This window comes from Pinus tabuliformis, chromosome X (genome assembly GCF_031772625.1).
Source record: "Pinus tabuliformis cultivar Carrire ecotype Pingquan chromosome X, CPIR1, whole genome shotgun sequence".
In the NCBI taxonomy this organism is placed as follows: Eukaryota; Viridiplantae; Streptophyta; class Pinopsida; order Pinales; family Pinaceae; genus Pinus; species Pinus tabuliformis.
The window spans coordinates 169,379,048-169,523,226 of record NC_142308.1 but is presented as its reverse complement, the minus strand read 5'-3'; the positions used below and the strand labels follow the sequence as shown (position 1 = coordinate 169,523,226).

Genomic DNA, 144,179 nt, shown 5'->3' with positions numbered 1-144,179 from the left:
ATTAAGCTTTCTGATGAAGTGCATGTGTAGTTCAATGTGTTTATTGCATTGATGTTGGACTGGATCTTTGCATAGTTGAATGGAACTTTGATTATCACACCAAAGTGTAGTCAGATGTTGCTGCTGAAAGCCAAACTCTGACAGGATCTGACGAAGCCACGGGGCCTCATTACTAGCTTCTACGGTACCACAATACTCTGCTTCTACTGAAGAAAGAGAAATGGCACTTTGTTTCTTGCAAGCCAGTGTAATAGGTCCTTAACCAAGAGTGAACACATAACCTGCAGTAGACTTTCGATCATCAGGGTCACCAGTCCAATCGGAATCAGTGAAACCAACCAATAGAGGAGATGCTTCTGCACTGTAATGAATCCCAAATTGAACTGTACCTCGAACATAACAAAGTATTCTTTTAGTTGCTTTCCAATGACTTTCATGTGGGTTTTGTATAAACCAAGCAATAAGGCCAATAGCAAAGGAAAGGTCAGGACGAGTATGGGTCAAATACAAAAGTTTTCCTACAAGTTGATGGTATAAGGTAGCATCAACTTCAGGGGAAGTACAAGTGACTGAAAGTTTGGCTCCAGACTGGAAGGGAGAAGGGGCTGGCTTACAGTATTCCATGTGAAAATGGCGTAGAAGATCACAGGCATACTTGGACTGAGAAAGGGAAATACCTTCCTTGGATTGCAAGACTTGAAGACCAAGAAAATAATGCAAGTGTCCTAAGTCTATCATTTCAAACTTTCTTTTAAGGTTGGACTTCACATGGTTTATAAGGTTGGGATCACTACCAGTAAGGATAAGATCATCAACATAAAGAACAAGAATGATAATAGACTTGCCCACTTTCTTGGTGTAGATAGTATTGTCAAAATGACACCTAGAAAAGCAAGTTTCTAAAAGAAAGTTATCCATTTTGGCATACCAAGCTCGAGGGGCTTGCTTGAGACCATAAAGGGATTTCTTAAGCCAACATACAAGGTTGGAGTCTATTTGTATAAAGCCAGTAGGTTGTTCCATATAGATTTCTTCATGCAAGTCTCCATGCAAGAAGGCGGATTTAACATCCATCTGATGGACTTCCCATTTGAAAGAGGCAGCAAGGGAAAGAACAAGGCAGATAGAGTTCATTTTGGCAACAGGGGGGAAGGTTTCAGTATAGTCAATGCATTCAACTTGTGAAAAACCCTTAGCAACAAGACGATCTTTATGTTTATCAACTTTTCCATCTGGGTCATACTTGGTTCTGTAAACACATTTTCATCTAACAAGTTTTCGTCCCTTTGGAAGAGGAACAAGGTCCCATGTATCATTTGCCAATAATGAACGATATTCTTCATTCATAGTTGCGTCCCAATCTGGATGGCCTGAAGCTTCTGCAAAGGTGTCAGGATCATAATTCGCTGAAGCTTGAGCCAGAAAAGAAGAGGCTCTATCGAACTGAGAATGTGTACGGCGTTGATCTGTAGGATCACCGGCAAGAGCACCTGCTGCATCCCGAGTAGCACGGATCAATTTTGGAAGCTGAGGAGCTGAAGGAGGATCCTGAGAAGGTGGGGGAGGATTGTCATCCTCGTTGTCATCTTCTGAAGAAGAAATATTTTCAAAAGTAGAAGGGATAGAGAGAGGTGGCACATTCGCCGCACTAGGCTCGTAGGCCGATATATTTTCAGCAAACTTTACATATCTTCTAATGATAACATTTTTGGACTTAAGTGGAATAAGTCTATATCCTTTGACATCTTCAGAATATCCAACAAAAATACATTTTTCACTCTTAGGTTCTAACACTTTATGTTTCTCATCTGGAATATGGGCCCATGCTTCACTTCCAAAAACACGAAAGTAACTTACATCTGGTTTAATTGAGCTCCATGCTTCTTCTGGAGTGATGTTCTTTAAAACCTTAGTAGGAGTGTGATTTACTATGTAATTTTCACAGTTAATTTCTTCTGCCCAAAAACTAAGACGAAGTCCTTTAGATTGAAGCATACAATTAGCTATTTCCTTTAAGGTGTGATTCTTCCTTTCAGCTACACCATTTTGTTGTGGAGTATATGGAACAGTATGTTGCATTTGCATTCCATTCTCAGTGCAAAAGTTGATGAATTTGTTGTTAACATATTCTCCGCCATTATCAGATCTTAGCTTAAGAATTTGATGTCTAGATTGTGTTTCAACAAAGGCCTTAAAGGCCAAGAACATGTTAAATACTTCACTCTTGAGTTTTAAGAAGTATACCCAAGTGCGTATGGAGAAATCATCAATGAAAGTTAAGAAATACTTGTAGCCAGAGAATGAAACAACTGGAAGTGGACCACATAAATCACTATGCACAAGCTGTAAAGGGGTTGAGGAATGCTAAGAGGCACTTTTTTCAAAACTATCCTGATGATGTTTTCCGAGTACACATCCGGAACAAACACCATCTCTACAAGATACCATTGAAAGCCCTGTCACCATATTTTCTTTACATAGATTCTGAAGGGAGCGATAGTTTAAGTGACCAAAACGCTCATGCCAAAATTTGCTCACTTCATCATTATGAGAAACAAATACCGAGGGAAGATTTGATAACCCAAAGTTGTTAAACTCATACAACCTTGTAGAATCATCAGCAATGCCAGTAGTTAAAATCTGTCTAGGATCTCTTAGGTCCTTAATTACAACATTGTGAGGTGAATGAGTTATCTTCAACGATTTTACCTTCACCTGAATGAGTTATCTGATATACAGATAGAAGGTTGCAGGATAAGGTTGGAACACATAATACATTATTAAATTGACCATTGTTTATATGAACAGTTCCAGTCCCTACAACACTAAGAGATCTACCATCACCAACATATATATTTTTGGTGTTACAATCATTTAAAGAAGAAAACATGGCTTTGTTTTTGGCCATGTGATAAGAAGCTCCAGAATCAATGAGCCACTCATAAGAATGAGAAGAAGAAGATACATTTAGTGCATAGCCAGACTGAGATGCTTGACAACCACATGCAGAAAGTGTTATTCATGAAGATGAAGTTGAAGTTTAAGAGTGCTCCAAATGGATGTTATGCTTCTTCATTGTTGCTTCCAAGGCTTCCATCTTCTTAAAGCATTTGGATTCTAAGTGGCCATCTCGATTACAAGAGTGGAAATGTCTATCAGTCTTCTTCCCTTTGTTTTTATTTGCCTTATCATTTTGTTGAAATGATTTTCATTTTGAAACTGAAATTGCTTAGGACCCTTGTTTGGTTTAGGACCATTCTTTTTAGGATGCATCTTCTTAGGATTCTTTGAATTTGGTTGTTGCTGAGTGGCTAAGGCTTTCTTAAAAGAGTTTCCAAGGTTAAGAAGACCAAGATGTAAGAGTTTTTCTTGTTCTCTTATTAAAGAATCACAAAAGGCATCAAAGGAAGGGGACTTGTAGTCTTGTCCTTGAGAAATGAAGGCTTCTCTTGTAGAATGGAAGGTGGAAACAAACACAGAGTAGGTTGGTCCCAACTTAGTAAGAATGGAATAGATAAGGCTACCATCTTCTTTCTCACCATTAACACCTTCCAAGAGAAGTCTACCATCTTATTTCTCAACCTTAATACCTTCCAAGAGAAGTCTAAGGGTCTTGAACTTGGACAAAAAATATTCAATGGAAGAAAAATTATTGGGGTCCAATGTAAGCAACTCATTTTCAAGTTGATAGGTTCTAATTTCATTTTTATTCCAAAAAAATTAGTGAGTTGTTTCATTGCTTCATTATGAGTATCAAGTTCTGCGATATGGAATCTAAGGTCTGGAGAAATAGACATTCCTATCAACCCACGTGCTTGATCTTGCCTATTTTCCCATTTGGTTGCCTTATCTTCATCTTGAGGTTTGGTTTCTTGGCCTGAGGCTATTCTGTAAAGACCTTTACTTGTAAGTAAATCCACAACGTAGGACCACCATTGGAAGTAGTTGGTGCTGTCAAGAATAACTTGGCATGGACTTTCCATTTTAACAGAAACTGAAGCTGTAGATGCTGAAACTAATTGTTCAAATGGAAAGATCTCGAAAAATTAAGCTGATTAAAAAAAACGGCTCTGAAAACGACTTCCGGATGAAGAAGTTATGACTTTTTGAAGAAAAGTTGTTGAAGATGCCAACGAAGTGCGTGAATGTGTGGAAATGAATGATAATGTTATATTTAAAAAAAAATCCCCTCTCCTTTCCAAACATAAATATAATCAGCTCACTTATAAAACAAATTATGTGACTCACTTTTATAAATAAGTGAAAGTCACTTTTACAATGGTACTTTATGAGCTACCCACTAAATTGTAACTTAAATAAAAGATAAAGAGTCTTTAGAATTATAAGTGACTCACTTTTTATAATGGGTGAGAACACTTTTACATAAAGTAACTTTAACACATAAGCTACATGTGCTTTTTGAAAAAGTAACTCAACAAAAGGAAAGACTTGAACCCAAGACCTCTATTTTCATAAAGTAACTTTGGACCAAGTGAGCTAGTTTAAAAGGTTAGTAATTTTTGGAAAAGAGAAAGGCTCTTTTTTTTTGTCACTAGAGCTTTGGGGTGCGTGTTTACTTGAGAAAACTCTCTTTTTTTCCTGCAAAACAAAAACCACAAAACCCAACACAAACATACAAAAAAAACAAACCTTATGGTTTGAAGTTAGCTTTGCCCGGAAACTAAGAATTTTCCTCAATGTTTTTGATTTTCCGAGATCACACTAAGGCGTGGCGGAAAAGAGCATACACATGAGAAAAATCCTTCATTTTTGTTTCCGATTTGCCCAGATCGCACAGAGTTGCAGGGCAAAGAGCATACGCAAAAATGAAAGCTATAGATCCAGTAATAAAAAAACAAAGAGATAAATAAACAAAAATAAGCAGAGAGGAAATAACTAAAAACTGCAAATAAACATCGTACACCTCCAGATCTTAAAAATGACATAGTTAGGGCTACCGGAAACCTTTTCATGTGAAATGAAAGGGGTTCCTCACTGGAACAGATGCTCCTAACACAATAGAGCAGTCTTCTCGGCCCAAAAGCAGTCAGAAACAATAGATCTAGGAAACGAAAGTCGGATGCAGTTCTACCGGCTTCAGATTTGGATCGCCAATAGATGCGGCCCTCAAATAGCTCTGATACCATGTAGGAATTTATAGGGTAAGTTCCTCAGACAGAACACCAAAGGACACCGCTCACAAATAGATCACAGATCAATACACCAGTATTCTTGACGTAGTTAAATCCTCAAAGAGGGAAACAGTCCACAGCCTGAGCCAACGCGGCCACTTCAAGCAATTTATTAAAAAAGAATGAAAATTTACATAAGCTTCTCTCATGAATGGTTACACTACAAATGACCCTCCATGCTCTTTAAATAGAGATCATGGACCAATCGGGTGTTAAGCCACGGATCAAGTGTCGGTAATACCGAGGAAATAATGAACCGTCAGATCACTACATATTGTGACCGTCGGATTTGTAAGTTACAAAAGTACATAGTAAAGAAACACACTTTACCTAACTCTACACTAGACCAAGTTATACTTAACTATTTCCTATGTGTCGGAATATCCTAACAATTTGAACGTGAGTGGAGATGATAACAACATATTTTAACCACCAAAGACCTAATGACAACTTTTCCATAAATTTAACAAATTATTATGCATGGATTCAAATTGCTTCTTTAAGAGCTTTTGGTGATAATGGGTTGCACTTTAGTGGTATTGGTTGTAGTCTTGTATAATCCATATTTCAATAAACTACAACGAAAAACACCACATGCAAAACTATTAATTCAATATATTTTTGGATCAAAACAGAAAATCATGAGAGAAATGATGCAAACTGAGATGATTTGAAACTTTGACAAAAATTTAGCATTTTAATACATGATTAAATAATGAAAAATAAATAACAAACACCTATGTGACAATATAACACATGGAATTTAGCACTTACAAACTTCAACTTTCGAATACTTAAAAACAACACCTTCAAGATCCTTCTAGTAGTTGTAATGAAAAACAATATGTTATTTTGTACTTAATTTAAAAAAACAAGGGGGACATGTGGGGGGAGGGGGGAAAGAAAATAACACCAATACAAACCTAGCTATGTTAATGGAGAGGCCTTAGGTCATTGGTTAAACCATGATAGAGTTCCTTCTAGCCAACTAGCCATTATTGTGGATGGCGATTAATCTACCCTCCATCCATATATTTTGAGGAAGAGGGGAGGAGCCCATGAGGTTGTTGTCCAAGAAAACACTGGCTAAGAAACCCAAAAGATGTTTCCCCACTTTTGTGGATGACATCCTTAATAAACTTGTGAACATAGATTGGTGCGCCTAACTTGAGTCAAACTAGGCATCAATCAACACAAAATTAACCAAATGTCCAACAACTTTAGTAACAACTGATGGAGCTAGCCCTTTAAGCCAAAAGTAGAGAGATATATACAATCGTGAATCATATCCCCTTAAGATGCTTCAACTTATCCTGATTTTGTTTCTAATCACTTTGTTTTTAGATTAGAGATTGGTGACATCTCGACTACTTACTTTGAGTTTTGTAACAAAATCCAAGATGACTCCAAGTTCAAAGGTATGTCAAGTCCCATTTGATACTTACTCATGCAAATTTGTTGTAAAGTGACTATTGTAATGATGGAATTGATGAAGATGGACCTAGAGTTGCATTTGGTGATTTGAATTATTTAGCTACCGACCTAGATCCATCTTAACTCTGGATCTATCAAGTGTCAAGCAGAATCAAATCTCTCAAGGTGCAAACCTCTTCTTTGAGTGCAAAACTTGAGGAAATGTTTGCACCTCGAAAGATTTGATCACTCTCAGTGCTTGATAGATCCAAATTTAAGATGGATCTAAGATGTGTATATATATATATATATATATAGTCAAAATGTTTACATAACATTACAACATCTCTTTTATATGGGGTTGGACGGCGCCTCTTGGCATAATCACACCAGGATATAAATTTGATGGCCACTCCTACTCATCAATTAATTTTTTATGAAATGTATCTTTTTAAAATTGTCTTTCATATGATGTTTGATTTTTATTTTTACCCATCATTTACATGTCATGTATTATGTGTTTTTGTTATTTTTTTTGTTATGAAAGTTAAAACATTTTTTCATTAATATAAGTTTTGCGTTAGTAAATTTTCTAAATCTGGCTTGACCATAAAATAAGCTTCAACCAAGTAATATCATAGATGTATATGTTTTAAATTACTTTAAAAATCTTAATCATATTCAATTATGCTCATTCCTAATGTCAAACTAGATATATATCTTTTATATTGCTTTAAAAAGATCAAACATATTCAACCATGATCATTGCGTCAAGAGGTGCTCTACAACCTAGTATGGAGGAGATGTGTAAGTGTAATGTAAGAAAGTATGCATGTCAATATTTTTAAATGTCGCTCCAAGGGGTGTGGCTTGTTGGATAGCAAATGCACTGCTAAGGCGTTCATGTTGTTGTGCAGGTCAAGTTCAAACCTAGACTTACCCGTGTGTCGTGCTTGGGGGTGTTGCGGTTGCACTTGGAGGTTATAGTGGCAAATGTTGAAGATCAACCCCGTGTCACACAAGTACAAGAGCCGGTGCATTACCGATTCCGCCAGTGATTTAAAAAAAAAACATTTTTAAATGTCGAAAAAAAAATCAGTTTATATGTTCAAATTAAAACACACAAATATAAAATATATTGTAAAATGTAAAGTGTGAAATATAATGTAAAATGTAAGGTACAAAGCTACCAATTTGATCGGAAGAAATTGGTCTGTCTATAATGTAAAACTAACATACAAATGTTTTTTTAACATGTTATTTATTTATATATTATTATTAGTATATACTGATAATATTGATTATTATTACTCCAATATATTATAATAATAGTCATCTCCATTATAAGTATTATTATATTAGATCTTACATATATTATTGATTACATAATGTGACATTTCTTGATCATATAGATGGAGGGGGGAGAGGGAAAAAGAGAGACAAAGAGGGGGATAGGTAGAGAGAGAGTGAGAGACAGAGATGGAGGGGGGAGAGAGAGGAGGAGAGAGAAGAAGAGAGGGAGGGAAATATTAACAAAGCTGGAGAGCAGAGAGAGAAAGAGAGAGAGAGGGAGAGAGCGAAAGGAAGAGAGAGAGGATGGGAGAGAGAGGAGAGAGGGAGGGAAGAACAAAGACAGACAGATAAATGTGGAGAGAGAGGGAGTGAAAAGGGAGAGATTGAGAGGGAATGAAGGAGAGAGGAGAGGAAGGAAGAGAGAGAGAGAGAGACATAGAGATGGAGGGGGAGAGAGGAGACAGAGATGGGGGGAAAGAGAAGGAGAGAGGGAGGGAGATTGTGACAAAGTTGGATATGAAGGGAGATATAGAGAGAGTGATGAGGGGAGGGATAGAGGGAGGTGGGAGAGGAAGGGAGAGGGAGAGGGAGGGAAGAGAAAGATATAGAAAGAGGGAGTGAAAAGGGAGATATAGAGAGAGAAACAAAGAGAGCGAGGGGGTGGTGGGGCCAAGAGAGGGAGTTAGAGAGAAGAGGGAGGGAGAGAGTGTACATTTGAGAGAGAGAGAGTATGTGTTTAGGGGAGTGAGATAGAGAGACAAAGAAGTAGATATGGGTGGAGATATAGATATAGATGGTAGGGGGAGAGAGAGGGAATAAGAGAGAGATAGAGAGAGGAGGGAGAAGCATAGAGAGAGAGAAAGAGAGAGAGAGAGAGATGGGGGAGAGAGATAGACACATAGATGGAGGTGGGAGAGAGAGGGAACAAGAAAGAGATGCACAATGACAAATATTGATATTATACAGTATTAAAAAATATTGAACATTATTAACCATAGAGGAAGAGTAAGTAATGCTTTTACAAAAGGTAAAGGAAGTTGGATTTAGAAAGCCATGAATATTTTGGTTTTTCACAAATAGATGCATTGATTTCAGTGTAGATTTTGATTCCTAATCCTAATTGAATGATTGCATTGGATGCATTGATTTTAGTGTAACTATTGATTTCTAACCTTATTTGATTATTTGCACTAAATGCACTAATTTCAGTGTAGATGTTGATTTATAATCCTATTTGTTTGCTTACACTAGATGCATTGATTTCAGTGTAGATGTTGATTTCTAATTCTATTTTATTGCTTGCACTAGAAGCATTGGTTTCAGTGTAGATGTTGATTTATAATCATATTTGATTGCTTGCATTATAAGCATTGATTTCAGTGTAGGTGTTGATTTATAATCCTATTTTATTGCTTGCACTAGATACATCGATTTCGGTGTAGATGTTGATTTCAGATTTGATGTAACTATATGTATGATGTAAATTAATTTCAAAGTAATTAGATAAATAGTGTAGGAATTTACAGGATAAGTTCCTTAGATAGAACACCAAAGGACACCGCTCACAAACAGATCACATATCAGTGCACCAGTATTCTTGACGTGGTTAAAACCCTCAAAGAGGGAAACAGTTCACAACCTGAACCAATGCGGCCACTTCGAACAATTTATTAATGCAAAAGAAAGAAAATTTGCATAAGCTTCTCTAATGAACGGTCACCAGACAAATGACCCTCCATGTTCTTTAAGTATAGATCATGGACCAATCTGGTGGTAAGCCACGAATCAAGTGTCAGTAATACCGAAGAGAGAATGAATTGTTAGATCACTTCATGTCTAGAACATATCGTGACCGTCAGATTGTAAGTTACAAAAAGTACATTCTAAAGAAACACACTTTACCTAACTATACACTAGACCAACTATTTCCTATGTGTCGAAATATCCTAACATCCCCCCTTAAGAACAACTTGGGATAGGATTGAAGGATGTACAAAGATGACACAATAGGAGAAGGAAGGAGGCATTAGATCCTATCCCCCCTTAGTGACAACTTCCTGAACTCCAACCATAAATCAAAGTTTAGTAAACTTTTCCTCTGTTAGAGCCTTTGTAAAGATGTTTGCAACTTGATAATTGGTTGAACAATATTGCACTTCAAGAACATGGTCAAGAATGAGCTTTCTAATAAAGTGCATGTGTAGTTCAATGTGTATGTTGCGCTGATGTTGGACTAGAACTTTGCATAGTTGAATGGAAATTTGATTATCACACCAAACTATAGTCAGATGTTGTTGCTGAAAACCAAACTCTGACAGGATATGACGAAGCCACAAGGCTTCCTTACTAGCTTCAATGGCGCCACGATACTTTGTTTCTACTGAAGAAAGAGAAATGGTGCTTTGTTTCTTGCTAGCCCATGTAACAGGTCTAGAACCAAGAGTGAAGACATAACCTGCAGTAGACTTCCGATCATCAAGGTCACCAGCCCAATCAGAATCAATGAAACCAACCAATAGAGGAGATGCTTATGCACTGTAATGAATCCCAAACTGAATTGTACCTCAAACATAACGAAGTATTCTTTTCGCTGCTTTCCAATGGCTTTCATGTGGTTTTTGCATAAACCGAACAACAAGGCCAACAACAAAGGAAAGGTCAGGATGGGTATGGGTCAAATACAAAAGTTGTCCAACAAGTTGACAGTATAAGGTAGCATCAACTTCAGGGGAAGTACAAGTGACTGAGAGTTTGACTCCAGACTGAAAGGGAGAAGGGGTTGACTTACAGTCTTCCATGTGAAAGTGGTGTAGAAGATCACACGCATACTTGGACTGGGAAATGGAAATACCTTCTTTGGATTGCAAGACTTGAAGACCAAGAAAATAATGCAAGTGTCCTAAGTATGTCATTTCAAACTGCTTTTTAAGGCTAGACTTCACATGGTTTATAAGGTTGGGATGACTATCAGTAAGGATAAGATAATCAACATAAAGAACAAGAATGATAAGAGACTTACCCACTTTCTTGGTGTAGACAACATTGTCAGAATGACACCTAGAAAAACCAGTATCTAAAAGAAAGTTATCCATTTTAGCATACCAAGCCCAAGGGGCTTACTTAAGACCATAAAGGGATTTCTTAAGCCGACATACAAGGCTAGAGTCTTTTTGTATATATCCAGGAGGTTGTTCCATATAGATTTCTTCATGCAAGTCCCCATGTAAGAAGACGAATTTAACATCCATCTGATGGACTTCCCATTTGAAAGAGGTAGCAAGAGAAATAACAAGGCTAATAGAGTTCATTTTGGCAACAAGGGAGAAAGTTTCAGTATCGTCAATGCCTTCAACTTGTGAAATGTTAGAAAATTATATATTACGGAGCAATGGAACACATAAAATATTGCAGAAATATAAACACAGAAAATGCATAAAACAAGAGAGACACAGATATAAGTGGTTCACCCAGTTTGGGCTACGTCCACCTCAAACAGCGAGTCCTTCCTTTCTATTATCCAGCAAAATGAAGAGACACGACCTACAGCGGATCCGCTGTAATATCCTCTGTTTTCTCTCACAGCCTCACCTCTCTATTTCTCGCTCACAGAATACACACCTATTACACAGCCTCAAATACAATGCCCTCATACAAAGAGAGGGGTTGCCTTCTAGGGCAAAAAACCCTATACTAAACATACGTTCTACCGTCAGATCATCTGCCTAATGAACAGCCCAGATTGACTAGAAATTACTATACTTTTACAAGGAAATTTTACATCTGTTTTTAGCTTCGGGGGCGCTGCCCCCGAGCCTTCGCCGGGGGACCGCTGGCCCCCGCATCCCCCCGCGTGGAGGGGTGTACAAACTTCCTGGGGTATACATCTGGCTGAAACAAAGACCTCTGAACAATCATGATCCACACACAACAATCTCCCACTTGGAGAATGATTGTAGCAACTCCATCGCTGCTTCATTTGCTGGACAATGACTCCTCTTTGGACCTGGTTATTTCTCATCTTCATCGTCATCCTTGAATACCAATTGAAACTGAGCATATTCTCAGTTTCTCCCTGGTTACAACTTTTGTTAGCATATCTGCAGGATTCTGGCTAGTGCGTATCTTTTCCAGCTTCAACTCTCCATCTTCCAACACTGATCGTATGAAATGGTACTTGAGCTATATGTGTTTAGTCTTGGAATCAAATGCTGAGTTCTTTGCAAGATGAATGGCACTTTGGCTATCACTGTATAACGTTCCCATATCATGCTCCTTACCCAATTCACCCATAAACCTTTGTAACCAAATCATTTCTTTACTAGCCTCTATAGCAGCAACATACTCTGCTTCTGTTGTTGAAAGTGCAACAACACTTTGGATTTTTGAAACCCAACTGACAGCTATTCCACCAACAGTAAATACATATCCTATAGTGCTCCTCTTGTTATCTCTGTCACCTGCCATATCTGCATCAACATATCCGTGTAGAGAAATGTTTGAACCACCAAAGCATAATGTTTGATTTGTGGTACCTTTCAAATATATGAGAATCCATTTCACTGCCATCCAATGTTCCTTCCCTGGATTGTTCATGTACCTGCTTACAACTCCCACTGCATGTGTAATATCAGGCCTTGTACAGACCATTGCATACATTAAGCTTCCAACTGCCGATGCATATGGAACTTTAGACATATAATCCATGTCTTCTTGGGTCTTTATGCACATTTCCTTACTAAGTTTGAAATGGCTAGCAAAAGGTGTACTAATTGGTTTTGCATTGTGCATATTAAATCTTTTCAACACCTTTTGTATGTACTCATTCTGAGACAATGTTAATTTGCGATTTTTCCTGTTTCTAGTTATTCTCATACCAAGGATTTGTTTTGCAGCTCCCAAATCCTTCATTGCAAATGAATTTGCCAATTTTCTTTTGAGCACATTTATTTCCTGCATGTTAGACCCTGCAACAAGCATGTCATCTACATACAATAACAATATAATATAGCTGCCATCATTTTTCTTTTTCAGATAAACACAATGATCAGAGTGACATCTAGTATAACCTTGTTCAAACATAAACTTGTCAAACTTTAGATACCACTGCCTTGGAGCCTGTTTTAAGCCATACAAGCTCTTCTTCAACCTGCACACCAGTTTCTCCTTCCCTTTTACCTCATATCCTTGTGGCTGCTACATATATATCTATTCCTCCAAACCCCCATGGAGAAAGGTTGTCTTTACATCTAACTGCTCAAGATGTGAATCTTCAGCTGCTACTAGACTTAAAATAGTTCTGATTGAATTCATTTTAACAACAAGAGAAAATATTTCATCAAAATCAATACCTTTCTTCTGTGCAAACCCCTTCACCACAAGTCTAGCTTTGTACCTTTGTTTTCCTCCACCTTCTTCCTTCAGCATGTAAACCCATTTATTCTGCAATGTAGTTTTACCTGCAGGCAACCTGACTAAGTCCCAAGTCTGGTTATGCATTAAGGAGTCCATCTCCTCTTCCATGGCTACCTCCCACTTCTTCCTGCTTTCAACCTGCATTGTTTCTTCATAACATTCGGGTTCACCAGAATCAGTCAACAATAAATAATATAATGAAGGAGAGTATCGTTCAGGGGGTCTACTTATCCTGGTAGATCTTCTAACACCACTTTCAGGTGTTTGGGGTGCCTGTTGCTATTGTGATGGTTGTTGTTGTTGTGGTTGTTGATTATTATTATTTTCAGGCACCTTTACTTTTTCAGTGATTTCATCAAGAACTGCATATTCCTTGTTTTCTTTTTCCTGTTTCTCTTCCTGCAACTAATTCTTATACAAGACCTTTTCATTGAATATTACATTTCTGCTCCTAATGATTTTGTGATTTTCGTAATCATATAAGCGATAACCAAAATCATTGACACCATATCCAATAAAGGTACATTTCTTTGACTTTGCCTCAAGCTTTGTTCTATTTTCTTTATCAATATGGACAAAAGCCTCACAACCAAAAGGCTTTAAAAAAGAGTAGTTTACCTTTTTACCTGTCCATGCTTCCTCCGGAACACCACCATCCAAGGAACTTGAAGGCCCTCTGTTTATTAGATAAACAGCAGTATCTACAGCATCTACCCAAAACTGTAAAGGCAATCCTGCATGCAATCTCATGCACCTTGCACGCTCCATGATTGTTCTGTTCATCCTTTCTAACACACCATTTCCTTGTGGTGTTCTTGGAACTGTCTTCTCTCTGCGAATTCCATGCTCTGAACAGTACCTATCAAACTCTTTGCTGCAATATTCACCTCCATTGTCTGATCTAAGACACTTCAATTTCTTTCCTGTCTCAATCTCAACCAAAGCTTTCCATTTCTTGAAAGTATCAAATACATCAAATTTATCCTTAATACAATAAATCCAAGTTTTTCTAGTTGCATCATCAATAAAAGTAACATAATAACGAGAGCCACCGAGAGATGATACCTGAGCAGGTCCCCATACATCTGTATGCACAAGCTCTAGTTTTTCATTCTTCTTTTCTTTTCCAACTCAGAGAAATATGACTCTCTTCTGTTTTCCATAAATGCAATTTTCACAGAAGTCTAAATCAACATTCTTCAAACCCGGCAACAAATTCCTTGAGTGAAGAACCTTCATCCCCTTTTCACTCATGTGTCCGAGGTTATGATGCCATAATGCTACATCTGCTCCTTTTGAAGTTAAAGCATTAACAGAGTTAGAAATACCATTGCATAAATACAATGTACCAACATTTTTGCCTTTTGCTATTACCAGGGCTCCTTTGGTGACCTTCCAAGCTTTATCTGTGAAAGTTGTCACACAACCTTCACCGCCTAACTGCCCTGTTGAAATCAGATTTTTCTTTAGATATGGAACATGACTTACCTCCTTTAGTAGCCATTGGTTTCCATTCTGCTGTTTTACAAGAATCTTACCCATTCCAACAATTTTACAGGGTTTATCATCACCCAAATGAACTTGTCCAAAATCTCCTTGAACATAGTCATGAAAGTATTTCTTATCAGGTGTGGCATGGAATGAGGCCCCTGAATCTACCACCCAGGAATCAGTAATATTTTCGAAAGAAAGAATCAAAGCATCTTGTAACACCTCACCTGTCACATTTGCTTCATGATTGTTTTCTTGCTGTGAATCTCCTTCTTTTCCCTTCCGAGATCTACAGTCTTTCTTTAGGTGTCCTTTCTTTTCGCATTTCCAGCACACTATCCCCGATCTAGACTTGGATCTGCCTTTCCTTGATTTATTGCGATATCCTGAGCTCTTTCCTCTTTCCATTTTTCTTCCCCTAGACTCTGCACTCAAAGAATTACCCGATGTCTCACCGAAGCTTTTCCGTCGCATTTCCTTGCTAAGGATAGTACCGACAACATCATCAAACTTTAAAGTACTAGATCCAGACACAGAGTTACTAATGGCCATTACTAAACCATTCCAACTTTCTGGTAATGAACACAAGAATAACAGGGCTCTAACTTCATCATCAAATTTTACCCCTACAGAACATAACTGACTTGTAACAGTATTAAAATCATTTAAATGGTCTGCAACAGATCCACCTTCCGACATCTCCATATTAAATAACCGTTTCATAAGAAATACCTTGTTTGAGGCCGAGGGTTTTTCATATAGTTTCTCCAACACCTTAATCAAACCCTCTGTGGTTGTTTCCTTCGAAATGTTGAAGGTGACCGACGTTGCGAGGCACAACCGTATTGTTCCGAGTGTCTTTCTATCGAGAAGGTTCCATTCTTCATCTGTCATAGCCGTCAGCTTCATTGTTTTTCCGCTCAATGGTAGGTATAGATCTTTCTGATACAGATAATCTTCCATCTGCATCTTCCATAGCGAGAAGTTTTGGCCGTTAAATTTCTCAACCCTAAACTTACCATCTTCTGCCATTGCTTCCACTCGAATGAGGAACCCTTCTTTCCTGCGAGTTTATCAGCCAAATAGACCTTCGGCTCTGATACCAGTTGTTAGAAAATTATATATTACGGAGCAATGGAACACATAAAATATTTCAGAAATATAAACACAGAAAACGCATAAAACAAGAGAGACATAGATATACGTGGTTCACCCAGTTTGGGCTACGTCAGTAATTATTTATGTTATGCAGTAAATTTCTTAAAATGAAAAACGTTAGCAACAAGACGAGCTTTATGTTTATCAACTTTTCCATCTGGTCCAAACTTAGTTCTGTAAACCCATTTGCATCTAACAAGTTTTTGTTCCTTTGGAAGAGGAACAAGGTCCCATGTATCATTTTCCAATAATGAACGATATTCTTCATTCATAGCTGCGTCCCACTCTGAATGGCCTGAAGCTTCTGCAAAGGTGTTAGGATCATAATTCGTTGAAACTTGAGCCAGTAAAGAAGAGGCTCTATCAAACTGAGAACATGTACAACGCTGATCTGTAGGATCACTTGCAAGAGCACCTGCTGCATCTCGAGTAGCGCGGACCCATTTTAGAAGCTGAGGAGCTGAAGGAAGATCCCGAGAAGGTGGGGGAGGATTGTCATCATCTAAAGAAGTAATATTTTCAAAAGTAGAAGGGATAGAGAGAGGTGGCACAGCCGCTGAACTAGGCTCGTAGGCCGATATATTTTCTGCGAATTTTACATCTCTTTTAATGATAACATTTTTGTATTTAGGTTGAAGAAGTCTATATCCTTTGACATCTTCAGAATATCCAACAAAAATACTTTTTCACTCTTAGGTTCTAAGGCTTTAGGTTTCTCATCTAGAATATGGGCCCATGCTTCACTTCCAAAAACATGAAAGTGACTTACATCTGGTTTAATTGAGCTCCATGCTTCTTTTGGAGTGATATTCTTTAAAACCTTAGTAAGAGTGCAATTTACTATGTAATTTGCACAGTTAATTGTTTTTACCCAAAAATTAGGACTAAGTCCTTTAGATTAAAGCATACAATTAGTTATTTCCTTTAAGGTGTGATTCTTCCTTTCAGCGACACCATTTTGATGTGGAGTATATGGAACAGTATGTTGCAATTGAATTCCATGCTCAGTGGAAAAGTTGATGAATTTGTTGTTAACATATTCTCCGTCATTATTAGATCTTAGCTTAAGAATTTGATGTGCAGATCGTTTCTCAACAAAGGCCTTAAAGGCCAAGAACATGTTAAAGACTTCGCTCTTAAGTTTTAAGAAGTATATACCGAAGTGCGTCTGGAGAAATCATCAATGAAAGTTAAGAAATACTTGTAGCCAGAGAATGAAACCACTGGAAGTGGACCACATAAATCACTATGCACAAGTTGTAAAGGGGTTGAGGCGTGCCAAGAGGCACATTTTTCAAAACTATCCCGATAATGTTTTCTAAGTACACATCTAGAACAAACACCATCTCTGCAAGATACCATAGGAAGACATGTCACCATATTTTCTTTACATAGATTTTGAAGGGAGCGATAGTTTAAGTGACCAAATCACTCATGCCAAAGTTTGTTCACTTCATCATTATGAGCAACAAATATCGAGAGAAGAGTTGATGACCCAAACTTGTTAAACTTATACAACCTTGTAGAATCGTCAGCAATGCCAGTAGCTAAGATCTGTCTAGTATTTCTTAGGTCCTTAATTACAACATCATGAGGTGAAAAATCAACAGTTTTACCTTCACCTAAATGAGTTATCTGATATAAAAATAGAAGGTTGCAGGATAAGGTAGAAACACGTAATACATCATTAAATTGACCATTGTCTAGATGAATAATTCCAGTGCCTACAACACTAAGAGGTCTATCATCACCAACATATATATTTTTGGTGTTACAATCATTTAAAGAATGAAACATGGCTTTGTTTTTTGCCATGTGATAAGAAATTCCAGAGTCAATGAGCCACTCATGAGAATGAGTAGAAGAAGATACATTTAGTGCATAACTAGACCGAGATGTTTGACAACCACATCCAGAAAGTGATATTCCTAAAGATGAAGTTGAAGTTGAAGAGTGCTCCAAATGGATGTTATGTTTCTTCATGGTTGCTTCCAAGGCTTCCATCTTTTTAAAGCATTTGTATTCTAAGTGGTCATCACGATTACAAACGTTGCAATGTCTATCAGTCTTCTTCCCTTTGTTTTTATTTGCCTTATCATTTTGTTGAGTTGATTTTTCATTTTGAGACTGAAATTGCTTAGGACCCTTGTTTGGTTTAGGACCATTCTTTTAGGATGTTGCTTCTCAGGATTCTTTGAACTTGGTTGTCGTTGGGCTGCTAAGGATTTCTTAGAAGAGTTTCCAATACTAAGAAGACCAAGATGTAAGAGTTTCTCTTGTTCTCTTATTAAAGAATCACAAAATGCATCAAAAGAGGGGGACTTGTAGGTTTGTCCTTGAGAAATAAAGGCTTCTCTAGTATAATGGAAGGTGGAAACAAACACAGAGTAGGGTGATCATAACTTAGAAAGAATGTAATAGATAAAGCTACCATATTCTTTCTTAACCTTAACACCTTCCAAGAGAAGTCTAAGGGTCTTGAACTTGGGCAAAAAATCTTCAATGGAAGAAAAATTATTAGGGTCCAACGTAAGCAACTCATTTTCGAATTAATGGGCTCTAATTTCATTTTTAATTCCAAAAACATTATTGAGCTTTTTCATTGCTTCATCGAGGATATTGATTTCTACGATATGGAATCTATGGTCTGGAGAAATAGACATCCCTATCAACCCACGTGCTTGATCTTGCTTATTTTCTCATTTGGCTTGCTTATCTTCATCTTGAGGTTTAGACTCTTTGCCTGAGGCTATTCTATAAAAACCTTTACTTCTAAGTAAATCCACCATGTAAGATAGTGATTGGAAGTAGTTGGTGTTGTCAAGAATAACTAAGCATGGACTTTCCATTTTAAAAGAAACTGAAGTTTTATATGCTAAAATTAAGTGTTCAAATGGAAAGATATCGAAAAATTAGGCCGATTAAAAAAAACGGCTCTGAAAAAAGCTTCCAGATGAAGAAGTTACGGTTTTTTTAAGAAAAGTTGTTGAAAATGCCAACGAGCGACCTGAATGTTTGGAAGTTGATGATAATGTTATATTTCAAAAAAAAAAAAAAACTCCCCCTTTCCAAACGTAATCTAATTAGCTCAATTTCAAAAAAATAAGAAATAAAAATAAAAAAATTATGTGATCCACTTTTATAAATAAGTGAAAGTCACTTTTACAATGGTACTTTATGAACTATCCACTAAATTATAACTTAAATAAAAGATAAAGTGACTTTAGAATTATAAGCGAATCACTTTTTATAATGGGTGTGAACACTTTTACATAAAGTAACTTTAAAACATGAGATACATGTGCTTATTGAAAAAGTAATTCAACAAAAAATAAGACTTGAACCCAAGACATCTATTCTCATAAAGTAACTTTAGACCAAGTGAGCTAGTTTAAAAGGATAGTAATTGTTGGAAATGAGGAAACTTTTTTTTTTCACTGGGGCTTTGGGGTGCATGTTTACTCGTAAAACTCCCTTTTTCCTACAAAACAAAAAAAACAACCACACAAACCAAACGAGCAAACAAAAGTTTCCGAGCCTTACGGCTTAAAATTAAATTTGGTCGGAAACTATATATTTTCCTCAATGTTTCTGTTTTTCCGATATCACACTAATGCACAACGGAAAAGAGCATACGCATTAGAAAAATCATTTTTTGTTGTTTCTGATTTGCTTAGATCGCACAAAGTCGTGGAAGAAAAAACATACGCAGAAATGAAAGGTATAGATCCAGTGATAAAAAAATATATATCACTATAAACCAAAATAGACAGAGAGATAAATAATTATAACTGCAAATATAGACTATATACCTCCAGATCTTAAAAATGACGTAGCTAGGGGTACTAAAAACCTTTTCGCGTGAAATGAAGAGGTTCATCACTGGAATAGATGATCCTAACACAATAGAGCAGTGCTCTTTGTCCGAAAGCGGTCAGAAACAGTGGATCTAGGAAACGACAGTCGGATGTAGTTGTACCGACTTCAGATTTGGATCACCAACAGATGCAGCCCTCAAATGGCTCTGCTACCATGTAGGAATTTACAGGGTAAGTTCCTTAGATAGAACACCAAAGGACACCGCTCACAAACAGATCATAGATCAATACACCAGTATTCTTAACGTGGTTAAAACCCTCAAAGAGAGAAACAGTGCATGCCCTGAGCCAACGCAACCACTTCAGGGAATTTATTAATGTAAAAGAAAGAAAATTTACATAAGGTTCTCTCATGAATGGTCACTAGAAAAATGACCCTCCATGCTCTTTAAATAGAGATCATGGACCAATCAGGTGTTAAGCCACGGATCAAGTGTATGTAATACCGAAGAAAGAATGAACCGTCAGATCACTTCATGTCTAGAACATATCGTGACCGTCGGATTGTAAGTTACAAAAAATACATACTAAACAAACACATTTTACCTAACTATGCGCTAGACCAAGTTATACTTAATTATTTCCTATGTGTCGTAATATCCTAACAAATAGTGCAGTGATTTCAGTGTAAGCACAAAAAAAATATTGACAATGTGCATTGATTTCTGTGTTATAATAATTCAACTATAAATACAATACTTGAATTTTAATCTTAAATAAAATGTTCACTTACCTGAAATGTTTGCTTGAAACTATAAACTATTTGTAATTCAGTAAATTCTTATTATTCCCAGTGTCCATCATTCAACATTGGTAGTCACTTTGCATTCAAACAAGGTAATAGAAAACAACTACCATTAAAACTTAAGATTTAACACACCATAAGTTATAATGATTGACTTTGGAGAAAACTACTATTAATACTGGAGAGCAAGAGAGACAATGTACGGCATTTACTACAATAGCACAACTTAAAGATGTGAATGGTTTACGATTTCAACCGCCCTTTGCATATGATCGATATGAAAAGATGGAAAAACTAACAAGTGTGACAATAAGAACAATAGAAGAAAATATTTTGAAATTGATCAATATAAAAATATTTGTAATTGACTATATTCTTTTTATTCACATTTTCTATCATTCAACACTATTACATTGTCACCTTGTATTCAAAATTTTCATTTCATCATTCAAGTTATTAACAGTCTCTATCATCTCAACAAACTATGTTAACTATGCAAATTTAAAATTAGAATGACCAGATTAATCTTAGACATATTTAGCATATTTAAAATGATCAAAATAATTAGATGTTCAACCAATTTTGTGTGACCACACATGGTTAAAACCAACCTAAATCTATCTTACCCATGGATCTATCAAGCGCTGAGAGGGATCAAATATCACAAGGTGCAAACCTTTCATTAAGTTTCACACTCTCTCTTAACGCTTGATAGTTCCAAGGTTAAGATGGATCTAGGTTGGTTCCTAACATGAAACTAACCAATTATTTGATGCAATTATATAGTCACTATTTACGTTATTTGAAAGATTTTACAAATTATGTTAAACAATTCTTGGAAGTTTTCAAATAGATTGGTCAAACCCATTAACTATAATGTATTTTGAAGATGAAAAATCAATCGTAGTTTTCAATTTCATGGGTTGGACTTAAGGAAGACGGTATAACTAATAAAACAAGTTTGAAGCCACTTTTAATTAAGAATTTTAGAGCATTCTAATATTTAAAGCAATAATAATATGTCTGCATGGATTTTCAAGAAATTCATAATCCTCTGACAAGGAAGAAGAATATGGCTTTCTGATAGACAAGCTTACACTTAAAAGGTACAAACCCAATTGTGTTTAGATTTAAGTGTGAATGTATTGAAATCATCATGGCCTTGGTAACCACGGATTTGATATTTCCATATCCAACCACAAAATAGATTTGTTTTCTAATCAAACTAATGTATAGACCCATTTTATAGAAAATGAGATGTATCAAGAATGTACCAACACTAAAGAAACTACATAAAACTCTCAAATTCAAAAAAGAAACAATTATTTCATCCACATAAACAAAAAAAACCAATTAGTGTTTTATATAGAATACCAATTGGCCATGGATATGGATATGTCATGTGAGTCTCAACTTTTAAACTTCAGGCTTCAATGTTCATGCTTTGTGTTTAAGTGTGTACAATGTAGAATCACATGGTGTGATTGAAGACATAAATGAGTTTTTTGTAATAAGTCCAAAGATCCACTATGGATGAGATCATGCTTATCTTGAAGTCTCATCTTAAAGTATTGGTATTGTGTGTGTTGCATAGTGTGATATTATCTTGGAATCTCAGCCAATAGAATCACTAACTTCTTTTGTTTTTTATAATTTTATTTGAAATTGCTTATATATATGTGGATATAGGTAAATTTTTAAGTCACCCATCAGATTCATAGTTTGAAAAATTATGTAACCATAATCAGTGACATGCAGATTTTGGTATGGTATATATCTGATGGTTAAATAAGAAAAATACAAGTAAATACTTGCCAAATTTAACCCTGAATCACACCATGTGTTCATATTTAAATAAACTAATTAACACCCTAAACCCTGATCCACATGCAACTATTTCAATTTGCACTCCCCAATAGGTTCAGCTCAAAGTGCTATTAACTTTTATTCGTATCCATGCCACCATTCATGAATGATTCATTGTGCCGGATTAGTCTAAGAGCAATTACAATTAGACCAACTCTATATCTAAGCAAATACTATATGTTAAGTTTACAAAGCAAGCGGGCTAAAATTTTCTTACAAATCATTACCTTCGTCTATAAGAAAATATAAGTGAGCACTACTGATGTTCATTCTGGGATTGTAGCACCAATGAATTCTGGTAGCACCGACTTACAAATGAATAAAATATACTCCGCCATTTACTTGTAAGTTATTTTTCTGCACTGATGGAAAATTATGTTTTCTCGGAACCAAAAATGAGAAAGTGATGGGGCTTTTTCATGGCTGTTTATTGGTATGCCATAATTGATAATTATATTCATAATTTCTCACTCTCTTTTTTTTAGATAAAGAATAGGAATACTCTTTGCTTCCATAGCATTTCCAATATGTATATGCTCCGGAGAAAATTTATCTAGAGAAACTTTGTACAAAGGGAGTTGTTAACTGATAGATTTGACTACAACAAATTTGTTACGTCTGTGCATACGAATGACTGATATACACTTGAAAATTACAAGCCTTATTGGCTAATGACTAAGATTTACAAAATAATCACAATTATCAAATGGATAAATAGTAGCAGAACAGATGATAGATTTTCAGTTCTTTGAACACTTCGCCTTCCTGCAACAATCCTCCAAACCAAGATGAACTCTCAAGGGAGCTCATCCCCACTCGCTGGTGCCAGAGATATTCGGAAAGTAGATGGCACTAACTTTCTGTCTCCTTCTAGAAGCTTGGCTGAAGTTGGGAATTTTACACCACCACATGGTCATGCCTCCACTCACACATAGTAATGTAAAAAACTCATAACACAGTTCATGTTAGGAGAAGCCAAGATCAGTGCCAATTACACGTCTAGTGCTGTTATCGTTCAATACCCCTGCATAAGGGGCTGCGCTTCCCTTTTAACACTTGAGCACCTTACTGAATCGAAGAAGCAGGACTCTAATACAATTTCCAATATTCTTTAGATTATGTCCACAAAATCATGTTATAAGATAAATATCCATCAATGAAAAATGACCCTTGTCAAAACTTAGTGTTGTTGACAATCAGTTTTCTTTTATTTTATGAAATAGGTCAAAAATAATACTATTAAAGTTGGGCGATTTTCAGATATAATCGCTCCATGGGTAAAATATGAACCTGTCCACACACATTATTGAAGATGAGCAGCTTTTAGATGTTTAAACTTTTGGAGGTGAAATGCCATATTTCTTGCTTGTCGTTGGGAAGATAAACTTGTATGTGAATATTGTATGAATGAAGATAGAGGTTGTCTATGGGTATAGTGTAGGGTCAGTAAGCAACAAAAGAATCTGTGAACACAAGATTTTCTTCATTAAACTACGTATCTTACACTGGGCTTCTGTTTAAAGATCACCATGCTCATTACATGAATTATAAAAAATGACAACTGAAACCTAATGTGAGTAGATCTAATTCCAAAAATATGGGAAGCTACAAGGTTTCTGGAAAAATGCGCATAGGTATTTCTATGCTTGGACACCGGGCATACTACTGTTAGAACTGTGCTCTTTCCAATGAGTGGAGCACAACAGATAGTATGATCTCTTCCTCTCCTTTCATGGCTTCAAGAATGTGTAAAATCCGTTACAATGATAGGAATAGAAATTATACAATACAAAGAGACTACCTGATTGATTTTACACAAGGACATTTTGCACAAGGAACAAGCCTTAGGAAAAGCTTTGATCTCCTCGTTCGAGTCCTGTAACGTGTTCCCTGTCAAAAAACCAACCATCTTCAGATAAGGCAGTGAAAGAACACTTCATAAGAAAAGCCCATATTAAGAACTTAGTGAACCATGAGGCAATGTTAAGATCTTGGTACTTTAACTAGTTAACATTTATTAGCAATAGAGTTGCTCCATTCCATATATATGTACAAAACAACTAAACAAAAGGGATTTTGTCTGCTGTTTTGTGTATCAAGCAAGCTTTTGGCATTGTAAGAAAATGGTTCTCAATGCCTCTTCAGGATCATGAACTCCAAAGGAAATCAAACATTCAAGGCACACCTTGTACTCAAAGAGGTGCAGCTGAATTAAAATAAATTTTAAGTTGTCTTGAAAAGCTGTAGTATGAGTACATAAAAGGGGTTCTTTTTTTCCCAACTTTACTAGAACACTGTTAAAAAGGCAGAGCCATAGTAGGGCAAGGTAAGTACTAAGAAGTGCTAGTAATCTTCTCTTGTTAAAAGCATATTTTATTAATTCACTATATCTTCATCCTGAATATTACCCTGGGTGAAACCAAACAAAATTCATGCTAGATTTTAGCACTGTCACTGCCATATATAATTAGTTGCCTGCCTTCCCTTCAGCAAGGTAAGGTCCTGAAAAGTCATATTGAAGGACGATAAGATTTTGAAAGGTCTCAAGCTAGAAGGTAAGCCGATGTCCTGAAAATACTAAAGGAAGATAAGGTTTTGAACTTTTGAAAGGTCTCAAAATAAAGGTAAGCCAAGGTCCTGAAAGGTCTTACCTATCCGAAGCATTATTCCAACCTGAAAAGTTGAAAACACTTCTTTCAAATTTTGAGTGCCTTTCAAGACAAATATTCACTACACTCAAGTAATGTAAATTATAACCAATCCTTATAACTCAGGTAAGTACCTTACCTGAGCTGCAAGATTGGTTCTCACTTGGCTCAATCAGGTAAGGCATAACCCTGACCTTTATGGTATTTCTACAATTAATATATTGGAAGCACAGAAAATCTTGATCTCAAAAGTATCTTGTGTCCTGTCCAATCAACATTTATATTAGAAATATCTTGGGCTTTGTTAGCCCTCAAAATGTATGATCATTTTTTAAGGATTCTTCTCAGCATGCTAGTATCATTTCAGATCTCTGGCAGTTTTTCTGTTGAATGAGGCAGTTTTATGATCATGGATGGAAATGTGAATTGTTAAATTTCCATGAAACTCTGCAACTACTTGGATGAATATCTGAAAACTGAAATCTAGTTTACTTTCACCATGATACAAAGTCTATTAACAATTCAGAAGCAGCGGAATTAAAAAAACACAGATAAAAACACATGCACAAATTGACACTTATATTTCTCAGGAAACCCAACACGGAAAACCTGCTTCCTTGATGTGGCTATTATATTGATTGTTCTTGAGCACTTGGATCTATTACAAAGCAATCTGTCTCTTTGAAAAAGCATTATGTTTCTCTCACAATTCTCAGCTGATACAATTGATCTTGTCTGGCCTTGATCCTGCTTGATCTTGGCCCTCTAGCACACAATTACTCCTCTGCTGCCTCCTTGACTTGCTCTGCAAAACCTGCTCTCTTCTTCTTGATCTCTGCGCACTAGGTCCCTATTTCCTAGCACACATCAACCCCTATTCTCTAGCATGGATCAGATCCTACTTTATAAGGAAAATCCCTATTTCCTTGCGCACTTCCTGCCTCCTATTTCTTAGGACCCAACTCTTCTTTGCGCACAACTAGCTCCTAAATCCTAGCACACTTGTGCCTCCTATTTCTTAGGTAACAATTCTTGGGCTCTCCACAATCAAGGTTCTCTCGCAAACTCATGAGCTTTGTCTTGTCACAAACATTCATGCACAAAACAACTGATTTCCTTGTGCTTCCGTCCTCCTCTTTATAGGCCCAATTCGAACATGCAAGGAGACCCAACTCAAATTTAGAACTCAAGGTCTTGATTGTTGAGTTAATTGAGAGTGATACTCTTTCTCTCTCCAATCAACACTGGAGTTCTTAACTTCTCCTTCCTTCAATCAAAACTAAAGGCTAACTTGCTCTAATTGAATTGCTAATTGCCACCTCGTTCTGTAGTCAGATTGATGAAGACTCCTAAATCACTGAAGCTTCAACTCTATGCATGTTAACTTGATGATTATTCCAGTAAATAGGAAATAACTCATCCTAATTGAGGTCTAACTAATGAGGTAATGAGGACAATTTGAGGTTTTCGCTAGCCTACGCCCAAGCTAGAAGACCTTGCTCATTACATTTTCAACACTCCCTCTTAGCGAGGAAGGTACTTCTGGAAGAACCTCTTCCACCTAGCTCTGTCTTCAACACCACCACGTTATTTGTTGTTGCAGTTGCTCCTTTTGAACTAGAAGGCTTTCATGCTTCCTATTGTAGAATCTAATCCGAAGACCTGATCCTTCAAACCATGCTCCTATGATCCGAGTCTATCACCTCAGTCATAAGTGCCATGTACCCCGTGTATCTTTGTGGTTGTTTACTCTACCTGAATGTGGTACTAGGAGATCCAACTCTCTCCTGATCCGCCCTAAACAACTCATCTGCCCACCTGCCTCGAACTCTCCCTATACTGGAGTCTCTGACTAAGTGGATGCCTCCACTCGCCCTAGTCTCTTCTCCTCATCATCCTATTGGTCGGCCCAACTGCTCTGATACCATGTTAAATTTCCATGAAACTTTGCAACTACTTAGATGAATATCTAAAAACTGAAATCTAGTTTACTTTCACCAAGATACAAAGTCTCTTAACAATTCATAAGTAGTGGAATAAAAACACAAAGATAAAAACACATGCACAAATTGACACACTTATTTTTCTCAGGAAACCCAACAGGGAAAACCTGCTTGCTTGATGTGGCTATTTTATTGATTGTTCTTGAGCACTTGGATCTATTACAAAGCAATTTGTCTCTTTGAGAAAGCGTTCTGCTTCTCACACAATTCTCAATCGATACAATTGATCTTGGCTGGCCTTGATCCTGCTTGATCTCGACCCTTTAGCACACAATTGTTCCTTCATTGCCTCCTTGACTTGCTCTGCAAAACCTTCTCCCTCCTGCTTGATTTCTGCGCACTAGAAGCTCCTTAATCCTTGCGCACTAGATCCCTATTTCCTAGTGTATGTCAACCCCTATTCTCTAGCGCAAATCAACTCCTATTTTATAGGGAAAATCCCTATATCCTTGCGCACTTCCTACCTCCTATTTCTTAGGACCCAACTCTTCTTTTGTGTGCACAACCAACTCCTAAATCCTAGCGCACTTGTGCCTCCTATTTCTTAGGACACAATTCCTGCGCTCTCCACAATCAAGGCCCTTTCACAAACTCATGAGCTCTGTCTTGTCACAAACCTTTGTGCACAAAACCACTGAATTCTCTGTGCCTTTGTCCTCTTTATAGGCCCAATTCGAACATGCAAGAAGACCCAGTTCAAATTTAGAACTCGAATTCTTGATTGATGAGTTAACTAAGAGTGATACTCTTGCTCTCTCAAATCAACACTAGAGTTCTTAACTCTTCCTTCTGTTAATTGGGCAGCTCTAGGACAATTTCCCTCCTTTGGGAAGCCTTCATCATTCAGAGATGACCCTACTGGTCTTTGGAAGAATTTAATTTGGACATGGAAAAATATTATTTTTAATATGGAACCACATCTTCACAAAAAGTATAGGTCGACCTAAAGGACAAATTGGGTCTCCTCCACCACATATAAATAGACCACATGTCACATCACTTTGGAGCATCATCACACATCACATTCTTCTCTTGGATGGTTTGTATAGCTCAAAAATTGCAGGTCTAAGGCCACACATGCGAATGAGAGAGGGAGAATTTGTTGACCAAGTTCGACTTTTGTTTGGGACTATTTTGACTAGCGTTGACTGTGGAGATTTTGACTTTGTTTGACTGAATTTTTGATATATTTGGGAGGCTAAGTTGACTATTGATTTGACCAAGATTTTCTGAGCATTTTGACCAATGGTGACTTCAAATTCTGGGCTAGGGTTACTGTAGGTCAACGAGTTGACTTTGATCGATTTCCATGGGAGTTTTGTTGATTGTTTTGACTTGGTTTGACTGATCTTGGAAGGCTGCATTTGCTGCTGCTTTGACTGAACTGTTTGGAGGACTATTGACCCTTGACCGTTGACTGATTAGGGTTGTTGCTGCTATTGACATTGACTAGATTTGGAAACTTTGACTTTGGATCATATTTGACTTGTTGGCTCATCTTTGACTAGATATTGATTGGTTGGTTTGGATAGTCAAAGTTGTTGACCTTTGACTCTTTGTTGATGAACTTGAATATTGTATCTCTCTACTGAACATTTGATGACAATCTAATAGAAGAAGAATTTGGAAAGGGTTTTCCCCCTTGTGGGGTTTTTCCCTAGTCTTTGACCAAATCTTGTGTCTCTCTTGTTCATGTTCTTGGTTGTCTTCTATTGTGCATTTGGATTATTGTTCTATCTACAATTGCTTACTATCATTGGAAGATTGAATATATTGGATAAAGTGATTGCTAATTGAAGAAGAAATTGTTGTAAGTGATTGTTAAAGAATCAAACACTAGAAAATTAACACGGTATTAGAGTTGAGGTGAAGATAATCCCAAGGAGAAAAGAGAAAGAGCAATCACTCATTTGGAAGATATCTCATCCGCTGCTAAAGATCATTTGACTTTGCCAAGATGTCTACATCATACTTCAAAATTGAAGAGATGTTGTATGGAGGACTACGTTGGATGTGACTTTGGATCATAATGATGTTTTAGAATATGTTGAAGGGAAAGTACCTAAGCCTCTGGAGAATGCTTCCACTACTGTCAAAGCCATTTAATTCCTTATGTTGAAAAACTGAAGAAGTCAAATGAAATGTATGATACGCTGGTAGGGATGTATAAGGTCGACAACTTGAATCACATTCTTTTTTTGAAAAATCAACTCAAGAATATTAAGATGAACAAGGGAGGGACTATGCATTCATATTTCATGAGGATATCCCAACTCAAGGATCAACTAGCATCTACTGGAGAAATTACATCTAATAGAGAGCTTGTACTAATTGCACTTCAAGGTCTTCCTCCAATTTGGGAGACATTCATCACAACTATTAGCAACAATGAAAGGTTCCCTTCATTTGATGAGCTCATTGGCAAGTGCACTCAAGAAGAGACCAGGATGATTTCTAGAGGAAGGATTCAAAAGCATGAAGAAGGGGAGTCCTCTGCATTTGCTGCTCAAGACAAGAAGAGGAAAGGGAAAGGAAGACAATCTAACTTAAGAAATTCTGCACCAGCATCTAGGGACTCTAATAGAAGATCAAGAAAGGGGCAAGGAATTGTTACATATTCAATGCTTCAATTGTCATAAGAGAGGTCACTATGCCCAAGATTGCCTTGAGAAGAATGTGTTAGTTTTTGTAGCATTGGAGATGTTCTAGCCACGAAATTTGGTGGAGAGACTAGAATACATGAGATCTCCAAAACCCAGAAATCGTTTCTAGAAATTCCACCTAGAAATGACTTAATTAGATTATTAACCAATTTTTAAATATTTCCCGAGTCTAAACTTAAGAAATATGGTTAATTAATCAGAATTAATTAAGTCAAGGTGAGAATCATCTAGAAACTCACACGGATCGACTCCAAGATGATCCTAACCATTGATTAAGTTTTAATCTTGGCCATTGGTGCTCCAACAGTGGATTATAAGAGGAAGTCCATGGGCACTTGGAGAAGATACTTCTGTAGTTCGATTTTCTTGGCAGATCAATTTGCAAAGAGCGGCAGCAGTTGCCGGAGAGCCAGAGATCGAAGCAGGGTTAGTGAGGGGCAGAGACAGTGATCCAGAGGAAGTTTTCCAGATTCGGAGAGACAGCAACAAGGGACTGAGTTATTCCCAGTGGGGCAGCGCAGAGAACTGCGCAATTGCTTCAGAAGCAATTCAATTTTGCTGGAGAAAAATTTGTTTTCAGTTCCAAAGGTTGGGCACAGGGTCCAAAGTGTCGGAGAAATGATTTCCTTAGCAGAGACAGGCAGAACGACTTCATCAGAGGTAGTTCAGAGGCTAGATGTCATATGGTATGCGCAAAGGCTGACACAAAGGTTCCAAGAGGACGACTTTTCAAAAGAGGAGTTATATCGGGAATAGGGATTGCTTGTGCAAGAAGGGTAATTCCCTCAAATAATTTTGCCCAAATTTTCTTGTTGTTTGGATTGTCAGTTGGGCATCCATAAATTGTACTCAGATTTCATTGTTGCATAATAAAATAAAACCCTCATCTACTACACCAATTTTCCTGCATTGGGTTTTTCCAGGGACTTTTGTCCAAAAACAACGGTGTTAATTTTTATGTGTGTGTTGTTGCACTCAAATTGTCAAAGTTCCAAGGAAGCGAAAGTGCCAACTTTTTTCAACAAGGATCGGATCACATATCAGCAGTCCATATGTCATGGTCATCCCATTCTACAAGTTATATATTGTAAATGATCTTAGTAAACCTAGAGTCTATGTAACAATCTAGGTAAGCCTATAATTTGATGACGAATTCCATCCTAGGAGGTTTTTTAACCTCACTAATTATCTGTGTTTTTTGACACAGCTAATCAGAGGAGTTTTTTCCCTCCAGCTTAAACCCCAAATCTATGGTGAAATTTATTGTCGAATTATTAGGTGAGTCAGTGTATTTAGTCGAGTCTGATGTAAAAGTGGTTTGGGAATCATTTAAGCTAATTGGCTAAACTAAAATTATTACAAATCACTTGGTTTAGTATATCATATTGTATTGCAGATGGGTTATGTGTCTTGAGGGTCTAAGACGAATGTGTATTCCCTCTTTGAGTCTTGTAAATCAAAATCTTACGTATTCGAGGGTTGAAAAAATAATTAAATCCCCTCCTGTAAATTAACTAATTTTTCTAGAAAATTATAATTATATCCTAAGCCAAAATATTAATTAGTTAGAGTCAAATTAAATTGTCTTAGGAAAATAAATTACCCAAATGGAAAAATTCGTGGGTCTTAAAAGAGTCAATTTGTAAAGGTCCTCCACTAAGGGAATATTGTATTTTTCAAGAAAATTTGAACCCTTGGACCTTGGTGATCAAGTCAAAGTCAAAATTTTGAGGAAATTAGCTCAAAATAATTAATTTTTAGCTAATTAAAATGGAATTAAATAATAAATTCGAAAATTCCTCAAAAATAAAAAAATCAAGGGCCATGATTAAAAGATCTTGAAGTGTTTATTAACGACCCAGATTATTTTAACAATGATCAAAGAAACTAACCGTTATTTTTCCATTTGGAGGATTTATCTATAAATTAGAGAGTCAGTTGAGTCTCTAGTCATCTTGATCTCTAGCTAGTATTGTTGCTGAAGTATTTTGTAAACTATTGTCCCGTTGGGAACTATTTTTTCTATTATAATAAAAGACCTTGGAGTGCAACTCGATGTATTCTTGTTGTTGATCTGTGGTATGTATTGACTATGGGCTGCCTATGTGGTGCTTTATATTATTATTTTGAGATAATACATAGTGTGTGAAGGTACTCAATCCTTGGTCTCCAAATTCACAGACTGTGGGAAAGGGTTACATTGCTTGGATCTCTAGTTTTTATATGGTGGATTGAGACTTCGCTTGGGCCATAGATTATTTTTTCTAAAGCGTTTTAGCCATTCTTTCAAGGAAAAAATATCATAAAAATTATTTTCTCAAAATCTATTTTAAAAACCCATGTATATTTTGTAAATTAAATTTGTAATTTAAATTGTAAATTATTTTTCTAACTTGGGTTGGGGTTTTTAGATTCATTTTGTATATATTTGGGGTTTGGGTGTTGTAAATTTTATTTTTGCAGGTTAGATCAAGGAGTCAAGTGGAAGAAGAGCTAGATCTAGGCCCTTGAGGGTAAGATCTAGTCTCTTGGAATATGAGGATGTCAAGATGCAACTCTTTGTTCTCTCATTAGATGATGATGGGTTGAATTGGTTTTGGAAGTTCCCTGATGAAACTTTTGACTCCTTCCAATCAATTTTTAATGCCTTTGAAGATAAATATGGAGAACAAAGGGGCCCACCTTGTGTTTTGACTCCTTCCAATCAATTTTTAATGCCTTTGAAGATAAATATGGAGAACAAAGGGGCCCACCTTGTGCCTTTGGTATTGGGCAGAAAGTTGAAAGTGGTCATCAAGACACTGTGCCATATTGCAAACCTTGCAAGAAATTTCATAATGAATCTGCTTGTGTCATTGCAAGACGAATCCTCGACAGTGGAAAGGCAGGGACAAGTTTTCGAGTTGGTAGCAACAATGAAAAGGAAAAAGATAAGCAACTTATCAATGAGTTAATTCAAATAATAAAAACCATGGAATTTAATCAATGGAAATTGATGGCAGATCATTCCAGGGATATAAAAACCTTACTCATCTAATTAGAAATACGTGATGAGGAGCTAGAAAGCATGAAGGTCAATCACTTTGATCTAGTGGTTGCCATGCAAAACCATTTGATCACTATGGGAGCAAATCATAAAGAAGAAATGAGTTCCATTCAAGTAAATTATGATGAAGTAACAAAAGACATGAAAATCAATTTTCAGAACAGGTTGTCAGCTATAGAGAAGAGGCATGATGAGGAGGTAAAGATCATGAAAACTAATCACTCTAATCAAATGGCTACCATAGAGGAAAAGCGCATTCGAGAGATGGAGGCTATGAAGTTTAGTATGCGGAATCATTTGATTGCCATAAAAACAGATCACGACAAAGTAATAAAAAATATGGAAGTTGGTCAAATGTGTCCCCAAAATAAGTTTTTGCCCATGGAGGAAATCCATGCGAAAGAAATCAGGGTTATGAAGTTTGAACACTCAGATCAAATGGGTGCCATGAGAATTGAAAAGATCACTCTTCAAAATAAACTACAAATAATGGAAAAGATACATGTACAGGAACTTCAGCATGGATCAAATAATGAAAGAAACAAAGAGCTTATAGCAGATCACAAGCCTCCCAGTCCGCTAGAGCAGTTCTCATCTCATTCTCAGGATGTTACTTGCCCCACTCAGTATAGGTCAGTTAGAAGTACCAAAATTGAAAAAGAAGCTAAGAATGGTCAGGCTTATGTGTCACCTTTGACCAACTACATACAAAATAAGGTTGGGCATACTTCAGATTCTTCAGATCCTTCATCTAAGAATTCTCAGAATTAGGACAAGAAATCTACAGTGGTCTCATTATTGACATCACAGCCCACCGGGAAGAAAAGTAAAAGGCAGAAGAAAAGAAAAAGGAAGAAGTTTGATGCATCTGATGGCCGAGAGCAGCTCGATATTCAGATGAGTCACAATCCTAGCATTTTCAGAATTCAGCATGGCACATCCGAGAAGCAACCCACAGACTTGTCGGAGAGTTGGCAGATGCTCAGTATGCACCATGTTGATGACATTTGATGCCATAGGGCATCATTTTGTATAGTATCTCTAACCCTATTCCCTTTTATTTCATGTCAGTTAGATAGTTTTACTTTCAACATTTATATTATGTCATTTACATTTTAGTTTATTAGAGTAGAATTTTCTGTCCCAACAATATATTTCTATATATGCATATGATTTCGATGTTGAATGGATATCTATTTGATGGACTTTTTATTTTTTCTTGGATACAGGATTCTGGGGTTCTCACGTTATTTCATGGAAGCAACGTGTCCCGATATGGAGCCAGATGTTGCACTCAAATTGTCAACTCTCCAAGGAAGTGGAAGTGCCAACTTTTTTCAACAAGGATCATATCACATATTAGCAACCCATGTGTCATGGTCATCCCATTCTACAAGTTATATATTGTAAATGATTGTAGTAAATCGCGAGTCTTTGTAACAACCTAGGTAAGCCTATAATTTGATGACGAATTCCATCCTAGGAGGTTTTCTAACCTCACCGATTACCTGTGTTTTTTGACACAGCTAATTAGAGGAGTTTTTTTTCCCTCCAGCTTAAACCCCAAAGCTAAGGTGAAATTTATTGTCGAATTATTAGGTGAGTCATAGTGTTTTTAGTCAAGTGTGATGTAAAAGTGGTTTAGGAATAATTTAAGCTAATTGGCTAAATTATTTTATTACAAATCACTTGGTTTAGTAGATTATATTGTGTCGCAGATGGGTTTTGTGTCTTAAGGGTCTAAGAGGAATGTGTATTCCCACTTTGAGTCTTGTAAATGAAAATCTTATGTATTAGAGGGTTGGAAAAACAATTAAATCCCCTCATGTGTAAATTAATTAATTTTTCTGGCAAAATAAAATTAAATCTCAAGCCAGAAAATTAATAATTAGAGGCAAATTAAATTATCTTAGGAAAATAAATTCTCCAAATGGAAAAATTCGTGGGTCTTAAAAGAGTCAATTTTTAAAGGTCCTCCACCAAGCGAATATTGTATTTTTCAAGAAAATTTGGACCTTTGGACCTTGGTGATCAAGTCAAAGTCAATTTTTTTAGGAAATTAGCTCAAAATAATTAATTTTGAGCTAATTAAAATGGAATGAAATGATAAATTCGAAAATTCCTCAAAAATAAAAATTCAAGGGCCAAGATTAAAAGATCTTGAAGTGTTTATCAACGGCCAAGATTATTTTGACAAAGATCAAAGAAACTACCCGTTATTTTTCCATATGGAGGATTTATCTATAAATTAGAGAGTCAGTGAAATCTCTAGTCAGCTTGATCTCTAGCTAGAATTGTTGTTGAAGCATTTTGTAAACTATTGTCCCGCTGGGAACTATTTTTTCTACTATAATAGAAGACTTTGGGGGTGCAACTCGAGGTGTTTTTGTCGCTAATCTATAGTATGTATTGACTACAGGTTTCCTATGTGGTGCTTTATATTATTATTTTAAGATAATACATAGTGTGTGCACGTACTCAATCCTTGGTCTCCAAGTTCATAGACTGTGGGCAAGGGTTACTTTGCTTGGATCTCTAGTTTTTACATGGTGGATTAAATCTTCGCTTGGGATATAGTGAGCATTAATTTTTATAATGCGTTTTAGCCATTCTTTCAAGGAAAAAATATTATAAAAAATATTTTCTCAAAATCCATTTTAAAAACCCATGTATATTTTGTAAATAAATTTTGTAATTTAAATTGTAAATTATTTTTCTAACATGAGTTGGGGTTTTTAGATTCATTTTGTATATATTTGGGGTTTGGGTGTTGTAAATATTATTTTTGCAGGTTAGATCAAGGAGTCAAGAGGAAGAAGAACTAGATCTAGGCCCTTCAGGGTAAGATCTAGTCTCTTGGAATTTTTTGCAAGATTTCCACTGAAGAATTTTTCAGAAAATGAGAGAGCTTAAGTATAAAAAAATTTGGAGCAAGGGATTCAAACTTTTCAGGGCTTCTAGCCCTGGTCCAGCTTTCCAAGGCCTCAACATCAGCGTTTCTCCCTCCAACGTCTTGGTTTCTAGCCCTCCCAACGCTAGTCGTGACCCTTAGGGGTTGCATCTTCCCTTCTTTACCCTAGCCACAGGCCCAAAAAGCCTTGCGGACTTCTCTTTTCCTCTCGGCCTCCCCTTTCTCAACCTCCTTCCCTCTCGACCCTCCTCCCTCGGCCTTCCTCCCTCCTTCATCCTCCCTCGACCTCCCTCCTCGGCCCTCTTCTCCCTCTCTCCCTAGGTCGCAGGCCTCTAATGGCTTGCAACCTTAAGGCTCTTCCTAAGCCTCTAAACCCTCTTTATCCCCCACGCTAGCCTCATCGGGCATAGTGTTGCCTCTTTGAGGCCTTATTCTTCACCCTTGGGCCCCGATCTATCATATTAGCCCTTTTATCGCCGCAAATTCAGCTCCCTTAGCCTTGTCTTGTTTTTTCTTGGCTTCTTTTGCCCTAAATTGACCTAAAACCCTAATCTGAAGTTTTAAGTCTAAATACTTCGCAGTTTTGCAGGCTTAAGGTCTCAAATTTCATATTTTTCAAGTGGCAAGATAATCGCAAAATTTCAACCATGGGATCTTCAAGGCCTTGGGCCTAGGGTTTCACCTTTAAGCCCTTGTTTTGCTTCAGTTTTATTACAACAGTCAAATCATTAATATCTAAGCCCTAAAATCACATTTTAAATAGTCGAAATCAATTAGAATTGCAAAAACTAAATTTTCACAAGTTTTGGCTACTTGGGCATCTCTAATTTGACCTAGATCTAACTTTTTAGCGTGCTGGAATTTACTGCATAAATGTAAAATTCAGATCTAAAATATTTCTCAAACATATATTTAATAAGGATAAAAAATTCTGAATTTTCAGTTTCCGACAAGTTTTTACTATTTTTAGGCATTTTGGGCATCATCTCTAGTATTTTTAGCTCGCTGATCTGTCACTAATTTACTGATATAATAGATTTATCAGTTCTGGAATTTTTGAATAACACTTCCTAAAAGCCCTAAAAATTGAAATTTTTGAGTTCTAGCGCATTTTTACTATTTTTGGGCATATTGACCATCTATTTTTGGCATCTTTAGCTTGTTGATCTGTGGTTGTCTACTGCTGTAAACTAACAATCAGATCTGAAATATCACTGAATACATCATCACAAAGTGGGCTAAATAAGTTAATTTACATTTGTTGGTCATTGAGAATTTTTATGTTTTATGTCTAAAGCAAATTTCATGATTTGAAGTGGTTTCCTCACTGTTGTTATAATGTTGATAAAGTCTAAATTTTCTGAATTTTGACTACTGATATAAATTGTCATAGATTTGAAATTTGTTTATCTTATCTTTGCACTCAGAATCTAACATTGATCTTGTTGATTGGCATAATATCTTGTGTTAATAATCATTGGTGGATAAGTTGGTTACTTGAAATTTACACTTGTATCTCTTAGCACTCATCTTGTTTAAGATTGTATCACAACATTGTTAAGTATTCTTGCATTATGATAAATTTCACATAAGTATTTAAATAATTTAAGCAATCTTAACTCAAGATAATCTCACCCATAATCTCTTGCATAAGCATACTAGATTTAGATTGCATTAATAATTTACCTCCTAACATAAGCTAGGTTGATAGAGATATAGGGCAACCCTTCCCACTTAACTTGAGGGCATTGACAACTCTTCGGTGGTTAGGGCCACAGTCTTTGCAGCGCTGGAGGCATCGGGCGATAGGAGCACAACAGAAGGTATTGTTAATTAAACCCTAGCCTGCTTCTTATTGACCTCCTTCCCACAACCTACCTTGGAGCTCAGCTTCAAAATAGTTAAAGAAAGGTTACATCTAGATTAGGCATTTAATTAAAAATAACCAAGATCTCTGCATCACACAGAGATCATAGATTTGCATATCATTCAATTTATTCAATTATCTTAAACAGCGGGTGTCCATCCAGTGATTTGGTTCCATTTTATTATAAGCAAGACTTTGTGACTTCGTCAAGGCACTGGTCTCATATTTTAAAATCTAATTTAATTAATAATCTTGCTCGAATTTAACCAATTGGCTAGCCAAAGTGCCTATATGTTAAAATTGGCAACTAGGGCCAAAGTCCACATGGGTCATCTTATTTATGACAGTTGATATTTTTCTTAGATTCCTCTCTCCTACAGCTGAGAGGTGTAGGATTGATCTAAAGATCCTCCGATTCTGACATGTACAAATGAAGTTATGAATTTATTTTGATTATGGTCAAATTGTCAAGGTCAGCTAGCAAACTTATGTAGACTCAAAAGCCCAACAGTTACATCGATTCATCCTCAACGTTGCATATAAATAGAAGGTGACTTAGCCTCATTTGGACACACTCATCTTCACACTTCTCTCTGTCTCTCCTCATTAATTGGGTACAAATTTCTGGGCCTCTCTCTCTCCACACATCTGAAATTTCAAGAGAGCGAAATTTCAGGAGGCCGAAATTTCAAGAGAGCGAAATTTCAGGAGGCCGAAATTTCAAGAGAGCGAAATTTCAGGAGGCCGAAATTTCAAAAGAGTGAAATTTCAGGAGGCCGAAATTTTAAGAGACCAAATTTCTGGACAGTTTGACCAAGCATTGACAGCATGCATTGACCTCCTTTCACTGTGTTTTTGTGAGGGCTATCTCTATTTGAGAAGGTCGTATTTCTGGGCACAGAAATCGAGGCTAAACATTGACTATTGACCAGTGTTGACTGCAACTAGAGTCGCAAGTGGGTTGTTTGACCAGACTTTGACTGGGCCGAATTTGAATATTTTGAGGGTTGTTTTATCTTGTTGTTTGGAGGCCGAAGTTGACTGAAGTTAACCGATTTGCTGAGTGTCAAATTTGCCCTGTTGACCAGCGTTAACTTTTCTAGTTAGGGCTCTTTTGCTACTGTTATAAATTATCAAATTTGTAAATTGTACTATCTCTCTTTGCTGAACTATTGAAGACTAAAAGAAGAATTGATCAAGGGTTTCCCCACATTGGGGTTTGTCCCTGGTTGGTGCCACATCTTGTGTCTTGGCTTGTCTTCCACTGTTTATGTTTATGTTCTATTTGCATTTTACTATCATGTTGATGTGATTGTTAATCTGAATATTGATATTGGGCTAATAAAGAAATTGAAGTAAAATTTCTCTAAAGCATAGAACATACCATTGTTGCCTAAAATTAACACTATACAATCCGGCAACAACATTTTTTGGCGTCGTTGCGGGGACGAGTTTGCTTGTCGCCGGGGTTTACGATATTCTATCATCTTATGATATTTCATCCTTCATTCATTGTCCTACCAACGCCACAACATTTTTGGCATCGTTGTCGAGAACCAATTTATTGGACTTTGGTGTTGACGACACTCTCATTAGTCTTCCTAATCTTCTAATCTTCCATCATTCTTCATCTTCTCATCACCTTATCATTTTTCCTTTCACTAATCCTATCATCTTGTTCATTCACACTCTTAGCACCTAGACGTTTAGGTTGGTTTCCTGTTTTGGGTGGCGACTCCACTTATTCATTCATTTTTCTCAGGCAGGAAGCTCTACTTGATATCCATCTGCTTGATCCTTGACTAACTTTTCGGTTTTTACCTTTTGGATCTTGGAGCTAGATTCATGTTCAAGTGGCGACTCCACTTCTTTCATTTTTTACAGGAATTTCTGCTAGAAGCTCGCTTCTTGTGGATCTCTTATTTTCTTGAACAGGGATCTCTCTCTCTCTGACATCCATCAGCTTCCCTTTCCCCTTAAGCAAGTCATCATGGGTGACTTGTTCGCCCCTTGTCGCTTTACTAACATTCTTCATGATCTTCCGGGAGATGCCATTGATAATTTGCCTTCCTTCACAGGTAATAATGTAGTCACTGCTAGTGAGCACCTTACAAAGTTCGTTTTTCGTATGGAAAAGTTCGGTGGCTATGCATATGATGAATATGAGGATGTCAAGATGTGACTCTTTGTTCTCTCATTAGAGGATGATGCGTTGAATTGGTTTTGGAAGTTCCCTGATGAAACTTTTGACTCCTTACAATCAATTTTTGAGGCCTTTGAAGATAAATATGGAAATCAAAGGGGCCCACCTTGTGCCTCTGGTACTAGGCAGAAAGCTGAAAGTGGTCATCAAGAGACTGTGTCGTATTGCAAACCTTGCGAGAAATTTCATAATGAATCCACTTGTGTCATTGCAAGACGAATCCTCGACAGTGGAAAGGCAGGGACAAGTTGTCGAGTTGGTAGCAACAATGAAAAGGAAAAAGATAAGCAACTTATCAATGAGTTAACTCAAATAATAAAAACCATGGAACTTAATCAAGAGAAATTGATGGCAAATCATTCCAGGGATATAAAAGCCTTGTTCACCAAATTAGAAAAACGTGATGAGGAGCTAGAAAGCATGAAGGTCAATCACTTCGATCAAGTGGCCACCATGCAAAACCATTTGATCACTATGGAAGCAAATCATAAAGAAGAAATGAGTTCCATTCAAGTAAATTATGATAAAGTAATAAAAGACATGAAAATCAGTTTTCAGAACAGGTTGTCAGCTATAGAGAAGAGGCATGATGAGGAGGTAAAGATCATGAAAACTAATCACTCTAATCAAATGGCTACCATAGAGGAAAAGTGTGCTCGAGAGATGGAGGCTATGAAGTCTAGTATGCAGAATCATTTGATTGCCATAAAAACAAATCATGACAAAGTAATAAAAAATATGGAAGTTGGTCAAATGTGTCTCCAGAATAAGTTGTTGACCATGGAGGAAAGCCATGCCAAAGAAATCAGTGCTATGAAGCTTGAACACTCAGATCAGATGGGTGCCATGAGAATTGAAAAGATCACTCTTCAAAATAAACTACAAATAATGGAAAAGATACAGGTACAGGAACTTCAGCATGGATCAAATAATGAAAGAAACAAAGAGCCTGTGACAGATCACAAGCCTCCTGGTCTGCCAAAGTAGTTCTCATCTCATTGCCAGGAGGTTACTTGCCCCACTCAATACAGGTCAACTGGAAGTACCAAAATTGAAAAAGAAGCTAAGAATGGTCAGACTTATGTGTCACCTTTGACCGAGTACATATAGAATAAGATTTGACAACTTCAGATTCTTCAAATCCTTCATCCAGGCATTCTCAAAATCAAGACAAGAAATCTATAGTGGTCTCATTATTGACATCAAAGCCCACCGGGAAGAAAAGAAAAAGGAAGAATTTTGATGCATCTGATGGCTGAGAGCATCTCGATATTCAGATGAGTCACAGTGCTAGCATTTTCAGAATTCAACATGGCACATCCGGGAAGCAGCCCATAGACTTGTCGGAGAGTCGACAAATGCTTAGTATGCCCCATGTTGATGACATCTGATGCCATAGGGCATCGTTTTTTATAGTATCTCTAACCCTATTCCCTTTCATTTCATGTCAGTTAAATTGTTTTACTTTTAGCATTTATATTATGTCGTTTACATTTCTGAATTTTTACTGCTGATATAAATTGTCATAGATTTGAAATTGGTTTATCTTTGCACTCAGAAACTGACATTGATCTTGTTGATTGGCATAATATCTTGTGTTAATAATCATTGGTGGATAAGTTGGTTACTTGAAATTTACACTTGTATCTCTTAGTACTCATCTTGTTTAAGATTGTATCCTAAGTCACCGGATTTGTCCTAAACCCCCTACGAATCCCGAATCCAACGAATCCGACACGATTCGGTCCGGATTCGTGTCCAAATCATATGACACGTCGTGTCCATTTCTGACACATCGAATCCGAGGTCGTGTCACGATTTTCAAAAGCGTGTCGCGATTTTGGGACACGTGTCTTGTTTCCAGGACTCGCTAAGCTCAGCGCGGGAATGAAAAGGGCATGTTTGCTCATTAATATTTTCATTTGGCAAGTGATTTGTGCTATTGGCAAGTGATTTGTGTTGTTGCAGCAAGGAGTAGAGCATTCAGCAAGGAGAATCAACCACCGGTCCACCAGGTAAGTTCTAATCTCACTGTTCAGTGTTTACAGTTTACGTTGAGCAGCTCCATGCCACAGACTTTTCTGACCTCAGATTACCAGTCAAGCCCTTTGACAATCCTCGGTCTCCCTCTACAAGGGCCTCAACTTACTTGGATAACGAAACCACTCCAATCACACTATTATTCAACCACTCCAATCGCAGCAAAGAAGGGTTATAACTTATAACAAAACTTCCTTGGATTCTTTCCTTTAGATATCAACTTGGAGACTATCACCAAGAAGGAATAATACAACCTTTCCTAAATAGAAACTTTGTACAATAAATTTAAGACATTTTCGTATTCAGAACAGAGTTTTCTGATCTTAAGATAGTGGGAAAATCTTATTTATTGGCATAGCCGCATATCACAATTGCTTTTCTAACACTGAGGCATTGTTGTTTGCCATTTGGTATATCCTCTGTGGTATGATTGCTATTGGATTGATGGAAACCTTGGCATTGTAAACATTTTGATCACAGAGAATCGATGTTACAAATCTTGAATGTTGTGACACTTAAAATTGATTAATGCACAATCACACTCATTGAATTATATTGATCAAATAGTAAAGTTGGAGTCCATATCTCGGTCTTAAAAGGCCTTCTCACCTGGGTTGTGTATTGAGGTAACTCGGGCTTCTATTCTGCCAGCAACCAAGCTTTACGGCCTCCTTTTCATGGTGAACAGAGGCTTGGCCCTCCTCCACAGAATTGTGGCCATTCTCTCATAGATCAGAGAATATAATGCCTATTCTCGGCCTCTCCTTCCACAGGATCAAACTGCAATCTTGGAGAAAACTTGGCTGCCCAAATACACTGAAATCCTATACGAGCTTGGCAAGATCAAAACCCTTCTTTGCTGTGAGTCATGAAATAACTTTATATCTGGACAGTGGAATCTATTTAATAATTAATTATAATTTATGTGTATTGTAACCTTGAATTTCTCAGAATACTCTGGCAAGTTGCAACCTTGAATTTCCAAAAGACATGCTAAAACTGTCTCTGTTCTAAGACTGGCATTTCACCTCCATTTTTTTGCATTTTTTACAGCAGTTTGTATATGATTTTCATTTTTTATTTACAAATTTGTGCATGCTTTGTAAGTTTGTTCATTTTTTTTACAGGTAACAGTGTTCATGGCTCAATCAAAGGCAGCAGTTAGGGGGCAAAGGAAGGGCAAGAATGTCATGGGTAGAGATGCCCTTCCTCCCCAATATCATCAGAGTCTGTTGCAAGTAATGTTGAGGGAAGAGAACTTAAAGACAATGATAAATATCCATTGTGGAAATATGTCACAAGAGAGGATGGGCCAGACAACAAGGGAAAGGGAGGAGGCAATGTGCAATGGAAATGCAATTTTTGTAACATTTCTTTCAAAAGCACATATTACTGTGTGAAATCACATTTGTTGGCTTTACCTGGTTGTGGGATTGGATCTTGTAGAGCTATTACTTCACAAAAGAGAAAAGAATTGGAAAAGGAGGCCAATGTTGGTATGGAACATGTGGCACTGGCTTCAAAATCAAAAAAACCCAAGAATGAAGACCCCCTTCCATTTTTGAGGAAAGCCAACACCAAATTTCCATTTGAGAGTTCTACTTCTACTGGGGGACAAGCATCAAAAAGAAGAGCACTTGGTCCAATGGACAAGATTTTCCAAAAAGAGAGACGGGAAGAGCTTGATCTCACCATTGCCTTCTTCTTCTATCAAAACTTCATATCATTTAATGTTGCACGTTCACCTTTATTTGTTGAGATGTGTCGAGCTCTAACTCAAGGGGCTCCAGCAGAGTATGGGCCTCCTAGGTCAGAGAAGCTGAGAACCACATTGTTGACGAAGGCAAAAAAAGAGGTGCAAAAAATGCTTGAGCCTATTGTGGCAACATGGCCAACATCTGGGGTTAGCATTGTTTCTGATGGATGGACAGATCCAGCACGACACCCAATCATCAACTTCATGGTGTCTTCCTTGAATGGTCCAGTTTTCATGAAAGCAGTGGATACACTTGGTGAATACAAGGATGCACAATTTATGGGTGAGTTATTTATTAAAGTTGTTGAAGATGTAGGTGTTGATTCTTGTGTGCAAATCATTACAGATAATGCACCTGTTTGCAAGGCTGCTGGCATGATTGTGGAAGCTAAATATCCACAAGTGTTTTGGACACCTTGCATTGTCCATTCATTGAACTTAGCACTGAAATCCATTGCTTCTGATGTGCTTTGGATTGGAAGCATTATTGAGGATGCAAGACATATCCGTAACTTTGTGCAAAATCATATAAATGCCCTCACTAACTACAAGGAGTACAACAATCTATCATTGTTGAAGATTGCTGATACACGGTTTGCATCTTCATTCATGATGTTGAAGAGGTTGAGGGGGGTCAAGACCACTCTTGGGCCCATGGTTATTTCTGAGTTTTGGTCTTTTTGGAGAAAGACAGATCAGGCAGCCTCTAGAAGAGTGAAGGACACAGTGCTAGATGATGCTTGGTGGGAGAGGGTAGATCTAATTATTCGGATCATGGACCCTATCATTTCTTTGCTTCGAGTTGTAGATACAGACAAACCCATCCTAGGAGAGGTTTATGAGGGATGGGATTCCATGATTGAGTCTGTGAGGAGCATTATTCTACAGAGTGAGTGCCCCGAGTATGAAACATCACCGGAGGCCTTTTGTGATACTATACAGAATATTCTTGTTAGCAGATGGGACAAGAATTGTACACCTTTACATTGTTTGGCTCACTCATTGAACCCCAAATACTACAGCCATGAGTGGCTGAATGGTGGACCTTCCCGCAGATTCCCTCCTCACATGGATGGTGAAATCTCACAGGGGAGGAAAGAGGCATTCAGGCGGATTTATCAGGATAGTGCATTGCTTGATGAGGTGGAGGATGCCTTTGCAGAGTTTTCCACTGGCAGTGGTCGATTTGGAGGTTATGATGTGATTAGAGACAAGGGGGCTAAGAAGCCCTATTCTTGGTGGGAAAATCATGGCACAACAAGCCCTCCTCTTCAGCAGTTAGCCATGAGGCTCCTCTCTCAGGTGACTTCATCCTCTTATTACGAGAGGAATTGGAGCACATATGGGAATTTGTGTAGTGTGAAGAAGAGCAGGCTTGAGCAGTCCAGGGCAGAGACAATGGTGTATGTGCACACCAACCTTCGTCTTATTTACAGGCAGAGGGAAGAGTGGTTGAGGGGAAAGACAAAGATGTGGGATGTCTTTCCTGATGATATGGGTCTGGACACCACCGTTGAGTTGGCATTGGCCAACATGGATCTCAATGATCCAGTGCTAGAGCCTATTAGATTTGATGACTTAGAGGGGTCAACCTCCATACCAGCAGATGCAGAGGCGACTATGGATACAGGGGAGGAGGAGGATGCAGAGGAGAGCAGTGGGGACCATGATGATGGGGACAGTGATGCTGATTCTGATGCTGATTGATGCCTTGAGGTTTGTATACCTATAGTTGTTTTATATTTTCTATTTCTATTTGCCATTGACATTGCACCAACACTACCTATGTAACACATTTTGATTTGATGACTTAACGAGAAAACTACAGTTGTCAGTGTGTTTATCTTACTATCTTGTAGTTCTAAGTTTCTTTCAGTTATGAATTATGAATCATGATTTAAATTTTTAATAGATTTATCATTTATGTGACCAGTACCACTGACATTTATTTGAATTTTGTATGTACTATGCATGCTAATAGCTATAGATGAAGATCTATGTTTGAAATCAATAAATTTGTATCATTATTTAAAATTTGTGTAAGAAATATGATAATATCTAATTTTTAATATATATATATATATATATATATATATATATATATATATATATATATTTAATAAAATAATATATAACGTGTCCTGTTCCGGGGGGTCAGCGTGTCCGAATCCGACACCACGAATCTCGAATCCTACGTGTCCCGAATCCCCGTGTCAGGTGACTTAGATTGTATCACAACATTGTTAAGTACTCTTGCATTAAGTAAAATTTCACATAAGTACTTAAAAACACAAGCAATCTTAACTCAAAATAATCTCACCCATAATCTCTTGCACAAGCATACTAGATTTAGATTTCATTAATAATTTACTTCCTAGCATAACCTAGGTTGATAGAGATATAGGGCAACCCTTACCACTTAGCTTGAGGGGCCTCAGCAACTCTTCAGTGGTTAACACGGTGACCTTGCAGTCGTCAGAGCCACAGTCTCTGCAGCGCCGAAGGCATCAAGTGATAGGAGCACAACAAAAGGTATTGTTAATCAAGCCCTAGCCTACTTCCTGTTGGCGTCCTTCCCACAACCTACCTTGTAACCCAGCTTCAAAATAGTTAAAAGAAGGTTACATCTAGATTAGGCATTTAATTAAAAATAACCAAGATCTTTGCATCACACATAGGTCATAGGTTTTCATATCATTCAAATTATTCAATCATCTTAACTAGCGGGTGTACATCCAGTCATTTGGTTCCATTTTATTATAAGCAAGACTTTGTGACTCCATCAAGGCACTGGTCTCATATTTTAAAATCTAATCTAATCAATAATCTTGCTCGAATTTAACCAATTTGCTAGGCCACTCATCCCTGTCTCCAAAACAAGTTGGTTTCCAACTTGTTTTCCTTCATCTCATTCCATAGGGACTACCCCCCATAGCCTCCTGTTGGGAGACAGCTAGAACGGAGTGGGTGGGGATCAGATTGACAGCCCCCGTCAAGTGTTGTCGCAGTGCCTATACAATCCGGGAGACAACATGTGTGCTAGCATTTCTCAAATCCAGCGCTATTTTATTTCCACAATTTTTATGTGTGAAGATTGCACTGTGTTTATTTCGATGTTGTTGTAGCAAAAGACTAAATAATTAATTCATCAGTTAGAAGAAATAATACCAATTGCTGCAAAGGATTTCAGTTTTGGAATTTTCACATGGTATCAAAGCGTGAGTGATCAACCAGGAAGCTCAAAAGCGAAGGAAAGAATTTCGTTGTTCAGAGGGACCAGTAGGCTGAAATTCTTAGAGGCAGCACAGTGCTCAGACAGGCAGGCCGAATTGTTGGGGCAGGAATTCAATTTTCATTTGCAGGGTTGCAGAAAAGTTGAGTTGTCTGGGTTAGTTATTCCAAAATTCAAAGGGACTCAGACTTTCGCTAAGAAAATTTTTGGATGGACGCAGAGGGTTTTTGCAGCAACAAAACCAACGTCAGGTGGAAGAGAAAAGCACACATAGCAGAGGGAAAATTTCTCTCAGGGAACTTCGAGTCTCAAAAGTTTGATTTTTCCTTGCAAATTAGCAGTAGTTGTGAGCAAATCTTCTCACTCCAGAAGGCAGTACGAGTAGCAGAACAGCAGCCAAGCAGAAGGAAAGAGGGGATTTTCGACAATTTTCGAGATGGCCACTGCAGAGCTTAAAGATCAAGATAAGTTGGATGGATCAATCAACTACGTCATCTAGAAGGCCAGGATGTCTTTCCTTCTAGATGAATATGGCCTGAAAGCCTACATTGATAATGTAGTGGCAGTTCCTTAGGATGCAAACCAGCTTAAGGAATATAGGAAGGAGATGGCACGGGCGAAGCATTTGATCCTGGATGGAGTCCGGGACCATATAGTCTCACATTTAGCAGCCAAGGGAATGGCCAAAGAAATGTGGGATGCTCTATGCACGCTATACTAGGGTACTTCCGAGCAGCAGAGGATGTCCCTGGAGGAGAAGTTGAGATGCATCAGGATGCAGAAGGGGGAAGGCATAGATCCCTTCCTCACCAAGATTCGAGAGGTCCGAGACTAGCTTTCAGTGGTTGGGGCAGTGCCTCAACCTTCAAAGCTAGTATTATTGGCACTCAACAATGTCTCAAAGGATTGGCAGGTCTTCGTCCAAAGTATACTGGGTAGAGACACGCTACCAGGATCAGACAAAATGTGGGTCAATTTGCAACAGGAGGAATTGAGACGAGTTTTATTGAAGAGCTCCAATAGTGGCAGCAGACAGAAGGTGGTGAAGGAGGAGGAGAATGTGGCCCTAGCATCTAAGGGTCCTAGTCAGGGGCAAGGGGAGTAGAAAAAGAAGAAGAAGGCCCTGTCAAAGGTCAAGTGCTTCAAGTGTGGTGAGCTCAATCACTACAGCACGCAATGTCCTCTTAGGAAGAAGGGCAAGTCTAAGAAGCATGGCCAGCAAGTAGCGTCAATTGAGATCGACAAGTTGTCTTCCAAGTTGGAGGAAGACTTCGCGATGTTGGCAGCCATACCTCCAAGAGTGAGGTGGGGTGACTTGGAGTTGTAGCCCCAGAGAGCTACAGAGATTGGGTAGGGTCCTTGAGGAGTCCACCTCATGGATCATTACCTGGCTACGGGGGCCCACAGTATTCAATAGCAGGATGGATCAATGGCAATTGATGCAGTCAATACTAGAGTGACAATTGCAGACAAGTAGCAGTCAGATGCTGAGGAGCATAGTACAGTGTTGACAGCATAGCAAAGTGGCACAATGCAGAGTCAGCAACAACGCGGAAACCTTGGTGGATAGTGCAGTCGCTAGTAGTAGTCAAATACTCGGGAGACAGATGCATCATACTAAACACAGATGATTCAGTGTTTTGGATGCTTTTCAGTTGCAGTAATTGCAATTGCAACAACAGCAGATGAGAGGGAGTTGCAGTGCAAATGCAGTGTTGGCAGCAGTGTGGCAGTGTCAGCAGCAGCATAAATGCAGCATCATAGTTGCGCAGTAGTTGGTGGGCAGCAATAGCCAGACATCAACAGTGTGACAGAGGTGATACTGAGACTGGGTGTTGTGGCAGGATGTGTAGCACTATAGAGAGAATACGCTAAGAGGGAGTGTCAGTTTCAGTAGCATCGAATGCGTTCTAGCCACGAAATTTGGTGGAGAGGCTAGAATACATGAGATCTCCAAAACCTAGAAACTGTTTCTGGAAATTCCACCTAGAAATGGCTTAATTAGATTATTAACCAGTTTTTAAATATTTCCTAAGTCTAAACTTAGGGAATATAATTAATTAATCAGAATTAACTAAGTCAAGGTGAAAATCATCTAGAAACTCACACGGATCGACTCCAAGATTACCCTAGCCATTGATTAAGTTTTAATCTTGGTCGTGGCGCTCCAACAGTGGATTATAAGAGGAAGTCAATGGGTACTTGGAGAAGATACTTCTGTAGTTCGATTTTTTGCAGTCAAGATAGAGTTTAATAATATATTACATTTCCTTCCCCTTTAGAAATGTTTCATCCTCAAAGATTGTTTACATGAAGACTTATCCATTGTTTTGGTTTCGATTGCAATCTCACAGTTCTTCGTTCTTGTAGCTATAATGGTTGATGATACAAGATGGTATGTTCTTCTAAGCACTGAGCATAATTGTTGAATTGTAAGAGGATTTGACCATCCTAACTCAATCCTTCATGGAACATTGTGCATACATGATTTCCAAGATGAATGGTTATTATGAGACTCAATTGCATTGACGTCAATATTCTTTGAAAGATAGGTCAATTGTTTTCATACATTGATTGGCTTATGTACTTGCTTTTGTGATTAGGATGTCGATAAGGTATGTTTGTGGCATGACTTTCCATTGTTACACTTGCAGTGTTTTCTCAAGTTACTTTTAGTATTATACCTTCTTCATGCACTGGCGTTTCTATTGATTTCTAAACTTCTATTAGTAATTACACTTGGAATTTCCATTGTTTGTACTTCAACATCCGAAGATGTCTTTCAATTGGATTTGCACCTTCCTGAGTTGTGATGTTGATTGGATTTGTATCTGTTCCTTACTCCATAACTTGGATATTTTACATCTGAAGACTTCGATGCTTCCTTTTGGATCAATTATTCCAACTTATTTTCTAGTGACTTCTTGTTATTCTTAAGCTCCCCAATTTGTGTAAGTAGGTTTTGGTTATGAAACCTTAGAGGTGAAAGTTCATTTCCTGGGTGGTCAATTTAATATTTAATATCATGATTCTCAAGTTTCTCAACTTTTAACCTTCAAGTTTCATCTTTTAACCTTCTAATTTGTTCCAACAACGTTTGATTAAGGGTTCCTTGAGCAAGAATTTTCATTTCTTTATGAAAGGTTCTTCTTGAATTTCTTCTCAAAATCTTCCTTGCTCTCATTTTTTATTACACTACTTCATAACATGTCTTCTTGATTTTTCCATTTAATTTTCATAACATGTCTTCTTGATTTTTCCATTTAATTTTCATAACATGTCTTCTTGATTTTTCCATTTAATTTTTTATTGTGGTTTGTAAATGAGAAATTTCTGTCATTTTGTAGTAATTCCTTGTAAAAAAAATCATCGAGATAGTTATATTTCTATTATGATACTTACTTGTTTTGTTTAAGGTTGTCTAGTTTGTCCTCTAAATTTTATATTTGTGAATTACCTTGATCTTCTTGCTATAAGTTTTGGTACAATAGATTGTGGCATCTTGTAGGGTTTGTGTTTGGTGCTTGACTTGCTAGTCAGATTTAATTTTCTTTGATTCTCAAGCTACATATTCCTTCTTAACATTATTACCTTTTTGTGTGAAGTGAACATCCTTATCCCTATAGTTTTTAGATTTTTTTCAAGGTTCATTTAAATTTGATCTATTTGTTCACAACTTCACATATCTTCATATCTATTTCTATTGGTGCTTCTATGACCACTGAAACCTTTGAAATAATAGTTTTACTTTTCTTGACCCAAACTTGCTCAATATGTATAATTAGTAAATGCGAGGTCCCACTAAAAAACCTTGAATTGAAATTCTTCTCTTCACTCTTATTTGTTGTAATGTCCCTATTTTTCAATTTTCCTTATGATGCAATTAGGATGGATTTCCAAGGTTTATGACAGCGAGGTCACATGAGCGAGATTATGCCATCAGGGGGCTCGAAAGGGTTTTTGGAGGAGGCTTTATGAGGCCGATGGAATTCGCTCATTGTATTTCATCATCAGGGTCAGCTATGCACGGTTCATTCTTGGTTCCGAGGCATTCTGAAGATTCTCGTAAAATGGGATTATTATTAGCATGTTTTAATTAGAAAACACTAAAGGTGTCATTTGGAGCAAATAATCTAGAAAAAAAACTTAGTGAACTGGAATGAAGAAGTCTACAAGATGGGATTGTGAGAAGTGGTTTCCAGTGACCGGAGAAAGTATTGTGACCAAATAATCATTTCCCAAGATTAAAAGTGATTTTAATTAGTCACTTATTAATCAAAAAGGGTAAAAGTGCTTAACTGAGAAAAAGACCAAAAAGGGAAAAGGAGATAAATAATAAAGAAAATGAGAGAAGCTTCTAGAGTGGGGATAAAATAATAGAATAAAGTGCTTCTAGCAGGATGGAGAGAGATCTATCAAATGTTTAAAAAGAGACGGAGCAAATCATTTGGGACATCTTTGATTGGTTATATTTTCTATTGGTGAGGTTTGGAGACCCAGGTTCTCAGCGTTAGTCAGTCCCAGGACAAAAACCCTTGGGTGTTCTGGTGAGTTGGACGAAACCGCAATCCACTGTTGAGGAGATTTCATTCAGAAATCTCATGGAGCTTCATCATTATCAATTGGTGAACAAATCTAGAGCAAATTTGTACATTGGAGTGAGGGTCATCCAAATCCTCAATTTGAGCTATATTTCCAATTGCAGCTTTGGGAGACCGGTATCAGAACTGTAGTAGTATTTTGGAGGTGATCTTAGCTATTCATTATCTCAGTTATTAGCATGTAACCCTACTATTATAATATAATAAAGCTGAGTTTATTATTATTACAGTATTTCTGGTTGTTTTGTTGAAAATTGGCAGCTCAGGGATGAATTTCCTTAAATAAAATCTCATTTCTGACAATTCTAGAGTGACTTTCTAAAAATAGAAAGTCATGTTTAGCATCTCAAGTATGACTTTCCAAAAATAGTAAATCACCTTGTATCAATTGGTAATCAAGTATAGTTGAAGGAAAATCACTTAACTTATCATTAATCAATCTTAATAGTTCAATCTCAACTTAATCATCAATATTATTAATATCTTTATGATACTATGATATTATTATTAAAAGGAATTACAAGTCACCTTACCTTCATCACCTCAATCTCTTCGCACCTCTCTCCTTGATGACTCACATGGCACTATGTAACTCTCTCTCTCTTAATGATACGTTACACTCTCTCTTACGCACTCATTAAAGACATGGCATATTCCTCTTACACTCATTAAAGGCATGTCATAAAAGATTCCTCTTACACTCTCTTTAATGCATATGTTTCAATATCATTAACTAAAGCATGTGTACCCCCCTTAATGGCTTAAGTTACTAAGGCATGCGTTCCTCTCTTAATGGCATAAGTTACTAAGGCATGTGTTTCTCTCCCTAATGGCATGAGTTACACTCCCCTAAATGGCATATGTTACTCTTCCTTATGGCATGTGTATTGCTCCTCCTTTATGACATGAACTCATTGCACCTCCTATAAAATGTGTCTCATATCATCTCACCTTACTACTACTTGTGCATTGTGAAAGAAGAATTCAAACTTGAGAGAGAGAGAGAGTTGGAGAGACTTGAAGAAGATTGTGAGAAAAAGAGACTTGAAGAGTAAGCGCAGAACTTGGTGAGCCAAGGTTGATCAGTGTTTCAGTGTTGATTTAGTTGAAGGGAAGGTTGATTCAGTGTTTGCATCTGTTGCTGCTACCAGTGATCTTCATGCTACAACTTGTTCAGATTTGGGTGAACTTACTCATTCTCTTGATCTCTCATTATACTCTGTATTTTTACTGAACAATTAATATCTAATAGAAGAAGAATCTAGTTGGGTTTTCCCCTTTGTGGGTTTTGCCCTGGTCATTGGAACTAAATTCTCTGTGTCTCATTTTGTTCTTGGTTGTCTTCTATTGTGCATTTGGTTTATGTTCTATCTACAATTGCTTAACTAATATTGCAATAGAAAGAAATTTTTTAAATAAGTAATTGTTTCAGCATAGAACATCAGAATTTCAACATGTTTCTCGTGTTTTTGTGTTTTATGAAATTTCCATAGTGGTAGCATTAATTAATTTTCTAGGTTTTATATGCTGCCAATTTCTCTGGTGTAAAATTGATGAATTTTCATGATATTTTGGATAAAATGTACAACATGATGTTCTGAAGAAAATTTACCGATAATTTAATGAAAATATTAAAACGAGATACTACAGTGGTATCAGAGCTAGTTTTCTTGCCAGCCTGAGCTTTTTTTATTACAGATTGATTTTGAACTAAGATTCATGGGTTATTCTTGAAAGGCCAAAATCGTAGGTGATTTTTCAATTAATTATCAAAGTGTCGAAAAGAAACATACTAGCTAGAGTAATATTTGTTTGCATTTGTGGAGTTGTTGGAGAAAAAATTATTCCCCAAAAGGCCGAATTATATCAAGAAGGTGATCAAATTGCTTCAGGGTGAATTGATTGCTTATTCTCTTAGGCCGAGTTTTAGAAATTGCTTGGAGGTCGAGAGCCATCCATCTTAAGGTTGAATTGTACCAGGAGTTCGATCTATTGTGGGAACTAAGTTTCTTCTATTCTTGAATGGTCGTACTCAAAGAACCAAGAATAAATTGCACTGCTACCTAGTGATCAAACCCAATTTTAGCGCAGGTTGAGTTTATAAAGCCAAATTCATTTTTGTAGATTGCCAATTCACAGAGAGTGGATCTCATTAAAAAAAAACCGCTAGCTCCAATTTTGGTGACCAGTCATTGCTTGGCCAGATCAATGAGTGTGGAGGCCAATGTGCAAAGAAACACTTTGTGGGAGTGGAATTCCTCACTACCGAATTTCTTTTTTTGATTACAGAGGAATCGGCAACTGGAGCAACCTCGCAACTCGCATAACACGGGGTCGATTCTGACCGCTACCACTATAACCCCTGGGAACTACGCTGCCCCTCTCCACAGCTCCGGGCTAGTCCGAGGGATTTGAACTCGTGACCTTCAGTACGGAGACCGCCTTTCTAACGAACTTCACCGCATTGTGATTACCAACTCGCCTACCCCCGTGGGGCTCACTACCGAATTTCATATTTAAGGCATAAATCATTTAATCCAGGCAACTGATATGTCAAGCCGTGAATTGAAAGAGGGTGAATAAGATGCAAGGTACATGAGTTTAAAATACGATAGAACTCCCACTATGTACTTATGTGTAGTACACATGCATTTTGAGCGATATAAGTCGAACATATATGCCATGCATTGTATCAAAAAAGGGGGGTTCAATTTCCTGTGGTGTTGTGCGCATATGGAGTGTTGAAGAGTGCACATCCTTCTAACATGTGCGTGGTAAATTAATCAATGACCATGGATCAAAAAGTTAGATCGTTGTGGTGTATGTTGTGATGTGTCCCTGCCTGGATATAAGTGTGCAAATGTTAATGATGGTGTGTACAACATAGCATGTCACAAAGGAAAATAGCATGAAACACGTGTTATGGACGTCTTGGTTAGTGGCTTGATTAAGTCAATCACAAGACAATCAAATTAAAGATGCAATGCATTGATTTGGTCACCAAGGAATCGTTTTGATGTTGTGCAATTTGGTGGTTGAAAGATCGGATGCTTAAATATTGATGCTAGATATCGATTAAGAGGTTAGAATGTGTAATTGTTGTCCTGTAGTTGTGGTTCATTACAGAATTTGAAGGGGGGCGAGCCTGTGCACACATATAGTGACAAAGATCTTGATACAGATTTGTACACATTGCCGGTGTGATCCAGCCAGTAGCCATAGACAAAGGTCGATAAATACACTAGTGAGCATTAAACAAAAGCATACACCTGTAGCAAGGGCATTTTTTCTGGTGATTGAAAGTGTGATTGCTTGAGAAAGGCATGGATTGAGTGGATTACAACATATTGATTTGATCTTGTTGCATATTTACAATGTTGTGCATAAGGTCAAAATGATAGAGTTGAGTGATTAAGATGCGTGACAAAGTTCTTGTGTAACTGCTATGCATATGGAGAATTTGTTGGTGCATTTTGGTAGGATGTAGAATGAACCATGTGCGTCTTAATGCATGGAATTCAGAAGAAGATTGCAGGAGCTATTATGATAATTATTTGCATTATCTTACTGTAGATATTTGGTTGGGTTTTTTATGAGTGTTGCTTGATCAGAGGCCAAGTTGTCTACATTTTAGGGGTCGAGTTAGCAATCCCTCTGATGGAGCAAATCTACAGGTTCATCAAATATCTGCCTTGTACTCGTATTTGGTCTTCCCTTCAATTGCTTCGATTGTAGTGTTTGATGAAACTTAAGTGCACCAATGTTTGATGAAACTCTGCAAAGATTTTTTTTTGAATGGAATTAGCAAATCTATGAATGAAGTACCTTGTTCGTGGAAGTTAACACAACAGGGGCTGTTAAATTTGGACAACTAGGTCCAAACTCCATGTTCTGATGCTCAGATTAAGAGGCTAGTATTTTTGTTGGATTCCTCTTTCTGAGAGGTGTAAAATCCATATAAAAATAGTCTTAATCAGATGAGCAGAACTTATATTGTGAATTTATTATTCTTAATAAATTATATGTGCAAGGTCAGCCAGTTTTGTAATGTAGGCTCACATGCCCAACAGATGTGTCACACACCCTCATTGATGGATATATATACAGGTAAAGTTGGAGAGAATTTGAGGATAACATAACTCACATGCTAGGGTTTCTGCTGCTAGGGTTTCGCAGAAGTTTGACCAGCGTTGTGGGTTGTTGTGACACATGCTGGTTAGAGGATTGTTGTGACACATGCTGGGCTGGCTGACCAAAGGAGACTTTGCTGGTTGAAGCATCCTGCTGACCGCCGAAACGAACACATACATTTTTCTTGTTTCTGATTTGTCTTCTATAAGATCTGCTTATATGTTCTATCTGCATTTTGCTTATCTACTTGTATGATTGCTGTGAGAAAAGTGAAATTGCTCTTAGCATAGAACATCTACAAAACTTAACATGGTATCAGAGCTGAGGTGAAGACAAACTCTATAGCAATCGAACAAGGTCTCGGAGCTCGTTGATCCAAGAGGATAACTGCGCAGTTCTAATGCGTACTGTTCCTGCGTATTGCTGAGGATGTGAAGGGGTTATACTTGGAATCGATGACTGTTTGATAGCTGTTCCTCATACGCTCGAAAAGCAAGGGTTTGCGTAGGTCGAGGTTGCAGGAACGGGCTGAAGATGGAATTCGAACAGCGGCTTGGACATAAATAACTGCGCAGGTTTATAGAGTACTGGGTGACCCGCGTGGGTTCTTATTCTCAGATAAACACGCAGGAAAATTATACTGTGACAGCTGGTTGCTGGATTGGTAGATGGCTTAAGGCGTTGACCGAATGACAGTTTCGTAAGAAGTGGTATGTGGTAGAGCGCAGTTCGGTTTTGCGCAGTCTTACCGGGGTATCATCTTATGAGCAGTGATACATGGTACGACGCGGATTCAGACAAACGTAAGAACAGTTTCATGGTCTCGGGCAGAAGACTGTTTTACGGACTCGGCGAAGGACTGTCACGTAAGCAAGAAAATTACGTGGCAGGGAGATACGGTGGTCTTGCGCAGGACTGCCAGGATTCGACGCGTGGACAGTAAAGTATATACGCAGGTATATATATGTATATACGCCGGTGCGTTGGACAAACAGTGCGAAGGTTTATGTAGCAGACTGTCGGGCTTCACCGGAGGACTGATACGTGGCAGAAAGATACGGTAGTCGTGTGCAGGCTCACCGAGGACCAACACGTGGACAGAGGCTCACGATATAGCTACGCAGATTTGTATAAGTGCTGGAGCACTTAGCCAATAGCGCAGAAGGTGTGTACGGACCGGATTATGGGCTAAGGGATTCGGACAGCAGGGCGGATATACAATAATGTGCAGGTTTATAACAAGCGGTGGGCACGCTTTGGAACAGCGCAGAAGTTTATATCCGGACAACGAACTGTCGTGGTCGTTGGGAAACTGTTCATAAGTGTCGGCTTACGGTATAAGCGCAGGGGTTGCGCAGACTATCCGTGACATAACCTTGTGAACAGAGGTGGATTAATACGACGTAGGGACACGCGGCGATAAGAACAGTTTATTGTTGCGGGTAAGACTGTTTTATAGTCTCGGATGCGGGCAAATTACAGCTGCGGTTGTGGCGGTTATAACTTCGGTTAAAGACAGGAGTTTGCATGCATGAACGCGCAGAGGTATATGTGAACGGTGGGTCGTCGAAGCAAGAGATCGGTGAACTGCTGTGGAGCCGTCACGTGGACAGGCCGGAGGGCTGCTACGTAGACCAAGATATATAATTTACACAGGTTTACGGGTGCTGGTGTGTTCGGACAACCACACGGGATTTTATAAGTCCACGGGTTATTGGTTGACAGATCTACAGTTGAATGGTTGCCGGTAGACACGTGGACAAGAACAGAATCGTTGACACACGCGTGGACAGCAGGTTTACATATATATATACGTTGGTACGTTGGAGCAAACAGCAACACGTGGACAGTTATATATATACGTAGGTTTATATATATACGCTGAGACGTTTGGAGCAAACAGCGAAGGAGATAACGCGGGTTTGCTGAGATAACACGTGGTCAGATTATAGCCTTGGTTGTAGACTGGTTTATGACAGTCTTATACACAGTTTGGTGCAGGTTTATGTAAGCGTCTCGGTGGGTGCCCGCTTACATAGAAAGCTGCAGTTTTGATGTATTATTATTAAGGCCTCTCGTGCCTTGTTGTATTGGTTATGAGTATGGCCGTGTGTTAGCCGGCATACTCATGTACATGTATTATTGAAAAGAAGTTTGAAGGCTGTATAGTAGGGCTGTCGTAGCAGCCACAGAAAGCCCTAACCAGGGCCGAAATTTCAGGGTCCTGTGCATTGGTCGAAATGTATTTGTGGACAGAAATATGACGTCTATCACAGGTATGTGCTTGTCTTTTATAATGATGAATTTGCCAGATATTATGGTCCAGATTAGACAGTTTGCAATTCTGGTATAATGGGCTGTAAGAAGATGCTTGGTAAAGCTCCAAGTATAGTCCCTTGAGAAGGACAACAAGGGCTGTTAGAAGGCAGATACTTTGGAGTCTTAAAATGGATATATGGAAGAGCTTAAGGGTAGTCAAGTGGGCTTATTATCAGACCCCATCTTCTGTACGTATGACAGTGAAATATGACAATATGACAGAGTTTTTGACAGTGATCTTCTGCACTCATTGTAGTGTCACTTACTCTTATGACAGTTATGCATAGCAGTGATATTGTTCTCTTGACAAGTGATGAGTGGAGGTGATATATGGAAGAGATATTTGTTCCTATGACAATAATGTTTGGGCAGCGACTTTAGTGATATTTGGACAATGTTTCTTGATGTATGGAAGTGATTCTTGTATGACAGTGATTTATATGGCTGTGATGTGACAATGATATATAGGACAGCATGATGATGATGCATAGGCATCATTATAAGATCATGAACATGAAGGGCTGCCTGATTTTGGAAATAATCATAAAGGTGTATGTAAGGGCTGTGCTGAAGGAAAACATACAAGGGGACCTTTCCCCTCAAGTGTCACAAAGACATCTGAGATATTGCAACTGGTCCATTCTGATCTTTCTGGTATGTTGCCTGTAACATCCCTGGGGGGATGTTCTTACTATATGATATTTACTGATGACTTCTCTCGCAAAACTTGGATATACTTCTTGAAAAAGAAGGATGAGACTATGCCTGATGTTGAAGGGCCAATGGACCCTATTGATCCTTCCCCTTCTCTAGGAAAGAGGCCATCATGGCTCAGGGACACCCTCGAAGATGCTGAGGGTCATGCTGCCCCATGGGGAACATTCCGAGAAAGCAAGAAGCCGTGTAGATACCAAGGGTATCTAGCTGCCATGAGTACTATTATACAATCTGAACCTGGATCTTTTGAGGAAGCCATCAAGCATCAAGTCTGGAAGGATGCTATGCATGAAGAATATGAGGCTATTATGAAGAATGATGTCTGGGATGTGGTCCCGAGACCGAAGGACAAATCTGTTGTCACCGCTAAATGTCTCTACCAGATTAAACATGGATCTGATGGGAGTGCTGAAAAGTTTAAGGCAAGATTTGTTGCCCGTGGCTTCTCTCAAAAGGAAGGAATTGACTATGACGATATATTTGCACCTGTGGCTCGATATACCACCATCCGATCCATCATAGCCCTTGCTGCTACGCAAGGATGGAGTCTTCATCAGATGGATGTCAAGACCGCTTTTCTGCATGGTGCAATAAAGGAAGAGGTGTATGTAGAACAACCTCTGGGATTTGAAGTTCAAAATCAAGACACTTATGTCTGCAGGTTGAAGAAAGCCCTCTATGGGTTAAAGCAAGCACCCAAAGCTTGGTATGAGAGGATGGATAGTTACTTGATGAAGCTGGGCTTCACTCGAAGCAATGCTGATCCAAACCTTTACTTTAAGGTTGTGGAAGGAAAGCCTCTCATTCTAGTGCTGTATGTGGACGACCTCTTCCTGACAGGTGATGACCCTCTCATTCATCAATGTAAGAGGGAGCTTGCTGCTGAGTTCGAGATGAAAGACCTAGGACTGATGCACTATTTCCTAGGCTTGGAGGTCTGGCAGAGACCTGGAGAGATTTTCCTTTCTCAAGGAAAGTATATTGTAAAGCTTCTGGAAAGATTTGGGATGGTGGACTGTAAGTCCGTGTCAACACCAATGGAACTCAACTTTAAGAAGTTGAGTGGCAGCGCTGCAGGGCCTATCTTGGCAAATCCTACTGAGTATCGTCAACTCATAGGAGCTTTGATGTTCTTAGTGAACACCCGTCCGGACATATGTTTTGCAGTGAATACTTTGAGTCAACAGATGGTTGAGCCTCATCATTTTCACTGGGTTGGTGCCAAGAATCTTTTGAGATATCTTCGGGGCACGATAAACCATGGGCTGAGATACACTGCCGGGAGTGTGATACTCCGGGGATATACTGATGCCGATTGGGCTGGCAGTGTGGTGGATCGTAAGAGCACATCTGGATGCTGTTTCAATCTTGGTTCTACTTCGATCTCATGGATGAGCAGGAAGCAGAAGTCGGTGGCTTTGAGCACCGCGGAGGCCGAATACATTGCTGCTAGTATGGCCTGTTGTGAAGCAGTTTGGTTGAGGAAGCTCTTCAGTGAGCTGTTCCAACATGTGCTAGATACCACTGTAATACTCTGTGATAATCAGAGTGGGATTCGTATGACTGAGAATCCTGTGTTCCACGACCGATCCAAGCATATTGATATCAGGTACCACTTTATCCGGGATATGGTACAGCGAGGCGCCGTAAGGCTCGATCATATAGGAACTGATGAGCAGGTCGCAGATATTCTCACTAAGCCCCTGGGGAAGGTCAAGTTCCTAACCTTCCGTGAGAGTCTTGGTGTCGTGGAAAGACCCTATGATGTGGGTCCTGTTGGACGATGAGCTCTGGGAGCTCTGGGGGGCTTTAGGGATAGCTTCTCGGAGCTATAAGCACTCATAATGCTTCTACCCCACCCTTGTGATTATTGAGCTGGTTCGCCACTCATTTAATCTGTGCCCCGTATGCATCCTACCCATTGAGTTCAGGGCTCATGGGAAGTACCTCTCATTTGGCCAATGAGGTGTGGAAAAGCTAGAGACTATTAGCAAAGACTGATGGACGCATCAGAGATTGCCGTACTCTCTATCTAGGATGGCATGGTCCAACCACTTGATCTGGGATCAAGATTTGTGAGGTCTGGGACCTCTGGACTGACTATGTCAGTCGGGGAATGATGTCTTTGTGACTAACCCACTTCTGTTCTGAAATAAAGAAGCCAGCAAAGCAAGTTTCGGCGGGATGACTCACGATGTTGATTGCACTAATAAATGGAGTTCTCCCTAGTTGAGAGGGAGTGTTAAATTTGGACAACTAGGTCCAAACTCCATGTTCTGATGCTCAGATTAAGAGGCTAGTATTTTTGTTGGATTCCTCTTTCTGAGAGGTGTAAAATCCATATAAAAATAGTCTTAATCAGATGAGCAGAACTTATATTGTGAATTTATTATTCTTAATAAATTATATGTGCAAGGTCAGCCAGTTTTGTAATGTAGGCTCACATGCCCAACAGATGTGTCACACACCCTCATTGATGGATATATATACAGGTAAAGTTGGAGAGAATTTGAGGATAACATAACTCACATGCTAGGGTTTCTGCTGCTAGGGTTTCGCAGAAGTTTGACCAGCGTTGTGGGTTGTTGTGACACATGCTGGTTAGAGGATTGTTGTGACACATGCTGGGCTGGCTGACCAAAGGAGACTTTGCTGGTTGAAGCATCCTGCTGACCGCCGAAACGAACACATACATTTTTCTTGTTTCTGATTTGTCTTCTATAAGATCTGCTTATATGTTCTATCTGCATTTTGCTTATCTACTTGTATGATTGCTGTGAGAAAAGTGAAATTGCTCTTAGCATAGAACATCTACAAAACTTAACAGGGGCTCAAATATTAGTGATGGAGACTAAGTTGAATGCTTGGGTCTGAGTCTTGAGTTGTCGGGGTTTTATGTATAGTTGAGTCCTATTATGTACGACTGTTAAGAGTAGGTTGTAGCATTGGCGTTTTTGTGAACCAATATAATGATGTATATCGTTGTTGGAGTGAGAGGGTTTTTTGGGCTGAGTATGTCTTGATATGAGAGGCCTATGTTTTGAATCAACTAGCCATGTAATAAAAATTTTATTACCATGTTCTTATTGTACATTGTTGGTTGAGTTAAGTGTGAAGATGTCTATGGGTTAGAGTTCAGCTAGGGTTGAGAGTCAGATTTTGTATAGCAAGCTTTGTATATGTTGTTGAATATTTGGCTATTTAATGTATAATGAGAACGCTGGCAGAGTTGGTCAGTCAGAATTATGTAAGAGTCAACTTGATGCATTTGTGGAATATTGTCATTGTTGGACTAAAATATGGATGGTTGGGAGAAGGCTTTAGTAAATACCAGTGATGTGAAAATCACGATAAAATCATAAAATCGCGATTTCCAGATTTCAACAATAAAATCGCGCGATTATTAAACGGTTTTTTTCGGGCGATTTTTACGAAAAAATCGCGATTTTTTTAAATAACCGCGATAACTTCCAAAAAATCGCGATTCGATGTGTAATTATCACGGGGCCAGCGAACAACGTTGTTATAAGACCAAAAAAATGATCTTTTGAAAATCATTTGGACAGACAACGGCAGTGACGCGGTTTTGGAGTGACCTAGCAAAGAAAGCTTGGTCGTTTGGGAGCTGTCAGCTGATTGGAGGAGAAAATGGATTGAGAGCTAAGGAGGAGATGAATTTTCTCCATCAAACTGGTATGGGCACCAAAATTTTGTGTTTTGTAACTTTGTTTTGTTTTTTTTTATGTTTTTGGTTGGGTTTGGAATCTGGATAACCCATTGTTTATCAAAAGAATTCAATGGATTATCAAATATTTTTGAATTGATTTGATGGGGTTTTTCATTTTGTTTGTTAAAAACTTAAATTGTCAAAATTCCATGTGTTTTGTCATGTTACTCATGTATGTAATTTTCTTTTAGTTTTTGTAAATTGTAAGTTTGTAACTTGTAAATTGTAATCCTTATTTTTCCATAGGTTCACTATTCAACTTCAAATTTCATCTTACAAATTTAAAACTCAAGAGTCCAACCAAGTTACAAACATGCTAAAGAAATTGGACCCTCTGTGGGAATTTGGTGAACCTGATGGAAGGTTTGATAGAATAAACTTGTCTTGCAAGTTGTGTGGGCAGCATATGTCAGAGGGGGTTTATAGATTGAAGTATCACCTTGCACAAATCCCTAGATTTGATGTAGGGCCTTACAAAAATACAAATCCTAAAATCATCCGAAAAGCCATGAATCATTGGAAAATTTAGAGCACAATAGAGAGGCCAAAGCAAAAATGAAGAAGCAACTAACAAAGGCTGTGTTAGGCTCAGGTGAACAAAGAAGTGGCACTGGTTCTACTTCAGCATCAATATCTACAACCAACCCGATCGCTGCCTCATCATTTTTTGTTCCTAGAACCACGCCTAGTTCACAACCATCTATCACTTCAATGCTTAAAAAAACTGAGAAAGAACACGCTGACAAGTTGTTGGCCAAATTTTTCCTTTGGAGTGATATTCCTTTCAGTGTTGCAAGGAATAATCCATTTTTCCAGCCTGTTGTTGATGCTATTGCAACTGTTGGCCCAGGGTACAAAATCTCTTCTTATGATGACTTTAGAGGCGGGATTCTTCAAAATGAAAAGGTTGACTGTACCAAAAGATTGGAGGAGTTTAGGGCATCATGGGCACAAACAAGATGCACTATGATGTCAGATGGTTGGACCGACCAAAAGGGGAGAACCCTTATAAACTTCTTGGTTAGTTGTCCCAAGGGGACAATGTTTATGAAATCTATTGATGCATCTTCACATATCAAAAATGCAAAAACTTTGTGTGATTTGCTGGATGTGTTTATTTGGGAGGTGGGTGCAGAACATGTTGTCCAAGTCATAGCGAACAATGCTGCAAATTATGTCGCTGCTAGCAGGATGCTTATGGAGAGGCATCCTACTTTATTTTGGACACCTTGTGCTGCACATTGTATTGATTTGATGTTGGAAGACATAGGGAAAATTTCCTTTGTCAAAGATATTGTTGAGTCATCAAAAAGCATTACAAAATTTATATATAATCATACATCTATGCTTAGCTTGATGAGAAAATTCACCAACAACAAAGAGTTGGTGCGCCCCGCCATTACACGGTTTGCCACCAGTTTCATATCTCTTCAATCTCTCTTGAATTCTATGTGGGATGTGAAGAGAATGTTTCTTTCAGAGGAGTGGCGTGCTTTGACAATGAGCTGCAAACCAGAGGGAGAGGCCATATGCAGATTAGTTTCATACTAGGAAGACTTCTGGGCGGGAGTGCAAGAGGTGTGCACCGTTACTGAACCTTTGGTAAAGTTTTTTCGATTAGTTGATGGTGAGAAGCCCCCAATGGGCTATTTGTATGAGGCCATGGACAGGGCGAAAGAATCCATTCGGGCCTACTATGATGATAAGGGAGATGAGGGGTTTCAGAGACAACTCCTTCTATGGGAAGTGATTGATGAACAATGGAACAACACACTCCATCATCCCATTCATGCTGCAGGGATCTACCTGAACCTCGCATTTTCTTACCCATGTGGGTTCGTATTTGATGCTGAGATCATGGATGGATTCTTAACCTGTGTTCAGAGGATGGTGCAATCTCCAGCAGAACGTACAGAAATCTCCAAAGGAATTGAGACATACAAGATCGCAGGTGGCACATTTGGCTTTGACATGGCTGTGACTAATAGGACGACTAAAATGCTAGGTATTTTTTAGTTTGTTTCAAATTTCATTGTCTCTTCAAGTTCATAACTTCATACTTTGCTTCAACTTTCAAATTTCATTTTTCTTCTTATGTTTATTTAAAATTTTATTTGTAATTTTGTTGTAGATGCATGGTGGAGAATGTATGGTGCCAGGGTACCCCTTCTGCAAAAGCTTGCCATTCGAATCCTCAGCCAAGCATGTAGCTCCTCAGGATGTGAGCGCAATTGGAGTGTATTTGAAAAAATACACAACAAGAAGCGCAACAGGTTAACACTTAAAATATTGCAAATTTCCAAATAATTTTTTGAATTCACTAAACAATATTTTTTTATATAATTATTATTTCATGATCTTTGTACAGGTTGGAGTCCCAACAACTTAATGAAATGATCTACGTCTACTACAATCTTCGATTGTGGGTGAGGCAACTTGAGAGGATACCTGATATGGAGGCCATCTCATTGGATGGGATTGACACCACTGTTGCATGGAGGGTTGAGGCCAAGAGGCCTCTCATGGAGTCTGCCGATGATTGGTTAGAGTAGGAGGTAGTGAAGGGGGAGGAGGAGGAGGCGAAGCAACAGGAGGAGGAGGTGACACCACCTACTCGGGCTACCCTTGCCACCAGTAGAGGACATGGTCTACCTCCTATAGCTCCTAGTTCTTCAGCTTCTAGAGCACAGCAGAGTCCACTGCCAACTCCACCGGCATCTACATCTAGAGGGAAAGGGAAAGCTATTGCATTTTCTCGCAAGAGGGGCAGAGGAAATCAGTAGTATTAGACTTTAGTTATTTGGTTCATTTCATTGTATATGACATTATGACTCATGAGATACATTATTATATTTTTTGTTGATATTTTGAGGCTGAGTTGGGAGTCATGAGTCAGGACTTACTATTCAGGACATGATTCATTGTTATGTGTGATGTAGCACTAGAAATGATATTAAACATCTTATATATTAGTTCTTTTATCATATTTATGTGTCAATGTATTTATTTTATGTTGTAGATGCTTTAGATATTAAAAATTTTGAAAAAAAATGAATATTTTTGTATGTTACAATTTTTTCCTGATTTTTACGATTTTTTCCGATTTTTTCCCCTCGCCGATAATATCTCGATAACGGTTACTGCAACATTGGTAAATACCCTTAATAACTTAGCAGCAGTTGGTTTTTTGGGCTGCAATGCTTCTTTGGGCCAAAGAACAAAGCAAGACAACAAACCCTTTTCAAAGTGAGTACATGCTATCCTACAACTAGAGCAACTGAGTGATTTGCAGAAAGAACTAGAGGTAGGAAATTGGCTTTTTGCACTTGGGTCAAATTTGAAGAACATGAAGGTGACTGAGAAAACCCTCCTTAATATGGAGAAATTAGACTCACAACTTTCCAAGGTGAGCTGATCAGATTTGAGGATTCTAAATTGGGCTCTAAAGCCAACAATGCTTGCCTTGATACAACAGAGATTCTTGGAGCACCCTTGTGAGAGGGTGAGACTTATAGTTTCCTCCTATCTCAGCAAGGTCATGAGGATAACTTCACCTATACCTCCCTACAATGATGATATTATGAGGAAAGTTTTCCAGTTGATAGTGGAAAGCTTCCAACCTTAGGGAAGAAGCTCAAGATCTTAGAAATCATGGCCAGAGTCAGATCATATGATGTCATGCTTGATCTAGAATGTAATGATTTGATTCTTCAAATGTTCCAATGTTTCTTCAGCATTAAGGAACATCATCCTGACACAGTCAAAACAAACATGTAGTCTATTTTGTCTTCAATTATGGGAGACTGTGATGCCATTTGCAAGAAGCTGCAATCCAAGTTATTGGCCATTTGGAGGAAGGAATAGGTTGTCTCACCTATTGCCTATGAACTAGCTGAAGGGTTGGTTGAGCAAAACATGAAACTATTTAGAAGGCAACTGACCAAGGAGGAGTTGAGGAGGATGCAAGTTTGTAGTGAAGACAAGGATGTGAAGATTCAAACCAACAACAAGAATGAGCTAAGGAGGAAAGATCTTTGCTTTATCTATAAGGGACCTTGAGGGCCTAACCACTCATACTTGGGTGATACGGAGGAGATGACAGAGGTAGAGCAGGAGGAAATTCCTTCTAACCACTTTGATGAGGATTCCTCTATTATAGTTGAGTCCATAGATTTTCACGAGCCTACCTTTGAAGAGCATGAACAATCATGTGAGGATATTGATAGCAGCTCACTTGTGCATCCATGTTTGATGGTTGGAAATGATGAGCAGCAGATTGATTCCATGAGTGATGAAGGCCAAGAAGAAGACACTCAAGAAGACTTGAGGAATGAGTCGTTATTGATGGTCCAACATGGAGAACACTTTGGGGAGCAAGAGTCAGAGGAGGAGTATGACACACAGTGTGTGCATGATGAGTCACCCTCGAGGAGCCAATTGGAGGCTCAAGTTGAGATAATGGTCGAGGAGGTTGAGCATTCATCTTTGGGATCACCCATTGATGAGGTGCCAATAGATGCAGAGGCAGCCAACAGAGTTGCAGTACTTTCAGATGATAGCCACTAGGAAAAGATTGTGCATTTCAAAGCAGATCTTATGGCATTGAAGCAAAAAATTCGGATAGTTCAAGGCACCATCTTGCAATAGAACAACAAAATTGAGGAGCTTAGAGTGGTATGTGCCGATTCAGTGGCCAAGCTTTCTAGCATTGAGGGATGATTAAAGTCCTTAGCGAGGAAACAAGAGGATTATACTTGGGAGTTTCAGAGCAACCCCCTTTGGGAGTACATAAGCAGGGCTTGTGGCACTATTAAGCCATTTCGAGAGGGGGTTTGGTATAGGCAAGTGCCAAGAAGGCATGGAGCCTTCTAGTTGGTTTTTACAGTTTGGTCAAGATCGATTGATGAGCCAATAGTTTAGGAGCATCCTAGTCAGTATCAGAGTGGTGTAGCATCAGTTTGGCAGGATTGTTTCTTGTGCAAGCATTTATGCACAAGATATATTGTAGAGGATGGATTCGCGAGAGATCATGAGTTCGTATTCTATTGATGGGGCGATATTCTTAATCAAGGGCATACAGTGGGAGCCTTTAGACACAAGATGTTCGAGTTGGCAATGGGATACAAGTGGATCTATTGATGGCAGGATTAGTCAGAGGTTGGCTTGGGATCCAAGTATTGAAGGATCCATTTATGATGGGATAACACGGAGGCATGATGTGGCACAATGGTTTATATGGGATCCTGGTATTGGTATACAAATGCCTCTACAGTTGACAGATGTGGATTGCTTGAGGGCAAGCAATCTTGGGGTGGGAGGATTTGTAATATCCCCATTTTCAATTAACCTTATGATGCAATTAGGATGGATTTCTAAGGTTTATGACAACCAGGTCACAGGAGCAAGATTATACCATTAGTGGGCTCAGAGGGGGTTTGGGAGTCTCTATGAGGCCCAATGGAATTATTTCATTGTATTTCATCCTCAAGGTTAGCTATGCACAGTTCGTTCTTGGTTCATAGGCATTTCCAATATTCTTGTAAAACGAGATTATTATTAGCATGTTTTAATTAGAAAACACTAAAGGTGTCATTTGGAGCAAATTATCTAAAATAACATCTTAGTGTAATAGCTCGTTGGAACCAGAATGAAAAAGTCTACAGGATGAGATGGTGAGAAGTGGTTTAAGGTGGTTGGAGAAAGTACAGTGACTGAATAATCATTTCCCAGGATTAAAAGTGATTTTAATTAGTCACTTATAAAAAGGGGAAAATGTGCTTAATTGAGAAAAAGACCAAAAAGGGAAAAGAGAGAAATAATAAAGAAAATGAGAGAAGCTTCTAGATTGGGGATAAAATAATAAAATAAAGTGCTTCTAGAAGGACGAAGAGAGATCTATCCAATCTTTATAAAGAGAAGGACCAAATCATTTGGGACATCTTGGATTGGTTAAATTTTCTGTTGGTGAGGTTTGGAGACCCTGGTTCTCAGCTTCAGTTACCCCAAGACGAAAACCCTTGGGTTTTTTGGTGAGTTGGACAAAACCCCAACCCATGTTGAGAAGATTTCATTCAGAAATCTCACGGAGATTCAGAATTATTAGTTGGGAACAGATCTAGAGCAGATCTGTACATTGGAGTGAGGGTCATCTAGATCCTCAATTTGAGCTATATTTCCAGTTGCAGCTTTAGGAGACCGGTATCAACATTGTAGCAGTATTTTGGAGGTCATCTTAGTTATTCATTATCTCAACTATTGGCATGTAACCCTGTTCTTATAATATAATAACGTTGAGCTTATTATTATTACACTATTTCTAGTTGTTTCTTATGTTGTCGTGTTCTATGAAATTGTTGGAGTAGTAGCATTAATTAATTTTCTGAATTTTATATGTTGGCAATTTCTCTAGGGTAAAATTGATGAATTTTCATGATATTTTGGATAAAATGTACAACACGATTTTTTGACGAAAATTTCGTGAATTTAATGGAAATATTAAAACGGGATACTACATTTGCTTTCACCTCTTATAACTCCTTTAATCATTTTCTCTCTCTCTCTCTCAATCATATATATATATATATATATATATAAAACTTTACCTTGATAATCTTTTTTTTATTTTAAATAAAACCTTCTTCCCAACCACCCGAAATAAACCCAATTTACCCCACACACACACAGACACATATATAAAATCCACCACTATCTAAATTAATTGATTGCAATACTTTTTCAAAATGTATACGCTTGTCCTATCTTATGATATGCCTATATGATATATGAGTTGGTAGTAAGATGACATCACTCTTAAACAATTGTCACGACCTTTGATGTATGGATGGTATGGGTTGATGATCTAAAAGTCGATGTATGACAATGTACGGTAAGTTGTCAGCACATGGGTGGACAGAAATACATCAAGATTCGACAACTATACCATGCAATGAGTTATCTTCAGCATATATATTATATGTTACAATAAAATAATACACGAGAGCTCAATAATTGTTGAATAGTTACAATGCGTGTAGAAGGGTGGTGTTTAGATAACAATGCCATGATTCAGATTTCAGACAATGTTTAATATACTATATCTATCAATAGACAAACATAAATGCAGCAACATATACCCCTGATCGACGACAGTTAATGCTTTGTTGAATTGAATGACCACATGCACAATGGCATGGCTGATGTAGGTTTTCCCAAAAATGGCTAGTCAATTCAGAATATCAACGATCCAATCCTCTACCAAAATTCTTTCCAACCTTAGCAAATAATCCTCAGTAGTTAGCGAGTAAACCAAATGGATTATATGTGTGTGAGTTTTGTGTGCATTTGTATATGTATGTCAATTGGGTTTATCTCAGGTGGTTGGGAGGAATGATTGTTATCAACCCCACCCAGGTTTAATTCCCACAAGTGAAATGATTGCTTCAAGCTTGGTTGTTGTATGACCTTGGGCCCTATAAAATATCTTACCTTGCCTATGGGCTGCAGGGTGTGTTGCTTTGTTATAAGGTAGTAATTCTCTTTTGTACTTTTGTTTCTCGACATCCCTTATTTTAATTTGCAGCAGAATGGTATTTTTTCTCTCTATTTTTTTATTTCCTTTGGTATCTAATTTTACCTTCAAACTTGTAGCAAGATCTTCTTTCTTCAACAGAATTTCAAAATTTAAAGATGGCCAAAAGCCTGTCATGGTCAATGACCCAGAAAATCAGAAAAAATCTAATTTATAATGTATGGCTGATGGCCAGCATCAGAAAATGAAGCTTTGATGCTAAATAAAGCAAACAAATCTGGTTCATAAACTGAATATCTAAAATAAATATGGAATCATATAAAAGAATCCACCTAGATTAAAACATTATAGTGTATAAAATATGAGAAATGATGTTAGAATACAAAGAGAGGCCCTGCATATATACATAAGCGGGTGCCTTTTCACAAAGAGAGATGTCCATTCATAAGGATGTCTCTTCGTTAATTATTAAATATGTGTGTGTGTGTGTGTGTTTTTATTACAATATCCAAGTAGAAAAGAGATACTTCTAGGCTTGCAGGAAAGGCCCAAGAGTTAGTAAGGTTATAGGAGCTGCTCTGCCAACCAGTTACATTCCCACTAGATTTCGCAACAGCATCAATATAATTGAAATATCACCAATTCATTAATTTAGAGAGTTCCCAAGTTACTTTCTTGCCATCCATCATAATTTCCAGAAGCAAGATAATAGAGGGTTTTAAGGAATTTATTAGCCTCTTAATGGCCAGTTTCTTTGAATGATTGACAAGCCCTCACTAATTAAGCATCAGAAAGATCATTGAAAACCCTCACAGGGGGCATTTACTCGAGGAGCCCCAATCAAAGATAACTATTTCCCATTTCTAATCTAAGAGGATGCTTGTTTCTGTGCCATGGACATGTAGGACTTCCTCCCACTCTGATTTGGGTTTTTGGCCTTTCTCATCAAGGAACTATATTTTATTAATGTTATCAAATATTTAAGTTTTGGAGAGTAGATATATAATCAGTGTTGATAATATCGGCGATATTCAGAAATATCGCGATATTTTCAACAAGCCTAAATATCTCTGAGTAAATATCGCGATATTTCTTGCCTGAAAATATGTGATATTTCTTAAGTGTCACCAATATTCCAGCAAAATATCGCGCTACGACCTCAAATATCGCCAGGCAGGCTGGGTCGCGGCTAAAAAAGCAATTTTGGTAGTTTTATTTGCTCATTTTGGTTTCTTAGTCTTGGAGAAGGAAGGAAAAGAGCTTTGCGGTGGTTTTCAAGGAGGAATTGAGGATCAAACAGCCATTATCACCACCAACTAAAAAAAATTTGTGGATCAACGATTGAATATCAGTGAGACAAACTTCATTTCTTCCATTAGCATGTATGTTCTTAAAAACACCTATGTTAATGAATTTTGTCATAGATTTAGGGTTATGCTTGCTTGCCTCTTTGCCTACCAACATTTTGCTTCTTTGTTTTTTTTCCATTTGCTATGATTTTCATGCCCATGAGCCAATGCAAGGGTTTCACCATATTTGGACAACAAGCTTCATTTTTTTAAACTTTCTTATGCACCCTCTTATTGCCATTTTCCATTCACATTGCAAATAATGTAGTAAAAGAAATATGTTTTAAAATGAGATGGTTATTACTTATTATTTTTTGTGTATGGGTGTCTAATGCCAATTTTTTGTTGTTTTGGTGCCCTAGGTTTGAATTATTTCACTACAAAAATGCCAAAAGCCTTGGACCCATTTTGGGAGTATGGGGAGTCTGATGGTGGGAGTTAAAATTGGCAACTAGGGCCAAACTCCATGTGGGTCATCTTATTTATGGCAGCTGATATTTTTCTTGGATCCCTCTCATCGAAAGGTGTAGGATTCATCTAAATATTATCTGATTCCGATAAGTATTCATGAAGTTATGAATTTATTTGTGTTATAAGACAATTCATCAAGGTCGGCCAACAACCAAATAAACCCCACATATGCTCAACGTTTTAGTATAAAAAGAGGTGACTTGATTGTCATTTGTACACACACTTCACTCTTGATTTCTCTCCACTTGTTTTGGGTTTTAGTGGAAGAGAAGTCTAAGAGGAGGAAGCCCTAAACGCAGGTCTAGAAGGAGACCCTATTCGATGTAAAAGAAGGATGCCCTAGCCGTAGGTCTTGTGAAGGTTTGGTTGCAATTCAAAGGGAGATCTAGCACGGTGAAGGAGGCCTAATAGCTGACCCTAAACGCAGTCTTATCATACCCTAGATGCCCTAATCTATACGCTGTTTGAGACAGCCCTTAGATGCTGGAAAAGAGGCAGTAAACTCGCTACCCTAACCAGCAAAGAAGGTAGGGACAGCGTGGGTGGCTTAGGGTTGTTAGAACCTCTTGGTGACTACGTGGAGGGTTGTTCCATGCTACAAAGAGGTCGAGTTAGGTAAGGAGAATTGCAGACTGTTTGTGCGCAGCTTTAAGGTAAGGGTGATGCTGTTTGGTTGGCTTATAGGTGACAGCAATCCCTGTGGTAGGTTGCAGGCCTTGCCTAACTAAAATAGGGATAGCGTGGAGGCTTCTTGGGCTGAAAGTACCCAGAACAGTGACACAAATGGAGGAGACCCTCCCTTGACAAGGCCGCAGTTTTTGAGAGATTTTTTTGGTGACTGTTTGAGGGTTGTTGTAGCACATGGGTGCCCTAACTAGTCACAGTAAGGAACAACAGCAAACACAGTCTTCTACATCTCCTATCTACTGTAAGAAAGAGACATTGTTGTGTTTTAGGTGCACATCTTGTTCGTTGTCGTAAAGACCAGTCAAATTAAAGAGAGAGGTCTCTTCAGATGAGGAGATCCTATGTGTTGTCACAAAAGGTTCTTATCAGCAGTCTAGATAAAGGAACTACTACATGTACCTAGCTCCTATAACACACAAATCAGCATTGTGTGTTTCCTAGGACTGTGGGATCATAGTCTATCTAGATACTAACACTGTGTGGTAGCTGCTAAGGCTATGGCGCAGCATGACAGAAGTTATGGTGCAGCATATGTGTATCAGGGTGTGCAGCACAAGTGTATCAAGGTGCAGCATATGTGTATCAGGGTGTGCAGCACAAGTGTATCAAGGTGCAGCATAAGTGTATCAAGATGCAGCACAAGGGGATGCAACATGATGAGCACAGTAAGGTACAGTTTGAGGTGCAGCAAGATGATACGATGCAGCAGCATGATGTGCGCAGCATGATGATACGGTGCAGCAACATGAAGAGCAGCAAGATGGGTACAGCATGATGAGGTACAACTCAACAATGATGCAGCATGGTGCAGCTCTGTGATGATGGACATGGTATGATGGTGCAGCATGGTGCAGCACTATGATAGGGTGATGGAATCACATGAGTCCATATCAGTGACCTCACGAGACATCTTCTTAGAGAAGATCTATGTTCTTATCTTGTCAAGTCAAAGTGTTGACTTTTGTTGTAAATGTACTCTCTCTGTGTGTGTGTGTGTGTGTGTGTGTGTGTGTGTGTTGAACTATTGAAGAACATATAAGAAGAATTGATCAAGGGTTTCCCCACATTGGGGTTTGTCCCTGGCTAGCGCCACATCTTGTGTCCTCTTGTCTTGGCTTGTCTTCTGCGATTTATGTTTATGTTCTATTTGCAATTTACTTTAATGCTGATGTGATTGCAAATCTGGAAAAGATATTGAGCTAACTATGAAAATTGAAATAAATTGCTCTAAGCGTAGAACATACCTAAACTTAACAATTTTGCTTCTTTGTTTTTTTTCCATTTGCTATGATTTTCATGCCCATGAGCCAATGCAAGGGTTTCTCCATATTTGGACAACAAGCTTCATTTTTTTTTAAACTTTCTTATGCACCCTCTTATTGCCATTTTCCATTCACATTGCAAATAATGTAGTAAAAGAAATATGTTTTAAAATGAGGTGGTTAATAATTATTATTTTTTGTGTATGGGTGTCTAATACCAATTTTTTTTGGTGCCCTAGGTTTGAATTAGTTCACTACAAATATGCCAAAAGCCTTGGACCCATTTTGGTAGTATGGGGAGTCTAATGGTGGGACAAATCGAGCATAGCTATCATGCAAATTGTGTGGGACCAAGATGACAGGAGGGGTTACGCAATTGAAATACCATCTGGCTAGCCCCCTGGACATGATGTTAGGATTTGTACGGTTTCTAGTGTGGAGGTTATACAAAAAGCTCTTGAAGCAATTGATGAAAAAGACAGAAAGATAGCTGCTGAGGAAAGGGCACTGATCTCAAATATATAGCTGCTAGTTTTATTTATTTTACTACATATAATTCATGATGATAAGATACGTTTATATATGTGATGTTATTTTGTATTGGTTCTCCACATTTGAGTCCTTGATTGGACAATTATCAGGGATCAGCAGAATTTGGTATCGCCTTTGATGTATCATTTTTATTTTGCATTTACTACATCATATATATCAGTGTTTTCTTCATATTTATGTGTCAATGTGTTTATTTCATGTTGTTATTACTTTATATGTTTAAAAATCTGAAAAAAAAAATGAATATATTATGCATTTTTTATGTTTGTCGATATTTGCCGATATGTTTGCCAATATTGTCGATAAGATGTTTTCTGGACCCTTGCCGATATTTTCCCAATACCTATATTTTCAACATTGTATATAATATAATCCTATTGTAGTTTAGAATAAGAAAGCTAATTTTTGCAAGAGCTGGATTCTTTCTAATTGTTTACCTATGCATATAAGAGATTTCTTATGCAATGTCTTAAAAGTGCACTATAAGGTAGTTAAGGATTTTGAGTATGTACTTTGCGATTTCCTTTAAGCACTAGGTCTACAAAATAATATATCCAAAAACATATTTCAAAGAAAAATGAACCACTGCCCAACAAAACACTATTTGGATAAATATTTGGAAGGAAACCATAGATATTCATATAACATGAAGGATATCTTGAAAAGAGCAAAGGACAACAGCACACTCAAAGATTAGATATGTACACAGAATTTTCCATCCCAGAAAGGTTAAAATCCCAAAAAATTACCTTCTTGCGGTTAACTTTAGCTGTTTTCCAACATAGAAGTCCTCCTGACCTGGACTCAAGCCTCCTGTGAAAGCAATAGACTCAAATCTATAAATTCCAGCTAAACTTGAACCTCTAACACTAAAGAACAAATTCAGAATGTAAACTATGTTATGACATGAATGTCATATTTACAGTTATATAAAAATACTTGTCCTTTTATGCACTTAGAATGGGAATGTGCATGCTAATTTATATAAAGCTTTTTCTCCTGTGCTTCAAAGAGAAAAGATAAGTTTACTTCAAAAGGATTTCCGTCATTAATATCAATTGGATAGAGAATAATTAGGTCCAACATGCCTAGCCAGATTAGCATTATAATTATAATGCTGCAGTTCAAAGTCTGCAATCAGAGAGAAGAAGCTGCCACGTACTTGTTATTTGCACTATGAAAAAACGAGTCACAGAAGTTCATTACTTCGAAATCTGGATAAACTTCTAAAGATTGATCTTCTTGAAACTATTTATCACTAGAATGAAATAAATTAAAGGTGCCTCCCCAGCTCTTTGATATCCAACTCTGACATTTGTTTTTTTGAATGAGCCTCTTTATAAAAGAGGCAAAACTAAAAGAACATGTTTCTTTTTTAACAAATATTATCAAGTGAGATACTGCCATAAATCCAATTGCAACGAAACATAAGCTATTAGTGATACAAACATGAAAGGAACTTCTATGACATTGTGAAATTCAAAAGCACATTTTCTATGATGGCATCCGAAATTGGAGAACTAAATTTTCGGGTGGACAAGTCTGTCCTATGCTCTCTCGCAAACCTCAACACTGTTCTCAAGCTACTAAGAATTTACGGACTATATTAACCATTCATACTACTAGTGCATTTATCCTTCAGCATGTCTGGTTTTGTTATTAGGCCTGTCCAAAATCCATCAAGCTCATAATTGATCGACTGAATAGAGAACTGATATAACACTCCCTTCAGACCAAACTTATGATACTTACAGCTGTTAACAAAGTTTAAATTGTGAGCTCAAACTAAATCACCAACCTAAAGAAGAACAATACAAGTAGATATAGACAACATACAGTATTGGAGTCTCCTGTTATTAAAAATGTTATTTTCTGATCTAACAGCAGCACTTACGTGAGTGTCATTCTGGATATATCCTCAACTTGAATGCCTAGAAAATGGATCTATGTTCGAAATTGAGCATAGAAAGCATAACACCAGCATACGATTCCTTTAGATGGTATCTACTGTCCAACATGATGATCCATCTTATCAGTTTGTTGGTTTTATTTCTAGGTAAATGAATAATCATTAGAAGAATAGATCTTTCTAAACCTGAAGACCTTCAGCTATAATCACACTTCTCACTTTCAGAAATGTAGATGTTTTCCTTACCCCATCCTGTTCCCCATAGCCTCCACCCCTTCTCTCTCATGCTATGACAGCACAGATGAAACCATTCTAAATGCTCTTTGATGTTGATGAATAGTACCTGAACCATAGGGCATTCAGGATGTTTGGCCATTTCTAGTTAATAGGATTGTCTTCATGTAATGCAGTTGCAAAGGTGTTATTTCCCTTACAATACGTAGTTGCAAAGGTGTTATTTTACTTACAACACAAGATCAACCACAATATTTGTTTTATTTGCATAAAGGCACTTTTATATGTTTCATAGCTGTTGTCTCCCCATATGAGGAGGGGCCTACCTAACTTATCTTCCATCGTGCAATTTTTTATCAAGGTACCCTGCATCACGTATACCTTAAAGGCATAAAAAATTAACTTCTGTACTTACAAGATCTTCGACAGAATAGTACGGAAGACCACCATCTCGAAACCTTAAGAATAATCTTTCAATTGAAACTATAAAAAGCATTTTCAATGTAAAATAGATGAACTGTGAATATAAGATCACTTTCTTGAAAATACAATGCACTAATTTCATCTTGACATTCAACAACCTTCATTTTTAATGTAAGTAGATGAGTTGTGCATAAAAAATGATATGCTTGAAGATGCGATGGATCAAAATTGTTAAATCAATTTGATCTTCTCTTAAGCATGAATAATGTCAATTTGAACTCTTTAATTGTCATAGACATTCTTCCTAAATCACTGATTTCTGATAAGTGCTTCAGCTAGTTTCACTGTCAGACATGAGACAGACACAAAGCTAGGTTTCTCTACCTATCACTTGTCCACGTGATTGAGATTGCATTTACTCAAAGCACGATGTTTAACCATACTCCGTCACTTCTATCCAAATTCAGCTTCTCAAGTTTTGCTGTTGAAATCCCAATATTGCCTTTGTGTATATAAATTCTTATTAAAAATATAAAAAATCCCCTTTGATTGATTATATGCATCTCATCTAGAGATTTAAAATAAAAAAGTGCATTTACAGCTAATCATTTTTGTAGTCACATATAGATCATATTTGGAACTCAGAATGTTTGGTTTAAGAAACTTATGGATCACATTTTCTTCAATGCAAGAAAATGCATAATAACACAGCTCACTTTAGTGGTGATGAAAGTAAACAGATAATATACCACCCAAGCTTTAATGGAACCGAAGGGACACCAAAGAATCCCTTGGTAAGGTTTAGATATTTCCAAGCTAACTGAATTCTGCTCTCGTATTTCCTATCATACATAGAAAAGATTATAAGTTTAACCAGAACCTCAAGCAGGAGCTACTACAATCTGATCCACGCTAACAAACTACTAACTAAAAGTTCCAGATGTCATGTTTTTGATACTGTGGTCCACATGTTACCTACTTAAAGCTTCAAATCATTCAGCCAATTCAGACAGAAAAAATGGCACACACATTATATTGATCAGTATATTGTTGGAGAGAAAAACATTACAAAGATGAAAATACAGGACTATGACTAAGAATTAAATGAGATACTTACAAATTTTCTTGTTCAAGCTTCTCAGCAATGGAAATCCCCTTTCTTTTTGAGCACCTGCTTATGTGATCGTCATATGGATCCTGATTGAAACCATCAATATTTCCTTCTGCATGCTGAATCACGTAACCAAGCGAGACTTTACTTTTCACGAGGCTCTGTGTTCTAGGACGTTCTCTTATATTCCTGTTCTTCTCTGGTCTGTAAGGACCAAAAGTTGATAGATGAGGGGGAGATTGTGCTTCTTGCAACCATGCACTTTCCATCCGCTTTTCATCCACTCCTTTTCCCACATTTAGGCTAACAATCTGCCCCTGAGGAGATGGGAGCCCTTCTAAAGTTTCAATAATTTCACCTTTGGAAGCCTCCTGAGTATGAGATTGCAATATTCCATGATCCTCAGTAGCCATTCTGCTGCGAATTCCACCTTTCACATTTCTTTGAACGTCAGCGTTGCTTAACTGTAACCTGTCATTGGAAGAAATTGAACCAAGCTTTGGGATGATATTTGAAGAGTTTGATTGGTCAGCTTGAACAAAATCATCATTCCCTTCCTTAGTGGGTGCACAGTCAATCTCAACTTCAATAGGACAGCCAAGAGCTGACTGAAACCCTTGTAAAATGAATGTTCTTGATTTTTCTGCTGTTGTTCTATGTTCCGGATGGTTAAATATCAATTTGGCTATTGGAGCTGTATATCAAGCAAGCAACAATTCGAAGATTTAGCAAAACAGTGTTCCAATTTATAATACTAATAACTGCTGTGAGAGTTATCCTGAATGCATCTAGCGCATGTAAAACCTGAATACCAATAACTGCATTGACACGAAATCAACCAAACAAAGCAGATAAAAGCCACCATAAAAATGCCTTGCAAGTTGCAATAGGACACATTTTATTGGTCACTGTTTTGGCAACATGTTATGCATATTAACACATTTAAAAAGAATAAACAAATTTATATGGAGAGGTTATTGTTCTTATGAATCTTATCAAGAACAGATGTTGTACATATAATGACATTGATCACCCAAGTATCAGCCTTCTTAGGCTCTAAGCATTATATCAACATTAAAAACCCACCCAATCCTCATCAAACCTTGCACTTTTTGACTCTAATTTTAGATCACTTTTCTCTCTTTTTTTATAATCAATATAAGCCCACGGAACATTCATTGCAACATAACATGCATCTTCTTAAACATGAAATGAAACAGGAAAAGGTGAAAGAAAGAGAAATGGGGGGTTGATGATTCCAGGGCTTAATAAATGGCCTCCCCCACCACGTTGTGCATATTATACACGTGAGAATAATTCAGCAAATCCATTAAATACTCAGAAGCAATCCACCCTATGCAATGTATCAACGCTTGAATCAAATTTAGTTGTTTTTTTTCCAAAATTTAATGGCTACTTTTTAGATGCTGCCAAAGGCAGATAAATGCCCAAAGAAACAGCTTCCATTATGTTTCTGTTCTTCATCATTTCTTCGAGAAATGGCACCTGTGACCCTTTCATCGCATGACAGGGGTGACATGTTGGGATGATGATGGACCTTCTATATTTGCTCGAACATAGTACTTCTTGGTTGGGCATATTGATGATTGTGGATGTAATGTCCCAGATTAATTTAAATGTGATTAATAGAACATGTGCTTCAGAAAATCAGACCATGCATTTTTATTCCAAAATACATCATGAAACTTGCACAATTCATACAAAAGATATGGCCAGCAAATTAATTAAATAAACATAGAAATGTTGCGACACAAATGCACACGAGAAATAGCCGTGAACTCGGCTAAATTCAGCCTTATTATATTAATATCTGGGTCTGAGAACCTGTTACAAGCCGCAGCAAATGGCTGATAATAGCTCCAAAACTGAACTAGAAATGACACCCAAATTGGAGATATGGATGATCCCGGCACCAATCTACAGATCTGCTCCAGATATGCTCACATCTGATGCTGATGACACTCCGTGAGATTTCTGACTGAAACCTCCTCAATAGTGTGTTGGGTTTTCGTCCAACTCACACAAAGAACCCAAGCGTTTTCGTCCTGGAGCTTCCTGAAGCTGAGAACCACATTCCCAAAACCTCCCACAGAAAATACTCAAATCCAAGATATGTCCAAATGACTTGCTTCCCATCCTTATAAAAACTTGATGGATCTCTCTATAATCTTCTAGAAGCACTTATTTTATTATTTTATTTCCATCCTAGAAGCTCTTCCCCTTACACTTTTATTTTATTTTTATTCTAAAGTCTTCCCCTTTTTTACTTTATTTAAGTGACTTTTCATTTTATTTAAGTCACTTTTTAATCCCAGAAAATGGTAAATCTGCCTCTATGATCTCTTTGGCCACTAAAAGTTACTTTTCATCATCCCATCTTGTACATCTCTTCATTCTAGTTCCAACGAGCTATTACACAAAGGTGTTTCTCCAAATAGTTCTTCCCAAATGACAACTTTTGTGTATTTAGTTAAAATATGCTGATAATATCCTTGTTTTATGGGAATCCCCAGAATGCAATGGAACCAAGAAAGAACCATGCGAAACTAACCCTAATGATGAAATACAGTAAGCGAATCTCATTAGAGCGTATAAAATTCCTCCAAAACCTTTCAGGCCCACTAATGATGTAATCTCGCTCTCGTGACCTAACTAACACCAACCCTGTAAATCCATCCTAACCACATCATAAGGGAAACTGAAAATGGGGACATTACAAATCCTCCTGCCCCAAGATTGCTTTCCCTCAAGCAATCCTTATCTGTCAATTGTACAAGTGTCTACACACCAATACTCGGATCCCATATGTACCATTGTACCACATCATGCATGTGTACCATCCAATCATGAGTGGATCTCTCAATACCTGGATCCCAAATAAATTGCTAACACATCTTGTGACCAATAGATCCACCTAGATCCCATTGCCAACTCGAACATCTCATACCCCTCATGTCTAAGGGCTCCTGTTGTGTTGTGCCCCTGACTAAGAATATCCTCCCAAGAATCACCCCATCAATAGGATACCAACTCATAATCTCTTGTCAATCCACCCTATGGGAAGGATCGAATGCATGAACACCTACACATGGAACAAGTTTACTATGTCGATGTTGCTCCATGCTCAACTCATGCCGCTCCGCTTGATCAACCAACAAGATACATCTAGAAAACTCTCCCCCTCTCTCCAATGTATAGAGGTGGGATGGTAGTGTTGCAAGGCTTATCTATGTACTCCTGAAGAGGGTTGCTATGTATCTCCAGAATATGCTCCCTTAGTTGTCTAATTAGGGATGTTAATTGTTCCCCAATGCTAGACAACGTGGCCTCTGACTTGGCACACGCAACTCCAAACTGCTCCAATTTATTGATCTCCTGCAAGATGGTGCCTCGAAGTGTTTGGGATTTCTTCATCGCCATAATATTTATCCTGATATACTCAATCTTCTCTTGGCGGCTACCGTCTGGAAGTCTTGTAGTCCTACTGGATCCCTTTGCATCTACTTGCAAGTCTCATCAATGGTTGGACCAAAAGATGGATGCTCAACTCCCTTGACCACGGCTCCAACTTAAGCCTGCAATTGACTCTCCAAAGATGACTCATACTGCATACTATGTGTGTCACACTCCTCCTGTTCATGCACCTCTGAGTATTCTTCATGCTAGATCACCACTAGTGGCTCCTCCCTCAAGCCTTCCTGAGTATATTCTACTTCTTCACACATGGGGCCAATCTGCTGGTCGCTAGGAGCTTCATTTTTCTCCTTATGTTGACTAGCCATCAAACACGGATGCATAGGTGAACTGTTGTCAACATGATTAATGGATTCAACTATAGAAGAACCGGAACGAATCTCATTTTGCTCTACCCCTATCATCTCTACCGACTCTCTTGGGCATGAGTGATTAGGCTCCCAAGCTCCTTTGCCGCTGAAGCAAAGATTTTTCCTCCTCAATTCATTCTTGCTCCCTGTTTGAACCTTTTCATCCTTATCTTCACCAAAACCACTCAAGTGATCAGATGAACAAACTTGCATCCTCACTAGTTCCTACTTGATCATCTGCCCTTTGAACAAACTTATGCTCTACTCAACCAACCTTCTTGCTAGACTCATAAGCAACAGGTGAGGCAATTTGTTCCTTCCTCCAAATGGCCAACAACTTAGACTGCAACGTCTTGCAAATGACATCATGGTTACCCATAACTCCAGCCATGATCTCTAAAATCTTGAGACTTTTCCCAAAGGTAGGACCCCCAGTGTCATGTAACCCCTGAAAACTTTCTTTTATCAGCGGGAAAATTTTCCACATAATGTCATCATTGTAAGGGGGCATGGGTGAAGTTATCCTTACAATATCACTAAGACAAGAGGCACCTATAAGTCTCACCACTTCACAAGGGTGTTCCAAGAACTTGTGTTATATCAAGGCAAGCATGGAAGGTTTTAGAGCCCAATTTAGGCTCCTCAAATCTGATCGGTTCACCTTGGAAAGTTGTGAGTCCAATTTCTCCAAATTAAGAAGAGCTTTCTCTGTCACCTTCATGATCTTCAAATCTGACCCAAGAGCAAAGAGCAAATTTCCTATCTCCCATTCTTTCTGCAGATCTCTCAGCTGCTACAGCTATAGAATAGCATGGACTCCTCTTGATAAGGGTCTGTTGTTCTGCCTTTTTCTTTGTTCCATAGGAACATCACTGCTCCAAGAACCTCTTGGTGTGCTGAATTGTTGCTGATTCCACCTTCTCTCTAAGTTATTCATGGCGTTTGTGAGGCCTTCTAAGACCTGTTTTATTCTGTCTTCCATGCAGATTTTCAAATTCCTCTAGCACATAACAATGACATATATATAGATATATAGATAGATAGACAAACATAGCATAAGTGTGAGCCCTCAAACTCAGCCACACACATCATAATTTTGTCGTTTCACAACAACAAGCCTCATGACCATACATCAAGCTGGCAAACCTCATCCACTCAACTGGAAAAGACAATAGTACCACGCTCTCAGCAACACTCAACGACAGTATACATATAAACTCCACAATAATAAATCTCTAATCACAAATCAAATATGCTTGTGAGAGAATTAAACCCTTAGCTTTGTCAAAAACAACCATACATCAATGACTCAAGACACTTTATACTCAGCCATACACATCAAAGTGGCATAACCCTAGTGGCACCTCTGCAACATGAAACCTTTTACAACAACAACAATATAATCAAATACCTCTGACCTCATAAATTTACAAGGCTTTCACATGATATACAAGGCAATATGCAAAACCCTCACAACAATGCTACAACATAATATTTACAAGGCTTAGTTCATGACAAATATATTAATGCACAAGAGTTGTCTTCTGGTGTATTCTTCTTTTGGCATCATGCGCACAGCTATAGGTAATCTTCAAGCATACGATGCATTGGTAACTGTAACACGACAAATAGTCTTCTCTGGATCTGGGAATAGTCTTTTGCTGTACAAGATCTCAGTGTTGTAGTAGCAAATGCAGCCTTCTTGGACAGTAAACTTGCACCTGATATTGAATAACAATTATATACTCCTGAAGCAAACTTCTCAACTTGCTTGTACCAGGGGTTCAGTCTTCAAGCTTGAGTAAACTCAACCCTTAGAAAAGTGATGTTTCAATCCTCCTAGAATGAAGTTCTCAGCCTCCTAAATAACTCCAAAAGAAATTTAGTATAAACTTCTTTGAAGAATTTTGTCAAACAGTTTATGAGCAGACACCTTTACTAACACTTTGAAAGCATGATAAAGAATATTGACAACATAAATTAACTGCAAGGGAAATAACAATCTTTATTAATCAGATCAGAGATCATACAATGAGCACAACAGATGACGAACCTAGGACTCTTTTGAATATACTTCTGCCAAATTAAACTCAAAGCTCGACCCCAGCAGTAGATAACATTGCCTCTGATTCGGTCTCTTGAAATAACAAGCTCAGCCTCCTCGTGAAGCTGATTAATTTGTCCCTTTGAGAATACCAATTTGGCCCTGGCGAAATTACCTACTTCAGCAATGGATCCGATCCCTTTGGTAAGATAATCTCGGCCTCCTGGAGTGCACTTAGCCTCAGAAATTGATTTAGCCTGAATTCGACCTCAGAAGGATGATTCGGCCATCAACAAGGAATTCGATCAATGGTTAAATTCGGCCCACTTCTATTGGCAAGCTTTGCCCCAAATTATATGTGATTCAGCCACTATTGTTTGAATGAACTCGGCCCCACACAATCAAGTCATGCACACAGGTATATTTTCATTGCACAACCCAAACACAATCGCACAACTTACTCATTCGGTCTCCAAGCTAATCACACATCTGTTCCGATCACACCAATCGACCAACCATCTCTCCATATGCATGACATAGGATATATGTGTATCGCATACACAATATGTTGAATTTCTGTAGCTACGGTCGGTCTTCATAATTAATATTTTAGCCCTTGATGTATTTGTAATGATAAATATAAAGCATGTTCTTCATGCTATTGTCAAAAGAGAAATTTAAGGCATGTTCTTCATGTCCTTTTCAAAAGAGAAAATTTGAATTTTGAAAATTGAATTTTTGGCTCCAAACAAGCCAAGTCGGCCCAAGTCAAAGAGGCACCCATTCAGCCAGCCAGAAGATTATATAAAGACACTCGTCCTCCATCATTTGGACACAATTTCGGATCACACACAAGAAGATATCTCTGTTCATTCAAGCGAAGAAGAATAAGGCTAGGAGGACGAAGTAGTATGAATATTTCTGTCATTTGACTTCACACGTGTGGTATTCTCTCTACTATTGTCCTCGCATGTGTGGAACAGAAGAACTGAACTTTTGAGGCAAAATAGAGTTGCAGGACAGAAATTTTTGGGTGCAGAAGAAGGCTGAAATTTGGTCCTGGTAGAGCAGACCAGACTGAGTCTCTTGGGCAGTTGTTTGACTTGACTAGGAGGGAGTTGGACCAGGTTTGACCAAGTCTACTTTGCTAGTCAGTTTGACCTTGTAGATCTAGGTGTGTCTCTTGTTGAACTGAAGAATTTCTTGCTAGTTTTTCCCCCTTGTGGTTTTTCCCAGGGTAAATGTTTGTGTTCTTGTTTGGTTGTCTCTTTATGATCCTACTAACATTTAGTTTCTATTTTTGAGATCTGCTATCTAATTGCTTTACGATGAATATGAATGCAAGCCAAGAGTAACTAAAGAAATCATAAGTAATTATCGATTTAGAAGATCCTATGAAAAATCAACATAGTATCAGAGCATGGGTTATAAAGCAACCATTAAGGGAATTTCCAGAACTAAGTCTAAACCAAGTTGAAGATCTAAAGCTGTTATGAAAGGAAGATCATCTGGTGCCAAGGATAATCAATTAGAAAGCATTTGCTGGTGGAAGCGAAGTTTTAATGTCTACAGGAAGAGGGTTGAAGCCCTAATTCTAAGCCTCAGTCATCTCCTAAAGGACCAAAGGCCTCAGGTTTTGAAGAGACCGAAATAAAACATCAGTCCAAGTTTTTGAAAGTACAAAAGGCCGAGGTTATTTGAGTAAGGTACGAAAGGAGGTGAGGAAGTTAAAAGAGTTGTTATGGAAAAGTGATAAAAGGAAATCAATCAAGTCTGTTCTGAAAGAGAATGGAGACTGAAACATATTTGTATCTGTGGAGTGAGGGTCAAAACCCTTAAATTATGTTGAGAATAGACTGAGAAGACCTCGGGAGCTGTCTTAGCGAGCTGAGAAGGCCTCAAGGCCTATTTCAAGAGGGTTGAGGAACCTTAAACTAGGTCGCAGGCCTAGCATAATCCAAATATGGCCTTTGTCCCAGCATTACAGACTGAGAGGCCTCAGACATGGCCTCAGAGAATCTGAAATGTCTCAATTAATAGAAATGACCAGCATACAATTTGTTTTGGTTTCCATTTTGTGGTATAATCAGGTCACGGATTTGAATAATGTTTGAGAACGAACTTGTGATGGAAGATGCTGATATAATCATAGGTGTACTAGAGATCTAAGCCTCTATGACCAAGGCGGAGAAGTCTAAGGAAGCAGTCAAAAGGAAGTTTGATATTATCTCTGAAGAAGAACTAATGCTTTAGTTAAAGTGTTGAAGATCTATTTTGGCCACCAAGCAAGCATGAGTCTGTTTCCATGCATACACTTACAGTGATGAGTTAGACGAGTATAAGGCCTGCGGTTTAATGCTTAGGTATGTATCAACTCTCAATTTATCGACAGTGATTTAGATTGATATCAAAAGTTTTACCATGGCAACTCTCTTATATACTTCAGTTAGAAGAAATGGTCCCCAAATAGCCTTGAACATGATTGGTTGAAAAGACTTGTATCAAAGTTAATAGGACTGTGATCTGTTCCTGTGACAGCCCCAGGGTAATTGCCCTTCATTGCAAATATTTCCTATATTTTGATTATAATTAAAAGGCCTGAGAATTGGGACACAGATTCCAGAGTTTGAGGAATGAGGTTGCTTGGGATTTGAAGGAAGCTTGACCTGTTTATTGCAGCCATGAATGGATGGCAGATATGCATTAAATTGAACTGATCACATCAATAAATGGAGTTGGGCAAAAGAACAGAAGAACCATGCTTGCCTTGGATAAAATTTACAAGGCAACAAGGGCAAAATTAATGAGGATGGGCTGTGTTGGCAGCTAAGACATCCTAAAGTCAACAAACAGGAAGTGGAAAGGGGAGGAGTGTTAGTTTTTGGTAGAAACTGACAGGTGTTCTAGTCTCTATGATGTCTAAGAGGCTAAGGAACACGAGATCTCCAAAACCCAGAAAAGGTTTCACGAGAAAAGACTTGGAGACACCTTAATTAAATTAATTAGCCAATAATTAAATATTTCCTAAGTCTAACTTAGGAAAATTGGTTAATTAAAGTGAATTAATTGAGGAAGTTCAATTTTGCTCTAGAGACTTCCGAAAAAGTTAATTGATGGAGTCAAGATGATCTTAGCCATCGGTTGAGATGTGATCATGGTTGTTGAGACTCCAACGAGAGATTATAAGAGCAGGTCGAAGGGTTTGGAGAAGAGACATCGAGTGAGTTCAAGCAGTTCGACTTACCCAGTTGCAGATATCCAACAAGGGCGTAGTTGAAGCTAGGGAAGCATCAAAGGTAGGGGTATTAGCAAAGATTTGCGAGAAAGAGTTCAGAGGAGATTTCCTCAGTATTTTCCAGTGTTCAGGAGATAGGAAGAGGAGGTCGAATTCATCTGCAAAGGAGGCCGCATCAGTGAGTGCGAGTAGCCAGATTCCCCAATGCGAGTTGCTGGAGGAGACCATGTTTCAGTTGCTAGAGATCGGATCTATTTTCCGGAGGCAGGGAAAGTGGGTTCCAGAGGTAGAAGGAGGCAGGATGACTTGCTAGAAGGAGGTTCCAAACGCTGGACAAATTTCTGGAGGCAGTAGTGTACATTCCCATCCAGGGAATGTGAATAGCTAGGGAGTGCGAGTTGTCGGGAGAGAGGCAAATTCCAATTATAGAGGGAGATAGTTAATCTCTAGATTATTTTGCAAGTAGAGACTAGTATTTGCCGAAGGTTTGCCAGTGAAAAGCAACCAGTTGTACTTTATCCTAAATTGTTAAATAATAACAAAACCCTCATCTGTTGCATTGGTTTTCCCTTCGAGGTTTTTCCAGGGACAATCATCCAAAAATAATGGTGTCATATTTTTATGTGTGTGTGCATATTTCTCAGTTTCGTATTTTATATTCCGCAGCGTATTTTATTTGTGAAGATTGCAATAGTGAGTTATTCGTTATTTGTCGTAAATTAATTTAAAAAAGACAAATAAACTGTACAAGTTAAGATCATAATATCCAATGATTGCAATCGTGAAAATTTCACAACATATCAGAGAGGCTCTCGAGCGAAGTACACTAGCTGATGCATCCAAGCCAGGCAATGCGAATTGCAAAGGCGGAAAGGGAATCTGGGTACTCGCACTAGCTAATGTGGCCTCCTCTGCAGATGACTTCAGCCTCCTCTTCCTATCTCCTAAACACTGTAAAATACTGAGGAAATCTCCTACGGACTCCTTCTCCCAAATTTGGCGCATCAAACCAAATTTGTGTAGGCCTAGCCAGGCAGTGCGAATTGCAAAGGCGGGAATTCAATTTCCAGTCCAGGGAGGCGATCCAAAGCAAAAATCAATTTGTCTCGTTGCAGCAAAGGTAGTGAGGTTGTTGGAAAGAGTTTCCAGTGAGCAGATCAGATTTGCAGAGCAGATCCAGCACAAAGATTTGTGACATAAGGGTTTTGCAGTAGCAAATCAGCGCAGGGCAAGGAAGAGAAAGCATGCAAAGTTTTCAGTAGAGAGAATTTCTAGAAATTCTCAAAGGGTTCCCAGTAAGAGAAGGTCATAGCAGGCAAATCAATTCGCTAGTACAAGCTTTCCAGACTATTCAGTGAGTGTTTTAGGGTCAACAATGCATGTGCCAGAAAAGGGATATTTTCTGGAGGTAGAGCGAGCTACCCAGGAGAAGCAGTGGGTAGTGCAAGTCCAGGAAGAGATTCCGAAGGCAAGTGCGAGTGACCCAAACTAGAACTGCACAATCCAGTGAGGAGTGTGAGTTGCCAAAAGGGAGACCGAGTTGATTTGTTGGAAGGAGAAGGAAGTTTCCCAATTCATTAGTTCTCCAATTTATTGAGTTTCGCAAATTTTCTCAAAGATGGCCGCAACAGGACTAAGAGATTAAGACAAGTTGGATGGAGACTCCAACTTTGGCATCTGGAAGGCCAGGATGTTGTTGCTATTGGATAAGAATGGTGTTAAGGAATTTGTGACAACAGTTGTTGTTGTACCAGCAAATCCTATCTTGATACATTATTATAGGAAGGACATGGCCAAGGCTAAGAGGATGGTCCTCAACGGAGTATGGGATCATATCGTTCCACACATAGCAGAAAAAGGAACAATGAAGGAGATGGGTTGGTTTTTATATAAACATACCATATCTAGGTTGGGTCCATCTCTCTCCCTCTCTCTCTCTTCCCTCCCTTTCTACTCTCTCCATCACTCTCTCCTTCTCTCTCTTAAGTCCTCTCTCTCCCCCATCTCTCTCTCTCCCCCCATCACTCTCTCTCCCCTCCAACTCTATCACTATCTCCCTCCCTCTCTCCTCTCTCCCCCCTCCATCTCTATGTCTCCCTTTCTCTCTTCCTTTCTCTCCCTCTCTACCTTGTCACTCCGTCTTTCTCTACCTCTATCTCTCTATTTCTTTGTTCTTCCCTCCCTCTCTCTCCCCCTCCAACTCCATCTTTCTCTCCCTCTCTCTTACACCTCCCCCTCTCTCTCCCCTACCCATCACTCTCTCGCTCTACCCTCCAACTCTGTCACTATCTTCCTCCCTCTCTCCTTCTCTCTCCCCCTCCATCTCTCGCTCTCTCTCTCTCCATCCATATGATGGAGAATTTTCACTCTACGTAATTAAATCTATATGTAATATCTAAAATATTTTACATTTTAATTTTTATTGTGAAACGAGTTATTGTTTTTTGGGATGTGGTATTGTTAAGTCATGGTATTGGCACATGGTATTGTAACAAAACCTATCTACAAGTTGATAATATCCATGGTAAAGTGGGGGTGGATATCCATGGTTAAGAAACTTGCTATATTGTATGTTTATTGTAAGTATTAAGTTTCTATGTGCTTATTAATTAAATTGAAATATGATTATGAAATCATTATTAGGCCCTGCAAGGCAATACTCTAACAATCGATTTGCTTGTTGATCACTATTAGTTTAGCATTGACCAATGCAAATTATAATGTTTAACTTTGAAAAATAAATATTTATTTTTCAATATTATTGAAAAAATAATTTTCAAACATTTGATTGGACCATAACTTGAAGGCCTTATTGCAACATTTGCACAATATAATGCCATGTGGATAATTGGCTTACATATTTTATGCCATAATTTATGGATATGGTTGCAATATCCATGCATGATTTTTAGCAATGTAGCACCACCCGTATAGGACCCACGAGACTTGCGGGTCTTGACGGGTTCTATAGCGAGACGGGTCACTCGCATAGAACCTGTGACCTAAACCCGTACCTGCGCAAACCCGTATTGAACCCGACTATCCATATAGGACCCGCGAGTTTTCAATTTGACTCGTATCGAAGCCTTATTCGACCCGTTGACCTCAATTTGCAATTTTTTTTCTTTTTTTTGGAGATGAGGTGGAGGGAAAGGGAAATTGGAGGCAAGAAAATGCTTTATAAGCACCTCTCTCCCTTCCATTTGTCATTCACTTGTCATTTGAGTGTTTGACTCATTTCTATGAGTGTTGAGTGACTCCATTGCACAGTGAAGAATGTTTTGTAGCCAGTAATGGGTATTTTGGAAAGCTAACACAAACCAAAAGCATTCTCTGTGAAAGCATCTGCCTTTGGTGATAATATGTGGGACAAAGTCACTAAGATTGTCAACTTCACTGAGCCCCTTGTGAAAGTCTTGAGATTGATGGATGGAGAGAAACCTGCAATGGGATATATTTATGAGGGCATGGCCAGGGCCAAAGAGGCCATCAAGACTTTCTACAAGGGAAATGAATCTAAATATCTCCCTTTATGGAAAATTATTGATTCCAGGTGGGACAGGCAACTACATTCACCAATGCATGCAGCGGGAGCATATCTCAATCTGAGCTTATTCTATATTTATAATGAGGGGTCTAACATTCAAAGAGATCCCGAGGTGATGAGAGGTGTCATGATGTGCATTGAGAAGATGTTCCTGGATAAAGATATTCAAGACGAAATCAACATACAATGAGATATGTAAAAGGAAGCATCTGGCATGTTTGGATTCAACTCAAACCAACATCTCAAGGACAAGAAAATGCCTTGTAAGTGAAAACTGTTAGAACTTAGCTTGTAATTTTGCTAGTTCTCTTTTATATGTTTGGCATTGCAAACTGATAATCTTTGTTGTTATTTTTTTACAGCTCATTGGTGAATAGATTGTGGCATTGAGACACCACAATGACAAGAATTCGCCATCAGAGTTCTAAGTCAACTCTGCAGTGCTTCTTCTTGTGAGTGCAATTGGTCAGTGTTTGAGCACATCCACAGCAAAAGGTGAAACAAGTTGGAGCATGAGAGGTTGGAGAAGTTGGTTTTCATCTATTACAACCTTTGAATGCTCACAAAACAAGTGCAACCAAAGGATACACATCTAATTTTAATGGATACTATTGATTTAGAATTTGATTGGGTTGTGGAGGAGGAGTCCCCTGATTTGAGTTGGCTTGGTGAAGAGACTGAGGATCTCTCTAGTTTTCCATCTCAAATGGAGACTCCAAATACACCTGCCTCAGAATTGCTTCAGCCTTCCGATGTTGGCACTAGCTTCAGCTAACCTTCTTATTCAGTGTCTAAATGCTTTGCTTACAAAAATCGAATATGTTATGTTGTACTTTTATAGATATGAGATGATGTTATTAACTATTGCATATATTGTGGTTTTTATAACTTATAAGGATTGGAATTGTCATTAGTTTCTTTTTTGTGCTTATACTTTACCATATTTTAAGTTTTTTTTGTATTTTGATGAGCCTTATACGAGTCGTTCCCGAGTCTTATACGATTCGATGAGTCAATAGCCAGACGAGTCTTATACGAGTACGAGTCGTGCAACATTGATTTTTAGATATTTGTGTACTGATCTTTTATTCTTAAGATTTGTAGTAAAACCATCCAAAAATAGAATACTTGAAAATAATTTATAATCAAGTAAATAACATATCTACCATCAATTACTTCCCACCATAATTTAAGAAAATATTTGCATAAAAAATGGATAGGAATAAGATGTAAAAAATATACTTACAGGAGTTACTTCCCACCATTATTTATGTTTTCTTTAACACTTATGTAGAAGTAAAATTGTAAATGTGTAGACTTTTACTACCCACCAAAATTTATGCAAGTTTTTTTGCTTGAGCAAGCAATTTACTTATCCACTTCACATCTCAATTTATTAGTTACTGCCAAAGCAAGACTATAGGATGATTTGTCTATCAACCATTATTAATTTAGCATTGACCAATGTAACTTATAATTATTTATGCAATTTTTCCTAGAGCATAATTTCTAACTTGAGTTGGAGGGGCTAAGCTGACCTGCAAAACAAAATTATAACATAACAAAACGAATTTTATTAATTTTTAACTTTTTAACCTTTTCATTTAACCATACTCAGCACTATATAACTTTTAACCTTTTATTATTTTTTAATTGAGCCGACATATAAATGTTAAATGTTAAACATTTAAGCCTACACATCTACCTCTATATCGATTTTTAATTAGGGCTAACATTGACATTAGATTAAATTTGTTAAATGTTAAATGTTAAACATTTACGCTTGACATCTACCCCATACTAGGTTGTAAAGCACCTCTCGGTGCAATTAGCAGGAGAACCAAAAAGATAAAGCAAAGATGTAGCCCAAGAAAGATTTATGCATCTAGGCTTAATGTTCTTAGTCCTTCAACTTCTAGAAAATCCCTAGCTCTTTCTTCGGTCCCTCTCGCATCCACCTCTGTTACACCAACCTCTCCAAAAGAAAAAAGAAAAATCTCATACATTCCAACAATGTTTTTTAATGTCATCACAGTCCCACCATCCATAGAATCCCATGCTTTTGTGGCACATAAGAGAACTCCCTACTATATGTATTGGAAGCCACCTCTTGACCTAGAAGCCTCTGAAAACCTAACATACCAAAAGGAGGATAATGCTAAGAATCTATATACCAGGACTGTTGATGGTCTCAGTGAACAAGGGATATTCACTTTGTGCTCCCAAATGATAGTCAGTTATAAAGCTTATATTGGAATAGGAGAAATGAATCATGTGGAGGCTATTACTTCTATAATATTTGGATTCTCAGGCAACTTAACAAAATGGTGGAACTCAACTATCACCAAGACTCAGTGAGATAAATGGGAAAAAGAAGAAATTACAAAGGAAGATGGCATTAAAGAAAATAACATGATAGGTAGTGTAATAAGTGAAATCATTAAAGAATGGTGTGGTACTCAGGAAGGCTTGGTAGATAAAAATAGAGAAGTCCTCATGCAGTTGAAGATAAAAACCCTAGGACAATATGAGCAATATCATAGGGAATGGGTTCCTAGAATCTACCAAACTAGTTCACCTAACGATGATTTCTGGAAAGACAAATATTTGGCAGAACTTCCTGCAAATTTCAGAGACTTTGTTAAATACCATCTTAGAGATCCCTTGAATTCCTGTTCTTGGGGGCAGCTTAGAAACATGGTGGAGTGGTGTGTTGTAGAACTCTGCTCCCACAAGAAGGTCACTAAAGCCATCTCTAAAGCAGCTCAGTTTCCTGGTGGTACCAGCATCTGTAAAACTTATGGGATAGGTATATAAGATCCACCCAAGAAGAAAATGCATCCAAAGCCTTCCCTATGGAGAAAATACCAGTTTCCTAAGGCTACTAAATATTATAAAAAGCAGATTCCCTATAAGCCCAGGCAAAAATCTAAAAGGCATAGGCCTTCTTTCCAACCTTAAAGGAAAATTCCCAAATTTGAAGGGAAATCTGAATAGAAAAAGCAATATAAATGTTGGACCTGTGGTGCATTAGGCCACACCTCAAAGGTTTCCCTTCATACCTTTCCAGGAAAAACAAAGTTCCAGCTTCAACAGGAAAGAGAGGATTCTGTGAATTTTGGGGCAAACAAATCTTAGGATGTCCAAACTGTGGGGATCCTTCCCACACATTTTATCAATGTCCCCAACTTACACGTGCTAAATTAGGAAAACAAGCTTTCTATTTGTCTGAAGACCAAGAAACTACATCACATGTGTTAGGTCCCTATAATACTAGTGTAAACTATTATTGTTATTCTTAGTGTAGCCCCCTTATTGTTATTGTTGTGCCCATGTAGTCCCCATATTGTTTTTATTGTGCCCCATAGAAGCCCCTATTGTTATTGTTGTGCCATTATATTATTATTGTTATGTAGGCTCTGATTATATTGTGACCACTTAGACTCCTATATACAGAAAGGTCTTGTCATTTGTATCATCCAAGAATTGTTCATTTATGTAATGTAAAGGAGGTTTCCCCCTCAAAGAGGATTTTTTAAGTCATTAATCTATCTTTTAGTGAGTTGGTTGCATAACATTTGGCATCAGAGTTTGGATCCCAGGGTTTCACTTCTCCAAATAGGTCATCTTGGCATTTTCTCTATAACTTTTTTTCTACGAGGCTTCTGAAACTGAAATTTGGACCACATAGAGACGAAATCTTGGTGAACATCATGTACGAATTTCAAATCTTTGTTCACTATAGTTTCAGATATATGATCTGAGGAAGTTAGGGTTTTGGTAGGCTCCAAAATTCAATTTCAAACAGGGAACCTAGTGAAAATCATCATAACTTTATCTCTAAGCATCGAATTTGAATTTCGTAAAAAGTGACTAAAATTGCACAGACTCTAGTTTCTTTTGTATCATTTTCAAGGCCGAAGGTCGAAACAATGACACGAGAAACTCCTCACAAGTTCGCTCTACTAAACCAATCTATAATCAAGTCATCATGGGAGATCAGGAATAACTCTTTCTTGAAGAATCCAATCTCAGTCTGACTTGTGGGGTGGAAAGAAGACATAGAGGGCTACCACAGGGGGAAATTTCAGACCTTGGAGATCCGAAATTACAGAGATAAAACAACTTCAATATCGAGCTCCTATTAAACAAGAAAAAGGTAAATTTTGCATAACTTTTGATTGAAAAATCAGTTTGAAGTGATTCAAAGGGCATAGTGAAGCATAGATATCATTGTTGATTTCAAAATGCCTTGAAACAAAAAAATGGACACACCTAATAAGCAACCAAAAATCTCTTCTATAACGCATGAAGAAGAGGAAGAAATGCAGCTTGATATATCAAAATTGCGAGATCAAGTGCAACAAATTTCACTCTCACAAAGAGTAACGAAAAATGAACTGGCAGCTAAGACGGATGGTTTGAAATCCGAAATGGAAGCAATGATGAATGTCAAGATGGAAGGTTTGAAGGATGCTTTCAAAACAAATTTGAAAAGGGACCTGGGAGGTTTAAAGGAAGGTTTGACAAAATTGCTACAAGAAATGTTTCCTAGTGGTGACAAGGTACTCCACGAAAATCATGATGAGGATAAAAGGAATACAAATTATGATTTTAGAGACTCACATAGTGGGTTGAAGACTAACCACATTCCAAATATCAATATGAGGAAGTTTGATGGTAAGGATCCGGTGACATGGATACTACAGATGGAGCAATTCTTTGATCTACATGATGTGTCGAACACACAAAAGGTACACATTGCATATTTATATTTAGAACAAAATCAGTTTGTATGGTATTGATGGCTTTGTTCTCGTAAACCACTTGTCACTTGGTCAATTTTTACGGAGGAAATGATAGCACATTATGAGGATACAAAGAGCAACACCTTCTTTAGCCAATTGATAAATCTCAAACAAAAGGGTTCAATGGCGGAGCACATTGAGGACTTCCAAAAATTGAATATAAGGGTAAATGATATTCCAGAGGAGCATAGGATTGATGTCTTCATAGGGACTTTAAAGGATAACATCCAACATGATGTTTGCCTTTGGGAACCTAATTCATTAGAGAAGGCATTCAGGGTGGCAAGAAAAGTTGAAAGCAAAATTATGGCAACAAGGAAATCTACCACTCACAACTACAAAGATGTAAGTGGCGTTTCTCCTTCCACAACCTACAAGGTTGACACCACAACAATTGAAAGAAAAAAGAGCAAAAGGGCTTTGTTACAGTTGTGATAGCAAATACACTAAAGGTCATAAGTGTGCTAAGAAAAAATTATTTTACATAGATTGTTAAAAAGAGGAAGAAAAGGAATAAGAAATGTCCAAAGAAAAGGATATACACCAGGAACCAACCCCAGAAAAAGAAGAAATGAATCTGACCATATCTTGTAATGCATTGGCAGAAATTACCACTCCACAAACTCTCAAGATAGAAGCACATATCAAGAAGAAAAAGGTAATAGTGTTGATTGATTCGGGTAGTACCCATAATTTTATTCATTGTAAGATAGCCAAGGAATTGAATTGCTTCTTATATGCAGCACCAGAGTGTCAAGTGATAGTTGCAAATGGAGGAATTATAAATTGCTCTGGAAAGTGCCATAATATCAAGCTAACCATGGGGGAATATGTATTGAATAGTACAATGCTTTCCATTCCAATGGGTGGTGTTGATGTTGTACTAGGAGTCCAATGGTTACAATCTTTGGGTACGATAGCTTTTAATTTTCAAGAACTTTTCTTGAAATTGTTTTGGGAAGGAAAGGAAGTTGAATTAAGGTGTATCGCAGAGAAACCAGGAAAGATAATCATCTCTAATGGCATGACAAAGCTTCTAAAGAAATAACAACGAGGCATAATTGCACAATTATGCTCACTAGAGATTCAAACATCAAAATCATCTATTTCTCCAGATCTCCAAAATGTCTTGGAAAATCATTCCAAGGTATTTGAGACTCCCAAAGGCCTCATACCTATTCGTGATCATGATCATGCTATTCATTTGATTCCAGGAAGTTTTCTCCAAACATTAGGCCTTACAGATATCTCTATGCCCAAAAGAGTGAAATCGAGTGTAGGTTGCAGAAATGTTAGAGGTCGATATAATTCAACCTATTCAAAGATTTTTCTCTGCTCCAGTAGTATTGGTGCACAAGAAAGATGGATCATGGTGCATGTGTACGGATTCTAGGGAGCTCAACAAGCTCACTATTAAAGATAAATTTCCCATTCTTGTCATTGATGAATTGTTGGATGAATTACATGGAGCAATTTACTTCACCAAGTTGGATCTTCGTTCGGGATATCATCAAATTAGAATGAAGACTGAAGACATTCCGAAAACAAAATTTAGAACTCATGAGAGTCATTATGAATTTTTGGTCATGCCTTTTGGCCTTACCAATGCACAATCCACATTTCAAGGTTTGATGAATTCCATTTTCAAACCCTTCCTTAGAAAATTTGTGTTAGTAATTTTTGATGATATACTAATCTACAGCAAGTCTTGGAAGGATCATGTTCAACATGTTGACAGGGTGCTCAAACTATTGGAGGAGAAACAATTATATGCAAAAACCTCCAAATGTTTCTTTGGAGTACAGGAGGTGGAATATCTAGGTCATATTGTATCTCATGAGGGTGTTAAGGTAGACCCTAACAAAATTAAAGCCATTAAGGAATGGAAAATCCCCACAACCATAAAGCATCTTCAAGGATTTCTCGGGTTGACAGGGTATTATCGCAAGTTTGTTAAGAATTATGGGATAATAGCAACACCTCTAACAACATTACTGAAGAAAGATGCATTTTCTTGGACTCTAGAAGTAACTAAGGCCTTTGAACATCTTAAAGTTATAATGTGCCAAAGCACCAGTCTTAGCTATGTCAGACTTCACAAAAACCTTTATTGTGGAATGTGATGCCTCAGGAAATGGAATTGGTGTTGTTTTAATGCAAGGAAGACCCATTGCTTTTGAAAGTCGTCCAATCAAAGGAAAGTATTTACGAAAACCTATTTATGAGAAGGAAATGTTGGCAATACTACATGCACTAAAGCAATGGCGACCTTACCTAAAGAGAAGACACTTCAAGGTAAAAACTGATCATGATAGTCTTAAATATTTTTTGGAACAAAGATTATCTTCAGAAGAGCAACAAAAATGGGTCACAAAGATGTTGGGTTATGACTTTGAAATCATCTACAAAAAAGGGAAGAAAAATGTTGTTGCAGATGCACTCTCAAGAAAGGATGAGGATGTGGAAGCATTGCTTTGTGCCATTTTTATTATCCAACCAAGTTGGATAACCGAAGCAAAAGATGAATGGATGAATGATGAAGAAGTGTGGACACTCATTCAAAAGTTTCAGCAAAATCCCAGTACAACTGATACATTTAGCTGGAAAAATTATTCATTACGGTACAAAGATTGCTTATATCTTTGTAAGAATTCCCAACTCAAACAAAAGATTCTTTTGGAATTGCACAACTCTCCCTTAGGAGGACACTCGGGATTTTTAAAAACTTACCATAGGGTCAAGAATGATTTTTTTTTGGGATGGCCTTAAATCTGATATTCAAAAGTTTGCGGCAGAATGTTTGGTTTGCCAACAAAATAAAGTTGAGACAATTAAGACCCCGGGTCTGCTACAACCCTTAACCATTCCCAATCAACATTGGGAGGAGGTCTCAATGTATTTTATCACAGGTTTACCCAATTCCGAAGGAAAGAGTGTCATCATGGTGGTAGTTGATAGACTTACCAAGTATGCACACTTTTGTGCATTGTCTCATCCATTTAGAGCTAGTACAATTGTTATTGCATTTATGGAAACAATTCAAAAGCTACATGGAAATCCAAAGATTATTATAAGCGACAAAGATCTTATTTTTACTGGAATTTTTTGGACGGAATTATTTTCTTGTTTGGGTACTCAATTAGCTCATAGCTCATCTTATCATCCTCAATCTGATGGGCAAATTGAGATAGTGAACAAATGTTTGGAAGGATATCTTCGTTGCTTTGTATCTGATAAACAAACACAATGGGTCAAGTGGTTACCTCTAGCTGAATGGTGGTATAACACTTCCTTCCATACTGCAGCAAAAATGACCCCATTTATGGCACTTTATGGATATCATCCACCGTCCATCACATCATCTTTAAGAGAAAATTCTAAGGTTCAAGCAGTGGAAGATCACATCAAGCATCAACAACAAGTTCTCCAACTCTTAAAGGATAACCTCATTTTGGCGCAAAATCGAATGAAACAACAAGCAGATCAACATCGCAGTGAAAGAAGTTTTGATGTAGGCGACTTGGTATTTTTGAGGCTACAACCATACAAACAAATGCTCCTCAAGCAAGCTAAGAAGGATAATAAATCCTCACAAGGTGTTGCAAAAGATCGGTACTATGGCATACAAATTGGAGCTTCCTACATCTTTCCAAGTGCACCCAATTTTCCATGTTTCATGCTTAAAGAAGGTTATAGGTGACAAGCTCCCAGTTCAAACAATATTGCCAGAACTTGACGAGAAAGGAAAAATCATTTTGGAACCTAAAGCAGTCACGGAAACAAGAACCCGACAGCTACGAAATCAATCAATTTCAGAGTATCTCATCAAGTGGAAGAACTTACCCGCTAAAGAGTCCACATAGGAGGATGAGAATTTTATACAAAATCATCCAAAATTACTCAAGCATTGAGGACAACACTTTTTTGAAGGAGAGGGGCATGTTAGATCCCTATAATACTAGTTTAGCCCCTTATTGTTATTGTTAGTGTAGCCCCCTTATTGTTATTGTTGTGCCCATGTATTCCCCATATTGTTATTATTGTGCCCCATAGAAGCCCACTATTGTTATTGTTGTGCCTTTATATTATTATTATTATGTAGGCTCTGATTATATTGTGACCCCTTAGACTCCTATATATAGAAAGGATGTCCTGTCATTTGTATCATCCACGAATTTTTCATTTATGTAATGTAAAGGAGGTTTCCCCCTCGAAGAGGATACTTTTTAAGTCATTGATCTATCTTTTTGTGATATGGTTGCATAACAACGAGAGAGTAACTCAACTTTGTCTAGCCATTCATCAGACAATAGCAAGAATTTTCTGCAAGTGATGAATCTCTATGAGAACCAATGTGAATGCACCGATTCTAGAAACTGAAATTGTTCACTAAATGATACATATTCAAAGGATTAGAGTTTAGGTAGTGTCGAAGACCAATGCCAGTAGTTGTATTGGTCATGGAAAGCTCACCAAGTAGGCCAAAAGTGGCACCAGCATGCTGAAAGCTCTTATTTCATGCCACAAACTAAAGAATCAACTGAAGCCTTATTTCTTAAAGCCATACAAAAAATGGAAGTTGGGAACAAATTAACCAAATGGCTCAAATGTTCAGCAAATAATATCTTAGAGGAGGAAAAGATAAAGAAAGGAGGAAAGACAATAAATCTTATTCTAATTCATCCAGTGCAAGCATTCCCAGAAAAAAGAAATGGGCTTTTCTCAGCCAAGAACATGTTGATTTTCTAGTAGCAAACAAGACTAGAACAAATTTTCAAACTGATAAATGCTTTCGATGATACAATTTGACTTCTTTAGAGCATTACAATCATTAAGCAGTTATACATGAAAATTTCAACCATAAACTTTGGTAGAGAAATAGAGATCAAAGTAAAGACAATGAAACGAGAGACACCAAAATTTCTTGGTACAAAACCCCACAAGGGGGAAAACCCAGTAATCTTTCCTTGTGAGACAAAGTTCAATTCATCAATTGCACATCAAAATATTCCAGTCAAAATGCCAATCTTTGACCTCAATAATTGCCAAGTCAAAACCAGTGAAAAGAGAGAAAAAAAAGTCAACGAACTGCTCACAGTCAAAATATGAACAAGGGGGGTAAATTTCAACCTAAGGTTGCTAGTCAAAGGGCCGAAATTCGGTCTTGCAATTTCCACAGAAAGTTCAGTTAAACCTCAGAGTTTGACCTGCCGTCAAACTTTGGTTAATGGCCGAGAACAAAGACATATCTTCAATCAACGAACCATAGAAAATTCAGCCTCCAATCCTTAGTCAACAGCTCAGTCAAACAACAAAGAAACGAATCAAGTCAATGTCGGTCAACATAAGTCAAATAAGTTGGTCAATGCAAAGATAAGTCCTCTTCTTCTTCGCACGTGTGAACAAATCTTCTTGTGATTGGTCGAATGAATGAGTTGTGATGATGCCCAATTGGAGTCCAATGAATGTCAATATATATGAGTGTCAAGAGGTGGGTTTTGACCTTGGGTCAAACCCCTTCAAGTGGTGGGGCCAACTTGATCATTTGAGGCCGACTTGGACAGCAAGACAACAAGTCATTTCTCCTTTGATTTTGACCATGAAAATACCAATCGCAACTACCATTTTTCAATAGAACAGCCATCTTTAGAAAGGAATGTCTTCCCCTTGAAGAAAAGAGAAAAGCTAAGGCCAAACAAAAAGTTGACCGAGAAAGCCTTCATCGAGCATATCAACAATTGATTCCACATGTATGTAGAAATGAATACAGATGAACCTATAACTAAAGAATGGCATGAAACTATGAATACAATGTTAGTTTTTGTAGCATCGGAGGTGTTCTAGTCTTGAAACTTTGTGGAGAGGCTAAAACACAGGAGCTCTCCATAAACCAAAAATCGTTTTTGGAAATTCCACCTAGAAGTGTCTCGAATAGATTATTAGCCTATTTTTAATTATTTCCTAAGTCTGAACTTAGGAAAAATGGTTAAATAATTGAGATAAGGTGTGAATCATCTAGAAACTTACACGAATCGACTCTGATATGATCCTGGCCCTTGATTAAGATTTAATCTTAGTCGTTGGAGGTCCAACAGAAGAATATAAGAAGAAGTCGATGGGTAGATGGAAAACAGACACTAGAAATCGATTTCATTGGACAGTTCGATTTTTGAGAGAGCAATAGTTAGTTGCAAGAAGAGTTCGAGCTTTAGAAGGGAAGCAGAGACAAAGAGGGGCAGCGACAGTGAAGCCGAAGGAAGATTTTCCAGATCCGGTGAGTACTTTGCAAAGAGGCCGAAATTCTCTAGGAAACCGCGCAGAGGCAGGGCAGAAGCTTCAGAGGGCAGTTCGATTTGCTGAAGGAAGAATACATTTTCAATTCCAGAGGCTAGGAAGGGGTTCTAGACTGTTGGAGAAGCGTTTTCCCAGTCAGCAACAGGAAGGACAGCTAGATTGAAAGTCGATTCAAGCAGCGTGTGTGGAAGGCAGCTCCAGAGTGACACAGAGCCTGCGCAGGCCTAGTTGGACAGCTAGATTTTCAGAGGCGGTCAAGTGTCGGGATTACTCGGAGTGAGGATAATTTCCCTCAAATAACTTTTACCCGTATTTTCTCTGCAGGATTGCCAATTTTTGGCATCCAGATTCTACTCAGATTATTTCACTGTTGCATAATAATAAAAACCAGTGTTGTGAAAATCGATTTTATCGTTTTATCGCGATTTTTTCGATAAAACGATTTTATCGCGGGTAATTTTTTTACACGATTTTTATGACATTATCGCGATAATTCGAATTTATCGCGATAATAATCGAAATTATCGTGGGGGTCTCCGGCAGCAAGGTTTTATAATGTTTTTTTGGTTTTTTTATGAAATCATTTGCACAGTCGGGGCAGCGAGGTTTTATAAGGGATGCTAAATGTTCGAAATGCAACTTTTTTTGAAAAAAAGAAATAATTTTTGAGTGGGGCAGCTTATGATCAAGTCTAGGCCCTAGTATTGATATGCTATTCATGGTAATGTTAAATTCTTAAAGTAAAAGTGATTCATCCTTTTACTTAAATTTTTAACATTACCATGAAATGACTCAGGATGTTTGAGAGTGGTTCCGGCCTCATTTGATTTCATATGGAGAAAGTAGAATTTTAGATTTCATTCAAAATGCAGCAGACTTATCAGTTTTTTAGGATTTCAGGATTGGGAGATTGTAATGTTTCCGGGTGACACCACCTGCCCGAGCTACCCCTGCCACCAGTAGAGGATGTGGTCTACCTCTTATAGCTCCTACTTCTAGTTATTCAGCTTCTAGAGCATAGTAGACTCCACTGCCAACTCCACCAGCACCAGCATCTACATCTAGAGGGAAAGGGAAAGCTGTGGCATTTTCTCGCAAGAGGGGCAGAGGAAATCAATAGGATTAGATTTTAGTTATTTTCTTCATTTTATTGTATATGACATTATGACATGATGAGATACATTATTATATTTTTTGTTGATATTTTGAGGCTGAGTTGGGACTCTGGAGTCAGGACTTACTATTCAGGACACGATTCAATGTTATGTGTGATTTTAGCACTAGAAATGATATTAAACATCTTATATATTAGTTCTTTTATCATATTTATGTGTCAATGTATTTATTTTATGTTGTAGATGGTTTAGATATTAAAAAAATTGAAATTACGATTTTTTCCCGATAATTACGATTTTTTCCGATTTTTTCCTCACGCCAATATTATCCCGATAACGATTAATGCAACATTGATAAAAACCCTCAGTTGCTACACCGATTTTCCCAAGTTGGATTTTTCTGGGGACTTTTGTCCAAAGTTAAGTGTGTCAACTTTTTGTGTATGTGCTAGAATATTTCTCAGTTTCCAGCGCTATTATTTTCTGAAGTTTTATTTGTGAAGGTTGCGGTGTGATTTATTTGATATTTGTCATAGCAAATAAATAGTTAAATTAATTAACAATTAGAAGAATTAATTGTAGTTGTTGCAATAGGATTTTAGACTTGAAATTTTCACATGGTACGGGGAAGCTCAGAAGCGAAGACAGAAGAATTTTTTGTTCAGAGGGAGTAGCAAAACGATTTTTCTGGGGGCTGCGCAGAGACTAAGCCAAGTAGATCGAATTGTTTGGGGAAGTTCGATTTTTTTTAGTGCAAGTTGACAGAAAAATTTGGCTTGCTAGTTGAATGATTCTGGTAGGCAGAGGGAGTAGAAACAACTTAGATTTTCGCTGAGCAGATCCCTTGTTTGGGCGCAAAGGGTTTCGCGACAGTTTGTAGAAGTCGAATCAACACCGGGTGGAAGAGAAATAGCACAAACAGAGGGGAAATTTTTCTCAAGGGATCTCGAGTTTTTAGAGATCTAATTTTTCCAGTTGTAGATTGGGAGTAGCTGTGAGCAGAATTCTAGAAAGGAGTGCATGTAGCAATTCCAGTAGCCAAGCAAAGGGAAAGAGGGAGATTTTCCACCAGATTTAGAGATGGCCACAGTTGGGCTTAGAGATCAGGATAGGTTGGAGGGAGCCTCCAACTATGTCACCTGGAAGGCTAAGATGTCCTTCCATCTGGATGAATATGGCCTGAAAGCCTATGTAGAGAATGTGGTGATAGTTCCCCAGGATCCAAATCAGCTGAAGGAGTACAGGAAAGGGGTTGTGAAGGTGAAGCAGATGATCTTGGATGGAGTCCGAGATCATTTAGTCTCACATATGGTAGACAAAGGTACGACCAAGGAAATGTGGGATGCTCTCTCCAAGCTAATCAAAGTACTTCCGAGCAAAGGAATATATTCCTACAAGAGAAGCTGAGGAGCATCAAGATGCAAAAGGGCGAAAGCATAGATGCCTTTCTCACCCGGATTCAGGAAGTCCGAGATCAACTTGTAATCGTTGGGGAAACACCCCAACCCACAAAGCTTGTACGATTGGCACTGAAAAGTGCCTCAGATGACTGGCAAGTGTTTGTCCAAAGTATCTTGGGCAGAGATGCATTGCCTAAATGGGACAAGATGTGGTCCGCCCTACAGCAAGAGGAGTTGAGGCGGACTCTAGTAAAGAGTACCATCAGCGGCAGCATTAGCAAGGGACTGAAGGGTGAAGAGGAGAATGTGGCCCTAGCATCAAAGGGTCCCAGTCAGGGACAAGGGGAAAAGAAGAAGAAGAAGGACCTGTCAAAGGTCAAGTGCTTCAAATGTGGTGAGTTTGGTCACTATAATACCCAGCGTCCTCTCAGGAAGAAGGACAAGCAGGAGAAGCGAGACCAGGCGATAGCATCTGCAGAGATAGACAAGTTGTCCTCCAGGCTGGAGGAAGATTTCACGATGTTTGTAGCTATACTTCCAGGGGAGAGGTGGGCTGATATGGAGTTATAGTCCTAGAGTTGCAGAATTTGGGCAGGGTCCATTGAGGTGTCCTCCTCATGGATCATTATCTTCCTACGAGGGCCCACAATATTTAGTAGCAGGATGGATTAGTGTCAGTTGGTGTAGTTAGTTCCAAAGTGACAGTTGCATACTAGCAGCAGTCAGATACTAAGGAGTGCACAGCAGAGCAAAAGGCTAAGTGGTAGAGTCAACAGCAGCAGAGATTCCCCAGTGTACAGTGTAGAGGCTAGTAGCAGTCAGAGACTTGGGAGATAGATGCATCATCCTAAACACAGTTGATTCAGTACTTAGGATGCTTCTTAGTTGCTAGAGTTGTAGTAGCAACAGCAACAGTTGAGAGGGAGTTGTAGTGCATATAATTAGCTCCATAACATGAATAATTAGCCTATCAAGAGGGCCGAAATGATAGAAAAGTAGCTAGAAGAGTGTCAACAGCAGCATAGATGCAACATCAGAGTTGCGCAGTTGTTGGTGGGCAGTGGCAGCCAATCACAGTGGCCAGACATCAGCAGCATGACAGAGGGTGTTACAGAGACAAGGTGTTGTAGTAGTGGTGCAACACTGGAACACCTTCCTCGCTAGGAGGCAGTGTTAGTTTTTCTAGCATCGAAGGTGTTCTAGTCTCGAAACTTTGTGGAGAGGCTAAAACACAGGAGCTCTCCATAACCCGAAAATTGTTTATGGAAATTCCACCTAGAAGTGTCTCAATTAGATTATTACCCTATTTTTAATTATTTCCTAAGTCTAAACTTAGGAAAAGGGGTTAATTAATCAGAATTAATTGAGATAAGGTGTGAATCATCTAGAAACTCACACGGATTGACTCTGATATGATCTTGGCCCTTCATTAAGATTTAATCTTGGTCATTGGAGGTCCAACATAAGATTATAAGAAGAAGTCGATGGGTAGATGGAGAACAGACACTAGAAATCGATTTTCTTGGACAGTTCGATTTTCCAGAGAGCAGCAGTTAGTTGCAAGAAAAGTTCGAGCTTCAGAAGGGAAGTAGAGACAGAGAGGGACAGGGACACTGAAGTCGAAGGAAGATTTTCCAAATCCAGTGTGTACTTTGTAGAGAGGCCGAAATTTCTCCAGGAGGTTACACAGAGGCAGCGCAAAAGCTTTAGAGGATGGTTCAATTTGCTGAAGGAAGAAGACGTTTTCAGTTCCAGAGGCCATGAAGAGGTTCCAGAGTGTTTGAGAAGCATTTTCCTAGTCAGCAACAAGCAGGATGTTGAAGAATCTAACGCATTCAAGTTAATTGATTCTTCTTCTCAATGATAACTATTTGTGAGGCACTTTTTACTTTTTCTTATTAGCACAATCTTCTCTTTGTTATTATTAGAGTGTGTGTTTCTTATTTCATCAAATAGCTACCAAAACAAAAGAGACAAGAACACAAGATGTTGGCTTTTTGCCAGGGCCAAAACCTCTCACTCTTTGAGAGGAAAACCTGCACAAAATTCTTCTTATAGAGATTCCAATTGATGAATACCAAGACCATGACCCTTGACCTATTTAGCCACTTCAAGACCAAGACACCAATCCTTTTCTTCATCATTGTTGAGATAACATTGGGGCCATCACTAATGCGCCACCGAGATTTTCATTACCGAGGTCTTCACTATACCAACGAGATCTCCATATATATGGATGAGATCTGCGCCTAAATCCACCGAGATCATGACTATTTCACCATATTTGCATCTTCACTAAGATCATAACCTTGTGACTGTGTCTCCATTAAGATCGAGATCATATCTATGCTAAGATCATCACTGCACCTTGAAGTATGTCGAGACAGTGTGTTACTATGAGACCTTCTCATCATAATTATGTCGAGACTGTGTGTGCTACTATGGTATCCCTAAAATCACCTTCATCACTGAGACTATGATTGTGTTTTTTTCACCGATACTATGACTGTGTTCTCCTTGCACCGAGATCTTTCCTGCCACAACTATGTCAACACTGTATCACTAAGATCCTTTAACTAAGCCGAGACTGGGACTGCATCCTAGTTGAGATAGTGCTTATAGGAGGCCGAGACATTACCGAGAAACACAGAAATCCTTCTCCATCCGCAACATTGAACCACTATACTCATCCGAGATTTTTGAGCCACTGTACTTGTCCGTGATTTCAGAGGGTCCAACTATTCTCCACTTTTGCACAGACCCTAGCTGGGTATATATAGTGGTTTTCCCTCCATATTTAGCCGACTTGAACCAACGAAGAGATGTGTCACTTCAAGTGAACCGACATGAGTGTATTCAATTCATTTTGCAGGCCAACATAAAGAGGATTCTGCTTGTCTTTTAGGAGGGCTTTTCTAGACACTAGGTTGACTCATATATATTTTACAAATGCTCAAGAAGAGCTCTCCATACATGACATTTACTCTTTGACTCAATAATAAATCCTAAGGCTCTCAATGGGAGCCACTAACAAATAAACCTCTTGCTCATGAAACCCATGCAGCAAGGCATACAAAAATAATTTTATTTCTTTCATTTCATTGTTTACAAAGATCATGTCATTATGAAGACCGAACCTAGTTACACTTTCTTCAACACAGGACAGCTAGATTGGCAGTAGATTCAAGCAGCACATGTGGCAGGCAGCTCCACAGTGACGCAAAGCCTGCGCAGGCCCAGTTGGATGGCTAACTTTTCAAAGGCAGTTAAGTGTCGGGATTGCTCGGAGTGAGGGTAATTTCCCTCAGATAATTTTTGCCAATATTTTCTCTGCAGGATTGCCAGTTTTCAGCATCCAAACCGTACTCAGTCACTACTGCATAATAATAAAAACCCTCAGCTGCTGCACCGGATTTCCCAAGTTGGGTTTCCGAGGACTTTTGTCCAAAAATAAGTGTGTCAATTTTTTGTGTGTGTATGCTAGAATATTTCTCAGTTTCCAGCGCTATTACTTTCTGCAGTTTTATTTGTGAAAGTTGTAGTGTGATTTATTCGATATCTCTGTAGCAAATAAATTGTTAAATTAATTAACAATTAGAATAATTAATTCCAGTTGTTGCAAAAGGATTTCAGACTTGAAATTTTCACATATAGTGCATAATCAAACAACTATAGATCTTGAAATCTCAACATATCCCAGTTTAAACCATGGAAAACAACTGACCTGCTCCTAAAGAGAGCGAAAATAGCTTTCCTTCAATGCGCATAAATTGCTTCAATCTGTTTGATTGGATATTCTCTAAAACTTTCTCCCAAATGTCTCCAAGCTTACTTGGACTTCTGCAGATAACTTGCCTCCCACCTGCTTCACTGTTGTCAACAGAGTATGCAGATGAGCTGGCTGGTGCAGCTTTCTTACCAATAGTCTTGAAACCCATATCACCATCAAATCTCTTTTGTCCCTCTAACAATGTTGATGACTGAACCTTGGCTTTGCTTCCACCATGATTCGATGAGCTAGGATCCCCAGCATTCCTAGTAGAAATTGTATATCTCTTTGTACTATAATCTTTTCCAGTATGGTTAATATGGTTATATCGATGATCCCGTTTGGCACCCAAAGATTCTCTGTAAGCCCTTTCCTTTTCACTTGTATAATTCAATCCTACAGGGCTCTGAGTGCAGCTTGTGCCTGGAGAGGAACTTGGCAGCATGTATGACTGATCTGGAGCAAGTTGAAGCAAAGCAGCTGTCAGCCAGGTTGTTCTATCATTTGAGAAACGAAGCTGTTTTTCAGCCTCAGAAAGTGTCTTCAAGGCCTGCCGCAATCTCTCCATTTCTTCTTTAGACACTGCAAAAAAATGTAGTGAAAGCAGACAAATGGTCAGAGCCAGCCAACGAATAGATTACCATGATACAATAGGATCTTAGCAGGCAATCTATGGAAGGAAACAAGACAAGCATTCAGAAAACAAACAAAACCCACTATTGATAATTTTACAGGGGCTTGCTTTGAAGCCTTCAATTTCTTTCAAACATCAGAGAATAGCCCTGGAGAAGAGATTGCCATTCTGTGCACACTACGCAAGAAGATCAAACCAGTGAACTTGAACTTTATGACTGGAATGGAAAAACTGAAATTATGTTAAAGGTTTACATATTTGTAAGTATACATGATAGAACTTTTGAGAACTTTTGACAATTATGAATATTAATAACCTATGTCAATAATACGAAAAGAGCAGAACCCTTCTGTGCTATGCTACGAAAGAAAATAATAAATACTCATTATAAACTATGCATGCTTACCAAAAAGAACAAGAATAGTCATACTTCTAAATCTTGCGACACATTGTATAAATATTACTATTGTTAAGTATTTTAATCCAATGATCAAATCATTATCATTGATGGGAACTGAAATAATATGGCTATGTTGATATTTACTAGCTAAATGATCTAATACAATAACACAACCTTGTGTTCATTATCAGTGATACAAATCATCACATATATATTGTTCATTTCAACAGAAGCCAACACTGCAGCCTATGGATGGGCCAAAAATCCACATTTTTCACAGCAAAAGAAGATTCCTCACTCCAGTGGAAAGAAAAATTTAACCCATAAATATGGAAAGAAAAACTTCAGAAAACCTAAAACGAATAAAAGAAATTTCCATTTTTTTTAATTCCTGGAGTCCCTCTGCATTTGAGCTTCCTCAAGTATCTAGGAAAGTAAAGTGAAATACACTTTTTAACAGGGAAAATGAATGTTAAGTTAGAGCAGATGGAAAGCCCAGAATCCTCTCCAACTCTATGGGAGAGACATATGGAGTACTATCCAGTTAACAGGGATCGTATTTTTTTGGAGGTGAAGGTACAAGACAGATTTTCATGATGAGTCTTCCAAACCTTTCCTTGAGGGGATGAAATCATTTGGAACTGACCTAGCTGTGCAAATTTCACCTAGAATGGATATGTATAGGAATTATATAGATTCTCTTGAGTTCCGTGCTAAGCCAGACATGCTGGCTTTACTAGCCTATGTTGGTAAAAGGAAACCTGGCTGGCTACGACCTAACCAATCAATGGTGCTGCTAATGTAATTGTATGTTACCCACTGTAATCTAATATGCATGCTGTTGAAAAAAGGGAGTAATTTCAAAGTTACTTGATCTTCACTTCAAGAATTTGGACCTCCAACATTCTAAAAACGTATATTATGGACATCAAACACAATTATATTTTCAAGCATTACAACTGTGTTAAAAACTTAAAAGTCAAGCAAATCACATTCATTAGAAACTCTTGCTATTAATATGATAATCCAAAATCTTCATCGCACCAACTCCAAGATAAGCTAGGTGCATTCTACAGCCCAGTATAAGGGAGATGTGTAATGTCTATGATTAACATTGGAATGACACATGCCATAACTAGTCCAATATAATATTTTTTTTAAATTAAAAAATAAAATCCCACTATGGATGAGATGTGTAACATTATATGTGTGTGTAGGGGGGGGGGATCTTTAAAGCACTTTGTAAAGATGAATCTGAGCCTTTATTGCTTTCTGATGCCAAATATTTTGGAACATAATCAGGACTTTCATTGGTACTTGAATGAGTTTTGGTTTATACAAATTATATCTTTTTACAACTAGTCTAGATCCATCTTAAGTTGGGATCTATTAAACACTGAGAAGGATAAAAAAGAATTGAGATGCAAATATATATATATATATATATATATATATATATATATATATATATATATATATATTAACGTGGGATCTTTAAAGCACTGAGAGATTTGCATCTCAATTCTTTTTGATCCTTCTCAGTGCTTAACAGTCTTGAGAAGGATCAAAAAGAATTGAGATATATATATATAACGTGGGATCTTTAAAGCGCTGAGAAATTTGCGTCTCAATTCTTTTTTATCCTTCTCAGTACTTAATAGATCCCAAGTTAAGATGGATCTAGACTACTTATAAGAAGATATAATTTGGTCAAACCAACACTCATTGAAGTACCAGTGAAAGTCCTGATTATGTTCCAAAATAGTTGGCATCAGAAAGCAATAAAGAAACAAATTCATCTTTACAAAGTCTGAACACGGGATAGAAAAAATGTCTATCCCCAAGATTCAAGAAAAACAAAGCAGAGTAAATTGCCAACCATGAAATTAGGAAAAACAAGGCAGAAATACAATCATGTAAGGGAAGTGATATCAAACAACTGTTTTTTATTAGAAGACAGGGAGTGTCGTATAAAGAACGAGGTACACAAGAAATGTGTGGTAATTGAGTGTTTTAAAAATTGGCCAGTGGACTCGGAGTAGGCTGATTCAACTGGCTCAGAGGATCTAGAAGATGACTTGGCCTTTGAATCGGTTCAGAGGTCAGTTCCATCAACTGGCCAGTTCCATTCGAAACTAGTCATCCACAGGCCCATGCAATCTTTTTTAAGAAAAGCACAAAACAATTAAAAAACAGCAAGACACCTCCCCACGCCCCACCCCAAAACCCTAAAACAATCTTCTGTAAGGAACCCACCCCCCACCCCAAAACCCCAACTGCACACCACGTCACTCTACTAGTACAGCAGATTTCAAATCAGTTCAGTGGAAGATTCCATTCCGAATCAGTCACATGCAGGCCTGTGTAGCAATTTTTAAGAAAAGTGAAAAAAATAAAAATAAAGCAGCAAATTATTCCCCCAAAACCCTAAAACTATCTTATATAAGGATCACCCCACCTTGTACTGCTGTCCATGACGAGTCTACCAAGTCCAAGCCAAAGGGTGATGTTGTATTTCATGATGAGGATCCAATTCCCAGCGGTGGTGATGAGTTTGATAATTGATCATGTCGATCATCGATATGTAGTAGCTTGTAGAATGCTGTTTATTGGACTCTAGAGGCAATTTGGAGCCTCGTTTAAGTATTTTGTTTCAAATATGAATTGCACTTGATGCCAAATTTGTATACTCGTGCATTTAATATACTTGAGCAGAAACTTCATATTTGGTCTATAATAAGTATGATTTATATTGATGTACATGATTATATCATTTTTAATTAAAATTTCATAATTTATGTATTTCTTTCAAAAAACAGGTTCATAAACCAAGTCATCAGCCAATTCTGAGTCTGATTCTGAGTTTTAGAACATGACTTCAATCATACCAACAGGGACTTATGTTTGAGCATTGAATCTTACCAGTTCAAAATAATAATAATGATCATAATAATAAAATTAAAAATCAAAAAATAGTCAGGATCGTATAATATATTTGTAAAACTCAGACTATCGAGACTGTGTCTGCAACTCTGGCCAAAACTAATGCCAAATTGACTTCCACAGAACAAGCAAGCTTCTTGCAACTTCTTAGGCAGAGGAGATCAATTTCAGAAAGAAGACCAGTTTCATGATTTTCCCCTTCACCGTCAACAGAATAAATCAACTCTCAAGTTTGTTAACACCTATAGTTGCTATAAAATAGACTCTATTTGAAATTGACTTTTATTGTGAGGCCTGTTTATTACTGATTTGAGAAACAAAGAGGCATTAACAAATTACTCACACATTTCTCTGCGAAAAAACTTCCTGTGCCCTTCTTCAGGCACCTTGTAACTTCCTGCAAGGATATCAGTTATTAATGTTGCTAACTGTGACATCAGGGCAAGTGGTTCTACCCCTGCTTCCATAAGTTCCCTTAAACACTTGACCGTCTTTACAGTGTCTGCAGACAATGCCAAATCAAGTAGATCTACCAACTTCTCATCTGGAATCAATCCAACCTGAAAAGAAATACAAAACACTCTTAAGGTGCAGTGTCAGCTCAAAACTTTCATAAATACATTCCAGTTCTAGTTGAAGGTACAGCTTCAACTCAATTTTCCTTAGTTCTCCCCAGTCATTTTCCTTTCTCATACCTTTTACATTTCTCTAACTTACTGAAGATTGATCAATTGTTTATTATCGTAATCAGGTACTTCTTTTCATTACTGCCAGCCCTTGTGGACTATTTTCATATTCATGTGAACCAGCCAAAGTGTGTTAAAAGAATCTTATGCAAAGCTTGGTTATATTCTTATTGTTTCATTTAGAAAAAAAGGAGATAACCTACAAGTAGAACAAACTAGAATCGAATCTATAGCCCCAGACAAACATCAACCATGACCAAAAACCAAAGTTACATCGAACATACGTGCAGTGACATTGGGTAGCAGGTGTGCCATATTTTCAAAACTATGGAATTGAAAGTTGCATTAGTGTTTAGGATAAATGAAAGCACAGAAATACAAACATATGTGGTGTGCCAAATGATAATTAAATCACACATTTAATGCAATGCAACACAATAGTTGAGTCATGTGATTATAAAAATAAATGAAACCATATATATCTTCATGCATAATGGTATAGCATGGTATATTGCATAATTATATATAAACAGGTTCTTAAGATTAGTGTCTGATTCTTTTAGTTGAGAAATAGGGTTTGCAAGCTTTTTATGGGCTTGTTAATCTGTTTTATAGATACTGCATAATAATAGAGCTATGTTGGAGGTTTTTCATGTGTATAGGCATTTAAATTTGATGGATGATTCTTTGGCAAAAAAAGGATCAGCATTGGGTCAAGGCAGAATAGAGCTGAGAAAACTGTTTCGAATAGGTGCAAGGCCATTTGCCTCCCACTCAGCCCGACCTTTGGCTCAACTGCAGAGAACAAAGTTCATCCAGATCCCGCAGCCTTACATTTTCTGGCAACGGATCCTCAAGGCTCCTTCCCAGTGTCTAATGCTGCTCAACAGGTGGTGCGTCAATAAAATTTTCCCCAGTACAGGGCAGTCTGTGCATTTAATTCATCTTTGGTGGGAGTCGTTGTGGATCATCTCGGCTATGGAGACTCATTCAATTTGTAGCAGGATGGAGTGAATTTGCCATCTTGTTATACCCATCAGCCGTCTATTCTCCGTCTTTCTGTGGATCCTGGTCAGGCTTTGGAATTTTTGTTTCAGTTGGGCTCATGGCAGGGTCTCAGCTTTGATTATTTAAAGAAACAACCAGCCTTCATGAACTATCACGTGTTGTTGATTCGTTGGTTTTGGTGCAAGGATAAAACTTGGTTGTGCGTTGGCTCATTGGGTGCAGTGGCTCTCTACTGAAATGGTGGAACCTCTGTCAATTCCGGAGAATGTCAATGCCAGTATGTTGCTTGACAAGTTATTGTATTTGGTTGAAACGTTGTTGGCAACAATGCAACAGCTGGAAGATATGGTAGAAAGACAAAGACAATCATTCCAGCTCTTCTTGGAAGCCAAGTTAGCCCAACAACATAGCAGTTTGGAGCAATTTCTGAATGGTTTGCGTGTGGAGGTTAATTCTCTCAATGCTCAGGTCTCTACTTTGGAGGACTTCAAGCCTGACGTGTTCAGCTCGACTTGGGGGGCGTTGGATCCAGCGCCGCTTCGGCCAAGAAAATGACTCGCCGCTAGCAGCGGTCTGGTACTTCTGGGCTTGGTTGTTGTTGAAAGATGGGCACAATGTTTAGATATGTTGTTTTTGTAGGTTTTTTATACAATCCTGAAAAACTATACTTCTTTGTAAATATCTTTTAATACTCAGGATTTTTTGCCGAATTATTAGAAGAAATGTATTCAGTGTAGGAAGGAAATGCAGCCCAAGAGTTGGCAATCATATTTTGTGGACTGATGAACACTTCTTTTGTCAAAATCCAGAAAAAAAATTGTAAGCACTCTGGCCCATAACCCAATCTTTATTAATATAAAACCCTTACCCATTCCTTTTTTTAAAAAAATAGAGTCATCTAGATACAGGATACAATCCAGAGACTTTTTTTCATTGGATTCAGGGCACAATTGTAATGATGTGAACCAAGCACAGCTGGTAACTGAACATCAACCAGAACAACTCATCTTGGAAAAGTTAAGAAGTTTCTGAATTCTTCACAAAAAATAACTCAGGAGTTGATACCAAGGTTGCACAAAGCAGGAGCATTTTTGAGAAGTAAAGCATCGGGAGTGTCATTTTCCAGAAATCTTAGGAAGTGAAGCATCTCGGAAGTATATGTGAAAATTTGTTTTAAATGCAGCGACTGGAAATTATTCTTCTAACTGATAAATTATACAGTTTATTTTGTTATGGCAAAATATCGAATAATTCACACTGCAATTTCATCACAAATAAAACGCTGCGAAAAATAAACTGAAAACCGAGAAATAATATGCATACACACAATAAAATTTGACACAGTTATTTTTGGACAAATGTAAACCCAATGCAGAAAAACCGGTGCAGCAAATGAGGGTTTTATTATTATGCAGCAAAGAAATTATGAATACAATACAATGGATGCCAGTGTTGCAAGGGATCCCCCCCCCCCATCCCGCTCCCAATCCGCGCTCCGGGCGGGAGCGGGTCGGGAGCGCGCTCCCTAAAAAAATTTCACTCCCTGCCTTTTCGGGAGCGTTTTGCCTTTTTTGCAATTTTTTTTTTGTAGTAATGTTCGAAATGCAATTTTTTTTGAAAGAAACAAATATTTTTTGAGTGTGGCAGCTTAATGATCAAGTCTAGGCCCTAGTATTGTTATGCTATTCATGGTAATGTTAAAGTGACATTCTCCTTAATCTTCATTTTCAACCTTTTACTTAAATTTTTCACATTACCATGAAATGACTCAGGATGTTTGAGAGTGGTTCCGGCCTCATTGGATTTCATATGGAGAAAGTAGAATTTTAGATTTCATTCAAAATCCAGCAGATTTATCAGTTTTTTAGGATTTCAGGATTGGGGGATTGCAATGTTTCCATTGAATTTTGTCATGTATTAGGGTATGGAACTCGTATTTAATCAAGAGCACCAATCCCTCTATGTACCTTGATGTTAGTGACATTGGTTGTCGAACTCCTCTATCATGACCCTCCTAAAAATGTACGCATCACTCAAACAAAATCTTGACTTGACATGCTATGCTTTTTCTATCTTATGTTAATGCTTAGAGGGTGATATTAATTACAAAGATCCCTATACAGATACAGAGGTAATGACAAAGATACCTCTGGATATTAATGCTTAGAGGGTGATATTAATGACAAAGACCCTGATTTTCCAACAAGACTAAAAAATTAGACATTTCTCGTGGTGGCAAGAGGCCCAAGCATAAGAAATAGATAATAGATTTACTTCTCTTTTCTAGTTTCTAGTAGCTTTTATAACTATTGACTCTTTCATATTTATTATGATATTTTTTTAAACAAGATATGACAATTTAAGTTTGAAGTTGGCAATTATAACTCATTAGTAATGAATTATGAATATGATGCTTCACGAAAGTTGAAAGTTGTTTCATTTCATTTCATTTTATAACATTTCATTTCATGTTAGATATTATTTGTTGTAATGGTTACACTTAGCTTACAAGTACAACTTTGGTGATCAATGATGATAAATGTTATATATTGAATTTTGAAAGCTTGAAACTTTAAGATTGATGAATCATGAGACTCAATATGTTGTATGTTACTATGTTACTAACTTGTGGACGTGGTTGATGAAGATTATACTTCTAGATGATTGTTGTTATATGGTTCAATCTATGTTTTTTATGTTTTTTATATCTAATTCATTATTCTACATGTTTTTGTTGACATATATGTATCAAAATATAAAATATATATATATATATATATATTATATAAAAAAACGCTCCGGGATTCGCTCCCAAACCAGGAGCTTCTGAAAATTCGCTCCCGCTCCCAAGTAACACTGATGGATGCCAAACTGGCAATCCTCTCTAAGAGAAATATTGGCAAAAATATCTGAGGGAAATTACCTTCCTCCACAAGCAATCTTGGCTCAATTTGACAACTTGAACCCAGCTATCCAAGCCCCCTGCACAAGCTTTTGCGCTGCCTCTGCGAAACTTGTAACTCGCGTTGCCCAGATCTTCTACTGCTCAAGTCGTTCTACCTGCAGCTGACTTCCTACCCTCTGGGATATCTTCCCGACCTCTGGACACTAAAACAACCTCTCCAGCCAAATCTAACTGCTTTGCTGAAGTTACTGCACAGTCCTTGTGCAGTTTCCAGGAGAAATAACTCGGCCTCCTTTCACTGAGTCACCTGAACTGAAAATATTCCTCCGGCCTCATTGTCTTTGTGTCCCCTCTCTGGCTCGAACTTCTCTCTGTTGAATCACTGCAGCTGGGAAACTCGATCTCTGCCAAGAAACTCGACCTCAAGTGTGTTCTTCTCCAACCCCATCGACCTCCTTTTATAATCTCCAGTTGGATCACCAACGGCCACAATTAAATCCTCATCGATGATTGAGATCATCTCTAAGTCGATCCATGTGAGTTTCTAGAGAATTCTCACATTTCTCAATTAATTCCTATTAATTAGTCGATTTCCCTAAGTTAGACTTAGGTGTTTTTTAACTATCAATCAATTAATTTAATTGAGTTGTCTCTAGGTGGAATTTCCATAAACAATTTCTAGGTTATGGAGATCTCATATGTTAGCCTCTCCACAAAGTTTGAGACTAGAACACCATCTAATGCTACAAAAACTAACACTCCCTCTTAGCAAGGAAGGTGTTCTCTCCCATAACATCCTCCATACACATTGTCAATGACTGACATCTATGACAACCTGCCACTGCCCACCAACTACTACGCAATTCTGATTCATTTTCCACTTTGTAGTTGAATCACCCTGCATCTGCGTTACTGTTGACATTGCACTGTACAACTATATTGCTGCCAACTTTATGACTGCGTTGCAACTGATCTCATGTTGTTGTTGCTGCTACAGCTGCAACTATTGCAACTGAAATCCAAAATACCCAGACCTACTACTGAAATGGATTCTCCACTACACCCATCTTCTCTCTAAAATAGACAAACTTAGCTCTCCCTACTACCTAGAGATTTCGTGAGTACATCTGCAACCTGATCATCTGTGGGAACACACTGTAGTTGGACTACTCCATGCTGCACACAATCTCTGATGAAATGATATCAAATATCTATGTGTTTCGACCTGTCATGAAACACTGGATTTTCAGAGAGCTTCATACAACTTTGATTATCATAGTAGACATTGGTCGCCTCCATCCTCTGTCTCAACAAGCTCACCAACAGCTTCTGAAGCCATATAGCTTCGCACATGGTTGTGCTAGCTACCATATACTCTGCCTCTGCAAAGCTCAGCGCTACAAACTTTTGCATCCTTCCGCACCAAGAAACCATCCCTGATCCAATGTTGAAGCATTATCCAGAGGTATTTTTCCTGTCCATTGAACTACCTGCCCAATCTACATTTGTAAATCCACATAGTCTAACATCATCTCCTCGAGTATACCTCAACCCATACTTGATTGTACCACGCAAATACCTCAGAATGTGCCTCACTGTTGTCCAATGCACTCTCTTTAGCTCCACCATAAACTGACTAAGAATGCTGACCACGAAGCAGATATCTGGCCTAATGTTGACCAAATACATGAGAGAACTGATAAGTTGTCTATACAAGGTGGGGTCAACATCCTTGTCCTTTGATGCATCTATCTTTCTCTAGTTGGTGATCATGGATGTAGACATGGGTCTACAATTCTGCATCCTGAACCTCTTCAGAATATTTGTAGCATATCTCCCTTGACCAAGGAAGATCTCTGCGTCCTTTTGCCATACTTCCAAGCCTAGGAAATAGTGCATTAACCCCAAATCCTTCAAGTCAAACTCTATTGCCAGGCTCCTCTTGCACTCCTCTATGACAAGAATAGAGCATCCACATACAATACTAGGATGAGTGGCTCATTTTCTACCATCAAATAGTAGATGTTGGGATCTGCGTCACTCTTGACAAATCCCATCTACTGCAAGTAGCTGTCAATCCGACCATACCATGCCTTGGGAGCCTGCTTGAGCCCGTATAGAGCTTTCAGCCTACGCACATGTGTGCACCTCTCATGTGTCTCGAAGCCATCTGGTTATTCTATGTATACCTCCTCCTCTATCACCCCGTTCAAGAAAGTTGTCTTGACGACCATCTGGTGAATCTGCCAACCCATATGTGTTGCTAGGGATATAACTGATTGGATAGAAGTATATCTGGCAACAAGGGCGAAGGTCTCCTCATAGTCTATACGTTCCTTCTATGCATACCCCTTTGCCACGAATCTAGACTTGTACTTCTCCACATTGTCGTCTACATCATACCTAATCTTGTAGATCCATCGAGAGCCCACAATTGACCTACCCTCAAGCCTCAACACTACCTCCCGAACATCATTAGTCATGATAGAACTATACTCTTCTACCATGGCATCTATCCACACTTGATGTTGTGCAGCCTCCTGATAGCTAGAAGGTTCTTCGACCTATCCCACCAATTCTTGGTACCTGTCTAGTTGTTTGTGTTCTCTCTTGTTCATCCTAAGAGCTCCAATGAACTCCTCTGCATCTCTTAATGTCTGACGAACTTCTCTGTTGGTTCGCCCACTAGTGGTCAAAGGATCAACCAGCTCCTCATCCTACCTCTGCTACTCCGTCTGTTGCGAACTCACTGGATCTCCTGCACCTAAGGATATGCCGGTACTGGTAACTGTACTAGATCCCTGTGACTGTCCTTGCGGCGGTCCTAGTGGTTGCCCCTGTGGCTGCCCCTACTGCTGAACCAATGAAGCTTCTGTTGGCTCAGTCTAATCACCTGCTAACATCTTACGAGACTTCTTGAAGGCTTTGTCCATCATAAACTTCACGTACCACACTATGATCTTCCTATTGCTAGGAATGTAGATATTGTATGCCTTAGAGGTTTCGCTATACCCAACAAAATATCCTCTTTCTGCACCTTGATCTAATTTAGTACGCTTCTCATCTGGTATATGGCAATAAGCTATGCTACCAAAAAAGTTGAAGTGACTGACTCTTAGCTTCTTCCCTGAGAAGACTTATTTTGGTGTTATCTTCCCCAATGCTTTGTGAGGAACCCTGTTTTGAATATACACAGTTGTGTTACGTGCCTATGCCCATAGAAACCTAGGCAAATCCTGGTCATATTAACATTGTTTTTGCAGCCCCAATTATAGACCTAGTTTTCCGCTTCGCTACACCATTCTACTGAGGGTTGTATGGAGTTGTCCACTCCCTCTTGATGCCTTCCTTCACACAAAAACCTGTGAAGTCATTGTCTGTGTACTCACCTTTGTTATATGAACGAAGCACCTTGATCGTTTTCCCTGTCGCATTCTCCACCAAAGTCTTAAACTCCTTGAAGCGATCGAAGACATCATCCTTGGTCTTCAGAAAATAGATCCAGGTTTTCCTGGAATGATCATCAATAAAGGTGACGAAGTACTCATACCCTCTGAGAGATCTAGTGGACATAGGGCCACATATGCCTGAGTGTATAAGTTGTAACACCATCTGATTTGTTGTCACTTCTTCGAAATGTTGCCTTAGCATACTACCCAAGCACGCACCCCTTGCACGCATCATCATGTTCTGTGCCTAATTCTGGAACACTTGTTACTGTCTCCTTGAGTGTTTTAAGTGATCCATGATGTAAATGTCCCATCCTCCTATGCCATAGTTCATTCAGGTCTTTCCCACTGCTACTACTACCACTGACTAGTACGATTAGACCAACTGCAATCTGTACAATATGTTGCTTCGTACCCCAATCTATTTCACCCTCTTCCAGTTCTGATGTTTGATGAATACCCTCTTCCCCATAAAGTGGGCATCATATCCCTTATCCTATAACTGGGATACGGAAATCAGGTTCATACCCATTCCAGGCACATGCAATACATCTATAACACTGGTACTTGCTCCTAACTCCCTCTCTAAGTCAATGGTGCCCTTCCTTACCGGAGTGCATTTCGTCTTGTTTCCCATTGTTCCATTTTATCCTCATTATATCTGGAGAAATATTCTCCAACTCCTATAATGTGAGTTGATGCTCCACTATCTATATACCAGACTCCTTGTGAAGTTGAGATAATTAAACAAGCAAATTCGTCTTCCAATATGAAAAAGACAATTTTGTAGCCTCCTGAATATTAAATTTGTCTATGGCCATACTGGAGGATTTTGGAAAATTTACAGGAGACATCCTAAGTATAATCGTGTGTTATTTCTCTTCCACCCAACACTAATTTGCTACTACAATAACTTCTACAAATGATTTGTGCCCAAATCAAGAATCTGTTCTGCAAAAATGCTAAGATGCTTACCTTTCCCTGTTGGAATCACTTCCCGGACAAATCAACCTTTCCTGCACTCTGCAACTGGAAATTCGACCTCCTGCCCAGTAATTCCCACTGTTGGGCTAGGCCCTGCATAGACTTGGAAATTGAGTTGCCAGACTCCCCTTTGAATCTGAAAGATTTCCTCCTTCCACCTCTGAGCTTCTTGTCTGATCAAATTTGCTCTAATACCATGTGAAAATTCACTTGAAATGCAGTGACTGAAAAGTATTCTTCTAACTAATAAATTATGCAACTTGTTTTGTTACGACAAGATATCGAATAATTCGCAATGCAATTTCTTCACAAATAAAACGCTGCGGAAAATACACTGAAAACTGAGAAATAGTATGGACACACACAATAACATTTGACAATTATTTTTGGAAAAATGTCTCCGGAAAAACCCAATGCGAGAAAATCGGTGCAGCAGTGAGGGTTTTATTATTATGTAGCAGTGAAATTTTGAGTATAATAAAATGGATGCCAAACTGGCGATCCTCTCTGAGAGAAATACTGGCAAAAATATCTGAGGGAAATTAATCTCCTCCACAAGCAATCTCGGCTCAATCTAACAACTCGAACCCAATTATCCAAGCCCTGTGCGCAGGCTTATGCGCTACCTCTGTGCAGCCTATAACTCGCACTGCCTAGATCTCCTATTGCTCAAGTCGTTTTTCCTGTTGCTAACTCAAGAAGTGTCTCTCTTGCCCTCTAGGAAATCTTCCTAGCCTCTGGAATCTAAAACGACCTCTCCAACAGAATGAAATTGCTCTGCTGAAGCTACTGCGTAGTCCTTGCGCAGCGTCCTGGAGAAATAACTCAGCCTCCTCTCACTGACTCACTAAAACTAGAAATCTTCCTCTAGCCTCATTGTCTCTGCCCCTCACTGTCTCTATGTCCTCTCTCTAGCTCGAACTTCTGTTAGGTCCCTATACTACTAGTGTAATCCCTTATTGTTATTAGTACAACCCCCTTACTATATTGTTGTGCCCATGCAGTCCCCATATTGTTATTATTGTGCCCCATAGAAGCCCACTATTGTTATTATTGTGCCCTTACATTATTCTTGTTATGTCGGCTATAATTATATTATGACCCCTTAGACTCCTATATATAGAAAGGAGGTCTTGTCATTTGTATCATCCAAGAATTGTTCATTTGTGTAATTGAAAGGAGGTTGCCCCCTCGAAGAGGCTTATTTCTAAGGCGTTTATCTATCTTTTCTATCTTTTTGTGAGCTGGTTTCGTAAAATTTGGTATCAGAGCTTTGGATTCTAGGGTTTCGCTGCTCCAAATAGGTCATTGTGGAATTTTCGCTATAACTTTTTTGCTACGAAGTTTCAGAAGCTAAAAAAAACCCATTTGAGAAAGAATCGGTTGGAACCCTGGGTCCGAATTTCAGATCTTGTCTCGCTATATTTTCGGAGATATGATCTAAGGAAGTTATGGTTTTTGCAAGCTCCAGAATTTCATCTCAAACAGGTCATCGTGGAATTTTCGCCATAATATTTTTTCTACGAAGGTTCAGATTCTAAAATTAAAACCCATTTGAGCCGAAATCTTGGTGAAGCTTGGGTCCGAATCTCAGATCTTGTCTCGCTATATGTTTGGAGATATAATCTGAGGAAGTTAGGGTTTTTGCAGACTCCCGAATTACATTCTAAACAGGTGACCTTGGGAAAATCATCATAACTTTCTCTCTAAGCAACAAATTGAAATTTCGTAAGAAGTTACAGAAAGAAGACGGACCGTAGTTTTCTATGTATATTGTTCAGATCTGAAGGTCGAAACAGGGACATATGGTACGTCGTACAAGTGCGCTCTACTGAAACATTATATAATCAAGTCATCTTAGGACATTGAGCATAACTCTTTCTTGGAGAATCAAGTTCTGATCAGACTTGCGGGGTTAGAAAGAGGACTCAGAGAGCTACTGCAGGAGAAAATTTCAGAACTTGGAGACCTGAAAGTACAGAGTTACAATCGTTTCAAGATCAAGCTCCTAAAATCAAGAAAAAGCGATATGAAGAAGTTTGATGGCAAGGATCCGCTAAATTGGATACTACAGATGGAGCAATATTTTGATCTACATGAGGTTCAACTATTACAAAAGATACATATTGCATCTTTATGTTTAGAACCGAATCAATTTTTATGGTATAAAAGGCTTTGTTCTCGTAAAGCACTTGTCACTTGGTCAATTTTCACAAAGAAATGATAGCACATTATGAGGATACAAAGAGTAACACTTTCTTTAGTCAATTGATAAATCTCGAACAAAGGGGTTCAATGGCAGAGCACATTGAGGACTTTCAAAAATTGAATATAAGGGTAAATGATATTCCAGAGGCAAAGGATTGATGTCTTCATAGGGACTTTAAAAGATAACATTCAACATGAGGTTCGTCTTTGGGAACTTGATTCATTGGAAAAGGCATTTCGGTTGGCAAGAAAAATTGAAAGCGAAATTATGGAAACAAGGAATCCCACCACTCACAACTATAATTATGGAAGTGTTTTTTCTCTTAGCCTTCCACAACCTACAAGGTTTACACGACAACAATTGGAAGAAAAAAAGAGAAAAAGGGCTTTGTTACAATTGTGATAGCAAATAGACTAAAGGTCATAAGTGTGCTGAGAAGAAAATATTTTACATAGATTATGAACAGGAGGAAGAAAATGATCAAGAAACATCAAAATAAGAGGATATACACCAGGAACCAACCCCAGAGAAAGAAGAAATGAATCCGACCATATCTTGTAAAGCATTGGCAAGAATTACCACTCCTCAAACTCGTAAGATAGAAGGACATATCAAGAAGAAAAAGGTTCAAGAAGTGAAAGATCACATCAAGAAAGAAGAAATGAATCTGACCATATCTTGTAATGCATTGGCCGGAATTAACACTCCTCAAACTATCAAGATAGAAGGACATATCAAGAAGAAAAATGTTCAAGAAATGAAAGATCACATCGAGCATCAAGAAATGAATCCAACCATTTCTTGTAATGCATTGGAAGAAATTACGACTCCTCAAACTCTCAAGATAGAAGGACATATCAAGAAGAAAAAGATTCAAGAAGTGAAAGATCACATCGAGCATCAACAACAAGTTCTCCAACTTTTAAAGGATAATGCCACTTTGGTACAGAATCGAATGAAACAACAGGCAGATCAACATCGCAATGAAAGAGGTTTTGATGTAGGTGATTGGGTATTTTTACGGCTACATCTCAAGCAAGCTATTTATGAGAAGGAAATGTTGGCAATACTACATGCACTTAAGAAATGGCGACCTTACCTAATGGGAAGACACTTCAAGGTAAAAATGGATCATGATAGCCTTAAATACTTTTTAGAACAAAGATTATCTTTAGAAGAACAGAAAAAATGGGTCACAAATATGTTGGGTTATGATTTCGAAATCATCTACAAAAAAGGGAAGCAAAAGTTATTGCAGATGCACTCTCAAGAAAGGATGACGATGTGGAAGCATTGTTTTGTGCTATTTCTATTATCCAACCAGATTGGATAAACGAAGCAAGCGATGAATGGAAGAAGGATAAAGAAGTGTGGCCACTCATTCAAAAGTTGCAAAAGATCTCAGTTCAAACAATATTGCCAAAGCTTGACGAGGAAGGAAAAATCATATTGGAGCGTGGAACAGTCACAGAAACAAGAACCCGACAGCTACGAGATCGATCAATTTCAGAGTATCTCATCAAGTGGAAGAACTTACCTGCTAAAGATTCCACATGGGACGACAATAATTTTATACAGAAGCATCAAGAACTACTCAAGCGTTGAGGACAACACTTTTTGAAGGAGAGGGGCATGTTAGGTCCTATACTACTAGTGTAACCCCTTATTGTTATTAGTACAACCCCCTTACTATATTGTTGTGCCCATGTAGTCCCCATATTGTTATTATTGTGCCCCGTAGAAGCCCACTATCGTTATTATTGTGCCCTTACATTATTATTGTTATGTCCGCTCTGATTATATTATGACCCCTTAGACTCCTATATATAGAAAGGAGGTCTTGTCATTTGTATCATCTAAGAATTGTTCATTTGTGTAATGTAAAGGAGGTTGCCCCCTCAAAGAGGCTTATTTCTAAGGCGTTTATTTATCTTTTCTATCCTTTTATAAGCTGGTTTCATAACAACTTCTCTCTACTAAATCACTGTAGCTGGGAAACTCAATCTCTGCCAAGGAACTCGACCTCAAGTGTGTTCTTCTCCAACCCCATCGACCTCCTCTTATAATCTCTAGTTGGATCACCAACAGCCACGATTAAATCCTCATCGATGGCTGAGATCATCTCTAAGTCGATCCATGTGAGTTTCTAGAGAATTCTTGCCTTTCTCAATTAATTCCTATTAATTAATCGATTTCCCTAAGTTAAACTTAGGCATTTTTTAATTATCGATCAATTAATTTAATAGAGTTGGAATTTCCATAAACGACTTCTAGGTTCTAGAAATCTCATGTGTTTTAGCCTCTCCACAAAGTTTGGGACTAGAACACCATCTGATGCTACAAAAACTAACAGTATATATATATATATATATATATTCAAAAAACATCCAGAATGCCAGATTAGTTGTAGAATATATGAAAACATGTATATTTGTACATAAACAAGATAGAAATGGAATCCATAGCACATTAATGATTAATTATTTGAGCATCAACAATCTAGAATCCAAACTCTATCAATTATAAACAAACATACAAATTTTTAAGTCATATAATAAAAACTAGACCATTAACTTATGGAATGAAATAGGTTATCTAGCAACTATCAACAATAATATGACCAAATAGTTATGTTTACAAAATAGGCCATATATACAACACCAACATGAATACCAAAAGGTCCAAAACAATAAACTGAGCTAGTTGCTAAACACCTCTCTACAAAAGAAGTGTTCACCAATTGTGAAAGCACCCATGTTGCCAAATGTTGTAACTATGGGGTAGCACCACCATGCATGTTCCACCACTCCTTGACAAACAACATTTCACCATTGCTTATATTCAGATCCTCATCATTAGTTCATTATTTTCCTCTTGTCTAGCTTTTATCTCTATTTTGATTCTATAGGGACATCAGTCAACACCACCCAATTGTGATCAAAATGCCTAATCCAAGCCTTAAAATATGGCAAGAAAAGCTTAACATGGTTGATCAATAATTTTGGATTGAGTGAAGGGTACATTTTCGCTAAGGCCATGACAAAGGAGTTCAACAATCAACACTACCAACGTTGGGGTACATATAGGCTTGGTGCTATTGATTAAATGTCAATCACATACCCTCATATGTGATAGAATCCAATGAAATGTTGCAATTCCATTGATCCTAAAATTCTGAAAATTGTTAAGTCTACTAAATTTTGAATGGGATATGAAATTCTATTTTCTCCATATGAAATCTAATGAGGTTGGAACCACTCTCAAGCATCCTAAACAATTAATGGTAATGTTAAAAATTTAAGTACTTCAAGAATTTAACATTACCATTAGGTCGTGTCTAGGGAGCGCCTACGCAATGTCCATGAAACATGATGGGAGTGTGCTCAGTGCATGGGAGTGTGCGCAAAAGTGTAGTGGTTCCAAATTTCCAATAAGCATGCAAATCGAGGCCAAAGCACGGTTCCATTTTTTGGAGTGCATTCCAAGGAGCACTCTTGTAGTGCTTCTGCTGGAAGCGAGGTTCTAAGGTCCAAAGCGTTGAGGGGGTGGTTCTTGCAACTATGGTTGAAACTAAAGAACCCACTTGCAAGGTATTGTCTGTGAAAACTGTTTATTCTATTACAGGTGCATTCATAAATATGCATCATTTGTTCTAAAATCTAAATCAGAAACCTATGCACTGGCCTCCTATAATGTTCTTACTTCGAAGGACATAAAATAAACTTAATAGCTTTAAGATAAACTGAAGAACACCGCATATAACTCAGATGAACTGGCAAAAGTTCAGCTTGCCCTAGGCACTAGTTAATAGTTTTTCTATACAAGAATTAATATATTTGGCATCAAAATCGAATTTTCCCCAAAAGGCCTTAATTAAATTAACCTTGGTCCTTACCCAAACCAACCACACCTCTAACCAAACCCCGATTTGATACAATAATTATACTTAGCCCAATGTCAAAGTGATTGCAAGGACGACTAGAAAATTCAACTTCTGTATAAGGGCCATTTAGGCATGTAAATTTGTTAGGAAGTAGATAGCTAGGAAGATGAAAGCTTAGACAAATCCACTATGAGATGTCAAAGAAATTCATAGAGATTGTGTTGTGGACCCATAGGGTTTATAATGTTGAAAATTATAACATGGAAGTTCTTCTCTAGCTCGTTCCTTAGCAAGAAAGACCATGAGTTTGTCTTTCATTTGACCATGGAGCAAGTTCATCGAGATGTTGAGTTTATTTCCATTTTGCAGGAATAATATTCACAAGTTCATGCATAGTGTTGAAGGATCAGTTACGTGGACCCTTCTTCAATTTGACTACAGGATCGAGTGGCAATTCGAGTTTAGATAGGACTATTTGGAGCTTCAGTCATTTGGAGCTCAAATTAACCAAGTAGCTAGGCCACTCAATTGTGTCTCTCGTACCTGTTGATTACCAACTTATCCTTCATCTTCACATTTCCATAGGGACTACCCCCATTAGCCTATTGTTGGGAGATAGCTAGAACGGAGAGGTCGGGGATTAGAGTGACATCCCCTGACCTGAGTCATTGTCGCAGTGCATGTACAATCTAAGCGACAACATTTTTTGGTGCCATTGTCGGGGACCAATTTATTGGGCTTCGGCATTACGACAATTTTCATCACTCTTCTTAATCTGCTAATCAATTTCATCTTCCTTATCCCGCCAATGCCACAACATTTTACGGCGTCGTTGTTGGGGAGGAGTTTATCTCATTCTCGGCACTTCAAAGACATTCTTCCTAATCTTCATAATCTTCTAATCCATTCATCTTAGCCGGCAGCGCCACAACATTTTTTAGCTCCTTCCTTTCATCACTCTTCATCTTTTCATCACTTTATCCTTTTTCCTCTCACTAATCCTTTCATATTGTTTATCCACACCTTTAGCACCTGGACATTTAGGTTGGTTTCTTGTTTGGGTGGCGACTCCACTTATTCATCCATTCACAAAAGCTTACTCTAGAAGGAATTCTAGTAGTTTGGTTAACCCCGCTCCTGATCCTAAAAAGGTTCTAAGAGCTCAGTTAAACAAATTACATTCTAGAGAGCATTTATTATTTCTCAGACAGGAAGCCCTCCTTGATCTCCATTTGTTTTTCGTTAATCCTCCCAATCAAGACTTCATGGCTGATTATTACAAGGCTTGCAACTTCACCAACATCCAGGGATATCCACATGATCTGCCAAATGACTCTACTATGAATAGACTTCCGATCTTTCAAGGAAACAATACTATGAACAAACTTCCGATCTTTCAAGGAAACAATGCCATCAATGTTGAAGCTCATATAAAGAAGTTCAACACTTTTGTTCAGAGATATACTCGTGTTGTTGCTTACAACCATGAGGATGTTAGAATGAGATTGTTTGTTTTATCATTGGAAGATAATACACTTGAGTGATTTCATGACAAAGCAGATAATGCCTTTAACTCTTTGAGAGCCTTCACTGATGCATTTAAAGATAAATTTGGGGATAAAAGAGAAGGAAGGTATTTGGTCAAAGAGCTTAACACTATTAAGAAGAGGGAAAATGAAACAGTTGAAGAATTTAATCAAAGATTTAATGGCCTTCTAAAGGATATGACTCAAGACTACACGCCTCCTGACAAGACAGTGTTAGAGCAGTATCTTGACGCTTTCAATGGTGATACTCAATATGAGATTAGACGTGCCAAGCCTATTACTTTAGTTGTTTCCCAAAGTACAGATGAGGAATTAGAGAAGAATAGGAAAGTGTTTTTGAGGGCCTATAGCGAATGGGCATTCCCCCTTTGAGGGTTGAATTTTGTAAAATCTTATGTAAAAAATATTTTGGTGCATATTCCCTCATACTTAGACATATGGCTAAAATATTTGAGGGTGGAAAAATAATTAATCCCCTCAAGTGTTAATTAATTAATTTTTCTGGCAAAATTAAAATTAATCCTAAGTCAGAAAATTAATTAATTAGAGACAAAATTAAATTCTACAAGTGGAAAAAATCGTGAATCTTAAAGAAATTAATTTTTGAAGGTCCCCCACCTGGGGAAGATTCAAAATTTCAAGAAAAATTGGACCCTTGGGCCTTGGTGGTCAAATCAAAGTCAATTTTTTGAGGAAATTAGCTCAAAATAATTATTTTTAAGCTAATAAAAAAGGGGTTTAATGAGAAATTCGAAAATTCCTCAAAAATAAATATTTCAACGGCAGAGATTTAAAGATCATCAAAGATTTATCAACAGTCGAGATTATTTTGACAGGGATCAAGCCAACTAGCCATTATTTTCCACTTGGAGGATTTATCTATAAATTAAAGGTCATTTGTGTCTGAAGCCATCTAAGGTTTGGCTAATGTAACTCTGTAAAGTTGATGTAAAGCTACTGTCCCGTTGGGAACGTTTTGAATAATCATAATAAAGACTTTGGAGTGCAGTTCATGGTGTCTTTGATCTACTGATTTGTGGTATGTGTTGGGTATGGGCATTCCTATATTGTGCTTTATAATTTTTATTGAATCGTTATTTCATTGTAGGTGATGGGAACATTCTATTGGTAAGTTGTGGCGTGTGTTCTAACGGTTTACTTTTCAGAAAATATATAGTGTTTGCAGGTTCCCTAGCCCTTGGACTCCAAGTTCACAAACTGTGGGCACAGACTGACTATGTTTGGATCCTAAATATTTTTATGGTTTTTCTAACTTCGTTAAGGCTGTGGTTTGGCATTTATCTTTTGAAATACATTTAGCCATTTATCAAAAAATTAAAAAAAAAATATTTCTCAAAATTTCTCTAAGCATTGTACACGTATATTTTGTAAATATATTTGTAAAATAAAATTTTGTAAATAATTTATTTTCTAACCCTTGTTTGCAGTTGGGGTTTTGGGATTTATTTTAAATTTTTGTATATATTGGGGTTTTGGGTATTTGTAAATTCATTTGTGCAGGTGAAATCAAAGGCAAATAGTTGGATTAGAGCTAGATCTAGGCCCTTGAGGGTAAGATCTAGCCTCTACAAATTTGTGCAAGGCTAGCCACTAAAGAATTTGCAAGAAAATTGAAGATCTGAAGCAAATTGATTTTTTTGGCGAAGGTTTCAAAATTTTTTAGGGCTCTAAGGCCCACCGTCCTCCTCCAGCATTGGCGTCAACACTCCTTGCCCCCTGCGTCAGCCGTTTTCTAGCCCTAGAGGCTAGCCACAAGCCTAAAGAGGCCTCGACCTCCTCTCTAGCCCTTGTTGTGGGCTTCTAAGGTCGTTGTTGGCCTGGCCTTGAGCCCCTAGGGCCTCAGCCGCCCTCCTTGAGCTTGGACGACAGCCCTTTAGGGATTTTCGTGGGCCTTTAAGGCCTCTAAGGCCTAGCCGCAACTCTTTTAGGGCCTCCCCCTCCTTTCGGCCCTCCCTTTCGGCCTCCTAGACTTTCACTCTCCCTCTCGGCCTCCTTCTCAAGCCTTCTACTGCCTCCTTTAGCCCCTGTGTCATCCTTTTTGGGCTCCTTCCCTAGCCGCTTGGCCTTCTAGGCCTCTTTCACCCAAACACTAGCCCTATTAAGCCTAGCGTTAAACTTTCTCGGCCCTAGTTTGCCTCTCCTCCATCCCTAGTTGGTCTCTGAAATTTTGGAACTGAAAATCGGTGGGTTTTGCAGGGAAGAATTGGCTCAAGTTTGGTGTTTTCAGGTGCCAAGTCCATTGGAAAAATTTTGGCAACTTGGGCAAGCAATCTTCAAGGCCTTGGACCTAGGGTTTGATCTCTAAACCCTCCATTTTCCTCACTGTTTGCTACAACTCTCTAAATCATTCATAACATTGATAAAATTCATGCTTAAGTGCTCTAAAAATCACATTTAAGTGGCCTAAACACATTAGGAAATTCATGGTAAAAATCTACTAGTCACTTGGTGAATTTTGGATTGTTTTTTGGGCACAAATCTAACTAATTTCATGATTGATATCTCTGCATAAAAGTGTGATCAGATCTGATATAGTCTGAAGCTACATCATAAGAGGACTTGTCTTGGCATTTGGTAATTTTGGGCATATTTTGGCATAAGTTACTGCACTAATAGCTCACTGTTTGCATACTTCTCTTGCTGTTGTAATAAGTCCTCTTAAATCTGATATAATACTGAATAATTTATCATAAGAAGGTTGGCTAACTTATGTTTCCACTTGGAAAGTCATTTAGTATCTCATTGATTATATTTGTTTTCTACATGCTTGTCATTTCTTGGCTCTAGAGTGATTTATTTACTGTTGTCCTAAAGGTTAATAAGTGTTCATCTCATTAGTGATTCTAAGTGTCATTATGAAAAAGTTTATCTTAACATTGGGAGCTAACACTTGTTTGTTTACTTATAAGCTCATTCATAGCCTCTAAGAATCATTAATTTTGCTCTAGGTAAGCACTCACACACCACAGCTCTAATCTTGTTGAATGGTTTATGTTACTTTGAGCATTGAAGTTTCATTGGAGTAGCTCTTTCCTTCTTAAGTGCCTTGCAATCTTATTGGCATTATTGTGTTAAGCATCTAATTGAACATTGCTAAGGAATCATTAGATAATTGCTAAACACGTTGTATTGTCTATCTTAAGCATTGGCATCTTGAGAGTTATTGATTCTAAGTGAGCATCTCTTAATATTGATATAAGATCACCATTTTCATTTACTTTTTTTGAAGAAATTTTAATTATTGCAAGTAATTGTCATCATTGGATAAGCGTTCTAATCTTGATATCATTGATAAACATCTTGTGGAAGATAAGTTCATCTTTGGATTGTTTAACATTGGCAAGTAATAACTGGCACATTCTTGGTAATAAGATTGTATTTTCATTTATTGATAAGTACTCTCGTCATTGAAGATTAATCATAACTTAAAGTACTTAAACATTAAGCCAATCTTAAACTAAGAAGTCACTCATCCGCCTTGCATAAGCATTCTAAGTCTAGTTGCACTAATAATTTACCTCCAAGCGTAAGCTTAGTTGATAGACTTCTAGGGCCACCCTTTCTCAAATTAGCTTGAGGGATTCAGCGCTTTTCTAGTGGTTAACAGGGTGACCTTGTAGTCGTCAAAGCCACAGTCTCTGCAACGTCGGAGACATCAAATGGTTGGCTTCCATCCCACAACCTACTCTAAAGATGGGTTCCAAAACAGATAAGAGGAAGGTCTTACTTAGAATATGCATATAACTAAAAGTAACCAAGATTCTCACATCACACCTAGGTCTTAGGATTTGCATATCATACAAGTTAGTGAAGCATCTAAGCAGCGATTGTCCATCTGGTTACTTGGTCTCTAATTAATAATAAGCGAGAAGTTGACTCCATAAGGCATTGGTCTCAAAGTTGAATTTAATCTAATCCTTAAATCTTGCTTAAATTAACCAAGTAGCCAGACCACTCAATCGTGTCTCCCAGACTTGTTGATTGCCATCTTGTCCTTCATCTTCACATTTCCTAAGGGACTACCCCACATAGCATGCTGTTGGAAGACAGCTAGAACGGAGAGGTCAGGGATCAGAGTGACAGCCCCCGACCTGATTCGTTGTTGCAATGCCTGTACAATCTAAGTGACAATAGCTCCAAGAATCTGGCTTGTACCAATGAAAGCATAGCTAGCCCCAGAGCCCAATTTAAACTCCAATCAGATTGATCCACTTTGGAAAGATAGGATTCCAACTCTTCCAATGTGAGGTCATCTCCTAATCTTCCAGCCTTTAAGTCTGACCCAAGTACGAACAGTGAATTCCCCACTTCTTTTTCCTTTTGTAAGTCCCTCGGATGCCTCTGTTGGAGCAAATTATGTACGTTCCTGGAAAGGGTTTGTTGTTCTATTTGGGTGCATAGTGTTTCACGGAACTAACTTGTGCACTGTTCAATCTTTTCAATTTGTTCAAGAGTTCCTCCATGGTTTAGCCCAATGATGACAAGAACATTTGTGATAATGAGGCCACTGTTTTCTGAGTTTGTTGAATTTCTCAGTGAAAACCTTTGTCAAACAGTTTGTTGAGAGTATGGTTGTAGGTAAGTTTCATTGTTTAGGTGGATATATTATGCCAAAATAAACTTTGAAATAACTTCATAATGAGTATATCGATCTACAGCAAGAAGGAAACATAACTGATATAATTACAGCAGTGATTAAATGACATTTTCAGTCACCAAAGATTAAAAGTGGTTTTATGACAAACGACAAGATAGAGAGCAAAGGAACCTGGTTATACGCTACTCAGGAGACCTCTCATCCTCAATCAGCTTCAACATCATCTACACAGCTATTCAAACCAACTCCAGGAGCTACTCATCCTCATTTTCATACACATTGTCTCAACTTCATATGCTCAGCAACCACCAGCAGGAATACCACTGGTTATTTCAGCAGTATAAGAGTCCTCTTGATACAATGAACACTTGGTAAGGAAATATTCAGCTCCCACGAACAACCTGAAGTGAACAGTGTTTTTCCAGCAGTGAGAATTCGTCCCTCTTAGCCTCAAAAGCACTGGAGTTTACATCATCCCTTTACCACACAGGAACCATTGAGGAAGGTACTCTTTACTATCTGCTTCAGGTATAGCGTACAACTCTTTAACAAGGAATCCATCCTCTGAATATTGATGACCACCAACAGTGTTCGGCCTTCTCCAAGAGTATGGTTGTAGATTTTAATTGTTTCAGCCTTCTTTTTTAAAGACAAACATAGGAGATGAAGAGATAATCTGATCCACTCCTGAAAGATAAGTCTGCTACAATGAAATAGTGCGGTCAAGTGAGACATTAAGTCTAGAACGAAATTTCAGTGTAGCAAGAAATTGGCACTTCTTAATTGCCAAGATTATAAACTCGGTCCAAAGGGAAATCTTCAATTTTGCACATCAATTGGTTGTTCTCAATTCAAGAATACGATCGGTCTTAAAGCTCTCTGATCAAAGACTATATGCAGCTTCTGGTGGGTAGTATAGGAACGGATTCTATCTGCTAAATGAGGTGAGAAACTTGCTCGCTGTATGATCTCAATCTACTGGTTCTAATGCACACATATCTGGTTATCAAACTAGTTCAATCCCTGAAGGAGGGATGATTCACGCCCTCAACATTGAAGGTAATCGGCCCCCTTTTTTTGTATATATCTTGGTATGGATGCCTCCGACCTACCAAAATTTGGAAATGGAACACACCACAACTCTCAGCCAATGAGGATCACGCCCAAGGAAAATAGGGATTTTTGCCTGTCAAATAAAATATCCGCGCACAAGAAACAACAGAAATGATCTTCATGCCTGGTACCAGACAAGCTCAGTTTCTACCACTGATAACTCGACTCACTGAGCACAAAATACAACCTGCACTAGAAACATTACCCAGACTGAATGGAAACTTGGCATTAAATTCTCCAGCAGTGACTATACGCCTGCACTTTACCCATAGATTCCTCCAACGGTAGCCACAATACAAACCTCTTTCATATAATGTTTGGACGGCTTCCAAAAAATTAAATTCGGCCCCTTCACATAAACATGGGTTTTATAAAAATTCTTGGCCCACCAATCGTCTCAGTCAGTCACGCACTCTCAACAACAATCAATTTGGCGGCGCCTTGATGAATAAAGCTATCACCCAGTTCTTGCCCGGATTCGACCAGCAAACTTCTTGACTACTATAAATGGTGGAGGAAACCCTGCCCAATCCACGAACAGGTCACGGCTCGACTTAACATACGAAATTTTATGACTCATTCTCACTGTGTTTGGAAACTCATCTTTAGCTTACGAGCTCTCAAGGAGCACTACGGATTAAAGTGCCCTGACCACCTATAAGATGGGCTCTCATTCCCTTGTGAATATTCGACAACCCTTTGAGTTGAGGTCACAACTCCCACAAAATTTAAAAATCGCCCTTGGATTATACACGGCCTCCTTCAAAAAAAAATTGGACAAAAATGAATTTTGGGCTTGGAACAAAGATTAAACCATCGCCTCACTACTTTAAGAATTCATCCTAATTAGATGGGACCCATAATATAAAGATTTGCCAAACAACTATTATTCATCAGCCAATTTGCTCATGGGCCAACAATTTAAATAAAAATTTGTTGAGCATTTTGTTGAGCAATTAATATTCAGGAGACAAATAGGTGCTCAAAAATGTATCATTTCGACTAGGGTTTATCTTCAGGAAAATTCCTTCCTGCTCCAGCAATTAATCCGGTTTGGCAATTTTGGCAAGTAAACCCTCAGGCTGGCAAGAAAACCAGTTCTGATACCACTGTAATATCCCTAATGGAAAATTTAACAGTAGATACCTTAAATGAACTTGAATAGCAAAATAATCACAAATAGACACACAAATAGATGCCAATAAAATCTCTGAGCCATTCATTAATCCACTGGAAAGAGTACATCAACATGAAGGAATAGTAGAACCTGGACTTGCCAAGCAACGGATCTCTGACCAAAATGATGTATGACCTCTGGTAATGATGTAGACTGCCCAGTGAGAAGACTGCTACAAACTTGCTCTCTCCAAAACTACGTTGAAGTACCGTGAGATTTCTGGGTGAAATCTCCTTAAGAGTGTTGGGTTTTTGTCCAACACCTAATAGCAAAACTGAGGGTTTCCGTCCTGGGGCTATAGAAGTTGTGAAGTAGGTTCTCCAAACCTCATCAATAGAAAATACCAACAATCCAAGATGTCTTCAAATGGTCTCCTCCTCCTCTTTTATAGATCTCATGGACTCCTCTAGAAGCCTTTATTTGATTATTATTTTAATCACTTACTACCTTTTCCCTCCTTTTATTGGGAAAATGGTAAATCGGCCACCATCCCTCCTCAAGCCATTGAAAGTCATTTCTCAATATCTCACCTTGTAGATATTTTCATTCCGGTTCCAACGAGCTATTACACTAAGGTTTTTTGTCAAGTGTTCCTCCCAAAATACCACCTTAAGCATAATTAAGTGAGTTAAGCTCAATAATAACCTGATTTCCGAAAGTTGTCAGAATGCAACGGAACAAAAGGCAAGGCATGCGGATGATGGAATGTACCAAGCAAATGTCATCAGACTCCATAAAAACTCCTCAAAACCCCATAAAGCCCTCCATAAGCCCTTGGGCCCGCTGATGGAGTAACCTGATGGAGTAACCTTCTCCTGTGACCTCGCTGCCACCTACCCTAGAAGTCCATCCTGACCACGCCATAAGGGAAACCAGAAAAAGGAACATGACAATATATTGGTTGTGAATACAATTCAATGTTGAGAAATTTGCACGATAATGTTCATAATGAAATGCTTCAAAGCAAAAATTGGAAATTTGGACCATATACTTGTTCCCTTATTTAGTAAAGCCTTGGAAAAGTACTTCCAAGGAGATTTGACAAAGTCTAAATATTTTGCTTGTCAAGACTCAAAACACTATAACAAACCAATAAACAATGTAAGTTTTCTTCATTTATGTATCATTATATTTGGCCGCCTACTTCCATGACCTTTCATAGAAACAATAGATTCTTAAGTAGCTTTTAAACTACCCTATTGACTTTGATGAATATCAAGTCAAAAAGAAATAAAAACTTCCATCCCCAAATGGATGGGTGGTCTAAGGTTGTGAACCAAATGGCTGTAGACTTGTTACATCCCTACAATTACAAGCATCCTAAGACCTTGAACAAAAATTAACCATACATTCAATGTTGTCATAATCAAGCAATTCATCACTTAACTCAAATATCGCTTTCCAAGACTTTCAAATTCCTCCACAAGCACCTTTTAGCTTTGTTTTTAGACATCTTCAAGCAAGAAAAAGATCAATAATCATATGATGTGAAATTTGTGCATCAAAATCAACAAATCCATGAGAAAGTGCCAAATAACCTACAAGAATCTCAAGTAAAGTAGAAATAAATGCACGAAAGTCATCAAAGAACACACAAGTTGGGGACCAAGTAAGGTTATAGTGTTGCACTTGCCAGGTAAAAGGTTTAAATGGACATATTGGAAATGAATTCCATTAGATATGGACATTTCAAAATCCTAGAGAAGATCAGGGAATGCATTATAATTGGAATTAAATTCATATATAGGAATTTATTTGGTGGAAAATGCAAAACAACAGAAGTTGCTCATTATTGTAAAATGGTAAATTTAAATGTTGATTCCCACAATGGAAGACTTAGTACCATACTACCAAGCAATGTTGCAGAAAGATCAAGGGTTGCAAAGAAGAATCAAATCCACTGGGCAAAGTGAGATATAGCCACGCAAAATTTGGAAGAAAGGGTAACTTAGTTCCATAGAAGCATGTAGCATAGCAAGAGGATCAACAGTTACAAAGAAGAAGCAAAGGCATAATAAAGTCATTCCAGATTGAGCAGAACAGAGATCCCCCTCGGCTTAGTAGATATTACATAATATCAATCATAGGAAAGATTTCCCCAGTTGAAAGTTTATAGTGATCATTATCTCGAAAGGGAGATGGTGTGATTTGAGTTACATGAGTGAGTTTGATTTTGTGAGATCACATAAGGCCACACAAGTGGAAAATTTTGCTAAGTAAATGACATGTTATCATTACAGGCAACAAGATCTAGTTGCAGCACGATGAACCACAACATAAAATTTTGTAATTGATCAAGGCAGCATTCCCAAGGTTGCAAGGTTGCTAGCAACTCATGATACAAAGCTACAGTGAGATATAAGCCTGCAACCCCAAGTTGCTAGGTTGTGGATAAGACAAAATTGCAGGAGGAATTTAAGACCTCCAACCCAAGTTGCCGTATAGAAAACCTATAACTCAACATTGTGAGGGCATACAGAACCTGCAGCACACCGTTGCAAAAACCAGAATTTTACAACCACTTAAACCTACAAGACCCAAGTATGAAACATCAACAAAAATGGTACATATATAGATAGAGATTTGGCCTCAGTTACTTCTATATTAATAGGTTTCCAGTCACGAACAAAAAACTCATTTATGTGTATATATAATTTGTAATCCAGGAGAAGGACACGATTGTAAAACTTGCAGTTTGTTAAAATACAAACTTCAGAAAAAAAGTTTTGTTAGTCCTCGTGTAAATTGGTAAATTTAATGTATGATGTATTGCTATTATTTCTAGAATTCTGTTGATTCTCATCTTGCATATCAGAAGTAAGAGTAACGAAAATTATTGTGCATAAAGAAGCTGAATTCTGAAACAAATTTATACAAATTCCTTGAATCCACTAGCTGAAAGCACTTGTAAATAGCAAAGTCACAAGTCTAATTTTGGATCATCTTGCCTTACGCATGTCAGCTGAGTAATGGTGTTCTCTTGTATCTAATTACTGAAATACTTAATCTAGGGTATAAACCTGCAAGAATGGGTGGTACTGATAGAGCTAGTATATACTTCCTATCCAACGAATGTTAATATCAGAGATAAAAAACAGAAATAAAAGAAAAGAATTGGCAGTCCTTCCTCAAACATTTCATATTTTAATGTAAGGTTGATAATCATATCACCACTTTAATAAATATTCTAGAATAGGTACTAACTGAAGTGCAATACCTTCACCACGCTCTAATCTTCAGTTGATGAAAAATGGTGGTAGATAGGATGTTAGAAAATCATTGAATTGAACAAATCCCAACCAATGCCCAAATTCAGGATGATATATTTTGCATATACCTTAAAATGAAATATGTTTCTTCTTATTCAAATATAGGTATTTACTTCAAAAATTATTTTTTTAAGTTTTCAGATAAAATGTCCAAAATGAAAGAATGGACTTCAAGCAATCAAAACGTAGAACCATGGAAATAGAGAAAATAAACTTACAAGTTCCTGAACCAATGGAAGAGATATTCTCTGTCCCAAAAGACTCAATTGATCAAGTGTCATTTCAGCATCCCGCAAAGAGCCATCAGACCTTGATGCTATAAGTTTTAATGCATCCTTATCTATTTCCAATTCTTCTTGTAATGCTATTGCCTGCAATTTGTTTATGATGTCAACATCCCTCAATTTGTTGAAGAAAAATTTATGGCACCTGGTTATAATTGTATGAGGTAGCTGATCCAGATTTGTCATAATAAGAATGAAAACTACATGTCGAGGTACTTGATCAAGAATCCTTGAGATGGTATTCCAAGCTTCACTTGTCAAAGTATCACAATCATCCACTATAAACACTTTGTAATGAGATGGGGATGAAGAGAGAATCATTTTATCCAAGAGGCTGGAAATATTATCAAGATCCAAGTTGCCAACAGAACTAATTTCCTTGACATCTGAGCTCTCTCCATTGATCTGTGCTATACATGCACTGCATGCCCCACAAGGCCTAAGCTGCTCTGGAGAATGACAGTTCAAAGCTGCTGCAAATATTCTTGCACATGAGGTTTTTCCTGTACCATGAGAACCATAGAATGCATAGACCAGCCCAATTTTCCCTCTTAGTATAGCATTGTTCAGAGCCTGCACAGCCAAATTTTGCCCCACCAACTCCTTGAAAGTCTTTGGCGCATATTTTTGAGTCAAGCTCCTGTGCCTGTCGTCATGCCTCAAACATTCATTGCTCTTGAGATCTCTTCCAAGTCCAAACTGGTCTCTTGATCTGGTCTCAGAAGCAGAATCATAATCTTGTCTACAGCCTAAATTATGATCTGCATAGAGATCCAGCTCACCCGAAATTTTAACTCCATGTGCATCTGTTTCTATACTTTCCTGGGAAACACCTGGCTCAATCAGCAGAGGAAGTGCCTCAGAATCAGAATCCAAGGAAGATGTAGAGTGATCCGAAGTCCCTGGGACCACCGAATGGTCTGTATGAGAACCTAAACTGCTATGTGGGGCAAGGCCTTCCATCTTTCTTGCTGCTGAATCTGACAGTCCACATGAGAGACTCCTGCCTGCCCGATCCAATATTGTCTTGCCTCTCTGGTGAATTCTGGACCAATTCCGAAGAATCCCACATCCATTGTTAAAATCTTGAGTGACTTCCAAATCATTGCCTCTTATTTGCAACCGGGACCCTCGTGAACCTGGCAAATCATTTGTCCTGGATGCACCATGAATAAGAGAATTTGAAGCGACAGAAAGACCGGAAATCTCATGATGATGTTCTAATTCTCTAGAAAGTGCATGGAGATGAGATCTTTTTAACCCTTTAAACTTACGCTTTTTAGGCCTACTTGACTCTCCAGCTGCAATATGATAGTGAGGAACTGAAGTTGTTTGAAGCCTATCCTCTGCTGCTGAGCTCGTCCCCATTTCTTCATCCTTGATGGTCTCTTTTTTGCCCTGATTTTCAATATACCTGTGCAAGTATGGAGATTGAAGTCGGTCGCTGTCCAATGTGTGTTTTTTAGATGGCTCGGAAAATGGCTTTGCCAAACTGCTCCTGTCTTCAGCCCCTTTTCTTCTGGATGGCTTTCTCGTAATTGGCAGCATATTACCAGCAACCGAACCATCCTGCAAAATAAAATCTTTCGATTGTCCACCTAAATTGTAGCCATCCCTTGAAAGCCTCTCCGTTACATTGCCCAACCTTGACATCTCAGAATTATTTTTCTGATTCTCATCTCCTATTCCCTTCTCACTCCTTTCTATATTTCTATTTTTTCTACCTGTAGGATGACCTGCAATCCCTTTGCTTCGACTTCCACTTCCTTTCTCCTTGGTTGAGTCATCCTCCGTACTTGCCCGAAATCTGCCTGTATTTTTTATCAGAGTATCACTTTGGGAAAGCGGGGAAGTAACAAACCCTCTTCTTAATTCTTTCCTTAGCTCTCCACCCAAAGATCTTACACCCCCGAAATCATTCTTTTGAGTTGCACCTTCCTTTTCCAGCCGCTTCATCAAAGAACCAATGATGGGGGAGTTCCATGATGGGCTTGTAGAAGGATCCCTCAGTGATCTCGATCTTTGAAGAAGAATCAGCTCCTTCATAAGTGAGCTCTCGGCTGACATGACTGTTGATTTCTGCATGTGGACGTGATTCTTCAAATGGATACAATTAGTCAAGTGTACATGGTTTCTCAAATGCTCCTGAATATTGCAATCCCTTTCACGGAGAGCTTTGGAGGCAGCAGCTCCACGGATCGTTCTGGTCATGATCAAAGTAAAACCACACCTGGACTCTTAGCAATTCGTGGGGACAACCATTGGATGCAAATGAGCTGAGCATCTTGCGTCTTAGATAAGGCCCGGGAAGCACTTAATGAATACATCGGCCTTCCCCGTAACGAAATTCGCGGACGATAAAATGAGTGTAAAATCTTTCGACTCGTTCACCCAACGTTTGTAACATACGGCTTGATCGGGTTGAACTGTCGTATATCATTTCAAAGTCGATTTGAAGTCAAAAGTCTAAAATTATGTAACCTCCTTCCTCGTATATCCCCGAGAAACGTGAAGGCTTCCAAATAATTCTTGCTCAATTATGATTTGCATCGCTGCTGTTTATAACCGCCTGAGCATTAATATACCCACCGACGCCACATGTAATGCTGAATGCCCGAGCCGACTGCCAATATCATTGTATCAAAGACGCGACAATGCAGACCTGACATAAGAGATAAAGTACTCATACATCTCGCTTTCATGAGGTTAAAAAATCTAGAAGCCAGAAGGTCTCTAATCGGTTCAAGGCCCAACATGGCATTCAGCGCAACACATAAAACGGGGGTTTACCACATTAAAAATGCTTCATATGTGCCAAAAAATTCACCCAAACTGTTTAAAGTATGTGCTATTAGCTAAGCATATAAGCGTTTATTTATGATCAGTTCTGCTTAAATTCTTCAAAATTAAACATGAAAAGAAAATGAGATTGAATATATAAATGGAACAAAATTTGTATAGATAATAGTGCTTTAAAGGCATGAAAATAAAATCTATAGAGTACGATGTTAAATTTGTTAAAGTCATCCTGTCCACTCAGAAATAAGCTCCTTTTTCCAGTAAATTTACAGTTCTCATAAAGTGCTCGTACATAAAGCTCTGTTTCACAAAATATCCCACAAACTGGTAAAAAAGGTATTTGCCGGCTAAAAATAAGCTCTATGTTAAAGATGGATAAAATTGTTCTGAATAAGTTTTCTTTGCTGGAATTAAAAAGGACTTCTAGTCTGAGCAGATAACTCAAATTCTTCCAGAGTCCTTGTTAGCTAAAAATTAAGCCCTACGCTTTTCACAGCCTGTACCAAAAAACAAATCTACTAGTGTCACATAAGCCATGCCCGTAGAAACAAGCTGACTTAGTCCTCTATTTGAAAATAGACTCTTCTTCCTTCACTATATATCTAACTCCCCAAAATCTTATCGCTTCAAATCACTTCACCTGTTAAAAATAACTAAGGATTTTCAAAACACTCTTGGATTTAACAAATAGATCTATTCAAAGCGCATAAGAGCTGAAAAATAAATATATGTAAATTAGCTTCAAATCACCTTACCTGACAAGGATATCTAAAATTGTTCAAAACGCTTCCGGATTTATCAAAATAAATGTATTTAAAGTGCACTGCAACTGAAAATTACTTAAAATAGTGAACTCAAAATAAGATTCATTAATGGCATAGATCATCGGAAACTATTATGCTAAAGAAGACTACAGGCACTGTCCATCGCCCATCGCCGTGGCTGAAAATCCTAAATATCTAAGCTGAACTCAGTTAAAGAATCCTAGCCAGCTTTCAACAAGCTCTACTTCACTACAAATCACCCGAGTCTTCAAATTAATCCTTGTTCACCGAAAATAAGCCGTATCAACGCAAATTTAACACGACTCAACAGAAAAGACAAATGCGTGCCAGAAATTCCAAAAGAGAAGCAAACGAAAGGGAAAAATAACAAGAACAAGTCTCGGATAAGCTAGACACTGCGAAAGAAGACCAATACAACCACAAGAGTCACAAACTGTAACCCGACCTCAAGTTCCGCCTCATAGAAAAGCCTAAAGTCATCTAAAAGCCGATTTACGCGCAAAACACGACAGCTCGTACACAGAACTCGAACTTGAAACCTCGCAGAGAACAATGTAAAGGAAGATGAAAGTTGAGAAAGAATAAACTTTACCTTAAAAGATAAATTTAGGACTTCAAATTCGCCAGTAAAAGCTTTAAATCATCAAATTTCATTTCTGCAATAAGCAACACCGGCAAAATCCCCAACACAGTCTCAATCGATTCGCAAAGCCTCATAATATGGGACAGTACTTTGAAACAACTGTATATGAAATTACAATCCGGTCCAAACCTGGAATCCATCCGGCCACTAATGGATAGCGACTGTCGCAGAAAGAACGACTGAACACATATTTTCTGGAGCCCACTCGGCCTTCAGAACACCAAAAGTTTTCCATCTTCATCCCGGTCATCAAAAACCTCACTTCCAGAGAGGAAACAGCAATCATATTTAGTAAAGCTTTCCACCGCTAAACTGCACAGTATGCACGAGAGGGAAGCCTCTTTTTGCAGTAACATTAAACATCATACATGTTCAGTTGATCGCATGGTTCACATGCCTCACTGCAGCAGTGCAGAACCATGATTTCCAAAACACATGAGCAGTCTTTATGTGGCCTGAGCTACCAAGTGTAATGCTGCGGACGTAATATTGCATTCAAAAATTAAAATTCAGGAACGAGATCATTGAAAATTAATAATAAAAAAATATGTGTCCGGGCACGACATGCCGTGCGGGGACGCTGACGTGGCATCGTCGGAGTTGACGGTGTGGGGGACCGATACTTCGGTTAAATTTCGAAAGGGTTAAAACTTCAACCTCATCATATGCCATCCCGTACAGTAAAAACGGAACATATAATATATAATTAGCTATTAATGATAGATTCTACCAGACCGTTACATCAAGGTAAAATTTAGGCGATGACCATGTGAAAAACTCCCGATTTCCCTTGGGGTTTGAGGGGGACCAGAGATTTATGTTCCTTCTTCGTATATGTTATTATTGGATTCTGGAAATTTAGTGCCCCATGCATCATGTTTTACTCACTTCTGAGCATGGAGATAAGTGGCATATTTTAATATTAATGTTTGTGAATCACCAAATTTG

At 38.1% G+C, this 144,179-nt stretch overlaps 1 protein-coding gene across 3 annotated transcripts; it reads right to left on the bottom strand.

The window, feature by feature from the left end:
- Positions 1-22,960: 22,960 nt before the first annotated feature.
- LOC149138997 (AAA-type ATPase family protein) lies at positions 22,961-143,725 on the bottom strand. 3 transcript variants are annotated; one of them, XM_089452958.1, is made up of 9 exons: positions 143,361-143,725; positions 143,181-143,244; positions 138,939-141,666; positions 112,216-112,432; positions 107,851-108,477; positions 77,845-78,532; positions 74,911-74,974; positions 24,250-24,338; positions 22,961-23,537 (listed from the first exon to the last, which is right to left on the bottom strand). In XM_089452958.1, exons 3-9 carry the CDS (start codon positions 141,213-141,215, stop codon positions 23,498-23,500), a joined length of 4,002 nt encoding a protein of 1,333 aa, XP_089309084.1. In that variant the 5' UTR covers positions 141,216-141,666; positions 143,181-143,244; positions 143,361-143,725; the 3' UTR covers positions 22,961-23,497. The 3 variants fall into 3 exon arrangements, with proteins under 3 accessions (XP_089309084.1, XP_089309083.1, XP_089309085.1); XM_089452957.1 differs by having other exon boundaries at positions 143,181-143,725; XM_089452959.1 differs by lacking the exon at positions 22,961-23,537 and having other exon boundaries at positions 23,913-24,338; positions 143,181-143,725.
- Between the last annotated feature and the right edge of the window lie 454 nt (positions 143,726-144,179).

Excerpts from the sequence above, each read along its gene's own strand:
- LOC149138997 (XM_089452957.1), bottom strand. The coding sequence starts at position 141,215 with ATGACCAGAACGATCCGTGGAGCTGCTGCCTCCAAAGCTCTCCGTGAA. Across the intron at positions 108,478-112,215 it reads GTTTTTTCGCAGAGAAATGT|TGTCTAAAGAAGAAATGGAG; the intron begins GTGAGTAATTTG and ends ATTTTTTTGCAG. Across the intron at positions 74,975-77,844 it reads AAGCTTGAACAAGAAAATTT|GAGGCTTGAGTCCAGGTCAG; the intron begins GTAAGTATCTCA and ends TTGCTTTCACAG.